Source organism: Zonotrichia leucophrys, chromosome 1A (assembly GCF_028769735.1).
Source record: "Zonotrichia leucophrys gambelii isolate GWCS_2022_RI chromosome 1A, RI_Zleu_2.0, whole genome shotgun sequence".
NCBI lineage: Eukaryota > Metazoa > Chordata > Aves > Passeriformes > Passerellidae > Zonotrichia > Zonotrichia leucophrys.
In genome coordinates, this window is record NC_088170.1 from 23,320,064 (window position 1) to 23,449,921 (window position 129,858).

Here is a 129,858-nt window from a genome sequence, read left to right on the forward strand (position 1 = left end):
AATTTAATTCACAGTGGGAAAGTCTCATGGTTTCCTTCTGCAATAGGCATGGGCAAGGCATAAGCGGTAAAGACAGGATATCTGAAGAGGTCACAGATGAGCACAAGAGGTGATGTGTCTGCACAGGAGGCCGGGAGTGTCTCAGGCTGCGGGCGGCAGCAGTGTGTGCTCCCACTCCAGGCTGTGCAGGTCAGACCCTCTCCTCCCCCTGCAAACAGAGGGCTCCTCTACACAGCCAACACAGCTAGGCCTTACACAGACCCTGAGTGTTTGGACAAGAGATTCTGTGATAAAAACTAAAGGACCTTCTCAACTAGGCTTGCACGTCAGCTTTTTTCTATAGGACCTTTGGTTTTGTCCATACTACCCTCCAACTTGTGCATGATAAAGGAGAGAGAGACATATTTATTTACTTACTTATTTGTTTGACTTCACCCCTTTGGCAAAGCTGCACTATTCAAAAAAACTCAACTTGCAATATCTGAAGCAATTCCTCTTCATTAATACCATGGGAGTAACATCTTGGGAAATTAAATGTTTCCCACCTGGGCTTTTGTATGCGGCTGCTGCCAGATCCCCTTTGAGCTCTGGGGTCAAGACATTGAAGACAAATCATTTCCAGTTCATTTAAAAGCTTTGTGGGGTGGGATGGCCCATGGTTAAGCATACAGCTCTTTTTATAAAGTTAGGTTTGCAAGTGCTCAGTTAGTTGGCTTCAAAAGAAATTAATTTCTAAGGGTTTTTTTTTAATAGCCCCAGTCTGTCTTTTTAGAAAAGACTGCTGGATTATATGGTTGTAAAGCTATGGCATTGCTGAGCACAGCTTGCACTAGAGATGAGATAGAACTGTAGAATTCCTTTATAAGGTTTGTGACTGCCTTGGAAAAGTTGTATCCCTGTCAATAAGGCCCTAACATAAGAGGTCCCTGCAGCTCTCTGCCTTGCCCTCTGCCAGAGGCGGCGAGGACGCCACGCCTGATTGCAGCTGACAGCAGCAGCCCTGAACCCAGGTGCTGGGAGGAGTGGGAGAAGCCCCAAGGGAGCTGAGCCAGGGGCAGGACCCCATTGCAGGGCCGGGCTGGCTGCTCAGCCAGCACTGTCACCAACAGCTGCCAGCATCAGTCCTGCACTGGAGGGAGCTGCTCTCACAGTGAGAGGGTCTGCCTGCCCCTCAGCTGCCCCAGTGTGCTGGCTGCTGTGCAACACAAACTGCAGATGAAGATAAATTAGCAGAAGTGCCCACAGCACCAGCCCACCTTTCTCTCCTTCCCAGGATGCATCCTGCATGGTTCCCCAGGCTCACCCATGAGCAAAACTAAAATGAAGCACCCTACGGACATTCTGAGGCAGCCCCTGCAATTTTCTGTTTAGGAAAACCCTGCATTTCATCATGAACTCAGTGATGCTGCCCAAGCTCAGCATGTCCCTGAGTGAAGCCCTTTGCTGAGCTCAGGTGGGTTTGCTATCCTTGCAGCTAAAGGCACCTTAGCAGAGATGCTGCAGGGACCTGAGGTCACTGCGTGTTGGTGGCACTTCCTTGTGCAGCTCTAGAGTTACTGCCTGGCCTTGAGCTGGGCTGCACATTCACATGCGGGGATTTGCACCTCGTGAGTGGGATCAAGGGCTGGACAGAGAGTGTGTCTCTCATCTGTATTTGACCCTCACATCTCTTTCACTCCCTTTCTAACTGAAGGGGATGTTTTGCACTTGCACAGAAGATGATAAAACCGATGAAGTATAAAGCCATTACTCTGGATGTATCTTGTCTCAGTTTTTGGGTACCTACACAGAGGTGCTGGGCTGTGACTGACACTCATGGCCAGGAGCTGGCACCATTCCAACAAACATCAGTGGAAAAGTGGTGCCTCACAAACCCTATCTGGGAAAACAGGCAAGCAACCCCAAATTTAGACACAAAAAGTAGGGGCACACAAAGCTAGTGGTGATGGTAAAACTGAAGGAGGCTGTGTCTGCTAAGGGCTGCACTGGTGCAGAGAGGAAAATTGTCATTATCTGCTTCACTAGTCCTAGTTTGGGGGTCCTTGGTTAAAATCAAGTGGAAAGCCTAAACATAAACAGGTGTAGAAGTGCTTCACTTATGTGCCTCAGACATTTTTTTTTCAGACCCATCCTGAGAAACTGGGTTTGGGCAAGCAGGGGTAGGAAGAGGAAGAAGGGTGTCCTGTCCCTGCTGATGCAGTATGTTCTCTAAGTTCTGCTCTTCTGTCTGCTTCATCAGTGTACTCAGAAGTGCAGAAACTTCAGTAATTTTGGTGTCCCGACCTGGTATCACTGCCAGTTTTATCTCCAGCCCCTTGCTCCAAAGGCTTTGGCATTTGCTGTTGCCAAAGGATGACTGTCCTGCCCTCTTCCCCAGGTCTGTCCAGCTGGACAGAAGGCTGCAGGATTTGTTCCTTCATGAAGAAAACAATAAGGAACTGAAAATGCAGTGCCTGTTTGCTCTGTCAGTGCCAGCAGGGCCCCAGGGTGATGCCATTTCTCACAGGAGGGCTGTGTGAAAGCATGGCCCTGCTTCAGGCTGGAGCTGCAGCCCTGGCCCTTATCAGGTACTGACTACCTACGAGCACAATAGCACAAGGAATTTTGTTTGCTGAGCTAATGACAGACTTTATTATAGAGCAACTGTACCATACCAAACATATTTAATAATTAAGCAATGAGATATGACAAGAGGCAAATTCCAGCACAATTTTTACGTGCCTTGGGTTGTATGATAAGACTGAAGGCCAAGGAATTTTAAACAGATGCTCAAACTATTTTGCATTTGAATCACCTATTCCGTCTACTTTTCCCCACTCTTTAGCACAATGGTGTTATTCCATCATAAATATTGTAAGCATTAAATTTCTTATGGTCAGAGACCTTGGAATCTATTCTCCAAGTGATATATGTGTATCACTGGCATGCAGAACATGGAATGCACCCCTTTGTCCATGATTAAGTCTGGAATTGATTTTCAGACCAGAGTTAACAGGTCTGAAAAATAGGTTTGCTGATGGAATTGCTGACAGATTAACTACATCGATGCAAGGGAACATCAGCTCAGTGTCATGCTTGCTAACTCTCAAATATTTTTCCTTATGCCTTAAAAAAGAAAAGAACTTGAGATTTTGAGACAATGCTTGTTCTTATGTGCTGCAAATTTATAAGAGTTCTGTTTACTTCATACTTGTCTCTCTCCTTTAGAACTTGAACACATAATTATGAAATGTAATCATTTCCACAGAAACACCACACTAATGCAGCATCAGTTCTGAGAATTTAATCCTTTAAAATCAGGCAAAGACAGACTGAAGAGTTTCACAGTAGATTCAAAACAAGATCTTTGTGCTGTGTTTTGCAAGGACTTTCTTTATGCACGGGACATAATACTGGGTAGTGTGACGTACTATAGAGCAAATATTTGTTTTTGAGATAAGCATGGAGGCTTGAAATGTCTTATGAGGTAATTGAAATAAATAAGGCTGAGCTGGAATTCAGGGCCAGATGTGTGTGGTGTGTGGCAGTGAAAGGGAAGCTGCCCAGCTGCTTTGTGACTTCTTCTCCAAAGACCAAACCTCTAGTTGGCAAGATACTGTAGCTTCGGGCTGCTGACCCCTCCCCACCTCTGCTTTGGGTAATCCATACCTGCTGAAATAATAGAAGCCATTCCTGGTATTTATAGATTTATTAATATTTAAGAGAGTGTGTACTTCATCAGGACAATTAAAAGTAGAATCATGCTCTTTGGAATGGCTGGAATATGTTGTTCAGAGGAAAAAGTGCAAACTTCAAAACTAAATGTTGACCATTCTGTAATGCAGTCACTCACATATGTCTGTAATGTTCATTAGAGACACGAAAATGTAATTGTGATTCCTGCCCTCAAAAGCTTCCACTGCAGCAGAAACCTGAAGTTTGGGGTGCACTGGACGCTCATGGGAGACAGCCTCATCTCAAGGCAGAGCCACCATGCAAAGACCAGCTGTGGCCATGTGGGAGGGTGGGTGGACACAGACCAAGCTGATGGTCACCAAGTGCCACCTCAGCGCTGCGTTTGAACTCAGCAGAGGTGAAGATCTGATTACCATACAGAGGGGCAAGGGTGAGGAAAGAAGGCACCAATTAAGATGTGATCATCTGACTGTGTGGTTAGGTATTTGCACATCTTCCTGTGTGCTCAGCCAGCTGTGTGTGTAGAACATCTGGAGTTGGGAGGCAGAGTGCAGCTGGGACATGGTCCTTTCCTGATTCCTGCAGATAATCAGCTTTTGCCCTGAAGCACTACACTTTGTGAAAATCTTCCTCAAATCCAATTTTAAACAGACTGTAAGATCATACTGCAACACTGGCTGGCCAGGACAGCCTATAACTCAAGGTATGATGTGTGCCTTGCAATGCATTTCACTGTCATAGTGAAGAAAGAAGGCAATTATATTAAAAACAACTACAGCCATGTCTTTCTATGTGGCTATTCTTTATATTTAGATATCTAGACTTTTATCATTTTCTTGAATAAGTAAGGGCTGTTTCACAGAAGCTTCAGGAAAATGGCTGCATTTTAATACAGTCTAATTGACTTTTATGGTTATCTCTGAGGATTCCTCGTCATAAAAGCTAATTAAATTATACTGATCTACATATTCAAGAACCATTCTATTTCTTACCCTTGAAAGAAAAAAAAGAAAGCCAACCAAACTGGAGGGTTATACTCATGATTAGAACACATCAGTTTGATTTGCTCACTATTACAGGATGTATTTAACTTTCTTGAACAAGTAACTGTCCTTATGAGTTTCAAGAATGTTGGTTAAGTGATTTCAGATCTCTCATTCTGCAAATGTAGAAAGATCTGTACACTCAATTTACAATTCTATGTTCGTCTCATAATTCCCAAGTGAAAAGGTTAAAAAAAAGGCAAGAGTAAATCATCTGAATCTGCATGATAGGGTCTTTTTATAAAGTAGACTTTTTGAATTTTCTCCATTATCTTCATTATCTTTTTTTAGGTGTCCATTTTTTTTTTTTTACCTTTTAGTTCCATGCACCTCATAAGAGATACTGACTTATTTGTATTAACAGTTAAACATAGGAGGCAACCTCATCTAATCTTAAAAATAATACTGTTAAAAAATTGCTATTTTTTTATCTGAACTCCCGTTATTTTTCTGCATTTATTACCCGCACATTGCCAGATTTCCAAGATATTTAAGTAACAAACAAACCAGATGAGTGCTGAGTAAGATTTTATGAAGCAGGCAATATTTCTCAAAGCCTTAGTAGAAGTTTAAATCTATCTTTCAGCACCTAAATACCTTTCAAAACACAGCCTAAGGCAATAAGAAAAAATTCTCTCTTAGAATCATGGCCATTTGCCCTGACAGAAATTGCAGAAACCAGTTCCTCTAGAGTTGGTATTCACATATTTCAACCCTTTTATTTAGAGGCCTTCTGACAAAATGCACCATACTGATCTCTGTCTAAATGCCTTAATCCAGCTAAAAGCAGCACAGTGCACACTAAAGAGTTTTCAAGAATTGCCTAGCAGTAGCTGAGACTCCAGCAGGTTCTACCCACCATGTCAGGGGACGTGAAATGCTCTAGACACCAGAGTGAAGTGTCAACATCCTCATTCTGCTGCTCTGTTATGAATTGGCTGAACAGCTCTGACCATCTCTTTCACCTTCTACTGTCTCTCCCCCTTCTCTCAACTTCTGTGACTCCAAGTATTCGGGGCACTGCTGTTACCATCTTGTTTGTATCTGAGAATTGCCTGGCAATGCAAGGCACAAGCATTGTCATTCCTACCACTTCCCCTTACTGCTGACCCACTCTTTTTTCCCAGCTCCAAGCAGCTTTTAAAAACACTCCTAACATGATTTTTAAAATGTTCATTTACTAAACGTAGAGCAATAACAAGAAGACAGCAACAAACCAATGCAGTTTGCACCAGTAAGTTATCAGCACCATCAAATCCCTCTGTGAAGACCCTCAGAGCTGTGGGAGTTTGTAATGAACATGAAAATCTAAAGATCTCTTCCAACTAGAAAAAAAGAAAAAGAGAAGCCAATTTGTCAGAAAAAGGAAAAACCCCCACCTTTTTCTACAATGTCATGCAAAAACTTAGCAGTGGTTTGCAAAGCACCGTGAACTTTGAAAGAATAGTATGTGATCAAAAGGAGGTAAGGCTTCTGCTGGTTTGCTAATTTAACCAAACTGTGAAAGGAAATGGTGAGGGGCCAGCCTAAAGGTTAGTCTCTGCCTGTGTTTCATACTGTTTAAGACCTCACTGAGCAACAGGTGCCACTTCTTTAACAGGAGTTGTTAACCAGTTATTGTCCATGTTAGGCTGAAGAACTGGGGTCTACGTTTCTTCAGCAAGGACAGACCAAAGCAAGAACATTGTGAGACAAAGAATAAGGACTCCCACTGAAACATGCACCTCTCACATTCTTGTCAGCATGCACGTACAGCACTACAGTGGCACCCACAGCCACCTGCTCTGCAGGGTCTCGCCTGGGAGACAGGCAGGGCAGGATTTCACACAGGCAGGGAGCAGCTGGGCTCCACCAAGAACCCAGGTCACTGGCGCCTCTGCGGAGGTGGAGAGGCAGGTCCAAGGGCCAGCCAGTCTGAAGGGTCTTGAGGGTCAAGAGGGTCCATGACTGGGCATAGCTGTAGGCCAGCATCACAGCTCAGATGGAAGTGTAAAATCACAGGCTAAAATGGGGCCCATGGGAGAGGTCTGGTCTCTGGAGAGGCAGGGCAGGGACAGTGAGGCTGTTAGTGCACCCACAGTGCTTATCAGTCAGGAAACCTCGCTTACTCTGCTCTCCTTGAGGATCTGGGGCTTTTCCTGTGGTCTTCATGCCTTTCCTGTCTTCCCAGGATTTCTGTCATCTTTCTTGCTGAAGTCATTGTAGGCACACAGATGCTCAACAGAGGTTATCTCCTGCACTGTCCTCTTGCATCAGCACAGCCTTGGGCATTCTCACTCCAACCCCATTGTGACTTCAGTAGGGGTGGAGGTCCCTTCCTTTCCGCATGAGCTGGTGGCTTTTTTTAGGTTTATCTTGGAGGAAAAGCAGCTGATTATGCTCACAATGTTTAACCCAATTCAGAAAAATATTAGCAGGGGTCAAGCAATCTCAGGTACATATGTCTTAGCTGTATTTACCTAAGAGCAAGCCCTTCAGGTTCTAACAAATAGTAACATTTCAAGGGTCAGGTTTCAGTAGTGAATTTGTGCACATAAAAAGAAAGTGTATCAGCTCTGCAAGAGGTCTGGTAATCCAGAATATCTTTGTTTTCACCTGGGAAATCTGAGCCCCAGGTTTGTCCTCAGCAGGGCTGAGCTGCAGGTGCTGCTGACAGTTGTAGCAGTGTGTGCTGTGCCTCTCCAGAGAATCTGAGTTCTCATCAGGCAGGTCAATAAATATGGCTGATAGATTTTAATTGACTCATTTCACAGACCCATTATGCCCATGCTCACAGATGGATCACTAGGGAAGAGATTCACAACTTTTCTTATTAAAAATGTTTGAAGCTCTTCACCACCACTTGGCCATAATTCAGAAGCAAACTGCTCCAGACAGAGCTATTTCTTTTTAGCAAAGCTGCTCACCTGTGTCTGTTTGATCTAAGGACAGTTATCTGGCATTAGCACAGAGGATCTGATAAACAAGGGTGCACAATAAGATCAGAGCCCGTGGTGTTGACAGCCACATGGTCCATCCACAAAAACCTGCACAGTGCTTGGTGAGCACACAGAGGCCATGCCCCACTGATCATATTCTGCTTCTAATCTGCCACCCACCCTCACCCACAATACTGCTTCACTGTTGTGTCCTTCCCACAAGGCACCACAGTTTCTGTAACAATTGATTTTTGTGGCTCAAATGCATTTCTGAATGCAAAACAGGATTGCAAAAGAACTGCTGAGGCAATGGCAGTCGCTGCTTTGGATTCCTGCACAGATATCTTCTGATGCACCCCTGAGAACAAGGGGAAGTGTGCCCTTCTAGCACAAGGGCTGTAATGTAACTAGAAAATTTTGTGATCTTCTAGGAAAATGAAAGTTTCACAAGTCATCAGTTTACTGTCTGATTTACAATGTCTGAGTGACAAGAGAGTACCAGTTTTTATACAACAACTCATATTTGGAACCCTCCCTTCCTATTGGAATTGGGGTTATACTGGTCACTTAAACAGGCTTTAGGAATCTAAATGCCCTTTAGGGTCTAGTGCTTGGATGCTTCTTGTCAGATAATGGCCTGCCCACAGGGATGAATGACAAGGGTTTGACACTAGATTCATTAATCCTGAAACTAGGTATGAAAGTGATGGGGAGGATTCTGTGCAGGACAGACAAACCTCCTGCATCATCCAGGTGTTACAAGTACATCAAACCGTGGTTCATCTCTCAGGAGCTCAGTAGCCCTTATTAAAATTCTGGTACTGATCATAAGGATGTGTCCATGGAGACATCTAAATCCAGAAAAAAAATTTAATTTATTGACCACTACCACAGCTGATCGGTAGTGTGCCAGAGAGACAAGAGGTGCTCATACCAGGAATGATGGTATTTGTACCAGACCTTCTGTCTCTCAAAACCCTACAGTTTAAAGGTAGGAAAAGATGCAGCAGATAGGCAGAAGAGAAGACAGGAGAATAAGTTTAAGGAAATGAGAAGCCAAATATTTTTCAGTCTAGTAGGTCTCATGCAAACTTATGGAGATAATATGGAAAAAGGAGAGTTTTAAAGGAGAACTGAAGAGACATTGTGAGGCAGCTATGCAGATGTTTCAGGGAGAGCTTCTCTTGAGTGTTTGGGACAGCAGAGACAGAGCCTGCAGGCATGAGTTAAAGAGCCAGCAGGGGGCTATGGGTGTTGGTACAGCCAAAGGCACAAAGGGGCTCCTCAGCCCTGAAGGAGGTGGTAGGTGGGGTGAGGATAAGCTGTGCTTGTCCCTGACCCCCAGCCAGGCACGGAGGGAAGGTACCAACAGAGACACTCCCTTAGAGCGTTGCAAACACTGTTTGTGCACAACCAAAAAACCCCCCTTCGTTTTGACCTGCTGTGAGTCAAAAATAGCTGTAAAACTGAAATGGAAACAGATGGACAAATAACTGCTGAGGAAGAGGACTCCATAAAAGCAGTATAAACACAGTGTCTTCCAATGTTTCTAAACCAGCTTTTTCTCTGCCTGCAGTTCAATAAGAAGGTACTGTGTGTACTCTCAGATGTTTGTAAAGATTTAACTACAACTTGACAATTTTATTCCCCCCATTTAAACTTTTGTTTTTGTTGGTACTTATTTTCACAGATCTTCTTTACCATACTGGATTTTCTAACATTCAACAACCACCTCTTGCTTCAGCTGCACTTCTTTTATATCAGTGTAGCCACCTTTGCATGGTGCCCTGGTGTTTGTTGTCTTTGTTTGGATTAAAAAGAAGGACTTGCTCCTGCAATCCTACCAATTGGTACTTGAATATTTACCAGTACCTACTTGTAAATTCCTGAAAGTTTTAGTGAGTTTTGCATAATTGTTCTGATTATTATCTCTATTGTCCTTTATAAGGGAAAACTTGTGTCAGAGTCATGGTATTCCACATTCTTCTAGCTCCAGAAACAACCCTGAAGTCAGGCCAGAGAGATGCCTGTGTTTGACCCTGTTAGTCTGATTATCCATGTGTCTGCCAGATGTCCAGGTTAAAGCACAGCCCAGATCATTGAAAGTGCAAGTAGGAGGGAACTAGAGTAGCAAGGAAGAGACATGCTCACCGTGTCACCCTAGGGACACCACATTCAGCACGTGTTTTCAACCCTCTGGCAGAAACAGAGGCAATCTTCTCCCTGACACCAAAAAGGTCAGTGTTTGCTCCGAGGAGCTGCTGTGCAGGGCTGATGTGTTGGCAGGATGCTGTCCTGAAAAATGTTCTCCTAAAGTTCAGACACAGATTAAAAAAAATTGACAGCTGTCCTGACTACACCGCTATCATCCACACAAAGATTGTCAGCACTTCTTTCTCTTAATTCTCTTTGTTATAGTCACCTTACAAGACTATTGGAACATACAAGCAAAAAAATAATCCCATATTATCCTTAAAACTTGTTTCTTCATGGCTCTTTTGGACTAAATGATCTCCACCATCTGTGCAGTGCAGAGATATTTTTAGCAATTGTAAACTGTAGTGATGGGCCAGAAACATGCAGTGTAGTACACTTCAGTCAGAATCTGAATGTGTGCTATTTGGGTCAACCACATGCAATGTGAGAATTTGTAATGTCACCTACATCAACAATGTGTTTGTCCTCTGCTAAAAATCACATTATGTACATTAAAGTACCACAGCTCCTGTTTTAAAAAACTTCCTGACCCATAATTGTGGTGACATGGCCGTCAGGAGGCAAGGGCAGTGTGGTAGGTCAGGAGGCTGGCTGCCACAAGCTCTGTCCCTTTAGGTCACCAGTCGTGGGTTGTATGAACTCTCTGGGAAGTGCACATACAAAGGCTCAAAAAGGAAGCCCACTCTCATCATTCTGTGTCTAAGTACTGATATTTAACTAACATTGCTTCAACTACAGGAGACATTTCAAAGGATAGTATTTAAAAATGGCTTAGCCACTTCACGGTTTTCTGACCTATTGACAATGCTTTAATGTATAACCTACAAATATGCAAGAGGAGAAAACACATGAGGCAAAAGTAGGTGGTGGCAAGATCCTTCACCATGTTTCAGTCCCTTTATGAAGTGTTGACAACGCAGAAAAAATAATCCACAGAGCTGGCAGCAGCAAATACTCCTTTGGGTAAAGCACTGCTGAAGGCAGTAGTAAAACCTGAACATTTGTGTCAATGCTGTCCTAGAAGAATGCAAGGGAGGGCTCTGGTGGGGAGATGAAAAGCAAGCGTGGCTCTCAGTTGTGTTTAAACTGCAGTACCTTTGCAAATCCAGCACATGCCACTGAAGGTTTACAAAAAGGTGAGTGCCCCCCGGCCTATGGCTTTTATATCACATTTCCTGGACATCCAGCACAATATTTTATCCACAAATTTTGGAAACAACTGCCATACAATATTGACAAACAGCTGAATTATTTATTTCAAAGAATAAAGAAGTAAATTATCCAGATGATATTGAAAGAAGACTGAGAGTCAGGAAGGCTGGGCTATGTCCTGGTTTTGTCTTTAAATGGCTGTTTAATTGTATAATTCTCTTAGCATACATGCACATTGCTATGCCCATCTTTTAAATTATAGTGCTCTGCTGATGAAGCTTATATAATTTCTAAGAAAGTAATTTTGATACCTGGATGACAGGAGCTCTGAGCATGCATTTCATTATTGCTGGTTTATGTGGTCTGAGGAGATCTTCACTGAAATATTAAGAAATAATCTGATTGATTCTGCTTATGAACTTCTTGAACTGAGCCATTACCCAAAGTAAGATGTCTGCTGAGTTGATGAGAAGCCTTGGACAAGGTCCTAGACCTTTCTTTACTTCCAAACATCTTTAAAAGACAGATGTTCATACTTAGGGATTTACCAAACAAGTCACCATGCTGCTGCCTGTGAGTCAGAGAACAGATCTTTTTCCAGGCTCTTCTCAGAGCTTGTTCAAGCTTTGTCCTTTCAGTTGTGTTCTCACCATCTCTGTCCCTCCGTTGGCAGGCCGGGAGAGAATCATCATTACTTCCATCTCTAAAACATATTTCACTTCCAGAAGTGTTATCCATCAGGCTTTTAGAGACTTTATCTGGGCCTTTCTTACAGATGATGATCTCCTGAATTTTTTATAGAAGCTCTTATTTTTAAAGTTCTCTTTCATACCCTCCAGTGGGGTGCAGCCTTACACACAACATTTGTTTAATAGAGTGAAAGGTCATTTTTGCCACCTGCAGTATTCCTTCTGACTTCAGCAGTAATTTTGTTGCAAACTAAAATCAAAATTTGCCCTGCATTTAGAAAGGCCTTGACTTAGCTGCTAGTAGAGGCACCATTTTTCAAACAAATATTTACATTTGTGTTTTATTTGTGGTTGATCCCATGGGAAAAAATTAAATGTGTTCTTTTCCCAATTAAATCTGAATGATTCATATTTGAGGTTAAGAGTTCATTCTGTGATTTTTACTTGCTTTGCTATATTTTTATTGCTGAATTCGCTATGTTGAAGAAACGTGCGTGTCAGAAATAGTAGGTAAGCAACTTAATTAGGCAGGATATACATTTCTGAATGTCACATGGATGGTCCAGAAGTGTGCACAGACAGCTTCAGAAGAAAGCCAGCAGCATCAGAAAACGTTCCTCTAAACAACTGGGAACTTTAGGGACAGATAAAAGGGGGTTATGTTTAAAAATAGCCCCTAGCTAATCATTCTACCCATATGTTGAAGAGCTGCTGCTTTGTCATTTCCTTATGTTTGTTTAGTTTAGTTGGTAGTATATGCAAGGGGTAGATAGACTGTGGGTTGTTTTTCTAACTTCAAAACTCTGAAGTTTCACCTAGAATTTAAAAAGGGAATATTAAAGTTACTGTAAATGGGCTATTCTTGTGGTTGTGAACAGTAGAGTCTTTCACACTTTTGATCCCAAGTAAGATGATTAGACCAGATACTCTTGAAGTTGTGAGTTTATTGATGCTCACAGGGATCCCATGAAGGCAGAAAACCAAAGTGCATAGTCCATTTATATAAAGTTGCCAACAAGAAAGTGCAGTTAGGAAACACAGACAATCTAGGCTCCTCAAGCACAGAGCTCATGACAAAATCCTGCTGGGGCAGCAGGAAAGTCCTGTGCAAAGGAGTCTAGCAGGTGTGAGCCTTACCTTTGTGCCTTCTGCTCATCACCTCTGTTTTCCCAGCTGCAGATGCTTTTGCCTCCTTGATGCTTTTACATGGAGCTATTAATATTTGTTGATACATGCTCCTTTTGAAAGTGTAACACTTTGTAGTTTCATTTATTTATAGAATTCCTTACTCTTGCTACAAGAAATGCATTTGTAAATGGATATTCCATTAACTGCCTAAGCAATCAGAGCTTTAATTTTGCTTTCAGTGAAGTTTCAGTTTTCCACAGATACAAGAACAGATCTGTATTCATGACTGCTTTTTATAATTAAACCAAAACAAGAATAGCTGCCATTAATGTAATGCAGTTTTCCAAATCAATATTGTGGCCTCTTCCTCCCTGATCTGCTGAAATACAATTTCAGAAATGCAGAACACATGGCTGCTCGTGGGGAGGGAAGCACAGAGTTCCTAATGTTCCCTCACTCTTTGGAAAAAGTAACATCTAAGTTGGTGGGCCTTAAAAGAGAGGCTGAGGGTTGCTGGTAGAGTTAAGCTGTTTTATAAAGCAAAATATATCTATCAGTTTAAGCCACAGTAGTGCCTGTACTACATCTGACTGGGGGAAGGTTTATTATCAACCTCCTCCTTGCTTCCTCATTAGTTATTTTTGGCTCCAAACAAGTTCTTCATTCCTCTTTACCCAGAATGCTGGATTGCCATCACCATCACAAGAAGAACAATGGCAGCAAAGCAATGTGCATGTCTGGGAGTGCTCTGAAGAATGAACCTCAAAGATAGAAATTGTTACACTGTTTTAACAGAATTCAAAAGTTTCCAATTGAGCAAGTGAGTTTATGTCATAAAATGTTATACTGGCAAAAACATTCTTTGCAAATACATTTCCCAAGCTTGCCCAAAGTCAGCTCATGCTATGTATATTTCATCTTGTCATTAGGATATCTTGCAAAGTTCAAGAAGTAATATGAATGTTTCTGAAACAGTGAGGCCTCACATTGCAAAGCACAGTGTTAGAGAAGCACATAGGGGCCTATATTGCATCAGAGCACCAAATTCTACCAAAGACTGCATAGACTTCACCTATTTCTTGGTTGTTGGGGTTTTTTTTTAAAGAGAAAGAATTATGATAAAACAAAAATTTAATAAAATATTGCAATCAGAATTTTCAGGAAATATTTTCAATTAGCAGGGCATGTTTTTTCCCACAAGAATGAATCTTCCAAATTCTGTGTAAATCATACCATGCATCTGGACTTCTGGACATTTTCAGCATCCTCTAATCCAACAATCTCATGCATAGGTGGGATTCTTCTGAACACTTGTGTCAACTTTGGGGATGTTTTCATCTGAATTAGTGTCCTAAGATCTCTGCATAGCCAATCCCAATGGAAGAAGAAAAAAACAATTCTAAAAAATTTTCTTCAAAAAAAAATTGTAATTTTATCCCTACCCAGATGTCTAAAACAGTCATACATCAAGCCCTTTTAAAGAACCTATCTGTTGATATTACAGATAGCCCAAGGTCCATTGTGCAGTCATAGATCTTTGTATTGTAGATGACTGAAGCTGGGTGAGATATATTCTGCCCCATATGTCTTTTTGATTCCACAGGCTCTCTTGGAAGCAGACTAGGCGGTAGACAGTAAAAATACTGAGACATTTTTGTTCCGTAAAGCAGAAAGTTTGGTATTCCCCCAGCAGGTCTACTCACCATATGTCTTTACATTTGTTCTGTATCACAAAATTGACTTCTTGTTGCTTGGTTAAATACTACATTTTTGAGAAACTGACATATGGTAGTACCACAGCACTCTTCAGAACTGGGATTCTATGGAGAGCAATGGGGAATTCTGTTTAAAAGCTGGTGTTAAAAGCTGTCCTCAAAACATCTCTGCTAAATGGGGAAAAGAGGAAGGGTTTTTTATCAAAAGCACCTCTCTTAAAATATTGGCAAATGACTTAACTACTATGAGTTATTTGTATCAGAAAATGCTTATAGCAGCTGTTGAGTATGGCACTGAAGTGGATTTGATTCTGTGCATCCAAATGCTTGAAAATTCTTTACACATAGACAGATGTTTAAGATGCAAATGTGTTAGAGCTGAACCTGTCAGATCTAAAAAAAAAAAAATCTTGTTTGCTTGCTGTCTTCTCCCCCTTTCAAGTAACATTCATTTCATTATTATTTTTATGTTCCAGGATAAGGAGTAAATAATGTAATGGCAACCAGCTGTCTCACTGGCAGCACTCTCCCTGCCCCCTGAGGCTTCCATACAGTCAGTGGGTGTCCCACACTGTGAGAGCCAGCAGAAGAGAGCTGGGGAGGGCAAATTTGCACAGCTCCAAAAGGCTGAGGTTATCTTACAAAAGCTTTCTGGGTGTCACTGTTTCTCCCTGGACTAAGTAACACAGGTCAAACCATACCACGTCCAGGGGCATTGTGGTGAGAAATATCAACACATTTTCTCCATCCTCTGGCATAATGTTCCCTACATCCTAATACTTCAGATAATTAGTGTCATCTTCAGAGCCCTCCACCCACTGCCTCAGCCACCCTGTGTCTGGGCTGAGGTCATCTCAGCTGCAGGATTCTCCATCTGCACCGATCACACCAGACCTTGGGTTCAGAGCATCCGATCTCATTTCACACAAGCTCCCAGAGCCCTGCTGGCATGCCAGCATCGCTGCTGAATCACCAATGTGTCTTAGTCAGCCTGCTTAAAATGGCACAGCTCTGAATTGTCTGGCTGCCTCCTCCAAGCTGCATCTGACTTGGTGCTGGCACCCCTCGCTTGTTTCTAGCTACTGGCTGGTCCTCTTTGCTCGCTTCTAGCTGCTGGCCTCACCTGTGACTGGGCACCCCCACAGCCCTTCAGACACTGGGGTTCCAGAGGCCGTGCCCTTCCTCTGGTGAGGCACCAAGGCTCTCCTGCTCTTGCGCTATCAGCCTACAAACCCTTCAGGGCAAGGGCTTATACGTGTTAGGCAGTGACCTCTCCCTGTACCACATCATGTACATTTACAACACTATCAATTATTTAAAACAGCGCTGCCTTCAGTTCAGCCACATGCTGAGTTAAGCTCCATAGCCTTTGGGTAGTTTGAGGCAATTTGATTTTTCCTCCTCGACGTTCACAAATCTCTTGCTGCTCTGCAGCACTTGTTACTATTTGCTAAGGGAGATTATATGGTGTATTATCACTTGAGAGGAGTGTTTTGGGGGAGATAATGTAAGCTTTCTTCATAAAAATCCAGCTACACCTTCACAGCAACGGAAGCCCCGACCTTACCCCCAGAGGGGCCTTGACTTCATTAGCACTTTCATTTAGTTCAGACAAGTAATTATTAATATCAACATCCAATTCTAGCAAGTCTAGCTGGATGTGCCACAAGGTGACAAGATGTAATAAATATAAAACAAGACAGACTTAGAAGAAGGGGAAATTTTCCTTTCACTTAACAACGGAGACAAGGCAGCAACAGCAAAAAATGGCAATGCATGAGTAGTTGCTTTTTTTTTTTTATGTAATCTTATTCCTATACACTAAATTTTTTTTAATGCTTTTTCTCTTGAAGTGTTTGGGACAATTTTAATTATTTACTCAGGTTAATTAAGAAATTAAGTTCTGCCTCCTGAAATATAAATACCAGGATGTTATATGACACAAATCTATTTTTATTTAGCTCAGAAATAGCCAGAAATAAATGCAATGCCTTTCCCCCTAGGGTCTGCCAGGAGCCAGGGCAGTCTGTTGGTGAACTATCAATTAGCCCTTTCTGCACATGGTAAACAATGAACTTGGCTAATCATGCCATATATCACATTCAAGGTCACCAAGAGCTTCACCATCAGCCTGGGGAGGTGACTTCAAGTAAAGACTCACTGGCAGCCTCCAGAGTCACTGCTTCTTCACAAATGCCTCACACTTTCTACACATCCTCCCATCCATCACATCCCTCTTGGAGGCATCACAACAACAGGAGGACAGTTATTGCCCGTGCTGCTCTGAGGAGCACCTACCAGCACACACAGAGGATACTACAGCACTGGGTGTAGGGAGATGGGGAAAACTCTCACTCCTACATTTTTTTCTAGGAACAAATCTTAAAGTCCTGGAGAAGAAATTACAGCTGGAGGAGAAATTACAAACTTTTACACCTTCATCCCAGGAATCTGGGATGCTATGGTAAGAGGCCCAAAAGAAGAACTTAACCAAAATAAAGAGCCGAGACTGCAAATGCTGAATGAGATGGAAATAATTCTGAAATCTTTTGCTTGTCCACAAATCATATTAAAAAGCCACAGAAGCATAGACAAAATAAGGCCTCTAAAGGCAACACTAGAAAACTACCCTTTTTCTGACCCACGGCTCAGATAGGAAGCCTGAGGCTAGAAGTGCATTCTGTTCTTCTCTAAGTTTTAACAAATCATCATGGTGTATTTGCCATTTTTCTATGGCTGCTCAAAAGGATCCAGTAAAAACTGCCCATATATTTTAATTTTTTAATATGTTATTCACTGAAGCCAGTGTTTACTCGTGGTCCAGCAGCTCAAGAAAGGGAAGCAATAGAGGAAGAGAAGTATAAACTTATGATTTACGTAGATTGCTGGTCTTCCACGCATTCTCCAAATCTCTTTTACTTGCCTATTATGCACAGTCTGGCTTCTTAGTGGCCTTCTAAAAGATGTACATTTCAGCAAGGAATTTGAGCAAAGGGAACAGTGACCTTAGTGACACCTTAAGGCAACAGCTGCAATAATCTTCTCAGATGAGCAAAATATACCTGCATATAACTTGATTTATATTCTTTATATTATTCAGGATAACACACTGCTTTAAGAATGACCTCTTACGTAGCAGCTGAGCATCCTCTAACATTCAAAGTCGTTTTGTGTTAAAAGCAGCATTCAAGGCAAATAACATGCCCTTGCAGAGGTGACAGGGCTACTGCTGTGGAACGCAGGCAATACCAATAGTCACCTGAGCCAACCAGCCCCATGTGGGTAAGGCTGCATGCCTAAGGCATTTGCTGGGTAGAGCCCCATGGCTGCAGCCAGCATGGAAGTTGGTTTATGACCTGTCTTTCCAACTGAGTTAATAAGCTTTTCCATTAGTAAGATAGTATGAACACTTTTGCCTTTGCTATAAAATGTGAGCTAAGAAAATAATGTTTCTCAGAGGCACAATGTGAGGTTAGCTGTGCACTGGGAGTGCTTTCCTCAAGCACAAACTCATTCTTTGTCCTGATTGCGGGTCCATTAGGAAACAACTGGATTTCAGTGACTCTGAGAAGGATGCAATTGCACCCCTCCTACCAAAACATTGTCTTCAGGAGGGTTTCTATGTGCACCTTTCTTCTTCAGACAAAGTGATTTTACAGCATCCAGACTAGTGCTAACATAGTTAGCATGTGAAGCAAAAAGTGGTGGCGTGGACAAAAGACTACTATGTGTGCCCAGGATACTTGTACTCCAGGTGCCAGCCTGTGCTGTCATATCTTTACCACTGCATGAAGCATACTAAAATTAATACAGGTAGCTCATAAATATGCCATATCTGCCTTGAGCAAATATTTATAGTCTGTGTAGACATATCCAGTTCAAAAGTCAAAAAAAAAATGTGGAACAAATGTCTATAAAGGCACTCTTTTGCTAGTCTTTTTTCTCTTTTACATATTAGCAAACTAAGCTTCCTTTGTGGAAATTCTTATTATAGTCTTGCTTAGAATAGACTGGCAAGTGATGGGCTGAGTCATATTGGGTCCGATCTCCCTTATATGGCAGCAAAATAGGAATCACTCTGTTGAAGTTGCCTGGCATAAAACTAGGCTAAGTGGGATCAGAATTAGGTTCACAAACTTGTGCAAGGGTGTTACAGGTGCTGCTGGTGATCCATGCATTTTGGAGTCAATCCCCATCTACTTCTTCACCATCAGGGTGGCAATAATAGTTCTCAGAATTGAAGAGGAGCCCAAATCCACCGGGAAGAGTGCACAACAAAATTATCTATGGCCTGGGAAACTGGTTTTGCTTTAATATAGGATGTATGAGAGCCTCTCAAACACACAATTGATATGTGCAACCCATAATGACAATGAGACTAAAAGCTCAAGAAAGGGTTACAAGATAATCCCTGAAATAGTTTTACTAATGCCCTACACTCTTTTTATTCTGACCCTCTAGGCTGCCATACAACTATTTAAAAATACTGGGGGATTCCTTGTGATTTCTCTCTGAAGCTGGTTCATGAATCTCGTAATCTGACTGGCTTAAAAGGCCAGTTGTTCCCTGACATGTAAGCAACATTATAACAATATTGAATAGCAAATCATCTCATTTTCAGACAATTCCTGAACATTTATAATTGCTTCATTGCTATGAGTTTTGTTGGCAAAGACTGTACAAACTACTTTCCAGGGTGTATTCATTTCTAACCGTTTTTATTGCAATCCTTGCTGTTCTTCTTCATTATTTTTATCCTCTTTGGGCCATACACCACTTTGCTGAATCCAATGTCTTTTCTTAAAAGCCAGTTTTCCTTGCTAAGTTGTTAATTTTTTTTTCCTGATGGCTTTGATGTCTTTCTTCAGTTTCTCAGTGCATCCTCAGATCTCCAATTCATTTCAGGCTTTTATTTCTGTTGATGACTGCTCTTTAATTTACTACTACACATGCCAGCAATTTACAACTGTCTGATTTACTTAATTTGAATTTTTCACGCAATAATAAGTAAGACACGAAGTCGATGTAGTGCTATCAACCTAAGGTGAAAAAAAAAAGGGGGGGAAAAAGGGAGGATGCAAACCAACATCTTCAGTTGTTTTATAATTGTAAGTCTTTGTGCCATTTTTGGTCTTCTAATCTAAAGGTAAGGACAAAGATATGCAAATTAGAAACAACAACAACAATAACACTGAAGGAAAGTCCAGTGTATTTGAAAACATTGGTTGGTTTGGCAGTAAAGCTAATATACTCATATTTTTCAAAATAGATTTTAAATTTCAAGCCAAAATGCTCAAGGCCATTTGAAACTCCCTTTTCGAGAATTGTTTGAAGGTGAACCCCAGTCCAAAAATACAGCACTTGCACAACTGTGGGAGATCACAAAATGGGGAGAAAGCATAGCAGGGAAGGAGGAGAAATGAGTAGAATGTGAGGAAGGGAGGAAAGATGACTTCTAGAATTATCCCATGTAGTGTACATCCAGCCTTTCCCCTTTAGCTCACTACATTTCACTAAAGCACTCTGTGTTTTGTGGTTTTCCTTTAAGAGCTTGTTCCCCTGATGTTAAACTCCTTGTAAGGCTCTGACATACAGAATTGTTCTGCTCAGAGCACAAGGATCAGGCTTATACTTAATGTTGATGTAAACTATAAAGGCAGTGTTTTTAGTATGTGGTTAAAACAAAGAATGGAGAGTTTAGCATGCCTAAATTCACAAAGAGAAAACCGGAACATACTTCTAAGGGGAAAAACATGTCGGACACTGTTCTCCTTGTCATGTTCATAAACCCTTCATTTCTATGTGATTCCTGTTAAGTTCAAAGCACTGAGTTTTTTTAGTAAATGAGACAAGGGGGAAATGGTGAAAACAGTTTCCCTGAGGAGAACTATTCCCCAGTTCTTAAAAAGTTTGAACATTTCGAAACCTTAGGGAGATGAAAGCATTTTCTATTACATTTGTGCTTTTCTTCCTGGTATTTTTTATTATTTTTACTGAATGTAATAACAGCAAGAAGGAAACTAAGAGCTAATTCAGATCCATAACTGAGCTCCTGAGCTGGCTGACACCAGTCTCCTCTCAAAATGTTTTGAAAGGTTACCCACCATTTTCAGTGGTGTGGCATTATACTTCTTGCTGTCCTCACACTGGGCCCCCATTCAGGTGTTTTAGGGCTTTGTAGGTGTTTTGTACCTGTTGTGTGGATAATGGAAGAAAATTCAACACAAAAAAGAGCTAAGAAGAGTAGCTTCAGTTATGTCCCAGATTTTTTTAAAATATGTTTCCATCTGAAATATCCTGGAAATGTTTATATATAGGAATAGTCTCACAAACAGCAGGCAGGAAGGGAGCTTGGGAGGTCCTCTAATCCATCCTGTTAGCCACAGCAGGATAGACCATGCCTATGCCACTTTCCACAGATGCTCCTCTGCTTCCTAGGACATATACTCCAACACTTCATTATCCATACCATTAAAATCCTGCGCTAATGTCCAGACTGTGCAATGCATGGGCATTATCCCCCTTAGCACACTTTTTCTGTTCTTATCCAACATGTACATGGAGGTCAGACAATTTCCTGCCCTCTCCCTGGCAGGCCTCAATGTGTCTGAAAAAAACCCACATTTGAAGGCTGACATCACGTCACTCCTCCCTCTTCATTTCTCCACAGAAAATAACCTGCCTTTCCTCAGAGTCTGTTCCCTCATTATTTCTTGAGAATTCTTGTTGCCCATCTCATGAAAATCTGCCGTCAAATCTGCCTTTTCTGAAGTGGGATACCCCAAAATGGATTCTGTGAGGATGAGAAAAAGATCCCACCCTTGTCAAACGCTTCCTCTCCAACTCAATATGGAATATCAATACGGAAAATCTTCATCAGTCATGGCAGAAACAAATAGTATTTAAAGATCTATTAAGCTCAGCTTTCAGGAAATTGCAGTTTGGCCTCATTGTGCCATTTGCAAGCATTAGTAGGCATTAAGGCTAGTGCCAGATACACTACTACAAGTGAATACCCACCCAGAGGGAAGAAAAGTTATAGGTGCTGTTGGATCTAGATGTGTTCTCCCCCTTACATGCCATGTAGGGACCTCCACCGTAGTGTGCCACCACTGAGGGTTGTTTGCATTGCAGAAAATCTGAGATGAGAGGGACAAAGTGCTGACCTGCTGAAACTCAGCTGGTGTTGGTACAAAATGATGATTGGATAGCAGGATTCCATTTCATTCTTTCCATCTTTTACAAATACCAATTCAGATCACAGCCAATTAGCATAAAATTTTCTGGAGACTAACTTTCAGATTTAACCTCCAGAGAGACTGGTCAGTAGCTTTATAACAGGGATCTTGTGCTGTGGGCTTCTCTTGTCTAGCATTTAGGATTCCATTCAAGAGCAGTTCCCCTTTGTCTGCTGCCTTCATAAATAATGGATGCATCTTGCATTAGAGATTAGCAAAGATTGTTAAGCTTCCTTTTTTGCATGTGCAAGATTTGGTAGCTTTTGAAATATTGATATATTTGTGCAATTTGATGTACCTATTATGTTTTTAAGAAAGAATTAAAAAAAAAGACAAAAGAGGAAAATTATGATAGATCTAAAAAGCAGATACCTGACTCTCATAAACATCAGAAAATGTGATCCTTCCATCTTTAAATCTATGAAAAAATAGTTGCATTACAACTTTTGTAATATTCTTTTAAGAAGAGTCTACAGAGATTGCTGTAGGTTTCAAAGCAATTATGGTAGGAGGTCATGAAAAGCCTTCAGGAAATGCTGCCAAGGTACTGTACCATCTAAAAGGAAGAACACAGTGCTGGAAACTTTTCAAATCTGATTGAGGATAGATAAAGGAAGACAAATTTTTCAAGTCCTCTTTACTCATTTCACTGATTTTATTTTTGATGTAATGCTTTACAATTACATCTTTCATCTGAAAACACCTCAATATTCCTTTTTGGAAAAAATCCCCACAGATAACTCACTGCATGTTTTGGTGGGAACCATCTTTATCAAAACTGGTGACTTCTGTTTTTCATTTTGTGTGCATGCTACAGAGCTTAAATGCCTAGGCAGCAACATTGTGCTCATTGTTGTGGCTCTCTGTATGCAGTGAAGTCCTATTTCCAGCTCTCCAGCCCATCCCTTCCACATATTCCACAGACAGGACTTGTAAGTACAGCTTATTACAGGGATGAGTTAACCAGTAATTTCATTGTGCTCCATGGCTAGGATCCCAAAATGCAGTCTGCCTAGCCAAAAAGGGTGGACAAAAATTGAAAGAGTGCATTAAATGGCCATAAAAGTCACAGGGTCTGATAATCCATACAGTTATGGCAAAATCATTGCTTTCATGCTGTGGCCAACTAGCCAGTATCCAGAGCTGCGGGAGAGAAGAACAGGAACAAAGGCCTGAAATAACCTAGCTAATGAAAATTGCAGGCAATATGGTACAGAGCAACTTGGTGCCAAGGCATTTGAATGGTTTGCTGTGAAGTCAGCCAGGATGGCTGGTGCCACATTAGTGCTAATATGCCCTTCTGGAGCATGTTGATTCCTTCAGGACCACACAGTTGGGGCCTTTTGTCCATGTTCCACATTGCAGGGATGTTCAGAGCTGGCTGAGAAGCACAGTGCAGTTGTAGGCAGGGCTCTGTAGGAGTTAGCTCAGCTCCAGCTGGACTTAGTACCTCAAACTTAGTGCCAGACTTGCTAAAACTGAAGCTGGCTTTGTGCAAAGCCACGTTGGGCCATGGGCTGCTGGGACACCCAAGTTGCCTCTGTTCAGAGCAAGCTTCATTCTGATGGGATTAAGTAGTTCAGCGTGCAGAACACACAAAATTGGCTGAACTTCTTCAGTGGCAAACTTACTTTAGGTATAGTATAGCTGTCTAACTGACCAAACTACTACTAACACTAACCAAACTATGAGCCTGGTCAGATCCAAACTGCCTCTGTAATCAGAATATGATTTATCCTGCATGTCAGTAAGCAGTCAACGGCTGCCAACTCACTCAACTTTTTCCCAAACTTCAGTTCTTAGTCCACGTTACTCTGTGAAAACAAGGCCAGAGTTTCTGTCCTTGCTTTCACCAGTTGAGGGAACAACAGGGTGAGGAACTCATAACTCATGAAAGAGAACCGAAAAATGATGGTTTAGCAGACAAAGGGCAGAAACAACAGGTCTGAGTTAACAAGGACTGAGCTTTCATGACCACACAGGGGTACCACAAAAATGATCAAGAAAAAGGAGTTATTTGAAAGTTGGAAGGCAAGGGACAGGTACCCTATTCCTAAATGGATTAACTAAAGCATGGCTGCCTAGAATAACATGAGCCTTTTTAAATAACCCATTTAGCAGCCCTAGGGAATGTGAAGAGAGCAAGTGAGACTGACCACATTGTTTTCTTTTGACTCTAAGGCAGACTGTTTGGACTGAAAGAGGATCAGAATTTGCAACAAGCTCTTCACTTTTTTAAGATTCATCAGGTTACACACAGTGTATCCAAAAGTGGCTTATAGCCTCTCCCCACATCATAACTATGTTACAGAAGGAGAGTGGAAAAGTATGACAATATTTACAACTTTCTTCTCTTAAAATTTTGTGACCTCTATTCGCCTTTCTTTCTGAGTTATGGTTTGATTCCTCTCTTCTTCCCACCTTTCCTGTGAAGAAATGTGCAATAATCCACAGAAATATTTCAAAACACAGAAACAGGGACACCAATTCAAGCAACACCAGCACAGCCCAGGCTCTAGCAGTGAGCAGCAGTAAATGCCTAGAAAAGGATTAGGAATGGAGCAAGTGCATCATGTTGTTCTCAGAACATCTACCAAGTACACAGCAATTTGTTGTTCAGAGGACTCTTGAACCAGATATGGTGATTTTGCATTTAATAACCACCAATGGATTCACCTTTCATTAAGTTGTCTAGTCACTCTGGAACCCACACTAATTTTACTCATCTACAGCATTTTGTGGTGGGGGGGTCACATCAACATTCTCTCCTCCATGTTTTTACTTAAGGTTCTTGGCTTTAATATATGAAGAAGATATTTCAGGAAATATTTCAAGAATTGACAAATAAATCTTTTACCTTGATGTGGAGACAGATATGATTCTCCTTCAGATCAGACAAATATACCTCTGCCTTTACAGAAACAAAATAAAGCTACCATAACTGAACCCAACAGTAGCATGTTTTTTAACAGTGAAAGTATTTGAATCTGGTTTCAGGTGCAAGGTTTTTGTCATGCAGAGTTGAATCCATTAGAAAAGTTATCAAGAAGTAATCTAAACTTGGCTGCATAGTGGGACTGTGCAGATATATTGCTTTTTGATAAGTATTGAACTGAATTTATACTCCAGTATGGCTAGACAGACTCAAATGGATTTTCATAATCAGCATTTCCTGTTTTCCACCATCTCTTCATTCCAAAGGACACAGTTCCCTGTGCCATTCCTCATAATGTTCAAAGGAATTCGCAACAGAAGCGTGAATTCTATTGTATACTGAGAAACACAAATGCTTTGTGCCATTAGGTAATGGAGCATATCTAAAATAATACAGCACAAGCTTTAAGCTCAGCAAGTAAAATTCTTTTACAACTAGCTTACTGACAGAAAATGAAGCTGAAAATTTTGGCCAAGCATACTTCTGTATTTTCTTTAGGCCTGATTGTTGTGTTCAAACAAAGGCCTTCTCTTTCCTACTAAATATAAGTGCTCCTTGTTTAAATCCAGAGTTCACAACTTTAAAATTTTTCCTTGGGAAATTGTTCTATTGGTGTTACTAATGCTGCTGAGAAGACTAAAGGAAAAAAAAGTTTTCTAAAGCATTTAGGATTCTGTATTTCTATTATTACAGACTGAACCAGGGAAACCACTGAAACACTGAGCTGGCTTTGCACAGCCTAGCTGGCAATAGCCACTGCACTCTGCTGGCACATGCAGTTTTACCTGACATCGTCTGGGAATTGCTGCAGAATGAGGTGCTGAGATTTGGACAGAAAGCTCTGGCAAAGAGATGGGAGTCCAAGATGCCCACAGGGTTGTCACCTGATTTTGTGTAGGTAGATGAGATTATGTTGGGTCAAAGGTAGACAGGAAGGAGGGGAGACCAGGGAGAATTTTACCATGGACTCTTCACAGTAACCTCTAAGGGGAAAAGGAGCAGGAAGGAGGCAGAAACAGAAATTAGTAAGATGGCAGACATTCAATATGATATGACCCTGCATGGGACTAACTAGGAACAGAAAGTGGCTGGAAGCAATCCAAAATCCTTTACAAATTCCAAAATGGTTTCTCTGAATATCTGGGTCAGGAAATATAATAATAAAGGAAAGGGTCAAAGACTCATACTTTTGACTTTGCACCAGCACATCCAAGTATCTCCTCCTTTACAAAAGTCCACCTCCCCAGTGTATTGCAGTTTGCCACAGTGGTTAATAGATTCTGCTTTCGCAGTTCAAGGAGGGCAAGACCTGCTTTCTCTTTCTTTCCAAGGACACAAGGGCTTGGGCAGCAGTGGGACACTGAACAGCACGGGTACAAGCCGGAGAGGGGACAGAATGGCTCCATACATTGGCAGCCCAGCAAGCAGGATTTCACAGGGGAAGAGTGGGTGACGAGACCATAGGGCTGTTGTTCCCATGGCTGACTGCTTCTCGGCAAGAGAGGTGGGAGCTGCAAGCAGGCACAGGGCCACAGCTGTCCAGAGAGAACCAGAACATCCCATGTGTCTGTGAAGAAGAGACAATGCCTTCAGTTGTTGCACCCCCAAGTATCCCACATGGGTTCTGCACCCTCGGGTTGCGTGGTTAAAGATTTTGCACTGTGGAACAGACACAGGTTGTTCTTCAGCCACTACATCATGCTGTGCTGTTTGCTCTGAACTTACATTCAAAACAGAGATGGACTTTTGAACTGCAGGCCCCTGGGGACACAGAGCTATGCACCATTACTAAATTTAGACGCTTCTGAAGTGGAAAATGGTAAAATGTTTTGCAAATAGCAAACTTTTCAGGATGTAACACATAACAGTTGTTCCACACAGCCTGGCTTTACAAACAAATTATTGGAAAACAGGCAATCATTAATCTCTTTCTGGAAACACATAGATTCCTGAACTGTTCACAGATTACTTCAGATATATCCAGAAAGAAAAGGCTGATTTTTCATCATGGCTCCAGTTGCTCTGAGCATTTCACACTGGCACTTCTGCCTGGGAATTGCTGTTCCCTGAGGAGGTATTTCAACCCTCTGCAGAAACAGATGAGTCTATCTAAACACTGCTGCATTTCTTTACAATATTCTTGAAGGGGTTTCTTACACTATATTGTGATCTTTTTTCCTTTTGAAAGCTATATAGGTATCATCAAAATTGATAATCTACTAGGTCAGATAATTATGTTATTTTTGGCCTTTATTGCCTTCAGTTCAGTTCAGTTCAGTTCAGTTCAGAGCATTTAATTATATTTTGAATATGACTTTTCTGTACAACCTTCAAAGTCATCATTACAACAGCCAAATAGTTATTATTTCTTAATATTGGGATATATAGGTTTAATTAGGATACCTTTCGACTTCATGTGTCTTGCTGTAGCTTGTTTATAAAGATCTGTATGAAATCTGGCTTTGAATTTCTTGAGTTTTCTGTGAGAGCTCATCCCCTGCATTGCATCACAACATCTGCTTCATGTAAACTTCTTGAAGGTCACCAGGACTCAGCATAGCAAGGCGTAACTGAGGGTTAGCTTGGCCAGTGGAAGCAAGCAAAGGTTCCTCTGCAGGACCTTCCTGACAAGGACTGCAGTCACTGCATGTGATCTGTGTATTACCATGGATATTCAAAACAGTAAATCCAAATTACTCTTGGGACCTACAAACTGGAATACATAAAGAGAAACAGAAAAAGCCCAGATCTATGCTTCCTCCCTTAGTTTTCATTCATTAACAATTGAGAAGGCAAACACAATGAAATAAAATGTGTGTACTTAGACCAGATTGCTTTATTATTTAGATAACAGAGTTATTTAATAAAAAGAGGTAAAATCCTATAAAAATTAGTATTTTGCCTCTCTGATACAGACTGATGGTTCTGAGTAAAACTCGGATAATACAGCTGCATAAATTATGAGACAATTTAATTTAAGATAAAATGTAATTACATTGCAAGACCCTCTCTTGGTTTAAGTTGCACAGCAGGACAAGGGTTTCCTAAGACAAATTTGATAACCACCTGAGAGGGTTTTTTCTTTTTTTGGTTGCCTAGTTACAGAGTTTGTAAGTATCTATTACAAGGTTAGCCCATTTGTGAGGCATCCTAAATATGTTACATCTGAAACTATAGCTTTTGCAATGAACCAGATATCCAAAAGTTTCTCACAGTAGTCTCTGATATGCATCAGGTTCCAAAAACCCCTACAGATTAAGATAATTTTTGGCATACAAAAAGGTCCAGTCTAGGCCCAGACAGACAAAGACCCAGTGTTTCTCCATGAGTTAGTCATTAAGCTTCTTTGTGATTCAATCCCCTTAATATGCAAAACAAAAGTACATGTCCCTCATTTCTATAAAGAATTTTAAAATCTACAAATAAAAGAGTGGCACAGCAGAGTTAAGTACTATTATCCTAAGTAACTCAATTGCTATATCTCAAATCTATCTATCTAGCTAGCTAGCTATGATTCATAGATTTCCTCTCTTTTTACTATTTTATATGGGTTTGTACTTTTTGAAAACATTTTCAGTATTTTCTGCTGACATGCTCCCAAATTTGCAAATATTCCCTTTTTGGGACTCTGGTTTAGAGTCTGAGTTGCCCTGATACCTGCTCCTCTCCTGAAGGTCACAAAGGTAACCTTGAAGCTGACAGCATCATCAGCTGGTGCAGTGCTGCCTTCTGTGGCTGCAAACAGTCTCAGTTGAGCACAAAGGCCTCCCTGGTTGTACCTGACCGGGCCAGAAAGCCACGAGTGCAGGAGGCAGAGCCAGGCAGGCCAAGGCCCATCTGGGAAGCTGGGGCCAGACCAGTCCCAGCATGCAGCTGTTGAAGCTGCCTAAATGTCCTCTCTTTCCTTCCAAAAATTGAAGGGAAAGAAGGTGCGGAATAAACCAAACCAAGTCCTGAGGAGCAGATCCTAACCAATAAACTCTTCCTCTAATAAAACCTTTGTTGAGAAAAATCACCAGTTACTTTCACTGTAAACTTCAGCAAGAGTCAGATGTCAACTGGCCATCACTAATTATCATTATTCATCCTGCTATTAGGGATTCCTGAGACAGCTCTGCACAAGCCCAGGTCAGGTCTAGAGGGAGTATGTACCCTTCAGAGGGAACTGTGATCACCTGTAGGCATAATGCTAGCTCAGTTTTCTCTTATTGTGTGTCTTTAAAACATAATTTAGATACCATATTGCTCTTCTCTTTTTTCCTCAAGCCAAGCATTGACCTCTGTCTTCCCTGCCTGCATTTTGCTAGATAATTAGCAGCTGCATGAACCATGCTGATGGGATGAAGGTGGACATGGAGAACTGGGAGCAAAGATTAAGGCCTCATTCTTTCACCTTGGAAACTGCAATTTGTTTCAGAAGAGCCCATAAGAGTTGCCATGGCTCTCAGGGATTGTTTCTGTGTGTTGGGTTCCACTGTGTGGTGACTTACATAGAGCTTCTTTTAATTTCCTGACATTTTCACTGATGGGGCTAAATTATGAATTCTTAGATCCCTGAACTTTGCTCCTATTTTGTGGTTTGAGCTCATTTTATTGACTGATAATGATTTTATAATAAGAGAATTGTTTCTCATTAGCGGTCCAGTGACTGCTGAAGGTCTGTGCCTAGCGTAGATTACTTACTCCAGCATGGCCAGGTATTAAATCAACTGGGCATTTTAGCTGTTTCAAATGAAGGTTGTTTTACTGAAGTAGTTTTCATTAATTTTCACTGCTCTCTGACAGCTGCTGCATCAGAGTTTCCTTTCTGTAATTAGTTACTGCAAATTTGTATATATGAGCAGTGTTTAAATATGAAAGGTAGCTGACACTGGCGGTCATGTACTAGCACTGCCAAAATGTAGTGCTAGTACACTATTCCCCCTGCTCATTTCCCTGCCCAGTAGGAAAATGAGCAGGGAGGAATGTGGAAGACTCACAGAAGTGAACCCCTGCAATGTGAAATGCCTTGAGAGGATTTTGATCAGAGCCACACAGCAATCACGTGGTGTGCAACACCTCCCAGGTGAATTACACTGTGGTTCACCACAAGCAACCAACACTCCTCAGGAGCAGCTCCCTCACTCTCTCCTGGCCCCCTCTGTCACAAGGCTAACTTTGCTGCCATACACACAGCAGTCCAGATACATCGTTTTTGTAATGAGTAATTGACCTAAAGTGCCAGTTGCAGAGTAAGGCCGCAGAGAAGTGAGGCTGCCAGGTCAGACTAGCCAGTAGAGCTCTCTCCCTATTGACACATTTCCAGTGGACAAATCACCATTGTCAGCAAGCAGCCAGCTTTTCCACTGGCAGTGACACCTTAACCAGATCTCACCATTTCTTTTAGGCACTCATTTGTGGCTCCACAAGACTCTCCCAGCTGTTCAGTGAAACTCTGTGCGGCTGCTCTGTGACCACCGGATTGAACAACAACATGGACCAATAGGAGTTCCCCTTGATTTCCCAACATAATTCACTGTGTCCCTCAACAACAGCTTCACCAGCACCAGTCATGCAGCAGTGCAGAGGAGGGAGAAGGCAGGAAGACAAAAGAGCTGCAATTTAATTAAAGCCATAGCTGACAGCAAAGAAAACATCTGTGGAGCCACCACATCCACACTGACTGCAGAACTGAACCTCCCCTGGTACTTGTTTCTCTCTGCAAACTATTTGACAGAGCCTAGTAAACCTCCTCAGGCGGAACATCTAACTTTTGAGATGGTTAAAGTCAGATTAAAAAACCCAATCCAAAACATCTCTGAGACTTTGCTGTTAAGATACCACATCCTGGCATCTTGTTTGTTAACCAGGTTATCAGACGCTTCATTTCTGATCATGCATCTCTTTTGGTGACCCCTCACTACCTACTTTTTTTTCCCTCATCCTTTCAAAATGTATTTTGACCTTTTAATTTGCTCTTGCTTCTACTGCACTTGTTTTCTCCTTTCTTTCATGCTTCTTGTCTTCTCTTTTTTCCCCTCCTCTAGTTTCAGCTTTACATTTCCGTACTTTGTTTTCAGCCTGCTGCTGCTGCCTCGTGGGTTGTCACAGTAACACCTTGCAATTAGCTGGTGTAGTCCTCATCTTCCTGTGGGGTAGAGATCTAATTGGCCTCTCAATTTCCCTGCTACTGCTCCATGGCCAGACCAAAGACAACGCCTTGGCTTTCGTGCTAGCAGTCACCATTGTCCTCCTAAATCTTTCTTCTCCCTTACATCCACATGTCTTCAGTGAGGAAGGCTGGAAAGCAGCTGATTTAGCCTCAGAGCCAGCCAGCTTCCTGCTTTGGTAACTCGTCAGAAATTTGCATTCCTCAAAACCTAATTTGGAGCTGGCAGGTCTGAAGGGGAGCTTCTGCAGGTGTGTGTGTGTGTTTGAGCTCAGGCTGGTGCTGCTGGCTTCAGGGAGCTGCCCGCACCAGAACCACCCTTGGGCCCACAGCACCAAAACCTCTGGAAGATGGAAATAGAAGTAATTCTGAGAAGTGAAATAAGGGGTGGCTGGAAAGGAGGCAGGAGGAGAAACAGACATGCTTCTCAGTGTTTGCCAAGAGACAGCTTGCTATTCAATCTGGTTTGTACCCATTAGCCTACAAAGAGGTACTTCCCAGCTCAGCTGTGCCATAGCACGGAGGATTCCATGCTCTCCAAGTTGCAAAGGGTCTGTGCACAGCCTGTTGTAATCAAACAGTGTGTTTGGTTGATGATATGTTTCCTCCAGGTACTACCACACATAAAAAATATCCCAGATTATTTAGCCCCATTAAAGAAAGCAATTAGCGTCTTCATTCAGCTGCACTGGCAGGCCAGAACCACTGTAAAGGAAATTCATCTCCAGGATGTCTAAATGACAGAGATGAATCCTGTACCATGCAGCTTACTACAGCAGCATTACCTGCAGTACCTTTCATTGCATTCTGCTTACACCGTACAATATTGGGTAACTTGATATTCCTCCCAGTGACATTTAGATTTAAGCCCAGAAGAAATCTTTGATTGCCATCTTTTATGAAAACATTACGTGAGAATTTTTGGCCCCTATGTCACTTGATGTAAACCAGCTCTGTCCATAAAAAGCTTCTAAACTACCCTTAGACCTTGTAAAGGCCATGATTTTCTCTTTTTTTTGGTGTGATTATTGTTCAGCGATTTATGTGCGACTGTGATAAACACACTTCTTTGGAATTAGTCCACTTAAAAACACATTGCCACGATCATCTTGCCCTTTTTAGCCCTTCTCGACCCTCACTTGGTAATTTCTCCTAAGTTATTTGAATAATGTTTATCATTACAAGCGTTCTTAATAAGATGGTCTAGCTTTCCCCTCTCACTGCATGAAACACTGCTGCTGGAGTTTGATTTGCATGACCTAAATGATTTCTGCAATCACTGCTCTCCAGTTGTTTGTCCTGGAGGGACAGTGAAGGATTATACTCTTTTAAAAGCATTTCTATTTAGCAAATGCCTCATTTGCAATAAGACATCAGCATTTACCACATTCACAAAGCAGCTAATAAAATTCATTTCTCTTTCAATTTCCTTGCTTCACAGAAGACCAGAGAAAAAGATTGCATAATTGAGGTCCAGGAGCAGGTAATAATTTCTTACCATTAGCCCTCCAACTGCAGGCATATAAGCCTGCTCAAAACAGTCTGTCAGCAGCTTGCACTATCCATCCTATCACAAGGACCCCACATGAAGACCTCCATATCCCACTGCATAAAAATGCAGGGAAGACGACTCTACTGAAGCCTTGAACTTCTGTCCCTCATGCTACTGTTCCTTTCTGCCTCAGTTTCCCTTCATTTAGGGAAATAAAATAAAATAAAATAAAATAAAATAAAATAAAATAAAATAAAATAAAACAAAACCCAGGAATATTTTAAATTTGAAGATGATATTTCTTCTATTTGAGAGACTGATTCAATCAATAGGAATCGCATTATAGAATTACACTGCTCCTAGTTCAGGCCCATATTTTAGGAATGGGGAACAGAAGCAGTGTGGGTTGAGGTGAAGGGGTGTTGTTCAAGCCTTTTCCAGTTGATCTCCCAGATGGGCAATTCTCAGCACCACCAACTAAAGGAGGTAATACTCTCTTGGCCAGGAACTATTAAGTCACTGCACAGAGGCACTGAGGAAGAGCTTGCTGAGAGGAGGAAGGGCCTGAAGTTCCCCATCAAGCTGCAGCTGTTGTAATACAAGAGGCATAATTCTCCTCATAACAGTAAGCTAAATGAGACTTTGAGTTGATTAATGATCATGGCAGAAAAAGAACCAGGAGTGAAAGCATTTTTAAGTCACTGTATACCTTCCAGTCCAGCAAAGGATTCTAAAATAAACTTCATTGCAGTGGTTGCTTTTAAAGGGAGGCACTCACATTGCATTATTGACTGCTTATTCATACAGGTCTTCACAATAACCACTAATGTCGTGTCAAAAGCAGCAATAATGGATTTCCACATCTTCTTGAAACTGCCTGTGTCTTTCTTAAAATAGGGTATGTCTCTGCCATGTTTCTGTAATGCCTAGGACATTGATATTGGACCTATTAGACCTCATCATAGTAGAAGGCATTATTATTTTATAATCCTTATAAGTACAATTCAGCTGTATAAAAATTATTTTCTTATCTCAGCTTCCATATCTGGTGATGGAACAGCATTCAGCTCCCCAGTTCTTTAATTAAATAGATCTGTTTCTGGCAAAGAGAAGGAACTTCTTTGGAGAACTTTTGGGTTTTTTATCTGTCATTGAATCCAAAAGCATCTCTCCCTCACCACCACCAGCAGCCTGGACTATTGCTCCTTGGAGCTCAGCACACTTTCCTCCGCACTGCCAGCCTGCTTTTGCCATGGATAAAAGGGCAGCTGAGCCAGCAGACACTTGTTGCATTCTGAGCATTCTCCATCACCCACCACCAGCAGTGAGGGCAGCTTGGCTGCTGGCTGCATCAGGAGCAACACAGAAGGCCATCACAGAACAGACTTCGAGGTGCCCTATCAGTTACACACACACCCAGGTGCACACACTGACACTCATACACAATTGCACACACGCACATAGGAAAAGGAACAGTGGCCCAAGAGAGATAAAAGTAATTTATAATGCTTCCACCTTGCAGTGTCACAGCAAATTCAAGGACAGACAGCTTCCTAAAATGTGGCAAATGGCCATAATTTGAAGTCTCACTACTAGCAGACTGTTTCTCTGCTAAATTTGTATTAAAGAGGAAATCACAAAATCTGTCGAGAAAGAAGAATCCCCTACAGAGCCAACCCTCTCAGAGCAGGTGAGGTACACAGTAAATTGATATAGCTCATGCAACATCAGGCAATATGAGGTGTCATTTACCAAAAAAAATATCTATTTGGCAGATAACTTCGGGTCTGTTGGCTGAGGCAGGAAAAGCTATCAATACATGTTGGCAATATTTACCCACTTTGAGTGCTGCCAAATGTGAATTTGCAAGAATGTATCAGCTGCTTTGAACTGATCTTTGACTTTGTCTCTTCATAGAAAAATGTGAATTGAAACTGGAGTGATCCACATTACAGAAAAAGAGATATGGCAGTAATGCACAGGGTCACCCCTATTATTTGTTCTTGCCGTAAGAGTCACTGCAGAAAAAATTAGGTCAGATACAGTTTCCAAAGGGATTAAGTGAGGTAAATCAAATTGATAACAGAATATTAGTCTGAAAAAACTCAGTGTGTCAGACTAGATCACCCTCCACCTCGAATAAAACATAGGGTTTTTTTAAAAATTGGAATAGAAATTTTGGATTTTACAAGAAAGAGTCCACATCTGGTACATTATATTCCTCCTGCTCTCTCACTCTCCCTTCTTCTCCATCAAGCCATGGCATTTAGATGCACTGCTCCCCTGTCCCTGAAATACAGACAGAGGCTTCCATAGTTGTTTTATTATGTGCTGTAAATGAAGAGTAAAAAACACAAGACACTAACACATCCTGTGGCAATAAAAACTAGGACAAATGTGACTTTTGGTTATTTGATTAGATTCCTTATGGATATTACAATCAAAGTGCTATGAAAATTTCACTGAAAAACAAAAATTATTTCAAATATATGGTCCTAATTAAAAGCACCAGAAATGTCCCACCAAGTCAAACCAATGATGCATCCTATTCAGTATTTTGTCTCCAGTGGAAGATGTCTTCATTGGAAGATGTTGCTCATGGCAAGCATGTGAGTGTAGACACTTTCTGCATTCCATTCTTTTACATCTCCCAGCAAGAGAATTACTGTTGTAGCATGTCTGATGGTGCATTGCCTGGTGCTGTTAGCATGTTTACTGACATTTTATCTGCAAATCTGCCTCATCTCTTTTTGTCCTGCTGATATATCCCACCTTCCCAACCTCTCATATTCCTTGTGTAACACAACAAAGCCTTCCCACTCTCCATCATCTTTGCAAGGAAGGCTCAGCTGACTCAGAGACTGACCTTGGGCCATGAATGACAGCATGTGGGTCCCTTCCCAGAACAATGTCTTCCTTCTTGTTCTGCAACATTTCTTCTTCCAAGAAATAGTTTGAAACTGAAGAACTGGTTTCAGTGGAAGAGTAAAGGCAGGAGAGGAAAATTAGCCATTTGCAAGTTGCCAAGAGAAACACGGCTCTCCTATGGTCATACAGAATTATTTAAAATTTAAGCAACAAGCTTGAGACATGGAATAAATCAAAGGAAAAATGAAGTTGTTCTAGGGCTTTTGCTAGCATTTCTAATCGTGGAAAGAAATGAGAAAACTGTCAAATGGAATCTCTTTGATACGACTGCATTAAACGATAATTTCCATTCCCCAGATGCATGATCTAACTCCTAATTAAAGGTGTGTCCTGAAGAACAGAATTTGGCCTTATGTGAATCTAATGAACCCAACATCTTTAGCAGGCCTCTCAAATACTCCTTTGTTCTGACTAAGTGTTCTACTGCACTGTTTACATGAAAGAAACTGTACAAAAAAATGAGTCAGATTAAATGCTGTAGGGCCAGATTTCATCTGACCTTCCTGTGATACCCTAGTAAAAAATTAAAGGAAGGTCTTGCACAGGGAGTGTTTCTTTTTACTGCATGAAGCAGCAGGTATGCTCCCTCACTGGGGAGGAAACAAAGACTCAGGTCTAACTTCCCTCTGCAATGGAGGAGATACTGAAAAGTTGAGACCATTGACATTTTCCCCCACACAGCAAAACTAGGAAGAATACTGCCCAAGGTATAGGCTTATCTTTCAATAACATACAGCTTATAAAAGGATTGTGGCTTTCCCTGAAACTGTGCCTGCAGGGCAGAGCTGCATGCAGAGTGTGGGGCTGAAAGGCCTACAGGGGTGGTTGATATAATTGTTGAAGTTGGAAACAAAATTCAAAATAAAATTAACCTTTTAATAAATCACAAAGCTCTACTGTCCCACGCAGGTGATGAATTCTAAATAATTAACAGCTTCTCTAAATAATTAACAATTTCTCTTACAATGCAGGTTTATTTTTAATTTTTCCTGCAGTTGTACTGATATCATCTTCTACTGCATTTACTCTAAATGCCAAATCTGTTTATGTCCTTGGAGCATTAAGTTCAAGACAACCAAAACAACAGGAGAACCTATGGGTGTCATGTAGCATTCTGTAAGAAATGCTCCTAGGTACAAGCTCTGTTCAACAGAAGTGCAAAACAGATTGGGAGAATGACAGTAAAACAGACTTTGGAGGTGCTCTATGATCCCTGGGGAATAGAAAGTGTTTTAGATGGGATTTTTTATTTCTTGACAGAACCCTTTAACTGTGCATGGTAGAGAAGGAGATAAGTTTTCAGCAGCTCAGTTAATAAATTAAGGTTCCAATTTATATGAACATTCATTATGAAGGACTGTTAACCTGTAGATATGGCCAAACTCTAGTCAGTGGCAAACCTGACAGAGACTGAAGTCCATGGCTCCCCTCCTGCTGATCACTACCAGCCAGCTTTAAAGCAGTTTTTACTCTACTGACTCTACCCCAGCTGCAGAGCAGCACAACCACAGGGCGAGGCAGAAGGGAGTGACACTGCAGCTGTTAGATCTGATCTGCCCAAGCTAGCCTTGGGAGCTGCCTCACACCCTGGTGCCTGGCTTTGGGGTCCCACCCTGGGAAATCTGCTGTGCTTTTATTTCCGTGGGCACGAAGCAAGGCAGCCAGATGGACTGCACAGCAATGCCTCTGGACACACACCTCACACATTTCCCTGACCCTCCCTGGTGAGCTCCTGCTCTGATCTCCATCAGGACAGCAGGTGCAAGGCTCCCAACAGCCTGATCCCACAGTGAGCATGACTTTTCTACAAGTGAGGGATGAACACATGGCACTAATGCCAAAAATGTACTGAGGACATTCAGGAAAGCTTCTGTCACACTTAGGAAAATGATTGTCAGGATGACCATAATAGGCCATAGTGTCAAGATATCTTCTGGTCCAGAGGCATCTTCTCAGCAGATCAACATTCTCAGCATCTCTGATTGCAAGACAAAACCTTCTGAGCACAATATAGAACACCTAGACTGAATAAACACAGAAAAACTACTGTATTACTCTAACACGGCAGGAAAGGGATAAAGTTCTCAGTACTTAAAATCCAACAGTCAGTTTCTTGCACTCATTTTTACTAGCAATATAAATATGAACATTCCTGCTGTGCTCCAAAGAGTTGCTGGTTAATGTCCATGCATTCTTCATATGGGGCTTTTTCCCTAGCATTGCTGAGTATCTGTGATTCTCATACTTCACCAGCCAGTAGGATGGAGCCAGTGCCATTTTACACTTGGCCCACAGGTTCCTGTGAGCAAAGAGTACTCATCATCTTCTACCATTGCACCCAGTAATTATGTTCAGGATAATTAGCATCTGTATCTTAGAGACCTCCATCAAGACTCTTATTTCTATTGTGGGCTATAACTATTAGGTTGGATCTCAGTCTGGTATGAACTGGCATAGCTCCCTTAATTAATATCTTTTTCTCTCCATCTGAGCTGGGAGGAAGCCTTAGGAATATATGTTGTTAAGGGATACTCAAGGCAGCTGTGAGCTGTACAGCTGAGTCTCCCAAAATGTGATTATAAATTCTTTGTGTGAAAGTTATAGTTTGGTCGTAAATATGTGATCAGACCCTTGACTTGTTTAAATAGAGGACTATGTGTTGCGCAGAATGAAGGTATCATTAAACTGCTAAACTTTGCACTGATAGAAACTTTTTTTAAGATAGAACAAGTGATTTTCAAACCTTAAAACTTCACAGACAATATTTATGATGCAAGACTGCATGGTCTGTATCCTTCCCATTTTAATCAGTATAATTATAGGGGATTACTTTGTATCATTTTAACAAGTTCATGTATCATCATCTTGCAACCAAAATACCAGTGGCACTTCATGGATCAATGTCAGCTTGAGAACAGATGAGGTGGTTATGGTGGTTATTATTATTATTATTATTATTATTATTATTATTATTATTATTATTATTATTTCTCTGTTTGCTGTAGCTATGGCCTGTTTCATGTTTGCTGCTGAAACATGACTACAGCCTACTGTAGCAGCAGATCTGTGTGCAGCCAGGGAGGGAGCTGGCAGTGGGAACAGGGAAATCAAGTCCCCACTTCCTTTCAGCGATAAAAGCCTCAGGATAAAATGTCTGTAAAGCCAAGTGCTACTGAATGAGGAGTAGAAGCAGGCTAGGATTGAAGTCTAGTATTTATCTCGTCTTACAGCAGATTTGTGAGTGCCTGCCCTGGAAAAAGGAGAGGCATCAGAAGCCATCAGTGTTCACAAACCACAGTGTTAGAGCTGAAGTGTTAACGCCTTTCTGTGGTTCTGCGTTGTCTTTGTAAAAAGTAACTTCTGCCTGTAGATAAATGTTCACTACATACATCTCACAGTTTGTGGGAAAGCTATTAGCAATAACAAGGAGGTTTCTGTACCTCATAACATTTCTCTGGATTAAAGCAAGGTATGCCAATTCCAGGACAACTACTTTTTCAGGCACACATAATCCACTTCAGCTATTTTAGTTAATTTTCTCCTGGTAAATAAGTACCACTAGCAATGGCTAGGATGTTGATACAATCCTTTTATGACCTTCCTCATCACATACAATTTATACACAATTGTAATTATTATTATTACATAGCCCCATATAATAATTGCATATGGTATAGATATGTGTTAGTATATGTATGATGTCATTACAATAATGTATTGTGTAATAATATATTCATTTATATAAACAGTTGTATAAATAAAGGGTAAATATTAGTGTATAGATATTATTTGATACATATATACACAAGTCAGTGATGGGTACTTTGACACAGAGTATCACAGTTCGAGGCACATATTAATAAAAATTTGAGGAATAAGAAAAAGGACTTGTGGTAGAGATAGTCTATCAATATCAAAGTTGCTAATGATAAAGTATTTTTGATGACAAGTTAGGATAAAACTACCCCAAAAAAGAAAATAGTAATCAACAATCAAGGTATGTTTTCTTTTTTTTCCCCTCTAGAATGACTTTGATTTTTTACTGTATTCAGATAGATTCCAACATATTCAGGAACTGTCACCAGACCACTTGTCATTCATGGGGAAATATAACAGAACTTGTATATTAGTAAATGAAACAGGACCATCAGATATTGCTAGTATAATATCAGCACCTTCTATTTAATTTAGATGCAATTAATCTGGAAGGACAGAAAGGTCCCAAGAAACCAAATTTCCCTAGTTTCACACAGCAGAAATAGATACAATTTACTGGAATAGTGACCTCGTTTATGTGGGACAGACCTTCCAGTTGGAGTTTCCAAGCACCTCAACACTTCCATTTCACCAAGCTTCCTACAAGGTATATACATATCTATTTTCTGTGCTGGACTTACATGAGCTGTGAACTGCAGCTGTAGTGACACAGCGTGCACAGCCTCTGCACTTGAGGAAGGAGAGTATCAGGACATTTATGAGAAGATTGGGGTGACATATGCAGGAGGACAACATGGTGGATGTGTAAAAAGGAACAAACACACTGAAGATATGAGAGACAAAGAAGGTGATCTTCAAAACACTCCTCGTCAACAACATGCAGAGAGGGCAACCACAAGGTTCCAGCTCCAGTGGAGTTATCGACCAGTTTCGAATCCATGAATGGCTCACAAGTTCCTGACTCCCTGGATTTGTTGGCTGTGATGACTGCAGGCACAGGGATGGTGGCTTTGAAGAGCTGCTCAGCTGGGGAGGGCTGATACCTGCCGGGATGCCTCTGCTGAGTGTTGCAACATCCCAGTGCCACCCTCAGCTGCTGGCAGCTGTTGCTGCACTAGCCAATACTCAGGCATAAATAAATGTCTTTTACTGTCTCTGCATGAGGTATTCAAACACAAAAAAGGGCAGGTAACTCCCTAGCCTGTAAAGCTGCTGTGAATATATTGACATTTAACTACTGTGACTTAATCAAGATTTGTAAATACATTAAAATGAGCAAGTGATACACTCACTGTCAATTAAAACAAGAGGATGACACAGCACTGAACTGATAGTAGCCAAAGATATTTCTTGATGATTTCAAAACCACACCTATCTACTGCTGATGCTTGGGGCACATTATTTCCATAGGCTCAAACAATTAGAGATATCCTTCTGAATGATGTTTATCTAACACTGCTTTCTTCACAGCAAAGACTGTTAATGCAGCAGTTGAGCAACTCCAGGAAGGCACAGTTATCCTGAGATAATCAGGAGCCTGAGGGCTCAGAGGCAGTCATCTGTGTTCTCTGCCCCAATTTCATCGGTATATTAAATTTAAAAAACCCCTCTGTGTTAATACATCATGAAGGTCAAACATTGCATTGCAAAGAAGGGTGGAAATTCAAAAATAGGATTCCCAGACCAATTCTAACTAAATGTTTACATGTATATAGATACAGTGCATTATCCCAAATATTATTATGTTGTCACTGAAAACCCATTAGACTGCAGACAAATCGTTAGGAAAATGCTGTCTCAAAATTGTGCATTTGTTTTTTTGCCTACATGTATATGTTCATGAAGTGTGTGGGTAAGCAAATAACCAAATCAATTTCCTTTTGGAGATGTATTTAAAAATTTTGTAATTCAATTACATATTATGCTAGTGCTTATATGGGAGGGCAGAACTGAGGTTCATCTGTCCATCTTGCAAATTCCATGTAACTGCATGGAACCTGTTTTATGTGATACTGGCACCAAACTACATGACATTGAGTATATAATATGTTTTTAATTGTCTTTTAGGGAAATTGTAGTTTCTATATAGGTTCAGCTGGCAAGCTTTTTGCCACTGATACACTCTGAAAGAAAATGGGGCTGAGATTTATTAGTTGTGCTGAGGATTCCTAATTATGAACCAAGCTGCCTTGGACATATACTAGCAAACCTGGAACAAGCTGTAACAAGCTGACAGGAATCTATATGACAGAATGGTTCATGACTCTGTTGTGCACAGGTAGCTTATTATAGAGCATTAAAAAATATATCCCCAGAGTGTAACTTGGACAGGCTCAGCTTTTCATCACGGGTATCCTGTATGTGGCATCTGACTGACTGCCCTCCCTACACTGGCATCTGAGAAAGCCATCTAATCACACTTGGGCTGGATGGCAAAAATCCTGTGTAGGCAAAATTCTGAGAATTACTGGCCCTGTGAGTTGTTGACACTCAGTGTTCTCTGTACATTAAATACTGTGGGCAGTTGTGTTCACTTTCTGGGGTCCATGTGCCATCGTGAACAGCCTCAGCCATGCACAGAACATTTCTGAGAACTAAAATACAGTGTCATGCCTAGAACAGGGCAGATATAGGGAGAGTAGGAAATGGGCTAACTTGGGAAAGCCTGAAGCACCTCAGAATTTCTTTTTTAAAAAGGAAGGATTACCCCCTGAGGACTTTTCCTCCATTACTGGATGCCAGAGACAGAAAAAAATCACTTAATTGATAAGAAGCTATTCACAAGAACTGGTTATCTACAAGGCACTGCTCTTTCCCTGAATCTACTGTTTTGAACCAAATTGTTAATAACAAGGTACTAATCTAACAGTGATTTCAGGCAAAATAAGCTACAGTCCTCTCTTTATAACACTGAAGGAGCATTAAAACATGCAGTAAGAGTAAATGCTGATCTCTGAGCATAAATTTCAGTATTGTAGTGGATGAAAGGAAATTTAAATATCATTTTGAAGTTGATTATATCAACTAGAACTAACTTGAAGTCTTTAAAATACCATCTTAAGGCAAAAAGGGAGACAAGATAAAAGATAAAGAGAAGAAGGGGGAAAGGAAAACTTGCCATTTTATAAAATAATGGGATTATGTAGAATAAAGGATAGACACAATTACAGGAATTAGAGAAAGGCAGCAAGAAACCCATTACTTGAATTCATTGTGGCCTCATTGGTGTCTGAAACTCATTTAATTTGATGATTTGTTAAGGGAAGAATAGAAAAGGAAAAATGTTCAAAACAACAAAAACTAGAAAAAGCAGGGAGGAAAACTAACAATTCAGGTGTCAACACCATTAAAACAAATTAGAATTTTTATTTAATGTCAAATCATGGCCCTGTGTCTTCTTTAATTTGAATTGAATTTGGAAATGCCACAAACGGGCTGCACAACTAGCATAGCCCGTGGAGTATCACCTTAGCATGTGAAACACAGCACCAGGGCAACAGGAGTATCCTTTGCACAGAAGGAAATGCAACACCAGAGGAACAGCTCCCGTTCTGTCCCTGTCTTTGGTAGTGATTCACAGGCCTCCTCTACCCCAGCCTTCTCTGAATGTTAAAATCCTGTCTGGAGTTCAAATTTTATGCTGCTTGAGGTTGTAACAGAAGATTCTGTGTAGTGCAGAGGCAATTAAAAGTCTGGGGACTTCTGGATTTCTAGCAAAGGGAGAGGACGGCATTTTAATTTCAAATACATGTTTTTATTGATAAAAAGTGAATAAAACAACAAAGATAACTCATGTGAATAGGATATTGTGAAATCTTCAATTTGAAGTTCAACAGAACTGCATAGTACAGCAGAAGTAAAATGAAAGTATTCATAAAATAAATCTATAGCACAGATCTTCTATTCAGACTTCCAGGACAGTAAAGGAACAAGAAGCAATTTGACCCCTGAGTCCTCCTAAAGGTGACAGCAGAAAGGGGCAAATAGGTTATAGGCCTCCTAGCTGATAAACCACCCTGAAAGTCAGGCTAAAGGGAAGCAAACAAGCTGCTGAGTGTGATGAGAGTGAGCAAGAGGAGGCAGAGTGGGGCATCACTGCACAGATCTGATGCCATCGATTATCACTGCACCCATACCACCCAAAAAAACAGCTGAACTTCTCCAGATCAGACTGTGAACAGATACAGCAGCCTGTGCCAGATGTATCGTCTTATCTGGACATGGTTTGAATATATGCACTTACTCAAAATCGATATTTTCCTGGTTTTACACTGGTTATTTAGAGGATTTCACTAAAATATTTTCTTCTAACTATAATATATACCATTGGATTAGTAGTAAACACTTAAATGAAATTACTATTTCCGAGGTTTGCAATTTATGAACTTTTTAAAAAAGAAGTAAACTAGAAATTTTAAAAGATGTAGTAAAACATCTTTATAAAAAACCCGCAATGCATTCATTCTGGAAAAAACAAAAATAATAACAGGAAAAATATAATCTGCTTTTTGGCTAGTTTTAAGAGGCAAGGAATATGTTTATCCCTTGGTGTAGACTTTAACTACACTCATTAAGACCTCTGTCATGATTGTAACATGTTTCAGTAACAGTTTTCATGGCCAGAGGAAAGATATGGAAGAACAAGGCCACATGTACAAAGAAAGCTAAGAAGAAAATGATCTAGCAAAGTTATAAACTAAATTCTCCTTTCTGTGCTGTACATTTGATTTTTCTAATCAAACTGAGTACCAAAAGTAATGAACTACTAATGTAAATAATTATTTTCCCATGAATGCTTTTGGCCCATTGTGTTAATTAAGGCTTGATTCTGAAGTGGACAGAAACAAAAACAAAGCAATAAAAAGTCACTTCCATATCTATGTCAGTGTAAATTCCTGTACTCATTGGGATATTATTCAGCTGCTAGGGAAAGCAGGACAAAAACACTGAGTATTTTTAGGCCTGTCATTGTTAAATATATTTGTTCCTGTCTTAATATTGACATGAACCAGAAGTGAATATATATTTTAAATGTTGCACATCCCTCAAGGGCTGAATTTAGGTCCTGGTTTAAAGCTCATTAAAATCAACAGGAACCTTTCTTCTGTCTCCAGCAGTCAGAATCTGGGTATAAATGAGTATGCTAGAAACAAGTACCAATGAAAAAAAAATCAAAGAACAAAAGAAGGATACAATAGTTAAAATGTTCTTACTGACATTCAGTTATAATTATAAACGTGTTTTTACCAAGTAAAAATTCTGTACTTTCATGTTCCCATAAAGCAGAATGAAAAGTTCCCACTTTCCCCATACTTGATAGCACTACCACCATGGACCCAGTGCTATCTTTTATCAGGCTGTTCTATTTTGCTCAATGCATTATTCTAAAATACCTGGTAATGGTGTGAAGAAGGACATTGCTGGGAATAGTGCTGAATTATGAATGAGGAAACTGTTGGTTTACAACTTTATACTGACACATTGTGATCAGTCATCACAATGCCATTGCACCCAGACCTTTTATGGAAGGCTTTGAAGAACTATCCAGGTATCACAGCAGCTGGTGATTCAGAAAGTAGCAACCTCCTTTGTGCATCATGCACTGCTAGAAGTGTTCTCCTGGAAAAGCAGGGAAGTGAAACTTCTGAAGCTTTGAAACTGTGAAAATTTGTGTGTGACTTTCAGCTTTTCTTGAGAAAAACAGTCACCCATATGCTGGTCAGATTCTCCTCCAGGTAATTACATTCATTCTGTAGTTTCAAGTAGATACATTATTCTTAATTTACACTTTTAAAGCACTTATGTTGCTTTGACAATCTTGTTCCTTATCTGATGAGCTGGTTGTCCAAAGGAATTTTAAAATGGATTTTCCACAGAGGATAAAATAAAGTAGGCTTTTCCTTTTACCAAATGAATCCTAATTTTTAAGAGTTTAAATTCCAGAGCTCAGGACATTTTCTTGAATTCCTCTGCAATTCAGAGTACCGTGCTTTCACAACAGCTATGTTGTGAAACAGCTATTCCTTGCTTTATCTGAAGTAACTGTAGTGATATAAAAGTAGTCTCCCAAAGACAGAAGAAAATAGATTAAAAATTTAGATCCCTGTAAATAAATGCTGACATTTACAGTTTAAATTGCAGTAGTGCCCATTGCCTGTTCTTCCCCAGATTAAAAAAACAATGGTAAATTTTGCACCTCAAAGCAGTTATCACTGGGTAGGGAAGGAGACAAATCACAAGATAAAGGGAGGACTATATTGTATGAACAAATAATAGGATTTTGGCCAAGGAAAAGGAAAAGGGCCAGTTCAGTAAGAGATTTTGGCAGATAAATTGAAGAGTCATGGAGCATCACTTAGAGATAAGAAAAAGCATTAACTCAAGATGGTTTGGAGGAGAAAGAGGAGCAAAATGACAGAATTTTCCTCAGCAATGAGGTAAACACATGGAAAGTGAAAAAAAAGTTGAGAAAAAAAGTCTCCATATTAAGTTTCAGTCAAGCTTGTGATTAAACCAATGTTTAAACACCTTTGAATTAGCAAACAGCAATACATGAAGAAGATGCAATGAAGAGACATTAAGAAGCAGAACTGCATAATGGAAGCTATGTCTGAAGGGAAGATGATGAACGAGTAGAACCCATAATTACCAGGTGAAAAACCTCAGGCTGAAGCTGTATCAACAGATAAAAAGACACAGAGAAATTGCATTGAGTCTGGAGGGGAAGACACATCCCTGAAACATCTCAAGGTTCTATCCAGACAGACAGGTATTCCCACTCTGTGTGACTAAATCTTCTGAGTAAGGAGAAATAACAAATGAAAATCATGTTGAAGGATACAGAATGAAAAAACATCTCATATATCTATGTCAAAAAAATATGTTATTTTCCTTTACTGTTTCTCTTTATTGCTCCCATGATCCAAAGCACATTCTAATCTAGTAACCCTTCTTTGCTGGAATAGCTGAGGTATAGAGCTAAGAATTGATCCCTTTCAGTCCATTCCCCTTAAAAGATGAGAAATTTACTTTCCCTCTGAAAGCAAAGCATCCTATTAGGATTTACCAAATGGTGTTTCTTTTTCCTTCATGACAAATTTCTAGAAAAGCTCACAGCTAGCTGGCATGCAGCCAGCACTGTATTCCCTGGCACCACATACCCTTTTAACTTTAGAGTTTGCTGGCACAAGGCAGCTCTGCATTCTGTCCCAGAGATGGCTGTGTTTCAGCAGTAATGAAACTGCAATACACACAGTGCCACATTCTTCACTCCAACACCCATGCAGTCCCACTGAAAACAATGCAGGCAAAGTTAGGAAAACTGCATGGAGGTGACCAAAGGCTGCCCTGCCAAGCTTTTATTAAAGAATCATTTAAAATATATTACTTTGTTTTCCCCAAATAATCTATCGATCCCCACCTTACTCCCCCACTAGTTCCACTGAACTTTCTAACAAGATTTGTCAGTATTTTCCTCCTCATCTTGCATGAGGAAGATCTTCATGAGGGAATCTTCTACATTCTCTTGTTCCTCACACAAGCCATGACATTATCAGATGGCTCACTGTGTTAGTGATGAGCAGAGTGAACTACCTCCAGCTAAGCACTGGTCATTGAAATAAAAGCGTTTTGAAGTACATGCAGGCAACTGGCAAATTGGGAGACAGAGGCTACAGCACAAAGGACAAGTGTTACAGTGCTTTAGAAAGGTCTATTTTATGTTAAGAATCATGTGCATAAGCAGGTCTCTACTGCATTTTGTTCAGTAAACAGGCAGCTGAGTATGTGACCTTCTTCTTTTAAAATTCCAGATCAGTGCTGGGCACGGGCAGGCCCACTGAAGCAAGCTGATGTGTCTGTGCTGTTCCTATTAAACACAACATCACTGCAACCACATCCTCCTCATTTCACCCAAACTCTTGGATCTCTGGGGAGTTGCTCTATCACAGGGAAACCTCAGCACTTGTTCAGCTGCCTGAGGTAGAAACTCTGAGCAAGCTGAGCAGAACAAGCCCTGGGAAGTACTGGGTGAGTATGCCTTGTTAGCACACCAATTGCTCTTTGCCAGTCACACTGATATGAGTAAAGCTGGTTTAAGAATTGAGCTGAGGATTAGCTAGATGATTCATAGGAAAATCCAAAATTAAGGGTCCAATTTACATTCAAACTATGTGGCTGAGAGAGCTGGGGAGAGGGAACACTTGGTCTCTTGCTTAGAATGAATCCTAATTGCCTATTTCTTCTGGCTACAGTGATCAATCTCCAAACACGTCTATATTAAGCAAACCATATGTTTATATATATGTGTATATACACTTCTTGTAAAATACCAAGTTCCAGTTACCCCTATGTGAAACTCAGAACACCAGGATCTGTTCACAGAGATTTACTCAAGATCCCCAAAGGCCACCTTCCTCTTTTCTCATTGTATTGCAAAGAGGAGGATTTGCCCCAGATATAAAACATATATTTTTATAGAACATATTGTTCTATACATATTGTTCTATTACATTAATGACACATATCTGTTCCTGGAACACTGCAAGTTATTTGTGATTAACCTAGTTCACTGAAGAAAATTGTGAGGGCTGAGGATATTTATCTTTGTTCTTTTCCTCTGAATATTTCTGTCGCTGATAACAGTATCTAGTGACAGAAAAAATAAGAACACAAGTATTTTTCTGTCTGGTGAGCTAATATGCTACACAGTAGCAATAATTTCATGAAATGCTCTTCTTATTTTCACTTGAAAGGCTGTATTTCACCTATTCATCTCATTAATGATTTTTGTCCTGCATAAGATGTTTGTTTTGCTGAGAAAGGACTGGTTTCTATGGACTTGATTTCCCACAACCAGAGCTCTCTTGCATTATCCATCATTTACAGGGATTCATTATCAAAGGACTGCACACGAGTTTAAGCTATAAAGCACCAAGAGATTTGTCTGGACTTTGGAAGAGATTTTATGACATTCAGGATTTGGCAGCAACACTGTAAAAGAAAAACATTTTTTGAAGTGTGTTGCTTTCTGGTTGCCCTGTGTCTAGATCAAGTCTTCCCTACCGAGGGCAGTTCATTTCCCTGCTCATCCTTTGACCCTGCTCTGAGCTTTAGCATCTCCCACAGATTCGCTTGAACTCAGAAGGGCTCCCTTTTCTATCTCTGTCCTACAAACAGAAAGCCGCTGCTTCCTCCACACCCACTCTCCTTGCCAGAAGCCTCAGTGCAACTTCCTGTCAGTTTTATACACCCTTGTGCAAGTGTGGAAGTGCCGTGGACTTCCTCAGCGCCCAAGTTTTGTGTGAAAGCACCACGTTAACTCTTTGCTTACTCAGTGTTTCCTAGAAACATAAATGATCATTTAATCTTTATCAGCTAAACCCTTTGTAACTGGAAAATATAGGTGACATCGGGGGGACGGGGGAGAAATGTGATTTGCATATCTTAGGACTAAATTAACAGAAAAGCTAATACGGTAATTATTTGCAGGCACTGGGAATCCTGCTTTGTACCGGCAAGAATAATGATAAGACTTTTCACATCCAGAGGCATAATGGTCCACATAAAACCAGCAGTATGCCGCATCTCTGAAACACCCTTCACTAGTGGATGTCAACACCTTTTTAGAAACGCAGGAAATAGTGGGCTGGCATTTACTTTTCCATCTCTTTACGTTCTTAATTAACTTTAAGCAACCATGATGTGCTTTCGGCGCACCTTTGAGCTGTGACTAAGCCACGGCTCCCAGCTGGAGCGCACAAGACTCGGGCGAGGGGCGGCGTTCCCCCAAGCCGACCCCGGCCACCCCAGCCCCTCAGCCCCGGCCCCATCGCCCCCGGCCCGGCCCGGGGCGGGGCGGCTACGCGCGTGCGCGTGCGCGGGGGGCGGCGCGCGAGGTCAGCCCTCCCCGCGCCCGCCCCTCCCTCCGCCCCCGCCGCACCAGAGCGAGGCTGGGCGTGCGGCGTCACGGCGACGGCCCCGAGCCGCGCCCCGGCACAGGCGGCGAGCGGAGCGCAGCGGAGCCGAGCGGAGCGCAGCGGGCGCGGCGCAGCGGGATCGGCCGGCGAGGCGGCGGCGGCGGCGCGCGGTCGGCGGGGAGCGGAGGCGCTGTCCGGTGGGTTGCGGAGGGCAGCGCGGGCCGGGCCGCGCCGCTGTGGCGGGGAGCGGCGCGGCGTCTCTGGTACAGGTGGCGGGGCGGGGTGGGGTGGGGGCGGCGGCGAGAGGGGGGTGGCGGCGGTCGACGGCGGGGAGCGGCGCGCTCTGAGGAAAGGGGCACCAGCCCGGAACATGGCGGAAGTGGAACCGGGAGCCGCCGCCTCGTCCGGCCTCAGGCGTGGTGGGACCCCGAGGGGGTGGGGAGAGCGGGGCGCCGGGGGGCAGCCGTCGCGGTCGGGCCCAGGGCCCGGCCCTGCCGTTCGCCGCCTCCCCCCGGCCCCCGGTCCCCGGAGCAGAAGTTGGAGCGGAAGCGGAAAGTTGTAACCCCGCGGGTCGGGGCCGCGACGTGGGGCCCGCACGGCCGCGGGGAGGGGCGGGTGACGCCCGGCGCGGGCGGGGAAGGGGACGGTGCCCGGCGGCCGCCGGCGTTGTCAGCGGGAAGTCCGAGGCGAGCCCCACCTAGTCCGGCCGCGGGAGAGAAGCCGCTCGCTCTTTCCGGCCGGTGCGTGGGGGCGAGGCGGGGGGGTCAGGCCGGGCGCGGCCGGCCCGGGCAGCCCGCCGGGCTGTGCCTGCTGGGGGGGCCACGGAGCGGGACAGGCGGCCGGCGCGGGGCCTGCGAGTTCCCTTCCTTCTTATCGCGAAATGAAGAGGAAATGACAGGGATGTTCGCCTGGTCTAAACGCCCCACCATCACCCGTGTCAAAGCAAATGGAAGAATTTGACTGACACTTCCTGCGCCAAGCCCGCTTACTGAGCCTGAGGTCCTGGTACCCTTCTGCGTGCGTTAGTGAAGAGGTGGTGGAAGGAAAACAAAGTTTGCAGAGGGGAGAATAAAACCAAATCTGCCTGTTCTCGCATTGGCCCTAGATTACAGAAGAGGATGAGAAACCAAGGTTTTTGCAAAAAAGAATAGCATGGTTTTACTCCTGTTTCCATCTTGAAGGCATGGATTATGCTGCTCAGGGTAAATGAAACAAAAAAAGGAAAGTCTTTCTCTGTACTGCTTTGGGATATGATAGTAAGGTAGTAGAGTTCCAAGACGGAGGGTATGTCAAAGATGCCCAGGTTGAAAATCATACGGGTTGTCTGTGTTCTTGCATTTAGATGTTTTGGTTAATGTAATTTTTCACATATAACAGCTACATCTTACCCCAGCATGAGATGTGTAGTGTATGACAAAGACTTTTCAGTAGTCTTTCACTTTGAAGTATATGTTGAAATTACTCTAAGAAAAGGAGTCAAGAAACACTCTTCCTTTCCGTGAATTATAATTAAAGGGCAATGAAGCAATCACATTACATTTAAGAATAACCATTCAAAAACAAGAGTATTTCCCTTTGGAAATAATAGTCTCTTATCTCTGTGAAAAACTTGTAACATTATTTAAGTTATTACCTTTTCGATGGCTTGCCTTTATATTAAAATCACAAGCTTTTGGGAGGGGAAAAAACAACCAAACTTGGTAGAGTTGAGTATTTAAATTTTTATTATTCATTGCATCTTTTTTTTACTCTTCCTCAAAATCTATCCTGTAGACTTCGTTCTAGATAAAAACGAACTGAGTGAATAGTGGGGTATACTTGTACTATTCATATTAAAGGCTTTGCAAAAATAAACTGACTAATTAGATGTGATGTTTTATTCCTTTGGTACATTTTTGTTTCAGGGATGCTTCTTGTAATGTTATGAGCTACTTCAGGTTTCACTTAGAGCTGTAGTGTAAAACCGTATTATTTTCTGTACCCAAGTAACTGAGTTTGGAGTTCACTGTGCAGTGTAAGTGCCATGTATTTTTTTTGCAATGAAGATGATCATACTTGGAGCACCTGTCTGCCTAGGGGTGTGAAATCATCTGCAAAACAGGGTTCAAAGACCAAAAAAAAAGTAAAATCAGAACTTTTAAATGGGGGGGGGGGGAACCCAATAGACTTTTTACTGTCTGTACTTGTGTTTCTATTACTGTATATGTGCACCAGATAAGTTTTCTGAGTGGAATTAAAATTGTGCTATTTTGTTCCAAAGCTCTCCTGTAGGACAGTTCATCAAAAATAAATCTGAAGTGAGCCATGACAGTTCTTTTTGTGCTGTGCCAGTTTTTGCAGAGTAAAACTGACTGTCTTTTTAATTGAGAGCCTTTCTGGAGCAGAGGCAAACAGATGGGAATCTAGGTGAGGGCCTGCAAAAGGAGAAAGAAATTGCTTCCATGGCTGAGGAAGGAAGTGTGCTGAAGGCTATACTGTAGCTTGTGATCTCACAGTAAATGTGACAGGGAACTAAAATAAACAGTTGTCCACCTATCATCTGGGGTGTGGGAAGTGCAAGAGTCACAGAAGTACTTGAGTACTTGATGCTTACTGCTACCGTGCCAGTGCTGTCATGCACAGAGCTCTGAGCTGCTCGGGGTTAGGTGCAGAGAGGTGCTCTTGAGGATAAGAATGTCTTACTGATAAAAACTGTCACTCTTGTCCTTGGGTGTATGCTGAGAGGGTGGGTGGGCAGCTCCTGTATGAATTGGCCTTTCCAAGGAATGCTTAGATGGCTGTCAGATACCTTGCTGACATTTGAGAATGCTCGTCAGGTTGGGCTCCAGTTGGGAGTTTGAATCAGAATTGCTCCCTTAGCAGAACAGATCACTCAGCACGAGCTGTGCCACACCAGTCCGTGTTCAGCTTGTGGTTGTGAGCGCGGCCGCTGCTTTAGCTCAGAACTGATCCAGGAGCAGACCGAGTGCGCTGTGTGGTGTCAGTGTGCTGGAGCCCTGCTGAGCTGGGGCAGGCCTCTGCTGTGTTCTGTTGCATCTAGGTCAGCTACAGGGATATTTTAGACAGCCTCCTTGTTCAGGGAGATGAAAGGAGTATCTACAGTAACTACACCTTCATATTTCAAGGCAAACTTTGTTTTCCTGCTCAGATGTGGTTAAGATGCTGTGTTTCTATTTTTCTTGCATAAAGCAGGGGGAAGAAGCGCTTTTGTACTTTAATGCAATTAATACACCTGTTTTCGAGCTGAGTTTTCAAAGTTGTTTAACAGTTGAGTGTAGTAGATCTGTAGTATCTTAGGGATTCTAATATATGGCTTTTTCCTTAAGGCCTGTCATGCATGAGGCAACTGGGTGAGAGGTAATATTTTAGTGAAGTTATGGCAGTTTGCTTGTAGTAGGCAAATGCTATTTTGAGAAAGTCAAAGACCTTGTCTGCTGGTACAGACTGTTTCTTCATGAAGGAGTTGAATGAGGTTACCTTCAAAAGCAGCAGTAGGTTATGCCTGCTGGAAACTCAGTTCTCAAGCTATAGAATGTGTAAAGAAACATTGTAACAACCAAAGTGAAAAAGTTTTTTATTTTTATGTGTGCCTGCTCATGCATGCTGTTGTGAGCTCCTGACGTACTCATACTGCATGTTCTCTCTTCCAACAGCAAGGAAAGGGAGGAAGGCTGTAAACACCAAGTTGGAAATCTGCCTATTAGGCAATTTTTGAAATATAAAATTAATTATTTTGGGGCCCTCTAGCTATTCAGGCTTCTTTCTCAAGAGCAGTGTTTTAATTGTGATTTTTACTACTGAAGCAGTAGAGTGAAAGTCACTGTCAGACCCTAGAGAAATGTGTGTTATAGAATTACAGAAACTTTTTAGAGGTGAACTAGGAAGAAGAGGAGGCATTTGACATTATTTTGTATGCTGTCCCAGTCAGCACTCTATAGTTATTAATCTAAGGACTTGATGTTATTTGAAGTAAGTCCTGGCTATGCAACTACAAGAAGAGAGTGCTGAGTAAGTCCACATGGTCAGTTCATTCCTGACCACGGGAGAAAGGCGAGACCATAGTGCAGGGGTACGACAGCCTAGCCCTTCTCATGGATTGGTGTTTGCATCCTGTGCCAGACAAGCAACATCTCATGTTTCTCCCCAGCTTGAAATTCTCTTCAGGAAATCTGTACTTTCTTAGATCACTTGGTATCATTCCTGCAGCTGTTGCAACACAGGAAGCTGGCCTAAATTGAATGACTTGACCAGGTCTTCAGCAAAATGGATATTGTGTGCCACTGTTACTCATTCATGAAATAATTTCCAATGTATCTCTAACTGGAAGATACATTGTAGAGCTGTGAGAAACCTTACATGATTAAATTTTTGGGCAGTATTGAGGACCTGGAACCGGAGAACAGTTCATTTTTATAACTGAAAACAAAGCAAGACTCTGTCATTAATTTTTTTTTTTCATAGAAACTCAGGAGGATGTGTTCTTTGCATCAAGATTTGTTGACATTGAAGTGACTCTTACAAGCTTTAATTATAGCAATATTACCTAATTTCAGTAGGTAATCTGGATTAAAAGAAAATATGTACTTCAGCATTTCTATTACTATAGTTTACTCAACTTTCTGTGACATTGTCTTCAGTTAAACTGAAATAATTTGTCAACACAGATAGTCTCTGCAACTTTCTTTTTGTTTTTCAGCATTAGTTGTCTTAGCTTTTGAAGTCTTGTCCTATTTTTTCCCACTCACAGTCTCTGTTTCTGAAAGCTAACCAATTGTGCCTTCACTTTTTTTTATGTCTGCAGTGAAGAAAAGTTTCTTAAAAGCATGCTTCGTATATCAGGAGGAAGCAAAAAAATCAGTGCCACCACGTCTCTGTCAAGGATGAGCTGCAGACACTTGTGAGTTATCTGTGTGGAGTTCAGAGGGGACGTACAGGAGATAGAAGGAGAACCTGTCACTAGGGGTGGCACTTCAGCACTACAGAAGTGAAAGTGGTTTTGGTAACTGCAGAGTCAGACCAGCTACTTTGATTTTTTTTAATTTTTAGCAGTTTCATGTATGGTCAGTATTTTTTATTTGAGATGAACATGGGACTACATCACAACCCAGATAACAGTGATTGTTAAGTTGTGAAACTGTACAATCCCTGTTTGCAAGTTAATCAAATTTCTATAACACTTGGTCTAATACCTCCCCTAGAAGTGATTTGTTAGAAGACTAGTGGAAAGTTGCGAACTGTTGCAGAAGGGTAAATTGAAATGTGGAGCAGAAGTAATCTCCATTGATGTGGAAGTTACCTAAAAATCTTACTTTCTGCAATAGTGTGTTTAGGACCAGATTGATTTATTTATCAGGTGACAATTGCTGTTGCTACTGAGTTGTGGAAATGTTCAAAGCCAGGCTGGGTGGGGCCCTGAGGTGCCTGATCTAGGGGGTGGAATCCCTGTGTGTGCCTGGCAGAACTACACAATCTCTTAGGTCCCTTTCTACTCAGGCCATTCTGTGTGCCTGGCTGTGTCCGGGTGCGTGCGGGGACAGCCCAACAGCGTACAGGAATCTGTCACTCATCTTCTACACATGAAGCAGTTAGGGGGGTTGTTAGAATTTGTAAGATGCTGTCAGTAACTCTCCTGTGATCTTTCACTGTGAAGCTACCTACAAGGTAACATTCTGATGTACTAATTGACCCATAAATGTAGCCTACTTGGCTTCATATGATTGTGTTTTGGATAAAATATTGCTGAAGAATTTTCTTTTAGTTGGGAGAGTGTATAAATTAATACAGCTTGGCAAAATCTTGACTCTTGCACTTCTGGAGCTATATTTATGTAGTTAGTATGAATAAGGATGTGTCATACTGTCTTTTTGTGACTCTTCTGACTTGTTTAAAATGGAGATTTGATGGGCAGTAGACATTCTGTGAGTCTGGTGATTTTATTCCTATTCGGGAATATTTGTTATTTAGTGTCTGTTGTTTATATTGGTAGAAGCATACAGAAAATGCAATGTTGTCTTCATGGGTTTTATGATGAGGAGTGTCAAAAATGAGTTTGTGGCAAATGTGAACTCTCCTTCAGAATTCTTACAAATATGCTACCAATCTATGGATGAATTTCCAAGACAGTTTTATAGCAACAAGTTCAAGATGCCTTGGACTTGTGTTTTCTGTGAGCTGTTATATTCAAAAATCTAACCCTCTACCAAGATAAGTTATTTCAGAATGTGCCATGCTTCTAGAAAGTGATGCCAAATTGTCATCAAATTGTCACTTGGTAGAATCAAAGAGACTGTAGTAGTCCTGTGGCATCAAGGAGCACTGAAGAGGCAAGAATAGCTAGCTGACTGTCATGCTGGAGAATATCACTCTTCCATTTTTCTGATATATCTTTTTTGACTTAGTAGCAGATTAGATGGGATTTCACCATAGAAGAGACCCCCTGGCACTTAATCTCTGTGGACATTGGGTAGGTTTGGAGACAAATAGAGAGAAGCTGTAATACTATAATAAGCAAGCACTTGTAGCTAGTTTTTTCTGGATGCTTGATCTTCAAATCTTCTTACTTTTGGTGTACAATTTTCTACTTGCTTTTAAATCTGAATACTAGAGAGGGAAGCAAGCATTTCTGAATTACAGCTATGTATACCTGTACTTACTCCTTATTTTATTGTTAATTTTTCACCTTTCTTTATATTTGAGCTGCAATTTTTGTTTGCTTATATTTTTAATGATCCTCTGGTTTTTGTCTTGATCACCTTAAACCTTTTATTTCAGGAATTGCCCAAAGCTAAATTGAGGTTCAGCCAGAGATCTTGCATAGAAAACTCAAGTGTGGTAGCTGAAATTCTGCAAAGACTGAGGAGTTGAAAATGAGGTTTTACAATTAAGGGCTTTAGGCTGCTGTGTATACTTGTGTTTGGCATCCTTTTGATCTGTGTGTTGCTTTTCATCAACTCTTAAGAGTAATCTCAGAAGAAGAGTGCTGTATTAATGTAAGTACAAATTAGAGTGACAAAGTAAGAATATTTCATGTGGAGCCTGGAACAGAAAGATCTAGTAGGTTGTCCAGTTTTATGCTTGAAGAGCAAAAAAGTCCTGAAGTCCTCCTTTTCTGCTGGAAATCTGGGTCCTGATTTGCCAGGGAACAGGTGGACAAGCACCATTAAGAGCACGTTAGTTTGGACATAATTAAGCTGCAGTAACCAATATTTTGAACAATGTGCAATCTTGCTAACTAGTTCTGCTTCTAGCCAGAGGCAGGATCTTAAGACCCAGTTTGCAAAAACGTTTTTCAAAGACAAATATGTTAATTTCAAAATATTTGTACTTACAGGTAATGCAATTCTTCTGTTACTTAATCTTATTGTGAGACTACTTTTAAAATAAGCTATAAGTTTCACAGAGGAAACCTGAAGCCTCTTTTCTGAGCTGAATGCTGAATCTGCTGTGGTGGAAGTAAAAATAAGGAATCATTCACAGGTTTGCCTATAGAAGGTTGAAGTCACAGATCACAAGAACCCAAAGAGAGCAAGCATTTGGTAAACTGCAGGCGCCTTAAGTAACGTGGGGATGAAAGACTGGTTCCCTGAAGGATGAACTTGCTTCACTGGGACAGTCAGGGCAGACTGAAAAGTCATTCTTCTGCTTGGGCTTTGCCCCAAATACAGATTGTTTTGAGATGCTTGTATTTAACTTGCTAAAAATAAAACTCCTCAGTGAAGGGTTAAGGATGTAGTGATGATGCTCATTCAAGTGCTGTGGTGATTGTGATTGTCATAGCGTAAGTAATAGATGACTCTTAGAAGACAGACGTGCAGATTTTGTTTAGAAAGGTCTGCCCATCCAAAACTCTAAAGTCAATTTTACATTTCAGTGACCTTTGGACATCTTCTGTTACCTTATCAATGTGTTTGATTTGTTGTGGGTTGACCTTGGGTGGACATCAGGTGCCCACCAAAACTGCTGTATCACTCCCCTTCTCAACTATATGGGGTTTGCATGGCCACAGTTTGGTAGCATGTAGGTTATAGGACTATCTTCTGTGAGAAGCTGCTAGAAGCTTCTTCTGTGCCTGGCAGATCCAGTCCCTGGTGGTTCCAAAGATGAACGTGCCCCTAGTCAAAGCTTGACCAATTAGAAACGGTGGTAATGCCTCTGTGATAGCAGATTTAGGAAGAAGAAAGAAAAACGAAGTTACTGCACATTTGTCATTGCAGCCAGAGAAAAGCAGGGTGAGCACATGTGAGAGGAGCAACTCCGCAAACACCAAAGTAAAGAAAGAGAGGCAGGAAGTGCTCCAGGCACCAAAGCTGGGATTCCCCTGCAGTCTGTGGTGCAGCCCATGGTGATGCAGCTGTGCCCCTGCAGCCCATGGAGGACCATGAGGATGCAGAGATCCACCTGCAGCCTGTGGAGGATGCCCACACCAGAGCAGGTGGATTCCTGAGAGGAGACTGCGAACCCATGGGAGGCTGTGCTGGAGCAGGCTCCTGGCAGGGACTTGCGGACTGATGGAGGGAAGTGCCCTGGTAGAACTTGTGATCCTATGGGGGACCAATGCTGGAGCAGCGTGTCCTTGAAGGACTGCACCCCATGGAAGAGTGATCCATGCTGCAGCAGTTTGAGGGGTTCTGTTGCCCATGGAATGGACTCATTGCAGCCATTTGCAGAGAACTGTTGTTAGTGAGATGGACTCACACTGGAGTAATTCGTGGTGAACTGTTTCCTGTGGGAGGGACCCTGTGTTGGAGCTGGGGAAGGACTCCTCTCCCTGAGCAATGGGAGAAAGAACCTGTGATGAACTGACCATAACCCCCATTCTCTTCTCCGTGTGCTTCTGGGGAAGAAGGTAAAATTTAGGAAGGAGGGAGCGGTGAGGGGAAGGTGTTTTAAGGTCTTCTTAAAACCACATTATCCTGCTCTGATTTTGTTAGTAATGAATTCAGTTAATATCTCTAATTCCAGCCTTTTTTGCCTCTGATTGGATTTGTTGAGTGAGCTCTTCTGGTCCTTACCTCAACTCATGAACCTTTCATTATATTTTCTCTCCCTTGTCCAGGGCAGAGGCTTGTGGTAAAGAGTTCTTGGTGGGTGCCTGACATCCAGCCAGGGTCAACTCACTGCAGATAGAAAAAATACAGCACAAGGCTTGTGGGTCAAGATAAGGACAGGGAAGTCCACTTGCCAGTTGTTGTCATGGGGATAAAATAGACTCACCTTGGGGGAATCGGTTTAATTTATTGCAAATCATATAGGATCAGATAATGAGAAATAAACCCAAATCTTAATAATACCTTCTTCCCAGGCTGAACTTAGCTCCTTAATTTTCTACCACCTCTCCCTTGGAGGCACAGTGGGGTAGGGAGTGGGGGCTGCAGTCAGTACCATGCACGTGTTGTCTCTGCTGCTCCTTCTTCAGTGGGACTCCACACACCCTTCCCCTGCTCCAGTGTGGGGTCTCCCATGGGAAATAGTCCTTCACAAACTTCTCCAGTGGCAGTCCCTTCTGGGGGTGCAGTCCTTCAGGAGCAAACTATGCCAGCATATCATTCCCATAGTGCTACAGTCCCCTTGAGGCATTCACCTACTCTGGCCTGGGATGTTCTGTGGGCTGCCAGTGGATCTCTGCTCCACTGTGCACTTCCATGGGCTGCAGTGGGACAGCCTGTCTCCCCATGGCTGCAGGGGAATCTCTGCACAGGCACCTGCAGCACCTCCTCCCCTTCCTTCTTCACTTCTGTTTGGTGTCTGCAGAGTTGTTGCTCTTGCATATTCTCACTCCTTTCTCTGCTGCTGTTATTCTCCTAGCAGTTGACCCCTCCAACCCTCTTCTTAAATATGTTGTTCCATAGGTGCTGCTGCTACTAATGGACTCAGCTTTGGCCTGCAGTGGGTGTGTCCTGGAGCCCATCTGGCACTGGAAATAGGGGAAGCTTCTGGCAGCTTCTCACAGAAGCCACCTAGCTAACAAAACATTGCCATGCAAACCAAATAAAATCTGACTTCTAGCAAAGTGAGTTTTGAGGTATGACAGGTTTCTCCAGAAAATGGCAAGCTTTTAAGATGCAGAGGAACCAAGAATTATGGTCTAAATATGAACGAGAGTGATCTTAAGATTCAAATACAATCTTGTGGAGACTTGATTAAACAAGTTTAATCCTCATTAATTTGGTAACTTGGTACTAAATATCTAGTTCATGTAATTGAAAGTGGTGTGGGGATGAGTGTAATTGAAATTCATTTGGTTAAAATTATTCAGTTTTTTGTGTAGGTGTCCTCATGGGAGAGGACATGAGCTCAGGCTTGCAAGTGTGAATTGCTTACCTTTGGTGTTATGCTCCTAACTCAGATCTTTCACCTCTTGAAAATTTGTGGCCCATTAAATGCGAGTTCCGGGGGTGCTAAGGTGCATCAGCTGCTCACCGAGCAGGTGTAGAGCTATAGCAGTTCACAGCTTTGCATGCAGACATTAGCTAGAGTTGTTTTTATGTAGGCTGTTGGTTTGTTTTTTGGGTTGGATTTGTTTTGTTGGTTGGGATTTTTTTCTTAGGGGACAAGGGGATGGGGAATTGTTTTAGTGGGTGGGATTTTTTCTGTGGGCTTTAGTTTTAATTGGTTGAGCGTTTTTTGTGTTTGGGGTTTTTCTTAAATACCCTCTTCCGGAGCTTGTAGCAACTTAATAGTTGCCTAAAGAACAACCAAGTTGTCTGTGCATCTCCATATGGGCAGAGGTGAGAAGATCAATGTCTGCAGTTGTCACCTTCTGGTTAAGGTTTGCTTGTGGGTTGGACATTATCTGTGGAGCAACCATCCCTAGGTTCAAAGTGGTTCTGCCTTGCTGCCAGAAAGAGAACAGGTTTTTTTTTTTTTTTACTCAGGTTTCACCCTCTTCCATTAAGCATGTCAGACCTTTTAGAAACTCATGTTCATCAGTGGATTCAGCTAATGGAGCTAATTGTGAAAAGGAGGAGTTAAGATTGAACCTCTGTCATTGCATAAGTAGCAAAACCATGTGGCAGAAAATAGTGGTTGTTGCTGGATGTCAGTGTATGCCTTTTTCGGGTTACCCTCAGGAAGATGTCTGAAGCTGTAGCAAAAGAACCATTGGTGAAAATATGTGTCATTTGGGTTACTTGGTTACTTTCAGTGAGGCTTGTTGCTCATGTTCAAATACCATGTTTCTCTTAGGGAAGTATTAGGAAGCATTGAGAGTTAAAACAGACATGAGTTACAATTACTTGGAACTTGAACTGGTATGGTTCGGTTATCATGAAAGAGATAATTTTATTCCTGTTAATGAATGCTAGTATTGAGTAGTCTCAATTTGCATAGAATCAGTGTCTTTTCAACAGATAAAGCTTCTAATCTTAATTAAAATGACATGTGGGAATTCGTAAAACTTCTCTCTGGCTACCAACCTGATTAGTAATGGAATTTTTGTAAATTGTACTGCAGAAGGATACTTTGTACATAAAGGGCCTACACTAGCTGGATTTAAATGGCCAGTAACAAAACTTCATATAATGATGAAGGAAATCTTTATATCTGTGCCTTGATGATGTGTTCGTAATCTAAACAAACCTGAATAAAACCCACACTTGTTATAGTGAAGATAGTACAAGTAATGATATGTTGGCATGCAAGCTTTGGTGTTGCCAGGGGTATATATGTAATTGTATGTTATGGAGAAAAATAGAGGAGAGGCAAAAGGTGATCCTGGAATTGCAGTTAAACCCAGCATTGGCTTACAGCTGTAGAAGGAAACCCGATACCAGGCTTTACTAGTTCAGCAGCCAGTGTCACAATCAAAGCAGAGCTAGGATTGCCAGATATTAAGCAGATACCAGATGGAATTTGAGACTAGGTCTTGCTTCTGAAAGAGAAATTAAGATGCCTTTTTCCAAAGAAGAGTACCTTAAGCCAGCTGGCAAGCTTAAAGTAACTTTCAAACTGCACTTACAAAAGAAATACCTTAACTCTGAAAACTTCCATGCCTTACTTGTAGTCTTGCTGGGTATTACCTTGTTTTGAAGTTTGAAAGATAAAATTTAGTGTAACAATTATGGAGACAAACAAATAGTTACATCTGCTTTTAATCAGGAGCATGCATATCAGGTAATGTTGTGTGTACTATGATGTGGCAATCCATTAACTTGGAAAAACTGTAGCGCTAAATACTGATCCTTCTCTGTAATGACAGCAGAGCCAAATTCACAGCATCAAATTGCTGGCTCAGTTCTCAGGACTGGCTTTATGGTTGAATATCTAGCTTATGCATAGCTAGATATTGTAACATAGTAATCATGCATTCTCTGAATTTAATATACTTGTAGTATTTTTTAAAATCTCTGTGTTTCTGTTTATTGCCTGCCTGGATTTTCTTTGCAAGCATAAAAATTACTTGCAATTCAGTTTGTTCAGGAATTACAAGGTTATAATTTTAACTGTAAGTCTGACTGGTAGGACTTTCACAAACAGTTTTCCTGGGGGATGGTGACTATTTGACAGGAATAGGTAGAAAATGCAAGATCATGGCAAACAGCCACAAAAACTGAGAATATACCTGATAAATGCTACAAATTGCATTTGAAACTTGAATAGATTCTACAGCATAAAGCATATATAAAGTGCTCCACATTTGAATTGACAGGTTAGAATTTTTGTGCAAAGTTGAAACTTTAACTCAGTAAGTGTTGAAGCATAGCATATCCTTAGTAGCATAAGAATGTTCATTACATCACTTACTTTGAAAATGCTTTTTATATTTTGTGTGAATCTACTGCAAGTTGCACATGATTGCTAGTCTCTCACATCAGGAAACTTTCATCTTGAGAGATCAGGGACTTTAAGCAGGCTGCTTTTACCTTTACAATATCCAGTAAATTTATGTTCAAATTTAAGATCTAGCTGGGAGTTACCTTTGACTTAAGAAAAAAAAAATCTGGTTTTATTCAGCTATACTAATTATAGACAGTGGAGCTAGTCTCACAAGGTCAGATGCTGTTAGCTGCTTTTGCAGAAATGGTCCCTGTGTGCAGTATTAATCAAGGTAGCTCCCTTCAGTGGAAGGAAAACTTGGTTAAGCTTTCTCTGTGTCAGTGTCCCTGTGGGCTGCTCAAGGAGCAGGTTAAACCTTAGCGCCTTGTATGTGCTGCAGTAGCTTGTTCTCAGGTCTCTGGCTCTTTCTCAGGTGGTCAGTATGATTTCGTGTCACTGAATAAGCTTAACCACCCAGCCAGCTTTTAGAAAATCCTCTGAAGGTTGTCTGACATCAGTTAAAATATTTGAACATAATTGAAGAGCTATTTTTGTCCAAGAAAAATTACAGTATTAGTGCCCAAAAGATATTAGCTCTTCATTACCTTTCATCAACTGATGAAATACATTGTCAAGACCAGAAACTATCAAAAACAAGTAAGAACTAGAAATAAAAATTGCTTCTAGCTTTGTTTACTGAACAGTTGATAGCTGTACTTACAGGAATCTTGAGTATGAAAGTCTTTATTAGATCCCAATCAGCTTTTCAGAACTGATTTCTGAATAATGTTTTTATGAATTTTTATAAATGTGTCAAAGTCAGCTCTGGAGAAGTTTAATTTCTTTTATTAGAGGTACACTTACCCTGTTGAGTAAGGGCTATCTGAATTGCTTTAATTTCTAAAGCCTTTAAAAGTTGGTGAAAATGAACAGGCTTCCATTTGGGGCTATGTTGTCAAAGTTCTGCTTATGCCCTGAAATTATTCCAGAGTGGGGGAACCCTCTGGAACAAGGGATAAGAGATAAGAATTTAGGACATCTCAGATGTAAGTGTTTGGGGAATACTAAGAACAGCACACATCATCTCTTAATTAGTTGTTTACCTGAAAAGAAGGTTCTAAAACAGGAGATTAAAAACATAGTGGAATCTGGGATGGTTTGGACATCTGAGGCTATTCCAGTATCAGAAATGAGAAACACCTCTGAAAAGACATAAACCTCTGAGTTTGGCTGGTCCTGTGACTGAACTAGTGCTATTTTTCCAAATATCTGACCATTGTTATCTTGTTTTGTCACAGGGCTAGTACCCCCTTTCTGAGAAAAATACTGGATTTTTTTCCCTTGGCTTTTTTTCCCACCAAAAAACCACTCAGTTAATTTGTTTCATCCGTCAATCTAGTGTATGACTCTTTTTTTTTTTTTTTTTCTCATGCAAATATTTGGGATTAATTAAGGAGTGCTGTTCTCAAGGTGGTTCTAACAAAGTCTGTTTTCCACAGAGGTAAATACTCTGAGGCAAAAGAATTAGGAAAATTTTAGTGAATACAGTGCAACCAAAATGTCAGAGTCTGAACAAGAATCATGGTGTCCATGAAGCACTGAATTATCATGATCCCTTCTGAAAATTATAAGGCTTCTGGGAGGGCCAGTTTATTTAATTCCACACCTGAATAACTAGTTCATATAAGCAAGTCTTGGGGATATCTTCAAGTAAGTGACTGTACTTAGTTCGTGTCTTCAGCCTGGGGCTGAGGTCTGCTTACAGCTTCATGTGGCTTACTGTCACTTGAAAAAATAGGATTATTACCTTTCCCATCCCTTAAATAACAAAGTTCAGTCAGAACCCAAGATTTGAAACTGAAGGAATTGAAAGATAGCTAAATAAAAAATAAAAAACCCACCCCACTTTCACAATTATCACATCAAGCCCAATTACCAATGGTGTAAGAATTTCCTTGAATTCTTCATTGAGTGGTTGCTTTTTAGAAAAGCTTTACAAGCAGTAAGTGTGCAGGTTTTTTTCCATTCACCTCTATAGTAAGGTTATTTATTCCTCAACTTCCTTAGCATCATCTTTGGTTTGCATTTTTCTGGAGACATGCTTCAAGAAACTATTGAAGAAAATGTCCAGGAGGCACTTTTTTCGTGGTTTATCTGAGAAGGACAGAAGCAGAAAGCAAGTTCCATGTTTACAGTCCTTGTCAGATGTGAAACTTTTGAAAGGCTGCATTTTCAGTGTCTTGTCCTGGTTAACCTTTCTTTCTTCTGTTCTAATAGGTTTATTCAAAGATGTGCTGCTCATCCTTCAGAGAGAATCTTTATTGGGAAAAGTGTCCATGTGCATATCAAGTGTGTGCATGTGCTCTCGTAGTTTATCAAGTACTTTAAGTATGCCATGAAGAAGTAGAATTAATCAGTTACCTTAATACTTTCATTAGTACATTCTGCACTAATGCACTAAGTACAAAAGGTAATATGAACAGACTAGTGAGAGAGGCACAGATACAGTGATTTTATGGAGTTACATCTCAGGAAGTACAGAAGGCAGTTCCTGGGGTGTCACTGGCAGTTAATGGAGGCAGTCTAGAATTGAGATCGGTACTTTTGAGAGATTGTATGCTTAAGACAGCATTAGAATCAATTTTGTGATAGTGCTGTTTTTTAAAGAGTAGCTTCCCTCATTTTTTGTAGCTAAATCTTACTTTAAGCATCTCCACAGTTCAGTTATGTCAGATATATCTGTGCATATAAATACTCAACTCAGCTGTTAAAAGGCAGTACCTGCTCAAACTAAATGAAAAAAGAGGTTTTAATATTTGCATGCTTCCTATCTTCTTGCACTTTAGCATCTGCATGGGGGCTATAGTTGACAGTATTTTCCTGTCTAAAGATAGGGGAATGGAAAAATGAAAAAGCAGAGGAAAGTTGGCATTGCTCTCCCTTCTTGCAGATCAGTCACCTTATAGGTAGACAGCCTTTAAAGCAAAATTTCTCCCTTAAAATAAACTCCATTAAGTGAAGAGGGGGATTCAGACAAGTTACTCATTATATTTGCTAGGAATAAGTTTAAACTTACTTCAATTTAACTGTTGAGTGGTTGGGTAGATACATCTCAAGTGTTCAATAAATCTGGGGACATCCTGCCTGTCTGTTGTTCACTTATTCTAGTATCTTTATTTCTGTTATGCCTGTTCAAGTATAATCATTTTGTATCCCCAAAGTGGTCTGGGGACTACAGAGAGATACTGTTGTTGTACTTGACCCTAACTTACTCTACAAATGCCAGCCAGACACGGTGTTTTATGGCTTAAACCTCCTCTTTTAGACTTTGTCTTCTGCTTTTTCCCTCACTCATTTGTCATTAACGAGTCAGAAGGAAATCTTGCTGGCATCCAGATGAATCTGGATACATTATTAGTTCCAGAGTCAAGCATTGTATCAACTGAAAAATAAAGTAAGAGCATGATTGAGATTTAGGATGCCAGCAGTTTCTACAAGATCTGATATGGAAAAATAGGTTTGATCAAGAGCAGAGCCGGGTCAGGTTAGCTGGGAATCGCTGGAAAGTCAAGTTTGGGAAGGATCAGGGCCAAAGCTGAGTCTGGGGCATGCTTGTGGCCATCAGGCATACTGGTCCATGAAAGGGTATGTGCTAGGCTTTAACAAGTAGTGTGGCAGACTGCTGTGTCCTGCATGATCCACTGATTTCTTGGATGAGGAGGCAAAGACCTGCAAGCAGGAAAATTTTCTTAGGAAAGCTCTTTCAGATAGGAGTTGAAGTTTTCTTTTCTGTTAGAAAGCAGTAAGAAAGGTGCAGTGACATCAGTACTGTTGCTCAAAGGCAGTGGGTGATAGATGTAAGTGGCAGCAGGCTGTAAGCAGGGAGCAGGTGCTCTGCTGCCTGCAGTGTTAGGGATGTACAGGTTAGCTTTCTTAAACTGTTTTAGAGAATACATTCATTTGTGTCCATTCCAAGGTGTAATGGCAGATGATAACATCAGTGCAGGGATGCCAAGCTGCCTCTATGCTGTGTGGGTGTGTGCATATATTAAACATTACTGTGTGCTCTTGGTGAGTTAAAGAGTAACTGTACAAATGACAAAAAGTTATCATGGGGAAAGAAGTTAGTCTTTGTATTGTCCATTGCCTGAGTTTGGAGGGAAGGTCAGAGAAATGTTGAGCTTCTACTGCAGTGTGGCTTTGTCCTCAAAGATCTTAAAAAGCTTTTTACTTAGGCGTTCATTGATTAAGAAGATTGCCTAAACACACTGTAATACTGTCTATATATGCTTTGTGTGCCACCACTTAAAGCAGGAAAATCAGCTCCAGAGTGTTGTACAATGATTGGATATTTAGGGTTGAACTTTCAAATCTGGATGCTGAAAGAAGCTTCAGCTTGCATTAAATTCCTGAATTGCTGTTTCAGAGCCAAAAATGAAATTGGCAGTCTCTCACTAAAACCAAGTTAGTTTATTTCAGGATTTGGAATTGCAGATAATTGAGTAAGAAAAAGTCAGAAATAACTTAAAACAGATATGTGGTACCTGCTGCTGAAGTTCTGTTACTTTTACACTACTGTCAGCCTTCATTATTGATATCGCCATATTTAGTTGCTAACTTCAGTCTGAGGACTGAAAAATTCAGCTTAAACTTTTCTTTTAAAGACAATGAAATTTCTGCAGTTCACCCAGGTTACTGGGATTTCCACTATGTTTTTGTCATTCTAGTGATACCCTTATAAAAATAAAAGGATAACTGAATGTTTGTTTTAAATAAATGACAATAATGTAGTTATAGGCTTAACTTGTAATGAGTTTGAAAGGTGCCTTTCAGGACAGCTGGAAACAATCCTGTTTATGGAAACACTGGACAATTTACGGATTTTTGGATCTAACAGCATTTACAGTGGTACAAAATAAATGAAACTTGTGGTGTGAGTGGTTCTCATGAACTGTGTTTGCAAAAAATTCTGTAGGGAGGGAAAGAGGTTTTTTAAGTCAGGAGTGAAAAGATGTCCTATTAGGTGTGAGAATCACCAAAGAGTCTCAAAATGTATTGGTAATGGAAGCCTGTGGAGACAACTCTTTTGCTGGACATCAGGTCAATAATTTCCTTTAGGCTTTCTTCTCCTGTTCCTTTTGTGAGGGACAGTTTAGATAATTGAAAGATTATGCATTTGCATGAAGATATAGGACCTCGACTCTTAATTTCTCTGTGTTCTGACAATCAGTAGATTTAATCTGTGATGGTAAACGCAGAACTCTACCATGGTGGTTTAATTTCTGTGTAAATCATCTTAGCATTTTGTGCTCAACACCTAACAGACGGTGTTTCAGAAATTTCAGAGATGCTGTCAAATTACTGCTGATGAGATGGGTGTTTCTTACCTTACTTTCGCATTGCTTACCTTTTACAAGCACCTGAGTTGGATCCTTGCACTTTCCCTTTTCCCTGGCCTGTAGATTATTCATTAGTTGGGGAGGGTTTCATCTTTCTTTGGGACTGGAGAGGGTAGAAAACGGGTAACTCAATCTCATAAGGGCTAGAGTCCCTGCAGGAAAGGAGCAGAGATCTTGCCCAGGAAAGCAGTAACAGTCCTGCTGGCTCATTGCCAGCCCGACTGCAAGAGGTGGTGAGGGATTTTGAGCGGTATGGCCCAAAGGCATGTCCCAAAATCTGTGGCCTTGTTTTGGTTTGATGGCTCAGTTTCCAATAAAGATGAGCAAACAGATCCCATAGTTTGCTGTTGGTAGCCACACCAGCTAATGAAGCAGATCTAGCTTGTAGAAGAGATGTAGTCTCAAAATACTATTTTAATTGCTTCCACTTACTCATTAAATAAGTCATAATAGATCTAGTGGAACATTTAACAGTTTTCAGACTAGGGATGGGATTTTTTTGGAAAGTGATTTCTGGGATCCTGCTGGTCTTTTTAAGAAGTGTTTGTTTGCTGGGAAGGAGAGGTTTCAATTTTCTTGTAAAAGTCTCTGTGCTTCTTTGTTTAGTGCTTAAGTGTTTCAGAATGATAAAATTCATGCTTAAAATTCATGCTATCTCCTCTTGGATAATTATTTCTTATGAATAGTAACTGTTAGCTTTAGGATAGTAGGGTTTATTTGATATTTATGAGAGAACCAGTAATGAGGTAGAGAAAATACTTTATCTGATGGTTTGCAGCATTTTACTGTGGCTGCATTAAGAGTTGACAGTTAGAAAACAACCTGCTGTATTAAAGAAGTTAACTAAGGAACTTTTATCAAACCCTGCTTAGTGAACTGGATTGTGGTGTCATTATTGTACTTCCTGCATATAGGACATGTTTTAATCAGACTGGTGTTTTGTGTGTTTTAGGTATTGAGGGTGATTTATCTCTTGCATCATGCGTGAATACAAGCTAGTGGTTCTTGGTTCTGGAGGTGTTGGAAAGTCTGCTCTGGTAAGTATGAGGCAGTTCAAGTATGGTTTTTTTTAGGCTTACTGTATTTTTTTTCTCTAATTCACTCTCTACTAATGTGTATTTCTTTATGTAAGTGTGCACAAATAAATATAAGTGTTAGTAATGCCCAGTGAGGCATCATGGCCAGTAGGTGGATCCTTTACTGGATGCATCTGCATCCATTGGTGCATTCTCCCAGGCTGCTGTTGTTGTATGGCTTTGGTTGATGGTGCTTGATCATCTCGTGCACTGAGGTGCAGAGCTGCAGCATTCTGGGGGTGTCTGGTTTCAACAGATAAACAAGCTGTCAGTCTGTGGGAAATCAAGCTCCTTTGGGAATCTCTCAAAGGATATGAACTAGCTTGCCCCTCTAAGTCCTGTCTCTAGAAAGGTCTTCAGGGTGCTGTTTGCATAGTGTCTTTAGCACTAATGTTTTTATGCAGATAGAAATACAGATTTGTGTGTTGGTGGGAAGCTTAATGTGTTTGCTGTATCCTTTCTGTGAGAGAAGGTATATACCTGTGGCAGGTAGATTATTAAAATGCATGAGCTGTTCTATTTACAGTTTAATGATTACAGAAAGTTTTAGTCTGACCTAGCCTAGAATTGAAAAAGTTCACAAAATACGATACTCTCAGCCCACCTGAGAACGTTGCATCTTTCTGTTTAATTGTGCATCTTACCATACATAAAGTAAGCTCCAGGGCTTACCCACTCCCTTGAGTAAGAAGTATTCTCTTGTGCAGCAGTTCATAAAGAAAAGCTTAAATCATGTTAGACTGTGAAATAACATTTTCATTCACCTTTGAATTCTTTATCTCACTGCAGCATTTCTGGATTTGAAAGTGCCTGCTCTGACTTGGCCATTGAGTCTTAAGTTCCCTTTGACTTGTGCTAAAAACCTCCTTCGTGCTAGGTACACAGGAACAGCCTACTGAGTGTAGTTAAGACTAGTAAAAGCTGGCAATTGTTTTTTGACTAATTCCTGTGCTGGCAAATAAGTAGCAGAAGATGAAGTAGTTCTAAATAAAAATGTAAAAGCTGTGCAGCTGTATTGTATCCTGGTCAACTAGAAACTAATACTAATTTCAAGAGTTAGGCAAACCTTAAATTGATGCATGCTTTAATTCTTACCCTCCATGTGGTGGTGGATAAAGGCAAGTGTAGCATTGCTTCATCTAACAGTTAAATAGGCATACAGATCTAGCTTTCTGTTGTTTCTTACAATTGTAGTTATGACAATTGTTTGATTTGCTTTAAAAATGTTATGGATAACAGACTATATACCTAGAACAGTGATTTGTGTACAATGTTTACAAAACGTTGCTATGTAAGAGAATCTTACAAGAACTTTTGTGTTGCAGACTGTACAGTTTGTTCAAGGAATATTTGTTGAAAAATACGATCCTACGATAGAAGACTCCTACAGAAAGGTATATACAAAAGATGTCTCTAGTGTTAGAGCTGTAATACATATTGTCAAATATTTGACTCAGTGCTTGAAAACGGGTATGCCATATTAAACCAGATAACAAGTTTGAAATATAAATGTTCTCCTAAAGTTTGCTTAAAAGAAATAATTCAAGGCTGACATTTTAAGGTTTAAGCATAGTATCTTTCTGGCTAGTCAGTAAAAAATGGTTAGTTCATTGTGAGAGTTGGGAACAGGGATTGCAAAAAAAAAAAAATTAAAAATTACCACTTTTCAATTTTATAATATTTATTATTAGTTTTTTTGTGTGTTAGTATTTCCAGGTAGATTTGGTCTTGGAGGTACTACGCTGCTTTGCTACTAGAAAAATAGCTAAAAACAACTTCACACCCTTAGAACACTGGCATCTATCATACTGTACACATAACAATTTAAATGATAGCTAGATATGCTTCTATTAGATGGGTTGTTGTTTTATTAATTAGTTAACCCAAGCCTGTCATAAATGAACAAGCATTTACAGCAAGTGGCCTGTTAGTTTCTCTCTTCCTGTCTTCAGCATGACAGGCTGAAAGGTCTGATTCTGCTTGCATCATCTTGAATCTCCATATTGCTCACTCTTCAGTTTCACCTGAGACCACGATTAAGATTCCAGACTAAGATAATTTATATCCAGACTGCTACCATTAACCATTTAGTGCAAGAGATAAATTTTTGGCTGTGTCAGTTGCTTAATCTATCTGTCTTTTTTAGCTGAATTACTTTTCATATACATTAGTACTCTGATGTTGCTCATCGTGTGGCCACAAAAATATTGGTGTCTATACAAGGGAGGCATGATGGACAAGCCCTAGCTGAGAATGGGCAAACTGCAAGACCTCCTCCTTCAGCACTGAGCAACATTTGTATTGGAACAAAGGTGGTGCATTAACAGCTGTTGCAGCCTACAGTCACCAGAATCTTTTCTGAACAGAACAGGAATTAGTGAGAACAAAATAATCATTTCAAACCTCTTTTCTTTGACCTTATATAAACTGTATGTTGGAAAAACCCAAGTCCATCTGAAGTATGGGGGCTTCCAGCCAAAGCTAGAACTGTTGTTAAAGACATAGTAATAATAATAATAATGCTCTGACTAGTTCCAAATTCTATGTTGACACTTCTTCTGTATTAGAGAAGCAGGAATTTTTGACCATATCTCAGTGTTTAGTACAGGACTTTGATGGGTCAGGTCTAGGGTCTAGTAAATTACTCCAAAAAACATTCACAGGCTGATCTAAAGTAAAGTGTTTCCTTTGTTATATATTTACGTTCTTTAGGTCATAGTAGAATCATGATGTTTTCTGGGTGAATTTTTCCAAAGACTGTTTCCATGGAGCCTAAAAAAGTAATGCCATCTTAAGAAATTTTGCCATTTGCTAACTGCATTTTTTTTTTTGTTTTGGTGTTAATAAAGATTTATACTACTCCTTTCAGGTTTGTTCCTGAAATAACTAGTAATAACTCTGGGTATTCTTCTTTTCAAATCAGCCAGATTGTTGAAGTCTTGCTAAAGTCTGGACAACATTTTATGTAGTAATTTTCACTTTCTCACAGTTGGTTACAATTTTAACTTGCTTCTTGCCTTCAAAATGTATTGGTTTGGCAGTTGAAATTCTCTGTCACTTATGTTAAATGTCATTTTATAATATTTAAAGTTGAGAGGATGTGACTTGTTCATCTAAATAATTGAGCTTGAAGTCTTGAAACTTTATGCCTTGGTTTACTCCCCAAATATTTCTTCGTGAAGTTAATAAATGTTGCTTAATTAGCTGAATAACTTTAGCAACAATACCTGCTAAAATAGTGATTTTTTTTTTTTTTTAAGGAATCACAATCCATAGGGGACAGGGAGGAGGTGTGACAGGAGGGGAAATACTCCTCTTCCCTGTCCCCAGCTCAAATCTCGTTATAAAAGAACAGCTGCAAATTAAACTAGTGACAGTGCATAAAAGGAGAAGAAGTAATCTGTTGATTAGGAATTTTACATGCAAATGGAAGCAAGAGAAGTTTACCAATAACTTGAAAGAAAAAAAAATTAAAATGTGGTTAGTCTGCTTGAAACAGCTTGAGGGCACTTCCATGTCCTTTGCTGCCCTCAGGGCCATTTCTCTGAGATTATGTCCAGTAGATAGAGGAACTCTGGAATGAATTCAGAAATTCTTCTGTCTTCTTAAACCTTCCATTCTTTGCAAACTTTTCCAAGCTGGGTCACTTTTCTAACTAGTGTTCCTAAAGGCTTGTTTAGGGGACACCACTTGTAGTGGTGGCTGTTTAATTGTTTGCTGTGTACTACTTACTCTCTTGTAGATGTAAATTACTATTAAATGAGCCTTAGTATGCCAGTCTAGTTTTCTGGCTTTCACTTCTACTTTTTTTTCAATCTGTGATGATCCCTGAAACAAGTGGAAATTAGATGTGCTAGTTGCTGATAACCATCATTACAAATTTAGCAGCCTCCTTTTAAATAATCAAAAATCCCTAATCACTTTGCAAAGTGGTAGTTGGCTGCTGACACTGCATTTGAAAATGTCACTAGGGCTCTTTGAAAGGCTTCTTCCTGCTGTTTTCAAAGTGTATATCCAAACAATCTTCTTAAGCCATTATGTTGCTTTATACATTATGAATTTACTTATAAAAAAATCACACAATTTCTGATGTCTTTGGAGGGGAGAGTTGCAAGGGGAAAAATTATAACCATATCTTTCTCTCTTGACAGCAAGTTGAAGTAGATGCACAACAGTGTATGCTTGAAATCTTAGATACTGCAGGAACGGTATGTAAAGAACGACTTTCCTAAATACTGATAATACAGTGTGTTCTAAAGTAAACCTGAGTCTCGCAGCAGAAAATTATTTGCAAGCTTCCCATGAGCTCATATTCTGTTACAGAGGAAAGAAATAGAGCATTTTAAAAGAGATTGTGCTCTTGTTTTAAGTTTGTTGCCCAGAAAAAAATTAGGACCCACTGGCCGCTTTGATTTGATTTCTGTTGCTGTAGAGAATACGTGCTTTCTTCTGATGTCCTTTTTCTTTTGTGTGTGAGATGTACTGTGACATTGGGATAAAAATAGTATTGCTTCTGTCAGCTTATAGGAGCTCAAAGCACAGGGGTTATGCTGACCCTTTGCATACTGGTCAGGTTTTGCTCTGACTAGTTCCAATATTACTGAAACCAGTAATTTCCTTTATTGATTCCAGTGAGTTTAAGCTCAAGATTCTTGGAGTTTAACGTGTGTTCTCGGAAGTGTGGCAGTAATCTGGTACAATAATAACTTATTTAAATTCCCTATTAGATTAATACTCTGTAAATATACAGTAAGATGGAGTGGGTGTTTTCTAGCAATAAATGGCACTTTTCATGTGACATACAGCAAGGGACAGGGAGTGATTGATCAGGCACCACATAGCCAAGTCACCAATGCGAAAGAGGCACGTGCCATTCTACAGTTGTACTGGTAAGAGTGCACCAGCAAGTCTTTATATGCAATATCATAGGTGGCCCTGAAGTCATGGAAATGTGACAAGTCTATTGAGTGTCTCCATCCTCAAGTCCATCTCCTTGAAAATTAATGTAGAATTTAATGGGAAATTTCCTAGACTACAAAATTGGGTGTGAAAAGGGATGCATTCACTTTATGATCCATTTTAAGGAACTATCAGGATATGGAGAAAATGTTGGTTTGTTAGGAGAGGTTCAGGAGCAGTTTAGCTTCTGTAATCTACAGATTACAGTGTACCTTCTACTGTTCTTCTCTCCAGTGAAATTACTGTAGTTTTTCTAAACTAGATCTAAAGTTTATAGCAGTTTGTGCAAGTAAAATGCAAATTGAATGCAACATCTGTCTTTTTTGTAATTACAGGAACAGTTTACAGCGATGAGAGATCTATACATGAAAAACGGACAAGGTTTTGCGTTAGTATATTCCATCACAGCTCAATCTACATTTAATGATTTACAGGATCTAAGAGAACAGATTCTTCGAGTCAAAGACACTGATGATGTAAGATCTCTAAAAATTTTTAATATTTAAAGTTTTCCTTAGTGTGTTGCAGTGTACACACTGTGGTCAGGTGGTCTTCAAGTTTTAAGATGTATGAACCAGTAGATGCATAGTACAGGAATGCAACTCTTAAGGTCAACTGGAGAAATGTAACTTGTCGTGTGTTATATGGACAATTGTTTAGTCTTTATTTAAAATAACTTAATTGAAGCTGGGTATAACTTTATTCAATAGACTGCAGCAAGCATTTCTAAAACAACTATTGTTGCCTTAATTACTATGAGTGAAGTTTTCTGCTCAATATCCCTCCTTTATGATATTTTAAAAGCGTAAAATTTTAAATTGTAACCTTAAAACTTGCATGTTATGTAGCTTTTATATTTTGTCTGCTCGCAATTAAGGTCGGTCAAGCTATTCCCACACAATTTTTATTACGCATCTCTTAGCATTATTAAAGATACAAAGTGAGGTTAAAACATTATATTTTATCAATTTTTAAAAGAACCTTGCAGCAGTTGGAGGAAGTTAATGCTTTGTCCCCTAATAAAGAAAAAGAAGTATTTCAAATGTGAAAACAGCAGTAAGAGTGTGTTTTTAACAGAAACACCTTTTAGCTTTTAGCCTTCAGGCAGAAAAACTACCTTCTTGAAGAAAAAAATAAGCAATAAACAGTTTATAAGCATGATCATATAATTTAAACTGTTTATGCAAACTTTGATAACTTTGATACATTCCTTACTGCATAGGCTTCTGCTGTCAGCAGACACAGAATATATTAACCATTTCAGTTTCAGGGAAGTGCATTAAGACTTTTTTAATACAAACCACTTTGCACTTCCTTGACCATAAACACTTATAGGTCTTGCCTATGTTCAGCAGATTTCTTCTTGAAGCAATTTATTACCCATTACCACAAATGTATCTCAGAAGGTTAATATTTAAGTTTCCCATCCACAACCTACCAAGTTACAGCCTTCTTTACCATGAAATTAGTTTTGTACAATAAAATCAAAGTAAATATAATGATATTTAAGATCTTACTTTGTGTGTTATATTTACACTGGTTAGTAGCATTTTTGGAGGTATTTCCTTAGAATTGTATTTTTTTAGACTGTACTGCTCAGTCCTGAAAGGCATTCCATAGTATCAGGAGAAAGATAGTAAGCTTCAAGTTGCAACTTCATTTTCCATCAGAATTCACAGAAAAAGTTTTTCTTATGCCCAAGCTTAGGCATGACTTGCTTTCTCAGTGGGAGGAAATTAAATGGTCAAAATATTGTAAACTTTTTTTCAACACTTGAATCTGTGAGGACTTTAGCTATGTCCTTAAATTAGTAAAAGAAACTAAGGGGGGAAAAATAGATGATGATGTTTTCTTGCTACAAAGGTCAATTCAGCATTTTCTGTAATTGGGAATCCTGGTAATGTACCATGTTCCTTTTCTCTGTGTGCTGTAGCTTGCTAATAAGAACTGTGTGATATGCTGAGAGTAGGGGAATGGTGAAAGGAGCTTTAGCATCCTTCATCATGCTACCCAGGACAGGACACTGTTTCCAGAATTTTGGCATTGGTAAGAGTCATTATACCAGAGCTTGATTATTCTGAAAATCAGGATCCTCTAAGGAATCAGATGGCTTTTAGGTGTGCATTTACACTGTGCTGCTATAAAATTGTAGTTGTTTCTTTACTGGCTTTGAACTGCTTTTTAGGTGCCTATGATTCTGGTTGGCAATAAGTGTGACTTGGAAGATGAAAGAGTTGTGGGAAAGGAGCAAGGTCAGAACCTAGCAAGGCAATGGAATAACTGTGCATTCTTAGAGTCTTCTGCAAAATCAAAGATAAATGTTAACGAGGTAAGGCATTTTACCTGGGGTGGGGAGAGGTGTCGGGGTAGAAGAATGGGACACTGTCCTGATAACTGTTTACTGTTTGTCAAGGAAAAACTAACGAAATCATGAAATAATATTCACTACAAATTGACAAAACTGTACCCTACTGTTACAAGATGTTTATGGGATATATTTAGCTTTGACATGGAATTTTTTCAAATTATATTGATTTTGGTGTAATTAGTGTAATTTTCAAATTATTTTTGTAATAATTTAGGATAAATTATTACAAAATGTTCCATTCCTTAATTGCTACAGTCTCTTATCAATTGAGATTGTACTGCTAGATTTCTTTTTTTAAAGACGTTTAAGAGAGTTAAGTCACTAAAACTACGTGATTTAAGTTACTTGGTGTTAATAGTATTTGAGATGGTAAATAGAAAAACCATTGAATGTTTTGTTAAAATTAGCTTCTCTCTAAAGTAAAAGGGATGCAAAAGCCTTTCTACTATGTATCTACTTGTTTATTTAACAGGAACTAGACAATTAATCAAATGCATGAATTTTGGGGATTTGCCATAATGCATGCCTTTTTATCCAGTGGGGGGTGCCAGCATGAGGAAAGGGATACAAAAAATTTAGAAAACTAATCTGTGTTAGTATTTACATTTCTGGAACAGCTTGAATTTTATGATAAATCCTACAGTTCGTTAGGTCATCTGGAAAACATTGTTGGCAGCATCAGTGAAGTTGAAAGGGCCTCTGTAACAGACTTGCAAGTAATCAAAACAGTATGGTGGTTTTAACACAGCTGATTTTTAAAATAAGTAATGTGTGTTTAATTAGGTGGGAATTTCTGGAAGCCACTGACTTTTTTAAAAATTTGAATTAATTACCATAGATGTCTAAAATTCATACACTCAATAAGCTAGAACTTCCAGCAAATCCTTGTTAGAACATTTGCTGCTTTGCAGCCATTGCTTAAGAAAGTGCCAGGATGGATTTAGCATGAGGGCTTCCTTAGTTTGTGAGATGTAGAAGTAATTGGAACAATGTCAATTATGAATGAAACAGATGCTGTTGAAACGTTGTATGTTGATTTGTTTTAAATTAGCCTTTCAAAAAAATTGTGTTCTTATTAGAATTCTAGGAGACTCCAAGTGTGAGAGTCCCATAAATGAGTTACTTTTCTAGGAAATTTTATGCTTCCGTTATGCTGTAGGTCTAGACAGGTGGAATTAGTTCTTTAGACTTCAGTATTTTTTAAGTTTCTGAAAAAGCATGATCTCCTTCAAATACAAGAGACTATTACTGAATATGTAGTGTATGTGAGTTACCATGAAAAATGTGTAGTTAAAACTTAGTACAATTTTCTTTAAAAGAATATCCTAAGAGTGATTTGAGTTAGAAGAAAGCTGTGACCTGTTTCTTGACCTTACTGCTAAACTGCAAAGTCATACTATACAGTAGTTGATCACCGTGGCATTTTTCATGTGAGTTCAGATGAGTTTGACCCAGAGATTAAATAGCTGTGGGTTATAGATGCCTTTTCAGTTTGCTTCATTGAAACTGTAGAACCCTTGGCAGACAATTATCTTAAGAAAAAAACCCCAACCAGTTAGTAACTAAGTATACAATTTATAGCTTTGTGGTAACTAAATGTTTTCAGGGGTCCTTGAGTATGTGAGTGCATTATGTGTGAAAATTCAAGGTTTAAAGTTTTAAGAGAAGCTTCCTAATATCCATAATCAACTGATTTCTGTCTTTTCAGATCTTTTATGACCTTGTGCGACAAATTAACAGAAAAACTCCAGTGCCTGGAAAAGCACGCAAAAAGTCATCATGTCAGCTACTTTAATGCATAGCTGTACTGTAGCTCTGAGCCAGGTAAACATTTTAAATTTTTTGTGCATTATGGCTATTCAAAACAAGCAAAGCAACAACTAAAAAACCTTAAACAGCCCTGGTAGCTGATGCAGAACAGGATTGAAAATTATTGATTTACATTATCATAGGAATGTTTAATGGTCTTCCTTTTGCCATTTCAAAGTCAGAACTACAAATATGTGCAAGACACACTGTTCACACTAGTCTGAGGGGGCTTTTTCTCAAGCTTTAAGGTTTTGGTAGAGCTCAAATTAACAGTGTTTCCTCTGACATTTCAAAGCTTTTGGAAACATGGTTTTCTCTTTTAAGCCTGATGAAATCTACTGCAAGAGCTCAGTTATCTGGAATGCACACACTACAATATTGTAGTTTGCATGCTGGTGTCTCTTTCTGCTTTGAACTCCTGCATATGCTTGTGTGATGTCATAGGAATTTAGCTTCCTTTCTTGAGACTGTGGATATTTTGGAGGCCAAATGGTAATTAGTATATTTGGATCAGAAAGGTTAAGTGATCATTGTAACACTCCAAATATTTTACCTGAAGCTATTGGTTACTAGACCAATTTCTTACTTGTTTCCAGTTGGCTAAATTTCTACATGACTTAATATGTGCACAAAGAATGGGGCTGAAGGATAAAGCAAGCTCCAGGCTGCTCTTTAAGCAAGCTTTTCCAGAAGTTAGTCAGGAGGCATGCATTTTTTTTTTCTGCAAAATTTTTGGGGGATTTCTGGGCAGATTATTTTCCTCTTTCTGTCTCCAAGACTTAGTATGAGCAGAGGTCTGTCTTGATTTACCTGACATCATCAAAGTTGGCTATTACCTCCCTTTCTTTCAGTGTCACTGAGCATAGAGTGGTGCAGTTACTTCAGTGCTGTGATCCATTATTTTGTCATCCAGGTGACCTATTGGATGTACTGAAGGATCCTAGTAGGACAGCTCACTGTCAGAAATCGTAGGCTTTTTATTCATAATCAGGTAGTGCCATATGTAACTCTTTTTTGGTATATTAAAACCTCCTCAGTTTGAACAACTTAGATCAGTTAAAAGTAAAACTAAGATGGTTCCAAAAGCATTAGCTGAGAGTGGCAGAAATGGTCGCTCCATTTCCTTAACAGGACTTATGATTCAAGAGCTTTGATCTTTCAATAGTGTTCGTTTTCAAAGCCATGGGAACTGTCATGCTGTAAGCAAAACTTGTCCCATCAAGCAAATATTACTTCCACAGTGCAGCCTGGATTCCTCTATGTATCCTAATCCAGTTAGGATAGTAATTGAGATAGTGTGTTATTTGTATGCGTACAGTAGGAAGTGTATGATTAGAGAAGTGTTAAAGTTGGTTTCTGTTTGTCAAGAACAGTGCTAGTTCCTGCTGTAGCTGTTTTAACTAAAGAACAAGGACAAATAGTTGTTACTAATGTTAATGCCTTGTTTTGTTGTTACAGGTCTGAAGAACTGTTGCCCAATTCAACAGTGCCAGCATTCCAACTTTATTAAACCTACCAACATCTTAAATGGACTTTCCTGTGGTGGTACCCTTTAAGAAATGGATGAAAGCTACATCAGTTTGCACATTCTATCACTTTCCAGTGTCATGAGAGATTTTTACTTCTAAATATTCTGTGTATGCAACTGGTAAAACCAGAGCCTACATCCAGTATTACTGATAAGAGACATTGTTCATCCACCAATGTTGTACATGTATGAAAACTGTGTACTGTATACTTCAACAATCCCCACTTTCTATTGGAGAGTACAATAATGTAAATCCTAAAAGCACCACTATTTTAGCATAATAAAAGAAAGTCCAAAGAGCTCCTATATAGACTACTCCAGATAACTTTGCTTCATCGGTATTTGTAGCTTATTGTAACTTTTTTAAAGAAATACAGGATCATCATCATCATCGTATTGTACAAAAGCGCTTTGATTAACACAACGGCTATATAGTTTTTTAATTTTAGGAAAAACCTGTGGAGACAGTGACCTAGTCTTTAAGAGTCCTTTCAGTATAACGTCTGACTAAAGACATGGCCTTTAATATCTGTTGGGAAGGAAATGTCCAGACTTTTCAACCTTTTATTGTATGTTTCCTTTTCCTTGTTTACATAGGGAACAATGTTTATAGTTGTGTGTACAGTGGGGGTCTACAACAAGAAGTGTATATTTTAAAACAATTTTTTAATGATTTAACAATTTTTTGTAAATCATTTTTGGGCTTCTGCAGCTGTAGATTCTCACTGTGAATTCCCTTGCTTGCTCATGCATAAGTGTATTTGCAATACCAAATATACAGGTTTAGTACTTTTGCCTGTTAGTGATTGTTTTACATGTGTAACGTTTTGGTTGAGATGTTAAATGGTGGAAGAGTACTGTGGATGTGAATGTGGGAAGTAATTTTAATCATGTGTAATTGGTCACAGGGCCTAAGTTGCAGTAATTAACTTTTGCTGATTTATTTAACAATGCCTTGTTGCTTTGTATGCATTAACGTTTGGGTGTAAAGATTGTGTGTATATCCAACAGGGAGCCACAGTATTTAAATTGACCAACCTAATGTTACAACTGCTTGGAGGTGGCCAAATGTAAACTAAAAGCCTTAATTAAAGTGGTGCAATTTTGTATGACTTAGCATCAGTAGTTCAATAAATTTGGATTGCCATGCAAGGGCTTGCATTACAGTTATACTACTTGAATGTTTTGTGTTTTAGTAGTGCTAGTAAATATTGATTTTTAAATCTCTTGCACAGTGCAGATTCATACGTCTTAGGATGAAGAGGAGCCCCTATGTCTTTGTTTTCTGACAAATACATGCCATAGATATTTCTTCTAATAGTATCCCATGTGTTACTGTAAATTAATTTCTGACTGAATGAAATTCCATTTATTTCTGGACTTGGAATATGCCAAGCTCTAACAAAAGGAAATGTCTAACACAAAAATACCTGTCTTCAAAGGTTACACCATCAGTGGCTGTTTTGGATACTTGAAAATATGTTGCCTGTTATTTTCCTCCTTTCCAGGGAGAATTAATTGTTTAAATTTTCTTAGTCCAGCAAAAAAAAAAATCATCTTGGGAGACAGAATGATTTTTCTGCATGATACCTGCATGAACAAAACCTTATTTGTTTGGTTTTAAGGAAATCTGCAGAAGAGTGTTCTTGCAGTACGGACTGTAGAATTTTGCCAACTTGAAATCCCTGATAATAGTGTTGGACTGAGGAGTGAAATGCATGGACTGTAGATGATTTCCTGATCTTGGCCGTGCAGCTGGAAATTAATGTATTAATGTCACACCCAAATCCTTGGTACCTCCTGTTTCTCTGGCACAGAATTATCAGAGAGCTTGTTCTAATTCATTCCTGCAAATTCAATCAGATTAGGTTAGCTAATACTGGTAAGCTTTGAGATAGTTTATGTTGCCCAAAGTGAATTAAGAAGCACAGCTGATCCTTCCTGCTGGTCGTTTCATCAGTCATCACTGTTTAATGTAGGCAATATACTTCTACTGTGCAGGGACAGATTTAAGATTGAAATTCTTTTTCATTTATCATTAGAAATCTTAAGATGTGATAATCCCCATCCTGCTTGGTCCCCAGAGTAAGGAGACTGGAGCACTAGATGCCCTAGTTCTTTTTTCACTAGGTGCTTACCTTCTTTGGTGAGCTGATCAGAATTTTTCTTCCCTTCATTTCCAACCCCTGCTTATTCAGGGCTTGTAACACTTTTATGTCCTGGCTGTCCTTTTATTGGGCCTTTTAATGTGTTTCTTTTCCAGGCAGCTGTACAGATAGCATTGGGTGGGAGTAAGAGAAAATTCTTTTGAGAACATCATAGAAGGGCCTTGGTCTGGTCTTGGTGTCCAGCCAAAGAATACTGTTGACAGGGAAGATCAGGCTTTGTCCTGAAAAGCTCTGTACTGAAGCATTCTTGGTGGTTCTGTTCTTCAGTATTAGAGGTATTCAGTTGGGTCAAACCCTTAAGGAAGTCAAATTTTCAGAATCTCTAGGCTTTAATATCTAAATGTTGTGCTGAAGAAGGGAAATATGTTTCCCCATCCCCTGTATTTAGAACTAATTTCAGATGTGTAAAGCCAGCACATTGTAACCCAGGTAACACCTAAACCCCAGTATTCTTGAAAATTTAGGCTAGCTTCAAGGGAGCAGTGTCCCAGTTGTTAAAGGCAAAATGCTTGACAAAATGTGCTAATGAAATTATGAAGTGTAAAGAAAAACACATTAGAATTCTCTTCATGTCTAAATAATTGTGGTATGAAATGCTGTTCCCACTGAGGAAGTGAGGACCCAGTTCCCCATGGGAATGGGAAGTATGTAAGCAGTTACCAATTGTAGAAAACAATCCTGTCTGCTGACATTTTTGCGCAAACTTTTACGTGTCTTCATGACAATTCCAGTACCAATGCTTAAGAAGTTCACACTTGAACTACTTGTACAGAAACTGAACACTTCTCCTAAAGCTTTGGATGAAAATATGCATAACACACATTTTGAGAACTAATGCAAGCATTTTTGCAAATTTGCTGTTAATACACGTGTAACTGCTTGTAAAGTTACCTTATGCTTACAGTGCACACTGCTTTATTTCCTCTCTAATCTGAAATTGATATATGCCAGTATTTAAAGTCTGAGCCTTCTATGGAAAAAGTAGTATTTATGTCCTGAAATACAAAAGTATTATTTAATGGAATTGCACTCTTCATATTAGGACTCTTTCCTTGCAATATAAATTTCTCTTATATCTTACCTTATCCTAGTGCCCTTTTCATTTTCAAATTATTCTGAAATGAAATGAATGTTAGTTGCCTAATTTAGAAGACGATTTGAGACATTGCAAGATGTTTTCAGATGTCCAAATGAATTGTGAGCTCAAGCTACTTCTGCTCTCCTGCATAAGAGACTTAAATTCTGGAAAAGTATTGTGGAATTAGATATTACAGTTCTTTCATAAGACGTACTGATTCTGTCATGCTAGAAATTAAAGGTGGCAGGAGTTTGAAATTGGGATTAAATGTTTTAAGTAAAATTGCCATTTTCTTACAGGTCAACAGTAAAGATGAGAAATTTTCTTCTTTTAAAATGGTGTCAACAAACTGGATGAATCAAAAATAATTGATTTTTTCCCCTAGTTTTCTCATTTTTGCCAGTTTTGAAAAGAGCTTAGTTGGAAAGTTTGTCCACAATACTGCACTAGTTCTAGACTTCAGTTTAGATATATCAGCAGTAGAAAGTTTTATACTAGATGTGAATGGTCAAAAATAGTCTATGTACACCTATGTAGCACTTTTTAAATTGTAATCTGATGATGTGGCCAAGTGTAGACAAAAAGCTTTTTGTTCAGTTTTATACTGCTGTCCCAACAGCATTAGGCTATATTTCAATTTATTGCTTTTATTTTGCCTACGTGTGGGGAGGAGAATAAAGACAAATAAAAAGTTGATTAGGTATATAACAAAATGCAGTTGTAAGTTGTTCTCTAAGGTAGCACTAGAGTACCAGAGTTATTAAATTAGGTTTATATTTCTGAATCTCAAGCATGTTATGCTTTTCTTTCAAAAGCTTATGCACAACTTGAAGATTTCTAAAACTTCATCTATATTTTCCATTTATATAGTAAACTCTGGAATGATGCTTATATTTGTGGAAAACTTTACTTTCTGAGTCTTGAACTAAAAGACAAGCAAAGTTGTTTTGTAGTCTTGATTTTGTTCACAATATTTCAATATCTGGGCTTCAAACAACGTATAAATGTGTATTTCGCTGTGGTTTCTGTCTTTGGGGGGTCGTTTGTTTGTTTGTTTTAAATAACCTCCAAAACCATTTATTTTCAGAAGTTTCAGTTATCAAGCAGAGAGTGACTTCCTGTTTTCAAAGAGTTGTTCTTTAGGGAGAGATTTGTGAATGGATAAAAGAATGTCTTTGCACTTCCACTGTACTCACTTCAGTCTTAAGAGATCCTAGTTCTGCCAAACAACGAGCGCTACAACTTCATTGTTTTAAGAAAGTTTACTACCACCAGGATTTTTTTTCTTTGAAGTTGTGACTGAGGTGAACTTCATTTGAGAATCATTGTCATTTCTAATTAATTCATGTAATGTCTCTTGTTTACTGTGAACTTGGAGGTGTGGGCCATTTCTGCAGTCCTGAATACTGAGTGAAATCCTAGTGGACATTACAGTTCCTTCTTTTGTCAGTATACTTTACCTTTTCATACCATGTGACATTTTAACCTTCCAAATCTAGTAGGGAGGGCTCCATAGCTTCACTCCCATACTAAGTACAAAAAAATCTATACATGTGAAATTCCAGCTCTTATCAACTGGGTTTACTGCTTGTAATGCACCCAAAAGCAACAAAGACCATTGGCAGTACTGTCATGATTTTCAGACACAAATAAAATGAGCTACAAATTTGTCTCTTTCTTTTTCCTGTTTAATTAAAAAATGGTTTTAGCTGAGTTGCCTCAATAGAGCATGAGAATCAATTTGTTTGGGTAAGAACCTGGGCAAACATTTTGAAGGTCAACATGTATTTAAATACTAAGCAATCACATGAACACATTACTTAAATTCTTGAGATTGGTTTTTTAAAAGTTTCTATGCACTTAAATAAAAAAATTAAAATTTACATACTTCCAGAAATGTGTTTCAGCGAAGAAAAGATGGGCTAAAACCTGACCTTTTTTGCTTCTGTAATGTAAAGGCAAGGTATAGTGAAGTTTCCAGTTTTCTTTGTACTGAGTGCAGTTGTGCTGCTGTCACACATTGCACTTGAACTTTGTTGAGCTCTTGCTTTTGGCAATTCTGAATTAACAATTTTGTAAATGCAGATGACATGTATGCAGCTTAGCAGGGCATTAAGAAAATTAATTTATGATCTGTCTTAAAACATGTTTCGTAAAGGGTAATTGGAGTTTTGAGTTAATTTACTTGTTTAAAGTTCAGGATATACTAGATCAAAATTAGCCTAGTGTACTACATCCTGTAGGCTCTGTTAACTTTGCAGAAGGTACAAGGAAGCAGAGGAACCTTAGGCATTGGCAATAAATATGCCAGGTTTTAGTGTTAGTTGTGCTGGCTGCTGGGTCATCTTTGGTTGTCCTGCCTCTAAGTAAGGAGCATTGCTACCTCCCTTGATATTATGATAACAACTGGAGTTAAGATTAGTGTATCTGATCCAGATATATGAAACTTTAGGACAGATTTAAGAATTTTAATTATAAATTTGAATTTACAGTCCTTTATATCACTGAATAAAAAAATGCATTCTCTTCTGCTTCTTGGAAGCATAAGGTGCTTTAATGAGATTTTCAGTTATTTTTTTCTTCATTTTTACCCCCTATTTCCATGTTGGTAGCTAAATATTAAATGGGATCCCAGTCAAAAAGTACTGAAACACACCTCTAGGTTTTTATCGAGTTCCCCCTGGAGCCTCTAAGGTGTTTCCCCAGTCTGCACTTAGGAGAGGCTAAGACAAGTTCTCTCGAAGGCCCCAGTCGTTCATATACTTTTACAGGTTTGTCGAGTTGGGGATTTTTTTCTTAAAGTATGCATCCTGCCCTCTTAATTTCAGACTTATTTCCTTTGCTTTGTTCTCATCTGTCAGTGCTTTGAATAAACTTGAGACGGCACACAAAGGAAGCATCTGCTCTGTCATCATTACATTTCTCACTTGTTTACCCTGTGCCCTGAGGCAGGGCTAGCCTGAGGGTGCGAGCTGTTAGCAAATGATTGAACCAGACAGATTTGCGCATTACTCTGAATTTCCCATTCCCATTGCCCTGGAGACGATAACGCTACACTGTTTCAGAAGGATATGTCGAGAGGTAAATTCTATGAAATATATAGTAGTAGTAGGATGTAATAATTCCTTAAACACTCTTTTAGTTTTCTGTCATCATGAAGGTTGTTGCCTTTGCTTGTGCTTTCTTGATAGTCTTCAAGATAGAAGGGCAACCTTTTTCTGTTTTTTGGTGGTTGGTTTTTTGGGGTGTTTTTAATCCAACAGTACATTTCCTGAGTGACAATCTACTCTCCATAGGTCTGTTTGCTTGTGTTTCTGCACACCCAGTCTTCATCAGCTTTCCTCTTGTGAAGCCGTCTGAAGTTAGGCTCTCTGGCAGCTTCAGTGAAACCCTATGCTTGGGCATCATGGTATTTTATCAGTATCTCAAGCAAGCTGGAGGACTTCCGAGCTGCACTTCTGCTGCCTTTTGCAGCTGTTGTCAGGTGTATCCTTCTGTCTAATTTGCTTGAAGTATCCCACTGTAGCTGTAGCCCTAAAAATACCCAAGTATTTGCAAGTGTTTTTCGGAACCTGCCTGTCTACGTTAAAAGATTAGGTTTGGACACTTTCCCTTGTCCTAGAGTGCAACTAAACGATCCACGGTCAGTTGCACAGTCGTTTGTGCTTATAAAGAAGTAACAATGTTTTTCTCTAGGTAAAAAGTATTAGGTAAGAAGTAAATTTAGGGAAGGAAAGGGAGAGGTTATTTCATAATTCTGTTAAGTTTGTCCAGCCTTGAAAAGTTGAGTGATGCTGTGTGGTGCTTGCTTTACCCTTTATGTTGGTGCCTGTAGACTGAGTTACACTGGCCGAAACGGAGAGAAACAGACGCGCTTTTCCAGCCTGGTGAAAAACCCGTCACTGCCAAGGCCGGGACGGCAGCTGCTCCAGCCCAGTGTGTGAAACCCTTGGCGCGCCTCGTGAGCCCTTTTCTGTGCGGCGAGATATCCCAACAGCACCTGACACTTTTACACTACAGGGCTTTTTTAAGCTCTGACCCTCCACGCGGGTTGCCAGCGGACAGCACCCTGCGCCGCCCGCGCCGCTCCCGCTCGCTCCACACGGGCCTGCCGGGCCCCAGCAGCGCCGCCGGGCCCGGGCGGGCGGGGCGCATGGGCGGCGCGGGCGGAAGGCGCCCGTGTCCTTCCGGGCCGCGGGCCGGCGCTGGCGGCGGCGGGAAGGCTGAGCCCGGGCCGAGCCGCGCCGGGGCCGCTGCCATGGACAGGTGAGGGGCGGCGGCGGCAGCCCCGGCCTGGGCCGCGCCGGCCGTGAGACGCGCCCCGGCGGCGGGAGCGGGTGCGCACAGTGCGGGCTGCGAAACGCAGCGGGCCTGCAGCGGCTTCTGAGCGTACCGGAGGGGTTTTGTCAGCCGGGAGCTTTAAGTCCGGGTGTTGCTTCTTGGGTTTGTCTTTGGATTCACCGGGAGCCGAGAGGTGCTAAGGGATCGCGGGGCCGGGCCTTTGCCAGGCCGCGCCGCCCCACAGCCCACCGGGAGCGGCTGCTCTGCTCCCAGTAACGGGGAGTGAGTGGGTGGGTGCTTTCCCTTCCGCAAACACGGGAGCTTTGCTGCTCTGTGCTGATTGCGTTATCCGGCGGAAAAAATCGTGTAGTGATATCATGCCAATCTTTCAGTTTAATTTTTCGGTTCAAAATTGGAATTTCCTATTGTTGCATCTCTTCCTAGCTTTCCCCCCCCCCCCCCCTCTTTTTAATAGTAAAATGTTAATTATGGTGTAGGAAGAACAAAGTCTGGGTTTTCTTGCAAGCTCGTTTTCCTGAGCTAATAAGCAGTGCTGGATTTCTGCAGAGGAGGCTGGACATAACAACTAAGATTGGAGATGACTTAACGCTTTAAGTTTCCTGCTTGTGGAGTTACTTTGGTATGAGAGTAAGGTCTTGGATGTCCTGCTTGAATTCACTTGCTTTTTTTCGGTCTGTGCTGCTGTTTTGTAGAAATGGTTTTGAAGACATGTCATCCCCCCATGATCCTGACATGGTCAGACCTGGACGGAAGCAAGGCTCTCAGAAAAGAGTTTCTAGTATCCTTTTTCTGTAAAGAATTTTTGTCTTTTACTGTTGTGTTCACCAGGTGTGTATATTTTTAATACTGCTTAGATTTTCATGAGTGTATGAACTCAAGTGGTTTTCCACCCAGAACTATCTGAGAACTCTGTGCCTCCATTTCTGAGCTTTTGGAAAAGAAAAATAAGTTTCCTTCATTATATCTTAATTTTATGGTTGTAAGCTTATTTGCAGGTATTGTAGTATCGGAGTATTATGATGATCTAGTGTATCTTAACTTTCCATCCACTGGCATAGCAAGAGTAGTGTGCACACATAGATTTAAATTCCATAGAAATTTCCCCCCCCCCGCTTTTTTACAATAAGGAACTCCCCCATCATGGAGTTTAACAGCTAAGATAGTGGTATTGTCGTGGTTGTGATAGCAAAGGAATCCAGTATATTTGCTTGTTCTTAGGGATTTTGCATCTGAAATAAAGCTAGTGAGATATTTGCCCTGATTGTATTGTGGCTAAGAATCAAGATGTTTCTGAATGCTAATAGCACAAGCTACTGAAACTTTTATACAACTGCTTCTTAGTAAATCATTCCTAGAGCACCTAACCTGGTTACTGATGGGAAGAAGAAAAGTAGAGCAATGGAGCACCTGGAACCAAGAGAGGGAACATTTTAAAAAATATATTCAGGCTCAGATTTTCTTGTTGTGGTTGATGTAGGGTGAAGCAGCCCCTCATGGGGCAGAAGGATTCTCTTTGACCTGAGCCACTGTCAGGAGTCCCAGACCTGTTGTGTTCATATTTCTGAACTTCACTTTGTGGTGTCCCCTTTAACCCTCCAGCTTTTAAGGTTGTGATGAAACATTTTATGAAACTGTTTTACTTTGAAAGACAAGATGTGTAATTTTCATAACAGTTGAGTTACAACAAAATGTTTTTGCTTTCCAAGTAATCACATTCATTTAGAATAAATCCAAAAGTGTGTTTAAGAGAGTGTTTCTTAACTAGTTTATTAATCAGTTCTTACATCCCTGGATGACACTATTGGGAACATGACACCCAAAAGCCAGTTTCTTTCCCGAACTCCTAATTCATTACTTCACCAGCCAGGTAAGACTGCTTGCTTGTTTGCTTACTATTTAGTTAAAGGTTTTATGTGGTTGTACTTAATAATTAACAACAATCCATAAGAATGACATGGATGTGCTGTAATCCAGTGAAGGCCCACAAAGTTGGTTAGTAGGTTAAGTATCTGACATATGAAGAGAGACTGAAAAGAACTGGGATTGTTTATCCTGAGAGAGCGGTTGGGGGATCTTGTAAATATATATAAATATTTGATGGGAGGGAGTAAAAAAAGAGCCAAGTTTTTCTTGGTGCCCTGAAAAGTCAAGAGGCAATAGGCACCAACAACATATACAAGGAATTCTGTTTGAACATTAAAAAACACCCCTTTTACTGTAATGATAGTTGAATGCTAGAACTGGTTGCCCAGACAGTCTATGGAGTCTCTATCCTTGGAGATAAATAAAGCTGGACAAGGTCCTGAGCAATCTTTTCTAGTTGACATATCTTTGGGCTGCCTTTTGCTTTAAGGGTTTGGAGACCAATTTCCGAGAAAGAATGAGTGGTGATGTGCTGCTCTCTATGCTCCTGTGTGTTTACAATGAACTCTAGTAGCTGAAGGGATGTTTCCTGTTTGGTGCATATATACAATCTGTTTTCAGGCTTCTATCTGCACTGCATAAGTACTTCAGTCCCTGTTAAAAATTTCTTTTGGAATTTCTGGGTGGAGCAGAGTAGCCTTAAATACTTTTCAGAAAAGCCTCTTTCCTTTTCAGGTACTGCATTGCATCGCAGCTCCATGAAGCCATCAGATATGTCTGCCATGCTGGGAACAGGAGGGAAATCTCCTCTTATTCTACCAAATTCTGGACTTTTTGGCAGTCTGTCAATGGTAAGATGGTTAGAGCATCTTTTTCTCTTCTGTCCCTGTGAAACATAACAAATTCCAAGTTCAGAGTTTCTGTGTTGTTTGCTCCAAAGACAAACTGTGAGTGGTACAATCTTGCTAGTACTGCTGTTGCTGTTTACTGCTGGTGTTAATTATTACTGTGTTGTTCTTTGAGATGATGCAGTGAGGAATAATAGAGGTTTTCAAGGACTTTCCAAATACACCATATGTGTTAAGCTGGTCCTCATAACATTGGTTTGTGACTACAATAATCCTGACTGTACTTGTTTGCAAATTCTTCAAAGATAATTCTTTTATGTTAGCAAATTAAAACTTTGGGATTTTTCTTATTGTAGCATTCTCCAGTATTAGGCTTCACTAGACTGTTGAAGTTTAGACTTCAAATAACAAGCCCTTCTGATGACTTTTTAGAGGACATTGACTATCCTCTACTTCAATGTCTTTGGAAAAATACTGATTGGAAAAGTTATCAGTAGGGACCTCTGAAGTATCTTATCTCCATTTGTTTTTAAATTAACTCTAAAGAAGTTAAGGTGTTTTTCTCTGTCTACATTTTAATTCATTCTCCTTTTTAGTTTCTGTGGTTTGATACAGACCATTTGTTTCTTCATAAGTTTTCAGCTTCTGGGTTGATCAGTGTGTATACAGAGCTCTCACTGTGTCCTGGGGTGGCTAAATTTGCCCTAAACCAGACACACTGGTAACTTTTATGGCACAGTTGTACCTTATCTAAAGGCAGTTATTTCAATATTAGTTTGTTATGATTCTCTGTTTATATACCATTCATATAGAAGGCAAAAATTTATTTTCATTATGTTCTTGTTGTGCTTTCAGTTAGATGAAAGTAACTGGACGATGGCACTCTCGCCCCAGCAGAGAGGGATGTTTGTAAATGCAGACATGTCCAATCTGACAGAAGATGTCACTATGAGTGCTGTCTTGTTACGTGAGGATGATCCTGGGGAAGCTGGTGAGACAATCTGGAGTTTTATCATTAATTGATCCCAGTTCTGATTTTGTGGGTATAAATATATGTGTCCTTTTTAAAAAAATTCGGTATTATTTTGCTGGTATTTCTTAGTCAAAAACAGTCTATTTTTAAAAGTTCAGAAAATTACTCTGTTCCAGTTTATTGGAGTTTTGTGAGTTTGTGCTTTCTATGGAGCCTGTTCTGATGGAATAAAGGTGATGCTCTAGTGATGTGGGAAGCAAACTGCATTAGTTTTGTGGAGATACACAAATGACTTTGCTGTTGAAGTTCTTGCAGGTGGCGTATTTACAAGTAAAGTTTTGTAACTAAGATAGCCCATAGCTTCTGTAGATCTTACTGTCTTAGCTGAAAAATACTTCTGACTTCATGAGATAGTTCATATCATCATTGTACTCATTTAAATTTGCAAAACTGAGATGTCATCAGAAATGTTTTTGTAGTTCAGTGGGGCTTTTTTACCAGGTTGTGACTCACTAATATGGCTGTTTCTTCTTATATCTGTCCTAGCTACTATGAGCATGTACTCTGACTTTCTGCATTCCTTTCTGAAGCATACATCAACTACCATTTTTGATCTTGTGGATGAGTATGAAAATATTTGTAACAGTCAGGTAAGGAGCTACTTAGTTTTTATTTACTTTATTTTACATTCCCTTCCCCAGGCAGTGTTGCTGGGAAGTCACAGTGCTTAACATACATATTTTAAATCCTCCAGCTTATGAGTTGCTGAACACTAGCATTGAGTAGCATCTCACTTTGCTCAAACACAAACATGGGAATACCCATGGTATGGCTTGCTGAATACTAAAATTGTCATCTGGTTGCTGTTCCACTGAAAGTGTCAAGTGGCAATAAACATCAGCAGATGTATAAATGTTTTTATTAATAAGATGGACTAAAATGTACTTATTTCTCTCATATGTAAATAAATTAAATAATCATATTATTTTATGAATAAAATCGTCATTTGAGTGGGTAATCAAATCCATTTGTTGGAAAACATTCAGGATAGTAAAAAGATTGCTGTAATGGCTTGGGAAAAAAATAGAAAAATTAAAAAAAATTAACTCTGTATAAATTTATTTCTCTCAGGTGAATATATTAGGGAAAATAGTTTATCGGGCAACTCCTGGACAGCAGAAGTTTTCCAAGACTGCCAGTGTCTTGTGGCTTCTCAAACAGGAGATGGTAACATGGAGACTGCTGTCCTCACTTTATAGGTAATTCCTTAGAAAAGCACACTACTGCGTTTTTGTACTGAGATAACTTTCTTGGACAAATTTTTTAGGAGTTTATAAATATGGAGTCAAGCAATTGAGCTTAATTAGCTGTTTATTAAGTTGTTATTAAGTTTAAAAGCTGTTTATTGAAGTAGGTTCTGATATATATGTCTATTCATTATCTGTTTACAGAAATTAAAGTTATAAATAGGAATGTTCTTATTACCTTTGCAACTTTTAGCATTTTTAAGAATATTTTTGTAAAGTTTTTTAAGCACTTATGCGTAGACATTTTGCTAAATTTTCTCAGCTTTTGTATTAATCTTTAGTGGTTTGCATTTTTATTTCTAGAGACAGAATACAGTCTGCACTGGAAGATGAAACTGCATTTGATATCACTGTAAGCATGGACTATTTTGGCATTTTTTTGAAGTGATATAAGAAGCTAAATAAGCAAAATATAGGCTCCATGCTTGTATTTTACTTTTAAAATCTCAAAGTGGCAGTCACTTAAAATTCAAAAGTGAAAAATGAGACTGATTTTTATCAGGACAATTGTTAAATTATTTCATGTATTGTGAAAAGTACATCTAAATATTCAGTTCTAAAGAGACATTGCTAGTGTAAAAATTATTGCAAACTATTCTTTGTTTTGTTTCCTTAAATATCCTGAGTTGGAAGGGATGCACAAGGATCATTGAATCCTGCTCCTGGCTCTGCACAAAGCAACCCTAAACTTACTAGAAATAACTATTTATTTATTTTTAAAAGCTGCATCAGTAGCTGTGACATTCCCATAGATCAGAGATAGTTTTGCTGTGCTTAAAACAAGAATGTGGTCTCTAGCTGTCTAGCCTTTGCAGTCCTGATTCCAATTTACCTGAAGAGAAATCCAAATTTTTTAGCATTCCTGTTAGAACTGTAGTCATCCTGTCTGTGTCAATACAGTGCTTCCAGCCTTTGCTGCCAGAATATGCTTAGGAAAACAAAGCAATAAGTAAAGTGACTCTGCATTTGTAAAATTTATGATTGCAGATCTTTCTTCTCAGTCATAAAATAGCTTCCTCTACAATTCCCACTGCTAAGTTGTCAGTGTTAATCACTGTTGAGCCAAAAATACCCAGTTTCCTCCTACCTCTGTTTTTTAGGAAAGCACATTTTCTGTTCTCTTTTTATTGAAAGTCTAATGAAAGCTAAATTAATGCAGGAGATCAAATAGAAGGATCAGGGCTCTGGGGTTGGTATTTTTTTGTTTTTCACACTTTTTGATGTTAAATGTGTGTATGACATTGAAAAGTTATTTTTTCTTTTAATTTGAGGTAGCAAATGGGATTTAAGATAATATGCTGGCAGTCAAGGAATCAGTGAATCTACTGTATGGAATCTTTCTACTTGTGGTCTTAGAATATAATTTGTGAATTATATTCTAAGTTGCATTTTTATGGTTTTAGTGTAACTGGATGTAAATGATCAAATAAAATAATGTATAAGGCGTTTATACATTGGGAAGGGAGGGGAAATACAGCATACTGAACTTGTAGCACATTTCTGAATTAGTATGTGTTCGAGTTGGTATTTCTGCTTCTGTGGAAATTTTATTTTCCATGAAGTAATAATCAGCTTTTTCTTACATAGGCTTTAACTGCTAGTGAAAAAACTACTGTAGACAACTTGTTTCAGAAAGATTCTCTTGTTCGACAAAGTCAGGTATGATGGAAAGTTTTTAATATGGGAATGAAAATTGATTAAATGTTCATAATACTAATGCTCTGTGCACTTTTGGGGGTTGTTTCTAATATTTTTTAACATTCACTCAAGTGTGTGTGAATTGTATGCATAAAAATGGTGCTCCTTAGTTGCTGAAATGAGAAGGATTTTTCTGGCTGTTCTGCAGAGGATGAAAGGCTGAGAGCTGTTCCCATTTGCAGCATCTGTTACTGTTGATGGTGATTGATAAGCTGTTAAGTAGCACTGTATTAAACTGCAGTATCCACTGAGAAACAGAAATAAAGTGCCAACCACATTCATTTTGGATACTTAAAATGCAAGTGGAATAGTCTTCTGGATCTGTCAGCCTTTTGGTTGCTGCTTAGATAACAAGTGGATCCAGAGATGAGAGGAAAGTAGTAAATGTATTATTTGTTACATGTTTGTTTTAAAAATGCAATTTAATTTTATTCCAGCTGGTGGTGGATTGGCTAGAGAGCATTGCTAAGGATGAAATTGGGGACTTCTCTGATAATATTGAGTTTTATGCAAAAACAGTATATTGGTGAGTTCAGACTTTCTTTGATTATATACATTTTCCCATCAAGCATAAAATTCACATTTTCAAGAATCACTCTTGAAAAGAAGTGGTTTTTTAGGTTGTTCATTTCATTCACTTCTTTTCTTCTAATTCTTACATGTAAAAATTGAGACTTCTTACCCATCCACTGAAGTAAATCTCACAAGTCAGTTACTGCCTTTTGGGAGGCAAAGATGAAAGGAAAAACCATCAAACCATTGTAATTTAATCTTTGTCTGGCTTTAGTTTTTGCCCAAGTTCTTAATCACTTGGTGTCATTTACCCTTCACCAGAAGCCATTATTGTCACCTGTATTATCACTGATGGGTTTTATGGCAGAATGGACCAAAGATTACCTTCCATGGTAGATGCCTAGAGTTAACCTGCTTTTAATGGCTGGTGAATACAGGCTTTTGGAATTATGTGTTTATCCTCAGTTAAATTTCTGCCCTAGACTGACTTTATAGTAATGATAATGGGAAAATGTGCTTCTGCAGAAGTCAGTTAATAGTGCAATACATGAATGATTGAAATAATGGATGCTTTTGAAAGAAATCAAATATATGTGCATTAGTTCTAATATTGTACTTGTTAAATGTTATGTTTTCACAACACTGGCAGAGTCCATGGATATATCAGCTAAACCAAGTGTCTGTTCTGTAAACATACTCTATGTAACAAAATATGTCTTTCAATATTTGTGTTACTCAAAGATGCTTGCTAAAAAAGTAATTTTCCTGTAAAACATTTCACTGCTTTCAGGGATAACACACTACACGCCCTGAAGCAGCGACAGTCAAGTACATACATGGGAAGTTCTCGTCCTCTGGTGACAGAGTTGGTAAGTATTATATGAAAATAAGGCTTGGCTTTAAAGTGGGCTAGAGAAATATGTTATCTTCACAGATTGCCACCAATTCTTAGATAGTTGTGCTTTCTAAAAGTAGTTGTAGTATCTAAAAATGGCTGCAGAAATTGTGAGGCAGGGCACCTCAAAAATTCTTTTATGGATCACTGTGGACTTGTGTTTTCTTTCAGGAGTCACTTCCTTACCCCCATCCCCCACACAAGTACTTGTGATCTATTTGGCAAAATAATGGCTTTATTATGACTACAACAAACCCGTGTTCCTAAGCAGAAAACTTATAAAACTCCTTGAGGAGCCCTTGCAGATAAGGGAATGCTGTCTTTATGCAGTGACCAGTACAATAAAACCAAGTCCTAGTGCAGTACTTGGAGAGCTCTGTAATAAAAGCTAATAGAAGTCAAGGAAAGAAAGGGCTGTCCATTAGAGCAAGGTGATGAGCTGCTTCAGTGACAGCAAAGCAGCCATAGAAGGTTAATTCAACTGGGGAGTGATCTGAGGTATTGATTGGCTTTGGAAAATCTCTTTGGATTACATAGAAGCAAGTGCAGCTGTTGTGAAAAACCTTCTCAGATAGAAGGTGAAGGAGGAGAAACAGTCTGGTAGGCAGATGGAAGAGCAAAGGATGTTTGAAGGTGAGAAGAGCTGGAAGAGAAGAAATTTGGGGCAAATAACAAGGCAGTGGAGTATATTATTTGCATTGACTCTTTCTGATAGGAACAGGCAGAATAAGAAATTGGAGGAAAAATGGAAGTATCATGGGTTGTACAGATTGTTGTGCCAACATGAAAAAATGACTCCAAATTGTAAAACAGGGCAGGATGTTAATGGAAGAGACATATAGGTATTGTGTAGATGTGATGACATCTGTTGTGTAGGTTGAGTGATGACTTTTTTCCTTGCAGGATCCAGATGCTCCTATTCGACAGAAACTGCCACTTGATGATTTGGACCAAGAAGATGATGCAAGGTTGTTGAAGTATCTCTTCACTCTCATCAGAGCAGGAATGACAGATGAGGTAGTGTAAGTTTTAATGAAGTAAAAGCAAATAAGCTGTATACTAAAATGTCTGTTTAAATTTGGCTTGTAGTGATTCAGTTTTCAATTTGTTGTCAATACTGACTGCCAAATTAGCATTGTAATCAAACTTGCTTCTAGTTAAATAATTTTGGGTGTAGAATAAGTGTTATGGAAAAAATGTAGTTTTGGGTGTTTGGGTTGTGTGATGATATTTTTTCACTGTGGTGTTTTGATACTAAATACTGCCAAGACAAACAGACAGAGTGCTTTAAAGGGCTTCCTAATTGTGTCTCTAATCATCAATGGATTATCAGGTGTGTATACATAATGACATTTGAGTAGTGGGGAGGAAAGGGGATTTGAGATTCTCATGCCAAAGACCTTAAGTGAGAACTATGGGTACTTGCTCATATTCTGTTCCAATATAGTGCACATATATTCATTTTCTGGTGGTATGGAACATGAGCCTACTGCTGCAGGGCATTGTGAGAAGAGATTTGCAGCTTCATTTGGGATTGGGAAGGCTGAGTGAACTGGGGAAGTAGATGACTGCATGAAGACAACAATTAAACATATAAGCAAAAGGGCTGTGCTTTACACTAGACTTACCAGAATTATGCATAACAGCTGTTCAGCTAACAAAGACAAGGCTGTAGCACATTTCTTACATTGCTGTAAATACTGACTGAAGGTGAAAACAGGATGGCATTTACTTTGAAATCTTTCAGTTGTTTTGAGTTTAAGATCCTCTGTGCTTATTTTTCACATAGTAGAATCTCTACACGAATTTACTGGTTTAATAATACTCACATTTTTAAAGAAGAAGCTGGAGGTTTTCCTACCTTGAAGTGTGTTGCTGAGAAAATGTGTTATTTTTCAGGCACAGCGCTTATGCAAACGATGTGGTCAGGCCTGGAGAGCTGCAACTTTGGAAGGCTGGAAATTGTATCATGATCCTAACATAAATGGAGGTATCTGCTCCAAAGTGCATTTGAGACAGATATAAAAATACTAAGATCTCATAGTATCTATTTGTGGCAAAGAGAAATTACTCTTTATTTTCACCAGATGAGCCTTTTTTGATGTCTGGAATGTTTTGCCATATCTGTTGAACATGTAAAAACTAACATGAAATTATTTTAGTTGAAAGTGAATTCATTGTATCCATCTACACATGTTAAAGCCACTTCCTTTCTTAATGTCAGATGTAACTGTTAGGAAGTAGATGTCTCAGAGTTCTGTACAAATCTTCTCCACCTCCATACAATAATTTGGATTTTGTATTTTCTTAACATCTGGCTTATGCCACCTAGCACACATTTTGTTGCTTACAGACTCAAATTGGACTATATCCCCAGCTTCAGAAAGGTGAAGTAGGACTAGAGTTCAGCAAATGTAAATGCAGGAGAAAGAGATGCTTTTAAAATATTTGTAAATTGTAAAGTACCTTTCTCCTTGGTTCCTTGCACGTAGTTCCCCATTCATAACACAGTACCTTGCTTCTCTTGTGTTTAGTACATTGCAGGATTTAGCAAGGAATTCAAGAATGAGTCTAAATGTTGTTTATAGCTGGGTGTGGAAGGCTTAATGATTTCTTTCTTTTCAAATCCTGATAGCCTGTAGCTTTTATCTGCATGCCACACCACTGTCCTAGCTTTTTTTTGAGTCTGCCTACCTAAGCTGTTGTTACACGGGTATAAATGCCCATGCTGATGCATGCAAAATAGCAGCACTGAAGCAGTGACATTTTTAAGAAGCTTGGATTAAGATATGATTTTTTTCCCCTTAACTTTGCTGTTTTTCATATGTAGACACTGTAGCTATGTTACAGCCAAAAACATTTTTTTTAAAAAAGCTAGATAGCAGCCAAGTTTTTAAATTACTGTAACTTATAGATGCAATTCACCCAACTAGCCAGAAAAGCCATCTTGCAGTCCAGTCAAAAGCATCAAAATGCTTTAGGAAGAGTTCTAAAGGGATTGAAGTTGAGCTATGAAACAAAAATAGACTTTATCATTTTTTAGACGTTTCTGGATTTTCCTTTTTTAATAACATTTTCTCTCTTTTTCCTTTCCCTGTCTTTTTTTCTTTTTGTTTTAATTACTCTTTGCATGTAGGAAAAGAGCTGGAGCCTGTTGAAGGCAATCCATACAGGTGCATTTGGAAAATTAGTTGTTGGCGCATGGCTGAAGAGGTAAGACAATGCTGCTATTTTTTCTATTAATACATAAATTTGAACTTTTCTGAAATGGGATTTTAAGTAAACACAGCCACTCTGTGTTTGCTGCTTAGAAGATTCACAATTAATGCTTCTAAGAGGATTTCTGAAATATCATATTTGTGCATTGTGAGAAATCTGCATAATCAGCACCACTTTTTCAGGAAACGTCTGCCTTTTTTTCTGGTTGAAAGTAAAACCACTGACACTGACTTTCATCTTGACTTAATTGAATGGGAAAGAAAATGTTGCTTTCTTTCCAGGTCAATGTAAATTTTTCAGTTAAGTTACAGGAGGATGCTAGTGAAGGGAGTGTCACTTGCTATTCTTATTTTGGATTTTCCAACTTTACTTGGAATCTGTTAGATGGAACGTTTTGCAATGGATTAATCTCTAATCCAATGTAAAGTGACTAGAAAACCTAATTGCTTTGTAATTTAAAGTTTGGGTGTTTTTACTGTTTCTCTTAGGAGCAGTTTAATAGATATGAAAGAGCAATCTATGCAGCCCTGAGTGGAAACCTCAAACAGGTATGTCAAGCATCCTAAATAAACAGTGTTTGGTAGTTGTGCATTTCCATTCTCATATGTGACAGTGATATCATCAGAAATATTGCAGTTACTGGTTTCTGTACTTTTAAAGATCTAGTGAACAGAATAACAAACATTGCTTTAGTAGACATGCTCTTTGTAGTACTGACATGTCTTAATTAAATATATTACAGACTTCTCAGTCAAGGAAAGGCTGCCGTTTAAGGTGGTTACTACACTGCTATGGTGCCTGAAAATCTGATCCTAAATTATAGTTGCACTGTTTGGGTTCTGGTGTTTCTCCATCTCTTGATAATTTTTACTCTGTTTTTTGATATGTAGCTTCTTCCAGTTTGTGATACCTGGGAAGATACTGTTTGGGCCTACTTCAGGGTCATGGTGGACACTCTAGTCGAGCAGGAAATACGAACCTCAGTAGTAACTGCAGAGGAGATGGAAGAGCTCCCTAGAGATTACTTAGAAACAAAGTAAGTTTCAAGTAAAATTATGCTGCTGCAACACTCAACAAAGTATCCTGTATGGAATCTGTGTGGAATTATTCAAGGTAACATTTTTTGTCTTTTCTCCCTTGCTTTGAAGCTGGACTTCAGAAAAAGTTTTTGAAGAACTTCAGGCAACAGACAAAAGGGTATGTAATAATTGCAGTGTTTCTCCTCACTGCTAACCATTTTTAATTATTCACTGGGTTCTACTTTTTACTTCACTCTTTAGTGAAATGCTCAAATATGCACAATGACTAATTTGTTTCATGTTTTCTATCCCCAAAATAGTGTGATTTCCAAATTCAAATAGATTTTTCTTCATGCTACACCCTCTTAAGAGTGAAAGTGATACAGGTTTTATGTTGCCCTGCCCTGTATCTGCCAAACTAGCTGGGTGTGCTAAAGAAATAGATGGCTGTCAAATGTTGTCAGACATACAAAGCAGACAGACAAATCAACTATTCAACACTTCAGTAAAATGTTCCAAATCGATTTCACTCTATTTTCTTCATAGGAGATTTGTGTGCATATTTCAGAACAGGCCTTTCAAAATTTAAAAGCATATTTGCTTAGACTGTGATTCTTTGTTACTTTTAGCACCCAAAATACTCAGTTTGTGTAAGATGGGGATACAAAACTGAAAGGTTATTTTGCAGTGATTAAATTGAGGACTACAGGTACTTTTATTTGATGGAATGGACATATAGCATTTGTCATATTGCTAAGACAAAGACATGCAGTCAGCTACAGATACACCCAGCTGTATTTGCCTATGCAACATAGTGCAATCCTCACCATAAAGCAAATTTAGATTTGGATTGCATTTCATGCATTAATGTGTTGATTCCTCTGGGGAGAGGGTGGAATTTCTTCCTGAAGTAACTTTCACAGGCCTTTTCTTTAAGAATTTATACACATTGTTGCTTCTTCTGTGATTTTTGTAAATCTTATCTGTAACATCATTGTTTGTTCTCCTCTTCAGAGCAAAAAGCCCTTGGAGTTGGCTGTCTTCCATGAAAGTATTAACTGCACAGATCTATATTCCAGATCTTTCTTTTAGTTTGTCAATGTTCTTGTAATTTGATGCAGAGACAGCAAGTGCCTTTTCTCTTGCTCTTTATGAAGGATACCCTTTGAAATAAGATAGCTTTTTTCCCCTGAGGAACCTTTGCTTTATTTATAAGTTTGTTTTCTTCATACATTATGCTAGAAGATTTATTCAAAGTTTGAACTTTCTTTTTTTGTCTCCAGAGGGTTATAGAGGAGAATCAAGAACACTATCACGTGATTCAGAAATTCATTATACTTGGAGATGTGGATGGTAAGCATTTCTCTTAAGTGATTTTTTTTTTATTGTCAGCTGACTACATTATTTGGAGGAACCTTTCCAGAAACTTCTGTATGAATGGATTTTTAGAAGCGCACAGTAGGCAAGCTCTGCCTTAAAGCTGTGCTCTAATCAAGAACTGTAGGAACAGTTTGACTTACAAGGTAGTTTTCAAAGTAATGAAATTGTGTAAATGTGTCAGGATACATGCCAGATATAACTTCTTCTGAGAAATGATGGGATACATACAGTACATTTTTAAGGCAAACAGTTACATCTTTCCACAGTTGTTGCTGTTCTGTTTTGTTGGACTTCTGAGACTAAATAACATTTGTTGAATAAATGCATAATTTGGAAATATTTCTTGGATGTTTTTTTCTTTTTCCCCATGGTATGGCTAATGCAGACGTTTCCTTGGTGGTTATAGGTTTGATGGAGGAAGTCAGCAGGTGGCTTTCCAAGGACAGAAGTGTGCTCCCAGGACACCTCCTTCGTTTCATGACACATCTTATTCTGTTTTTCCGCACTTTGGGTATGCAGACCAAGGTCAGTTCACTTGTACTTGATTTGCTGTCATAGCAGTAGCCAGTCTTGGAAGTAGAAATTCTTTTGTGCAAGTACATGAACAACATGGAATGATGAGAAATTACTGCCAGGCTGAGGAGGAGCTGCATGTTTCAATAGTGTATTTGTTGATCTTGGAGCCTAAAGGAGAAAAGAGCATCCTCCTCCCTTCCAGCTGAGCTTAAAAACTGGGGTTTGAGGATGGTGGATTTTACTCAGAAACCCTTTGTTGAGAAGGTCCTTGGTCAAACTTCATGTTAGGCTTATTCATAGCAGCCAAGATGTCTTAAATATAACCTGTTCTTATAGACAGTTGCTGGAATGGTACCTATTGCTGCTGTAAGTTCATAAATGCTTCTGCTTGAGGTAATTAGTACCAGCTGCAACTTTCTTATTATCTCCAAGTATAAAGAAAGCATAGCCTACTACCTATTTGGCCTATTTATGCTGAATACACAGAGCATAGGGGTCACATAGCTGTAGTTACTCATTTTGGACAATATCACAAGTAATTTGGGGCTCTCCTTTTCTGTTTTAAAATTTAGAAGCTGGTATGTGTCAAGTAAGTTTCTGAATGTAACCTCTTTTGGGAAAACACAAATGTGTGTTTTCATTAGATGATTTAAATACAGCTCTGAGTTACTGTTTATTCATACCTGCAATCATTGCTTGAATCCCTTGTGGAAATCTGTTTTGAAGTCAGTTAACATTTAGCTAAATAAGAGGAATGTGTGTGTGTGTGTGTGTGTGTGTATGTATACATATTAACTTTTTAGCCAGACTCAAAATTTTATGGAGTAGGTGTTTAAGCTAAAGTGCAGTAGAACTAGCCATTAGCATATATTTGACAGAGGGGACAAAAAACGTGTAATTTCCTACATGAATTCCATTGTGGGAATTTGTAACAATTGATTCTGCCTTTACAGTTTTAGAGTAGATGAATTTATTGTATGATTACTCAATCAACCCTCAGTAGACTTCATGGGAAGGAGGCAGAAATGGAAGCTTTTATGATATTTATTATATATTGATTGTATACAGCTCATATAGATAAATGCTTAGATGAAGGTCTTCAATTTACACAAATAAAATTAAAATTATAATTCCTGACAGCAACAAACACTTGAGTCTTGGCTAAAACAGTTCCAGGTGCTCAGCCTATAGTGGTTGTTGAGTATAGGCTATTCCATGTGAGTCAGGTGATATTTATACCCTGTTACATTATCACTTTCCATAATAAAACAGAGCATGTATTACACTGCAGTCGTAACCTGGGTACCTGACATTTTGTTTATTAATTTAAAAGATACAGTAAAATAGAAAGTTTTTTAAATCCTGTAAAAAGTGACATTCCAGTTAGACCAAAGGCTGTATTATCAGTTGCCAAAAAAGAAAATCCTTGGAACACTAAATCTTTGAATCAGAAGACGTGCTTTTTTAATCATGCTCCAAGAGAAACAGTTCTTCCAGTTGATCCTGTTTGTGTAGATTACTGAAGCAGGAATAGGCAAATAACCTTGTGGCTGTTCTAATAGTGATAGCCTGTCAGGTATCTTTTATTTTATTTTCCACATTAACTGATTTAAAATTGAATTTATATTTGTTTGCAATAAGGAGGAAGTTTCTGTTGAAGTCCTGAAGACGTACATTCAGGTAAGCTTTCAGAAATATTGTTTGTTTTCTCTGATGTGATTTAGATGTAAAGGAGGAAGAAAAGCAGACTTAAGGTTACAGGATGATAAGAGCTATGATGCAGCTAATGCTCTTTTCTCAGGAGATACATGGAAGCTTGCCTAATACACAAATTCTCTGTCAGCAGTTCTTAAATGAGACAATTGTATTGATCCTTGTTTAGAAGTTGAGTGGAATCTTCCTGTGTCAGAATAAATTAATCAGAAATTAGTTACACATTTTTGGGTGTACCCAGTATATGGTTTTGCTTAAGTGTAAGCCCTTTGGTGTTTACACCAAGGAATATAGTATGCATATCTGTAAATGTATTTATATATTAGTGGATATCTTCTGTATATTTGCTTCTTACATTTTTGCTTCTCGTTCTGTGTGTTTGGTTCATGCTGTGCAGAGGTTGGTGTCTGAGAAGCACACAGATTTAATAGCCTTTTATGTCAGCCACCTGCCCCCAGAGCTCGCTGTGGCTCAGTACGCTTTATTCCTTGAAGATGTTACTGAGAGCGATCAACGCCACCACTGCCTTGAGTTAGCAAAAGAAGCAGGTGAGAGACCCTGGTGGTCCAATTATCATTTTATATCCTGGGTTATTTTGTCTTTCAGTAGTTTTTGCTCTAAAACCTAGCTATGAATATGACACTCTTTCCTTCCCCTATTATTTTTTTTCAGATAAATGAAATTAATTTCTGATCACTTCTTCAAGCAGGTGTATAGGTGTGTTTTCATTAACCTGGAATTAAACTAAATATCACTGCTTCTGGGTTATGTCCAAATACACCAGGAAGTAAAAGTCAGCTGTCTATCTCAAATATATGCTCTGAAATTTGACATGTTCATATTATTTCAGAGAACTAATTATAAAAATACACCCTTTTTTTGTGGCTTTAGGAAGGTTATGAGTATCTTAAATTTTTTGTCCAATTTATAGTGCTTGTTCTTAGCCATGGTAACTTTCTTGCATTAATTGTAAATTTCCTTCAAGGCCTGTACATGAAACTAGCAGGGGATTAAAATGAAGCAACACACTGTCCATTGCTTGACAATGCCTCTGTGCTAACTCAGAATGCACAAAGAAGCAGATTTCCTGCAGATTTCATGTCTTAACTTCTCTTCAGTCATTTTTCAATCATTTTCTTTTAAACTCAGCTAAGGTTTCAAAAATAACACATCCTGCTTAAGCATCTGTAAAAGAACTATTCTGAGCCTTTCCTGGTACATTCTTGTCAAATCATAGTCTTGCTGTCAGAATTGTAGGAATCAGTGATCTTAGCAGATATATCTATATGCTGTCTTCAGCACAGTTTGAAGAACTTATTGATTGTCTTATATTTGGTATTCTGTGTTATATCAAATCTCATTCTTGTAAAATATCTGCAATAAATGAGATAGTGCAAAAGCTTGTAATTTATTCTGACAGTGTGTGTTTGAACAGACTGATAAGAATACCAGTAGTAAGGAATAAGATCAACAACTGGAGTCTGAAATTCAATTTGTTTGAAGTTTGAATTCATGATAGTTCTTACACAGTTCACTTTTAACTCAGGTCTGGACGTTGCAACCATAACAAAAACCGTTGTTGAAAACATCCGCAAGAAGGATGCCGGGGAGTTCAGCCACCACGACCACGTGCTGGACACAGGCACAACAGAGGTGAGTGCTTTACAGAGCACATAGTCCAGTTTGCAATCAGCTGTGGAGTCTCTGACCATCTATGAGCCATCTTTTTCTTTCAACAATGGTGAAAATTGCCTTGAAAAAGCCTATGAGGGAAATGCACTTTCCGTGTGACCAAGTGAGGACAGTGCACAAATCTGTAACTCTGTTTCTGCTTTTCCTTGCCCTTTGGGTGTGTGCTTACCTGTATACAAACATTAAGTGAAGATAAGGCCCTTGAAACGACTGCAGCACCCTGTGCTGTAGCTGGGAGTAGGGTGTTGTTGTAGCCTCTGCAGTTTATGAAGATTTGTACTTTGGATCTCAGATGTACCTTTTAAAATGCTGAAGTGGCATTTCTAGCTACAGCAAACACTGCTTTTGCTGACAGTTTCCTTGTCACTGCTGTTGAGCATTGGTTGGATCCAACTCGGTGCTTTAGGGACACCAAGGTAATGTTAATAGGCTCTATTCAAAGTACTGCTTAGAAAGCAACTGATCGTTTGCAGATCTGTGCTAATGGTTTTGCTGTTCAGTACAAAGTTTAAGCTCCCTAAGACAAAAAGGTAGTTTATCTAACAAGAGCTAGAAAACTGTGGTTGCAGGCTGATGACGCCCCTGAAGATTATAGCAAGAGCTCCATAAATGTACCATATTGGTACAGTGTATTTGTATTAGAATTTGAGGAAAACACATCATAAGCCATAAAAAATGTTGAGAGATGATGCTCTGAATATCTTGGGAACACTTAGAAATTAATTTTTTAAAATTATTCCAGATGGCAGAGGTTTTCTAAGCTTTTGAATAAAGTGATCCTTGTTACTGTGTTGCAATGCTTTCCAAACTTGTGTATTTCCCTGACCAGATCTAATGTGTGTTGCATCAGCTGTGTGCTTGAAATGGTGATGAATCTCTGTGTTGTTTTTTACAGGCGGATCAGCTGAAAATAGATGTAATTGACTGGCTCGTATTCGATCCTGCACAGAGGGCAGAAGCACTTAAACAAAGCAATGCAATCATGAGGAAGTTCTTGGGTACTAAGCTTCACAAATATTGTAGACTTATTTTTAAATGTTGGTTTTGTTCTCATTGGCTCTTGGCAGTACATTTGATATAACTGGATCTAGTCTATTAAAAAGCATGAGTTTGCCAGCTTAAGAAGATAAGGTATGGAAATTGCAAAGCTCTGATACCCAGTTCACATTCTCATAGCATCCAAGAAACATGAAGCTGCAAAAGATGTGTTTGTGAAGATTCCCCAAGACTCCATAGCAGAAATATATAACCAGTGGGAGGAACAGGGAATGGATACTCCGCTTCCAGCTGAAGATGACAATGCTATCCGGGAACACTTATGTATTCGTGCATATTTGGTGAGTTTCAAATATGCAATATTCCAAGTTATTGTTTAGAAATACTGGTGGCTTTGCCTTGGTGGTGAAACTTTAGCTTTGTCCATTTGATTTAACTTCTGATTCTTTGATTCATTAAACCTGTGCATGCAATGACATTCTGGTTATTAGATGAGTCAAAAATACCCAAACACTGTTTCCAATGCAATCCAGGAAGCCCATGAAACCTTTAATGAATGGTTTAAACACATGAACTCAGCTCCACAGAAGCCATCTTTGTTACCACAAGCAAGTTTCACTGAAAAAGTGGCCCATGAACATAAAGAAAAGAAGTATGAGGTAGGTGGAAGTCCACCTTATTTACTGTAAACTTTTATGTTCTTGCTTTAGAGGCAGTCTAGTTCAATGAAAGAAAGTAGAAGACTGCTATTTCATATTATTTAAGGACTCTATTATAAACTATTTTTATGTTGAGAGAGTATGAGACAACAGAATTATAAGGCAACTGCACAATAAATTCTGTTTTTTTAATAACTCAGCTTTACATAAAATATTGTAATAGTAAATATTATTGTGTGTTGATTGTCAGTGTTGTTAATGAATGTGAGTGCTTGATTTTGCTATTAACTCTATTAAGTATTTTCACCTTCTGTTTTCTAAAAGATGCTGCAGTTCTGTTTTGATTAAAGTTTTCTTTGCAGGTCTGGTCAGTAAAAATATACCCTATTCAGTTAACATAAACATTTGTTTTATAAGCATGGCAGAATCGGTTGTGTAAAATTATCTTCCTCTCGTGGCTTTGTTTCTGAACAACCTGTCTGACTGTGTGGACAGGGCATTAAGAAAGGATGGAAATAGTTGTGAGCAGCAGGCTTTTGAGTTTTAGCCACTGACTGAAGATTCTAATTTGAATTGGAACTGCACTGCCTGTTGCAGTCTGTTTTAAAATAGCCTTGGAAATTATCCTGTTCTGCAGTAGTTTATTTTTTGTTTCTTTGCCAGATGGATTATGGCATTTGGAAAGGCCTCTTGGATGCTCTTACAGCTGATGTTAAGGAGAAAATGTACAATGTGTTGCTGTTTGTTGATGGAGGTTGGATGGTTGACGTCAGAGAGGTAAAATGAATTTTTATGTCGTGACGCAGACCACAAAGCACAGATCACATGTAGTTGTACCTTTGTGACATTTAGTTTCATGTGCTCCCGTTCAATTGGCTCTGGCCTTGCTGTGAGCATTTAGAGCTTGCTCCCTGAGTAACCATGCAGATGACATCTCACAGTCCTCTCCAGGCTGCTGAGGCCATTGTCTGCCTCTGACAGTACCAGCTGCGTGGTTATGCTGAGTTGCCTGTGGAAGGTCCATTTTCCTACCACTGACGTGTCACTTTGCCCTGGTAAGGACGCCGAGGAGGACGCAGAGCGCGCGCACCAGATGAGGCTGCTGCGGAAGCTGTGCCTGCCCATGATGTGCTTCCTGCTGCACACGGTGCTGCACAGCACGGGGCAGCACCAGGAGTGCCTGCGCCTCGCCGACATGGTCGCCTCCGAGCGCCACAAGCTCTACACGGTGAGCTGGGCAGGGCTGCGGCAGCCTGGCCTGCACTGAAAGCTCTGTGGGCTGCCTGTGGAAAAAGCTTCTATATAGGGAGGAAGACACCATATGTTCCTTAGCATCATAAGTTTCTTGATCGCTTCCCATTCACTGCAGTAGTAAAAGGTTTCCTTGTGTTATGACTTAAGGAATCAGAGTTAACTTTGAAATATTGGGGATAATCACCAGTGTTCTTATAACCAGTTCTGAGTAGTGCAATTACTAGTTTTTGGATGGGGGCTGTTGAATTTTAACCTCATGATCTTAAAGGTCTTTACCAGCCTAAAGGATTCTGTGATTCTAAATTTAGCTGTAGTATTGTAATTGATTTCTTTATTTCCATTACATTTCAAACACTATATAAGCAGGTTTTGCTTTAGAGCATATGGTTTAGCCATGACTATCTTTGCCTTCAAACACCTAAAAACACCCCCAGAATGAGACAGAGCTATCTTGAGCCTATGTTCTGGTTTTGGATGCTGCTTCTAACCTCCCATGTCTTACTTTAACGTCCTTCTGAAATGCCTGATGATCACACTATCTTAAATAGAAATAAATAATCAAATAGAAAAATAGCAACTTAATTAACCACCACTTTTTTATCAGTGCTATTCATTGCAAATAAATATAACTTTATGATGTTTGGTTTTTTTATTATTTATTCTCAGGTGTTTTCAAAAGAAGAACTCCGAAAGCTTCTACAGAAGCTGAGGGAATCTTCTCTGATACTTCTGGACCAGGATCTTGATCCTTTGGGATATGAAATTCAGTCATAAGTTTTCATGCAGATACTTTCAAAAACTTCTGAGCACGGACATTCTGGTTATTAACAAAAACAAACAAAAGACCCCAACAGAATCATTACTTGGACAAAGTGTTCTCTTCTTGTGGGGTGAAAAACCCCAACCTTCAGATTTCAATTTAAACTTGAAAAAGTGTGACCAACTTCAGAATGTTATTTGTTACACAACCTTTTTCATATTTTTTTTTCCTAATAAAAGTGCTTGAAAAAGAGCAAATGTTTGTTCATTCTAATCTAAAATGGCATTATATAAATTTGGTGATTGTATGAACCTCCTTGATTTATTTGCTACATGCCACAAAGACTGCCCATAGACTGCATGGATACAGGGGGAAGGAAAGTGAGACTGCCAGAAGGTGTATGGAGAAAGTAGGGGAGAAGGAAAAGGGACACACTGGAGGAAAGGAAAACCAAAAAGCAAAAGTGAAGGGTTACTTCCAGCCCTTCAGAAGAGAAGGCAGCCTTGTCCTGTTCTGCTGTACATGAAGGAGTTGCTAAAATGCTGATGAAATCCTGAACCCGAGGAAAGATGATAATACATCGAAACCCCCCGTTTGAGATTTCGTAGTCTATTCTGAAAGCTTGTTCTGCCCCCGTTTATCTGTGCACACACACTTTTAGCTGCCTTTCCCTTAACAAGTGCAGAGGACACGTAGTGCAGTTAGGCAAGGACTTTGGCTCCTTCACGCGAGTCGGTGTCTCTTGACACCTTGCAAGGAACATACTTGGTGCTGTACATCCGTGCGTACAGTGCCGTGTTTGTGGAAATGCCCAGTCCCGTTGTGGAGCGGTACTCGTGGCTTGGGGCCGCGGTGCGTGTCTGTGCCTCGGGGCTGTTGGGCAGGCAAGGGGGGCGCACACACACCCACATTGACACACGCACACACACACGCAGGGCCGTCCCCCCGGCCGCCCCTTGCACCCGGGCCGGGCGGGCGGAGCCGTTCGCAGCGGGCGGGGCCACCGGAAGGCGCGAGCCCACGTGTCCCGGCGGGCGGGCGGAGCGGAGCGGGCGGGGAGGCGGTGGCGGGCCCGGCCGGTGCGCGGGCGGCCGCCGGGCTGCCTCAGCCATGGGCTGGCTGCCGGCGCAGGGCCGGCTGGCGGCGGGGCTGCTGGTCAATCTGGCCGCCTCCATCTGCATCGTCTTCCTGAACAAATGGCTGTACGTGCGGCTGGGCTTCCCCAACCTCAGCCTCACCCTGGTGCACTTCGCCATCACCTGGCTCGGCCTCTACCTGTGCCAGGCGCTCGGCGCCTTCTCCCCCAAGAGCCTCCAGCCCGCGCAGGTGCTGCCGCTGGCCCTCAGCTTCTGCGGCTTCGTCGTCTTCACCAACCTCTCCCTGCAGAGCAACACCATCGGTACCTACCAGCTGGCCAAGGCCATGACCACGCCGGTCATCGTGGTCATCCAGAGCGTGGCTTACGGCAAGACTTTCCCTCTGCGGATCAAGCTGACCCTGGTGAGGAGGCGGCGGGGCCCAGGGGGGCGGGGAGGGGCAGCGCTGAGGGCGACGACCCCGCCTAAAACCGCCGTGTCCCCTCCACAGGTCCCCATCACGCTGGGTGTTTTCCTCAACTCCTACTACGACGTGAAGTTCAATGTTCTGGGGATGGCGTTCGCCACCCTGGGCGTGCTGGTGACCTCGCTGTACCAAGTGGTGGGTAACGGCGGCCGCGGGAGCCTGCGGGGGCTGGGCTCCCTTGGGATGCTGCCCCTCGCTTCGGCCGCCTTTCAGTAGCACCCAGCCCCCAGGAAACCTTCCCTGCTCCGTTATTTCTTTTTTATAACCCCCACCAAATTATGATAGTCCACCATAACTCCTGTTAAATTAGGAGACAAACTCCTGATCGTCCTTGCTGCTAAAAATTGGGGTGTCATCTTTAACGTGAGCGTTATTTTCAAGGAACGAAGATTGCTTTAGCGGTAAAACTCCTTTTTTTCTAGAGGGAACAGATGTTCTCCTTGCTGAAGCAAGTGCCTTGCGTTTGAGCTTTTTCCCTAGGAAGGATGTTTTCCAGTCCTTCAATCCCATGGTTTATCCTTGAGCTATTTGCATTTTATCAGTATCCTTCTTCAGTTTCAACTATTTACATTCTAAGGTGTTTTTGTAGAGGATGGATTAATACATAAACGCACAATACAACCTTCCTGGATAGTCGTGATTTTAAAAATTTATATGTCCAAGGACTGCCTCAGCCCTTTCTGCTGTAACATTGTGCTAATAGCTCACCCGCTTTGTTATTAACCATGACTGTAAGAGCCTCCTAGATTAGAAACTCTTGTCACGTCAGTGTGATAGATTTAAACGTGAATTTCTTTTAGCAGGCATACTGTGCCTCAAAAAAAAAAGTGAGGCTCTTTGACCCGTAGTGTGTAAGATGATAAATAATGGTCTCTTGGCCTGTTTTGGGGCAGGAGGAGGAAAGAGGTGCTGCATAATGACATTAACTGATGATTTGTGTACTGGAGAAATAATGGTACTTGGGTAAAATTATCTAGATTAAAAACTGTGAGCAAGTTTATATGCCAGAATCCATGTCACCAGTTAATGTGATTTAAGTAAGTATTAAATGTCAGTTTTCAGCGCAAGGGAAGGATGTGTCCTTTTGGCTGTAACATCTGTCTTCATAGCCATAGATAAGTAATATTTCTGAAAGCATGCAACATTAAAAATTGAAGTTTGAGTCAATTATAATCAATATTGAAATGAAATCTGTTAAATCTGGAATAAACTGACAAAAGACAAATGTGTACTGGTTTTGTTAGCTTGTATGTACAGGAAAATGAGGAAGAAAGGAGCAAAATCCAGTGCCTTCTTAGGAAAGTATACTCAGGTCCAACACAGGCAGGATCTGGAATTTATAAAATAAAGGGGAGCTGCTATTTTCTTCCCAGCTCCTCAACCTACTTGTTTTTCGTCAAGTATGATAATTTACCCCCAGGCTATGTGAAAAGAAAGTTGAGGCACTCTTTTTACTGCCCCTGCATACAATTTTCTCATGTCTTTTTCACTTGAAAGAGACAAACACGTGGGGCCTCCACTGAGGCAAAGGTGAGGCTCAACAGCCTGTTTAAGTAGTATTGTCCACGTGAGACTCCCTCTGTGTTAGTGGCCAGTTTGCTTTTGCTCAGGTTTTTCAGTTTATGGGTTTTTTTCCTCATGTTTAACAGCTTTCTCTTTTGGTTTTAGTGGGTAGGTGCTAAGCAGCACGAGTTGCAGGTAAACTCTATGCAGCTGCTGTACTATCAGGCACCGATGTCCTCAGCCATGTTGTTGTTCATCATTCCCTTCTTCGAGCCAGTCTTTGGAGAGGGGGGAATATTTGGGCCCTGGACACTTTCTGCTGTGGTAAGGCTTTTGTTGACTTTATTTAAATGATTATCACTGGTGTAGTTAAATTGATAATAAAATCTGGTTTTTTGTGGAACAGAAAGATTTTTGTATAGCTGTTGTCTATGATGAGATGAGAGGGACATGTGCAGGACAAAAAGCCCCTTGCTGAGTCTGCCCTCACTCTGAGAGGAGCGAGTCTGTCAATTGATTTCTCTCCTTATTCTCATTTCTATTTAGAGGGCATCTGAACAACAGGAAAATCTATCAAAATCCAGAAGCTTCCCTTAGTGTATGAAGTGCTCTATTTCTAGCTCTGACTGTCCACTCAGAGAAGGACACTCTCAACTTCTCTTCTGTGGAAGGATGCCAACATTGATTGTTCTCTAGAATTAGTAGTTTATTTTCACCAAGGAGACTATAGTTTCTCTCAATATCCTTCTGTCCAAAAAAGAGCCAGTGACATATTCTTACTACTGCTGATTGTGCCCCTCAGTGATGGGTCATTTCTTGTAGCATTGTATTTTGTGAATGGAGTAGCAAGTATTCACAGTAATAAAATCAGATATTTTACTAAAATAGTTTTTGTTGTGACCATAAATTGGACTTTATCTCAAAGATAAAGTATACAACCTCTATGTGAATGAGTATCCAGATTTTCCAAATCACTCTTAAATGTTCACAAGAGTACAGGAGAAAAGGCCTGTGGCTCTGTCAGTGTATATTTATGGATGTCATAAATATTCATGTCACTGAGCTGCTTATACACCTCACCAGTGTCTGTACTGGTTTGAAATTGTTTCTGGTTTTGTTCTCCTTATGTTTTTCTCGCCTGATATTTTGCATTTGAAAGTAAATGAAACTAAATAAATAACCTGGAATGTATCTACAAACTGCCAAAAGCAACTCAGATTACTGACTGTGTCCATTAATCCACAGATAATGGTACTGCTGTCTGGAATAATAGCCTTTATGGTAAACTTGTCCATTTACTGGATCATTGGAAATACGTCACCTGTCACGTATCCTTTGTAACACTGGTGGTTTCTCCTGTTTCCAGATTAATTATGTTGGAATTCATTTGGGATGATTAATGTGGGAAAATTGCTTGATAACCTTCCTGGTTTGGGATTTGTATAGGTAATGGCTGTTCATTCACTGACCTTCATACCTGCAGGGAATATTAACTCATGCTTTGGCTGCCTTGGGGAAGTGTTGGCATGTCCATCAGAGTGCAGTGAAAAGGGTGAAAGGCTTTAGGTGGGGGTAAATACAGCCACAGAGATCTGTATGAGAAAACTGTATTGAGTCAACACAGAGTGTACCATTGCATGCTTTGGGTGGAACTAAGGAAAATTCCAAGTGTTTCTTTTTACAAAAAATTATACTGCTATTGGCTGTTATCCTTAACATATGTCTAGATATAACATGTTTGGACATTTCAAGTTCTGCATCACCCTCCTGGGAGGGTGCCTCTTATTTAAGGATCCATTGTCGGTTAACCAAGGCCTTGGGATTCTGTGCACACTGTTTGGCATTTTAGCCTACACCCACTTCAAGCTTAGTGAGCAGGAAAACAATAAGAGTAAATTGGCCCAGCGTCCATAGAGCAAGAGTTTCTGAAGACTGTTGTGAAGGAAAAAAAGTATTTAAATATGCATTGATTTTAGAATGCACAAAATTGCCTCATCTACTTAGATCTATGGTTTTAGTTTAAGTGCCAGGATTGTTATTCTGTAACTAAACCAAACAAACTGAAGGATGTAAAATTCTGGGGTTTTGCCATCTCAGTCTGTCCTATCATTTTCATTAAATTAAAACACTAACTTGAAAGAGAAAAAGGCACACTTCAAATTGCTGTGGAAATTGTATTGAAGTAATTATATTTTTTGCATACCAAATGAGATCATGATGGCTACAGTTATAGTACAGAGAAAAAGAAAAGGAATCCTTTCTCTGTGATCAAGCCAGTATTGCCATTGTGAAGAAATTTGGAGACACTTTTATGCATATGTTCTGGTGTGTAGTGATGCTTCCTCATTTGTGTCCAATGAACAATGAAGAGGGAGACATACTTTGTCCAATCATTTTTAAAAAAAGGCTGCCAGACTCATTCCTATTTGTTATATATGCTTTCTTATATATGGCTTCAACACAGGGGTAGATTTTTAGATGAAGAAAGTAGATAAAATTACAGGTGAAGAGAAAAACAGAAAACTTGAAGCCACAGGCCAAGCTGTGGGAAAGTAGGAAATTGGATCTAAACAGTTCATCTTAATTTTTTCTTCTAATTTGTCAGGACATTCATGAAGTAATTGACGTTTTGAAAATGTTGTTACTGCTTTATCATTTTCTCTGTGCCAAAACCAAGACTTTACACAAGATCTTGTAAATACTACCTGTGAGCCCAATAAAATCTCTGGTTTTGTGGTAGTAACCAAATGTTTTGCAGCCCTTGCACAGATACCCATGCTAAAAAATATTTTCGAGAAGGCTTTGGAAAGGTCTTTAACGGGTGTGAAGGTTGCCCAGTTCTCTCTCTTGCCTTCAGCACCACCTCCCTTGCTCCCACGCCTTTCCCCAAGAGTTACCTTGGGTGGGATCTGCAGCTTTGTCATCGTCTGGGGAGAGGTCCTGGGGCTGGCTGGACAATGCTGGGTGTGAGGCAGCATTTCCTCAGCAGACAGTCCTGGGAAATGTATCCGAATGACTGAAGAGTGCAAGGTGGGACCTGCTGCTCTAATTTAAAAATGCTTTGAAATTTTTTTCATTACAGTATCAGGCACTTATTTTGACAACGTGGATGGAAGAAGTTCAGTGCTGTTCTAGTTAAAAAAAGGAAAGAAAAAATAACTGCTTTCTGTAAATCCGGCGAGAACATATGTTCACTAGATTTGCAGGGTTAGAATTTAATTGCAGTATCTTAATCCTTACATGTTGGGGTTTGTTTAGTCTTCATCTACCTCTGTCAGATTTAAAGAGGGCAATTGTGTGGACAAAACCAAGTATTTGAGTTGTGCAGCCACTGACAGAAATAATATTTAGCTCCTCTAAGTTTTTTACAATAGAGGCAAGAAGTCTTTGTGTTGGAAACAATGCAACCTTTCTCAAGCTTGTTTATTTATTCTGTTAGAGAGTTCATGATTTAAGAAAAAGTTATTCCTCTGTGTAACCTAAGTTTATACGGTAATACTCTATATCATTTCAGAGCTACAAATACCTGAAAAATTTTACATCTTTACCAGCTGTTTCTTGGACATTGTACTGGTCCAAGAATAATTTTTAAAGTACAGTTTTGTAGATCTGTATAATTAGTTTAAAAGTACAGCCTGGACTACTGAAAGATGTGTTCAGATGGTCAAGCTCTGGATGCATATCCTTCAGTATGTACACTGAGAAAGCCATTTCCATTAATTTGTGCTGTGCACAAGTTCTTTTGAGATGTAGATAGACTGCAAAGAAACAGCTAGGAAACAACTGAATCACATGCCTGTATGACAAAAATATTTGAGATGAGATGGATGTAAATATATATATATGAAGTAGTAGAATGAACTAAACAACCATGCCTGGAAATCCAAAAGACTCCGTAAGGAAAGGAGCAGATCTGCAAGAGAAAGTTAAGAGCATCATTTAAAAAGTACATTATAAATATAATCTGGTGCTGAAAGGTGTGTGTGTGTGTGTATGAGTCACTTAAGTGATGTGATATTTTTTTCATGCATTCAAGAACTCTCTTTTGAGATTTACTTCTTGTATCTAATAAATAAAGTATCTTAAACTTTGTCATTTGTTTCAAAATATTAAATCCAGGATGCTTGTGTAATTGTGGGATAAATAGATCTTTCTATGTATTGTTTCTTTGGATACCATGTGTAGGGTGGGAATAAATTTTTAATCATTTGTCTGATTCCTGCTTATTGCAGAAGAGAGGAGTTCTTGTCTTTTTTCATCTTCTGTTTGAATTACATAACTTTGGGGGTCTAGGTGTGTCTAAGACAAAATGGTACTACATGGATTTCTGTCCACATGAATACAGCAGGGAGTTTGAACTTTTTGGACTCATGGCACAAATGAGGAAAATTAAGTCCTGAGGTAAAACTGGAGTCTTATAAAAATTACTGATACTCGTTTATTCTGATTTTCACTACATCACTTGAATGTGTTTTCCTGCTGACTGTGTGTGTTTCAATCAGTTTTGGCTTTTCTGAAAGAGAAATCAGAGACTTGCCATCTTCAGCAAGGTGTAGTCATCTCCCTGTGTGAGCTGTTGCAATTGAGGCTGTACCATACATGCCCTAGTGTTTGCTTTCTGCTTTTCATTTTACTTTGTAGTCATACTTTATATGACTAAACTGTGGTAACAGGGTAGGCTTTGGTCCTTTTCTGCCATGCCATGCTTTGCTGCTATACTAGCATTCTTTACTTTATAAAGCTACCATTGATGTAGTTCAAATGGAACTGAAGATACCAAGATGGCATTTAAAAATGAGAGCAATGATTCTGGTTAAAATGTGGGTGAGTGGTGGCAAGTTATCTAGACTTGTCCCCAAAAACACTTTAGACCGACATCCACAAGGTTTCCCCATTTTCCCCAAAGCAGTAGGAAGTATGTCTTCATTTAAGATACTCAGTGTAAAGCTTTGTGTTGCCTTTAGCTTTGGTAACTTGGCTCTTGTTTGACAGCTTTTGCATGGGGTTTTGTACAACTGGCTAAGTTCTCTCAGGCTCTGGGGCAGAGTGCCAGAGGAGTTTTCCTCTAGATGGGTGAATGGCTACTCTCTCAGGCTTGAGGTTGAAGGAGTGTGGTTTGCTGCTGTTACATGTATGAAAAGGAGGTTTGTCTTGCAGGAAGTCCACAGCGCTCAGGACAGAACTGCAATTCAGCAGGACTGTATCCTCTCTCTGTCTCATTTCATGAAATGAATGCCCAGCAATGGCCTGGGACTAAAGCAACATTAAAACTTTGTATAGGTTACCCTAAAAAAAGACAGTATTTTCTTAAACTTTAAAAAAATATTATGATAAATATTAAGGTAAAATCTCATTTTTATAATGTTTTCTTATATAATGAGTTTCAAAAGAGTGGTTTTTAACATTTTGGAGTTGAGCTAATGTCCAACCCATATCTAGCTTGTCAGATTTGCAAAATGTGTCCAAAATGCTGGATTTGATAGCTGGCTGTACATCTTGGTACAGTTGGGCTGCTGAGGAGAGGCCTGCCCTTGAGCAGTACTGGACACTGTCACACTGTTCAGGTGTTTGGCAGGGACTAAGAACATCTGGCCTGAAATTCACCAGTGTGCTTGGGAAAGGAAGAGGACTCACTGAGTGGTGAGAGCTTTTTAATGTCTGCTTTTTATGTTCCTGCTTTCAACAGTAGGCTTGCAGGTTAAGGTAATTTGGGGAGCAGGACTTATTTCCTCCTATCACTTTTCATACTAAGATTTTTACAAGATGTCAGTTTTGCTTCCAGTTAAATAGTTATGTCTTACCTAGATTATGAAAGAATCAGAGTTTGAATTAAAGACTTGCAGGTGTTTGTGTTGTGAGTTTTTTCCCTCTTCAAATTTTATTGTAGGCTTTTAAAACTCAAATTCCCTGTTTAACGAGAAAACAAAAAGGAAAATTATTTTAATAAATTAAAGGCTGTTGTGTATATATAATGGAAATATGTTTTGCAAAAGAATTTCACTCTTCTAATTTTGAAGATGCAGTTCTTTGTTTTTCTACTGTTACAATCAAGCAGCCAAAAAGAAGCATTGGCTTTTCTGCTTCATACAAATTCAGTTTCTTCCTGCAGGTGCTCTCCTTCTGATCACAGTGTCAGCCTTCTGTTTGACAGCTCAGTTGTTGCAAAGATGATTGGGATGTCAGCTGCAGAGGGTTAAGAATACAAAGGAAAAAACTATCAGCAGGAGCTGATATAATCTTGGGTGATGAGAAATTCTGCTGTAAGACATAGAGACATCTCACCAAACAGGCCTGTGCTAAGCAGCAGGGAGAGGTGCGGGTTCATCTCCAAGCAGGTATTGCAGAGAATGCAAGAGGTTAATTTCTTGCATTCTTACTCTGTTGTAGTAGTTGACAAATTTAGCATAAATTAGTTTTTAATAATGTAAAATTGAAAATATCAGTGTGATAAAAAAAAAAAAAGGTAGATTCAGACAGTATAAGATCTTTGCCAAGCTTGTTCCACAGCAGTGATTAACCTTCCTTGAGAGAAGGGACCTATTGTTGTTTCTTCCCTGCTCCAATGATGCTGGGCTTGCTGAAGGAGGGTTTGTGTTCCTGAAAGCTGCTCTGCTTTTTTTCATTCTATCAGCTGGTCCAATGAAAACATATCACCTCTCCCTGTAGGGCTTGTCTCACTGAAGCTGCTGTTTCTGCTTACATCCAGCTGACGTGGATCGTTCTCCTGTCTTCCTTCTGTGTGTAAAATGACCTGAAAGGTCTAATGGACCTAACGATTCTGCTCTGTGATTCTGTGGCCCTGGGGAGTGGAACATTCTCCATTGCCTTGTGTAGCTGCCGTGTGCAGTCAGCAGCAGGGAATCCAGCCCAAGGGCTTGTAGTTACAATCCACAGTGCAGGGACTAAAGAAGGGAGAAATGTGATCCCTTTTCATTGTTTTAATTGCCACGCAGTTTCTCATATTTTCCAGTTTTAATCTTTGTAATTTCTCTTTAGTAGGTGCATAAGTAAACTCCCTTTACTGCTCCAGTCTGTCCTTTTTACTGCTCCAGTCTGTCCTTTCTATATAGTTATGATACAGCTTAAAGAATTCTGGAATTGAGACAGAAATTGTATCATTGCTCACATAAATACATTGACCTCCCCCACTATTGCTGATTTTTTTACGTAGGGGCCCTTGTCTGCCTTCCAGTCCAGAAAAGCTTATTTGCCTAAAATACAGGAGCAGTCAGGTTAACAGGAATTAAGAGGTAATTAGTCAGCTCAGGAGTTGCTCGTGCCTTCCCAGCTGCACTTGCTCAGTATCAAACGGGCACAATGTGCTGCCTTTATAATGGATAGGCAGGAACAGACATGGACAGATTTAACATAATGTAATTAAAGTAAATTACATATTTAGAAGCAAGTAGGGGTAACAATCCAAAGGCTGCTTTGAGGATTGGCATTGCAAAGATGTTTTCTGATCTGTGGCCTCACTGGAACATGAATACAAGCCATTCATCTGAAGGTATGTGGTTATATTCAAGGAGTTCCAAGAAGTCCAGCACGGTTGTGTGGGTAACATGCACATGCAGGATGCACATGCAGGCTAAGCAGTGTGTCTGCAGAAAAGAGCAGGATTATTTTTAGAACCATAGATGGCTATGTCTCATCCAGGAAGTGCAGGGAGGAGATCTCTGGTTGAAGCAGAGCATAAGAATGTAATTTTTAATTACCTTGGCACAAAAAAATGTTGTGTTTTATTTTCTTACTAAGCAAAGACTGAGAAGCAAACTCATTTAAAGGAGCTGTGTTCTGAAGAACATGGAAAAATCATAGATACTGAGATCATAGAATAGAGGTGGTTGTGATTAAAGGAAAAAAAAGTGAGACAATGGATTAAGCAACAACTGAGTAAACAACAAATAGACATCTAGGCAGGTTTTTAAATATAAGGTCTAAGTTTAGATGCTTAACTACACAATTAGGCAGCTCAATAACAGGGCTAGAGTTGTCAGTGTGAACTTCTTCCCTTTCAAGAGAACTTGATAGAGAATGGCATTCGCTCAGCACTTCCAGAAAGGAAGCTGCATAGTTGTCAAGTTTGACATTTTTTTGTCTCCAACTAAATTTGGTATCCTACTCAAACAAGAAACTGAGTCCTTGTTCTGTTTCCTTACTCTGCCCACAATGTTTTTAATCCTCCTTACTCTCTGGGGAAAAGAAACCATTTGTGTGCTTTATTTTCTAACTAGAGTGACTGAATGGGTTTTGTTTTGCAATACACCGAAGTAGTGTATTAAAACTTGGATTAAGATCTTCTTAATCAAGCTTGTGTCTTTGAGCTGAATGGAAAAAGCCTCTCCAGCTCCTATTATGCAGCATCAACTGTTGTGAAATACATGCTTCTCTCCAGAGAGTCCAAAGCAATATTAAGGTCTGGCATCCAAAGTGGTGTACTTGTTAAGTGCATCTCTTGTGGTGGTTAGTCAGAAATTCATTTCCTATTTGTTAATCCAGTTGAGAGCAGAAACTGACAGTGGTGATCATACGCCCTCCAGGAAATTATGATACATTTCTGAAAACACAGTCTTGCTTTTCTGACTGTTAAGGTGGTCCTTCTGATCAGGATTAACAATGTACCAATGTTTTTCAGCTAGTATTATTCCCCAGAGATGCAGTAGATTTTTTTTCTCAAACAAAGCCTAAGCAAAACTTTTCCACAAAGCATTTTCCAGTTTCTCTATTGGGATAGACATGTAAACCTTCATTCTATACCCCTGAACCTACAGTCTCAAAGAGTTCCAGCTGACAGCAGTGTGAATGGACACGTGGGAGGTTGGCACTGAGCTGGGGTTGCTGAGCACCTGCACCAAGTTAGTTTTACAGAAACAGATGCAACTTTACAGAACCATACCATCCAGTATTTGGATGGCATTCAAACCTCATTTTGGATGCTGAAGACAGAAATGTAAATTCAGAAACTTAGAGAAATTAGCAGATGTATTTGAAGACACGCTCCTAGCGCACATTATATGAGATGGCAGCATCAGTGGAACATCATGTTCCTGCTTAAGGGCACGTGTCTCCCCTGGACCCAGCTTGGGCTTTTGCTTCTGCCCCTTGATCTGTCTGAATTGGGAGGACTATATGGCCCTCTGCTAGGCAGAATGGCCACGAGTGGCTGTAGAGCCTTCCTGCGCGGGCAGGCGAGTTTCCGTGCAGGGAGAAGGGGGAAGGGTGACCCCACACGGCTGGAAACAGGATCGAGGGAAGCGGGGCGGGAGGCGCCTCGTTCCACAGTCCGGATGGAACGTCCGGCCTCACAAGACAGGTTTTGAAGGAGGAAGTGTCACACACAAACGGAATGGTGAGAAAACACCCTTTTCATATACAGCTACCAGCTTCTCAGACTGAAGCCCTCAAAAAGGTTCTTAAGCACTCAATATATTTATGAGCCTTTAAGTGGCCTTGAAGTCTGGGAGACTGGCTCTGCTCCGAGCCTCAGTAGTTTGCTTCCAGGCTCTGCAGCCTCCTGTGGACTGGCAGTTCTCTATTCCCCTTGTCCCCCGTATAAAGGGAGGATCTTTGGAATGTAAATTGGATGTTGATCCTATTTTTCAGTGTGCTTTATTTAGCTGAACCAGTCTGTGCTACATCATCTATTTGTGCTTCTTGGATAGCTTATAGTAATTCACTGGGTGTTACACAAAGCACAAATCACTGGGAGATTACTTATAAAGGCTGGTTAATTTTCTGATCAGTTTACTTGTCTCTAAGCAAGCCAGGACTTAAATGCATTCAAGTTAAGTATTCTCAGCATTTTCATTGAGTGTAAAAGTACAATAAGCAAATCCCCTCATCTTCGGAGCTTCCTTTTAAAAATTAATGTAAATCAGGGTATGCAAAGATGTCTGAGGAAATTATTTTATGACATGATGTCCTAATTGTCTAATGAGATTTAAATTCGGGTTGGTAGGAATAACTGAGATGAAGAAAAACTTACTTTGCTGCAAAAGGGGTTTGGCAGGATTGGATTGTAGTAGAAGCCAGAGACACTGAGATCTAAAGAGGGTTGTTTGCATTGGAAACTGGAACTAGAATCTAGTAAAAATGGAGAGCTGATATGCATATATAAAACATAGATAAAACCGTACAGTTTTCTTAGTTTTAGCCCAGTCATCGTTTTAGTGTTGAATAAAATAATTTTATGGCTGCATGAACCGACAGGACTCAGTCTGTGTGCAAAGGTTGCCAGTGGTGTGTACTAGTACTGCTCCTCAGCCACTTCAGGCTTCTGTTTTTCCAGAGCCGATTGTCCTTTTCCTGTCTGTCAGCAAAGAGGAATGTGTGCCCATGCCGTGGTCTCCCTTGGATACAATCCTTGGGGTATCAGTTTAACATGCCAGAGTGAGAACTGAGATATGGGTAGTGATCCTGTCACTGAGACTGCAGGAAAAACAGAAACTCTCCAACATCTCTGCACTGTTAGAGAATCAAGGCAGTACTTTATTCTGGCCAAGATGTCATTTCGGCCAGGATGTGCAATAGAAATTATTTCATCCCACATACTTGGGTTGTGCAGTGAAAATCATTCCATCAGAAATGGTTTTTCACCACACATTTCACATATTTATACAGACTAATCCCAAAGAAATTCACGTTCATTGGTCTTAAATTACACAAGTCTTAGTATTCTGTTTCCTGTTACTTATTTATCCCTTTGCCTTCGATGCTAATTTGGTCCTCATTCTTCGGTTCTGCTAGCGATCTTTTCCCTGACCAGGTGTCTCCTATCTCCCGCACCGGGGCGGGTCATGTTCGTTAATGTTCGCTTCTCTCCCGTGCATTTTCTGGCCACTCCCAGTCTGTAGATGTTGAGTTCATTCAGACCCACCCGGCGAACGACGTCTTTTGAAGAGAAACTTCAACTCCCCTCCCCCTGGGCAAAGGCGAACTGACTGAAGTTACTTTAAAAATGTTGAAGTTGTATCATTTCCAACAGTCCCTCCAACATAAATTGCGTTGCTAAGGCAGTAACTTTTGTCACAATGTCCCAACAACAGCAGAAGGGGGTGACGTCTTGTATTTTTACATCAGCTTTCACAGAAAGAACAATTTCAGATTGAAGTACAGAGAAAATGAATTATAAAACACAACGGCCTGCAAATTACCATCAGAAATGCCTTCTTTGGTGTTATCAACACATCTCAACTTGCAAACGTTTCGGCTCCTTTGCAGCACAGGAAAAGCTGGCTTTGGGGAGCTAAAGTAATTCTCAGTGATACAACATTCACTCTTTGCTTCTCCTGAGTAACACCTGAGGGAAACTTCTGGGAATATGGTCACAGTACTAACGGGTTTATCAACCCAGGTGACTGATACAGGAGATAACATTCAAGATATGGTTAGATGATAAGGAAAAGACCACTGAGGCTCCCTGCCTTCAGAAGGAGTTATTTCCCATTTCCATCTCCATTTCTCTGCTTCCAGCTGTGTGTCCCTGCTGCTTTCTTTATGATGTCTTATGTGTTCTTGATAAAGCAAGCTGACACTAGCAGCAAATACAAGTAAATATCCTGCTGCTGAACCAGATAAATCTGTGGTCAAAGGAGCCAAAGCCAGTTCAAAGAAATACTTGGCTAGGAATGCACAGCTCCTGGCAAGGCCATTGTTTCAACAGGGCATTAGATGAGCTTGGGGCATTCTTTCGGTGAGGTATTTGATGGGCCCAGCTGCATCACCAAACACTACAAGGAGGCTGAGGCAATCCAACACCACACTTCTTCCATCAGTTCTCCCCATCAGTTTGCAGCCTTAAGTGAGGAGACAAGGAGGAGAACGGAACACCTCTGGCAGTAGTGTGCCCTGAAGTCAGCCAAGCTTAATGTAATCTTCCTTCTCCTAGTAATGCTGATAAAATAGCTGAAGCAGATCCCACCTTTTCCCTGCCTACCTGCCTGCTGCCATTCCAGTGATGTCCTGGGCCAGCTGCTGTGCAGTCTGTTGGAATACAGACTATCCTTTTTGGCAGGTAATTGCCAATCCTGATCTTTAACTCATTCAATGCAGAGGATATCACAATATCTAATTTCCTTTTTCTTATTGGATGGTGTATATGTAGAGCTGCAGGTAGTAGTTTTTTTTCTGTAGATAAGTTCCCTGAGGCAGTCCCAAGCAGCAGTGTAGCTGTTTGGGACTGCCTCAGGGAACTTATCTACAGAAAAAAAAATTGCATTATTTCTCAGGTGTGCTAGGTCACTTTATCCACTTTATACCATAGGTGCACAAATAACAAGGGGCAGCAAGAGGATGGAAGAAATGGATGGGAACAGATGTCTCTGAAGTATCATGCCACCAATTCCTTTACAGAGGAATGCATGCTCTCTTCATCATCTTGCCATTAAACACAACCATTTCAGTGTGGCTGTGCAGCTGAGTAAGCCCCACAACTGCTCTATTTCTTGAGCAGGGCAGATTATGTGGCTGATTAAGGATCAGAGAGATGGTAAGGCAGGCCCAAGTCAAAGACTCCCTGCAGCTGTACATATACACCATCCAATAAGAAAGAGGAAATTAGATATTGTGATATCCTCTGCATTGAATGAGTCAAAGATCAGGATTGGCAATTACCTGCCAAAAAGGATAGTCTGTATTCCAACAGAATCTCTTCAAAAGATGTGGGGGAAAGCAAGTGTTTTTGAAATATTTTGAAAATTGAGAAAAAATATTTTGAAAAGTTGAGAGTCTTTTTGAAACTGTATTTTGGCATGAAAACCCGATCTGCGCTCTCAGATGTGTCACTGCAGTGCATTTCAGGGTGTGTTTGTGTGAGGCTTGTTTTACTTATGTGAGCAAAATGTAGCCTGTCCTCTGACAGCAAAGGCATGAGGCAGTAATACCTTTCAGTCCCACAACAGTGGATTTGGGATTTTCCCTTGTGAGTAGCACTACATGGTATGTTTCTCTCTAGGTGTCCTACCCTTTGGCCTTGGCTCAGAGGTGAACAACATGTGGTTAAGATAAATAAGGTAGGTCAGAAGTCAAAGCCCAGTGCCTGCATATCTCTGCCAGGACACAAACAAATGCAGAAGAAATTTCCAAATTATTTTTAAAGTACAAAGGTGATTTAAACTAAGATGTTAGGATGGATATTGCAAAACCAGCTGAATGAAGGCATTCCAAAAAGTCCTTGCACTTGCTTTTTGCGGAGACAAGAGATAACCAAGGTATGCTTCAATGGAGCCAAACAAAGCACAGAATAGTATTTTGCATGGCTTCATCACGTGCAGTCGGAGCTTAGTTTGTGTCCTGCTTTTCAGTGGCATCAATGGGTTTGTGCAACTTCTATGCAACAATTCCAAGAGCCTTTTTTGGGTGCTGTAGATGGAAATATAACTTTTCTGCACCAGGTGGCGCAGCCACCAGCGAAACTGCCCTAACAAAGCTGCCGAGGCCAGCGGGGCGGGGGCTCTGAGTTCCAAGGCTCCGAACTGCGGTGGTGGCTGTCAGACCGGCTAATGGGAATCAGGGCAGGTAGCAGGAAAAAGACTTTAGTGGCACACACAGCCTGCAAAAATTCATGTACTATTTGGCTCAATACTTCCTTTCTTCGAATATTGCCTTCCTGATAAAGACTCTAGATGTTATCCTGGTCTATACTGCCCCCTGATACTTAAATTACAATTGGAAAGGCAGCTGGGGTGGGGGCTTTCCCTTAACTTTGCTATTTCATATTTATTTTTAAAAAATTCTGGTAAAAAACCCAAGTCATGGATTTGGACAAGAACAACCTGCTACTTATTAAAATGTCTTTAGTGCAGATGGCCCCATCACAGTCCTTCTCAGGCTAATGTATGCCACAGACTGGAAAGTGCCACCAGCTGGCTTTCAGGTGGAAGTTATGAAAAATTAAAATTCTACACTGAAAAAAGAAAAATAGAGTGTGAAATATATGGGTATGGATATACTTTAAAAAAGGAGCAAAACCTCTTGCTATATGCTTCTTTATTGATCCAATTCTACAAACATTTTCAGATATAACTACCAAAAATCAGGACACATAAGAGTAATTGCAGAATAGTTTGTGAGCTCTTTCTATGAAACTACTTTTTATATCTCTAGAGTGTGTATGTGTATATTATATATATAAAATATACTGTGGAAATATTAACAAAATCTGAGAAGCAGAAATGGCATGGAGGAGAAAAGGATACAGGAATACACAAGTACTGGGAAGAAAACCCTGCTGGAAGTAAAGCAGAGAAAATCAGAGGTGAACATGAAAAAAAAGCTCGAGAGTGCTGGTCATCCCAACCAGTGTCTGGCACCTGAACTGCAAGATGCCAAAGTTCCCCTTCCTTAGTGTTTCTTACTGCAGATGTGAGAATGTAAAGCATGTGTTAGAGCTTTTTCTTTGACCCAGGGGGAAAATAGGACATTTTCCCTTGATTTCTGTGACTGTCATGTTCCAGGGCCTTGGAATCCAGCTCAGAACAAGCAGGTAAACCATTATTACTGTTGCAGTGGAACTGTGTTGCATCTCTGTGGATCACAAAACTCCTCCCGGGGACGCCCAGTTCTACACCAGTTCTGAGTGCTGTGCTGATGTTACTATTTATTCTCTTGCTCTAGAGAGACAACTGTTTCTGTTTCGGTGTCACGATTTGCTCCTTGCTTACATGCTGTTGTTTCACGTTTGTGTTTAAACAGGTACTAACTCACGGGCAGGCAACTGGGCACTGTAAACCACTTCTCTCACTTGGCAACAAGTTATTGCATGCCAGCTCCTGGGTGCTGAGGTGACTTGTGATCAGAATCCACCTGAACCAAGAGAGGGCATATGGGCAAAAAAAAAAAGACTGGGTAAACAATGTGGTTTCTCAGAAGGATGACTCAGCAAGAATGAGGGGGATATTTAATCTCAAGGAAACTCTTCACAGCAAATCTACTTTCAAAGCAGGCTTCAGAATATACATCCAAGGTTGATAACTTAGCCCTGTTTGTGATGGCAATGAACTAGTGGAGGGAAACTACTCAAATCAGCATTGAGGGTTTCAGGCCAGGCTATGATACTAATGCCTCTAGTAAATGTTCCAAACTACTTCTCTAGCTACTTGCACTGTTTTTTACCTGCATGTGCTACAACTGTATGCTAAAAATGCTACTGAAGAAGTTGTGCTCTCAAACATAGAGAGCCAGCAGAAAGGTGACTTTGTAATTCATCAGTAAATCAACTGTATTAGGAAAGGAAAAGGACTGAGGTTTTGTCAGGAATGGATGGTTCATCCTGTGTCAAGTAAAATCATACACCTGTCAGTAAGACTGCATCAACCAAATATTGAATTGTCAAGCAGAACAGAAGGTTGCAAGGAAGGTTGTTATAGATGCTGTAACCCAAAGTAAAGCATATATTATTTGTATAACAGGCAGCTAGAAAGCAAGAATGGAGCATGCAGAGGAGATGTGGGCAGCTGGGTCAGCAAGACTGGGACAATTCTGGGAGATAAATGATCAGATACATAGAATGGGTATCAGTTAGAAGCTGGTTGTGTAAGAAAATCCCTTCTGGGTTTTGTTGTTAGAAACAAACAGTTCAACTAACGGCCAGACATTTGATTTTTTGTCTTTTCTTCCTCTAACCTGCAGCCTGACCTGAATAGTACTTCAGGCCTGACCTCATCATCAGCTGTAGTTCTCTCCAGGAATAGCATTCCAAACAGACTGGATTTAGATTGCATGCTGTGTTTGCTCTCAGCTTCTCCGGTAACTAGATTGTCCCTGAATACATTTCAGTTTCGGAGTGAAAGAAACCTCAGTGTTTCACATGAGTCCTATTGGCCTGTGCACACCTCACACACCCTTCTGTGCCACTCCCTTGAACAGAAATGTTTCTTTGTGCTGGACTGAACAGCACATTTGAATGACAAATGAGCACTGAATTAAAAGAAAAATTCTAAACTGAATTGGCATCATCCTAGTTTGATTACATAAGGCAGATGAGCATGATTATACTGTGGGTTTTCTGATCTAATTACATACAATCAAGTATTTGTAGGAAAGGAGAGATCACTGGATTGTTTAATTTTCACAGTTTAGTAAAGCAGGATTGGGTCACAACCTAGTCACATACTTCACCCCTGCTTAAGAAGAAAAGCCTGTTTCTTCACTCAGTGATGTACTTAACAAAAACTGTTTGACTGTAAGAGGAGTCTTTTCCTGAGATTTCTCTCTTTTAGTTCTTTAGAATTGTTCCATGAGCTTCTTTCAAAAGTGAGGACTAAAGAGAAAACTTGAGTGGGAAAAAACACCCAACCCCTTCATATTGAGCAGAAGTTCAAAATAATTGGTTTGTATTTTTGCCAGTTGGCCTCCCTTCAGACACTATTGTTTTGTTTAATTGTGCTTGTGGCTGACTGTGCTGCTACTAAATAGGAATCAGATTTGGGCAGACAGATTACCAAGGTCTCCCAGATGGACGAAGGAATAAATACACCAATTAAACAAAAGTAGAAGAGCTGCTGTTTTCTGATGTGGGATTATTCCACGTCCAGGTGGTTTTCAAGCAGCTGGAGTTAACGTGCTGGAGAGCAGACACACCTGAACTGAGGGTGTGTGGGAGGGAGGTAAGAGCTCATGAACAGCTGCCAGAAAAAAAATAATTTTTGTGACCCTCTTTTCCAGTACACCTAAAGTAATTTTACATTTTTCAAAATAAACATCTGAAGTTATGGAAATGTAGGAAACTGATGATCATGTACCCAAAGCACCCACATGGCACATGGTGTGATTCTCAGAGGTGTCCTATGCAGGGCCAGGAGCTGGACTTTGATGATCCTTTTGAAATCAGAATATCCTGTGATTCTGTGATAAGACACCACAGCCCAGGGTGTGCACCCAGGTGAAGGTGTAGAATGCCTGCCATGCCACCCAGCTTGCAGAGTAACTGGGGTTGTTGGGAAGGCCAGTGCGGCCCAGGGAAACTCAAACATGGCTCCTGCACACCAGGAAAACACAAGCTGGACAGCAAGGAGAGTTTAGTGTTCCTTGTTAAACCACTGCAACAGCACTGCATCTGGTTTTTGGGTTCCCACTGCTGCTGAGCCATGCTCTTGATTCCTGCCTGTCTGTCCAAACCTGCTCCCAGGAAGGCTGCATCTGCTTTTCACTTAGTAGAACCTGAGTGTCTTTTCTAGTGTGAATTTCTGGTGGAGGTGCTGACAGACCTCTCCACTGGGATAGGTGTTAGATTGTGAAATATAATTTCCCTGAATCAAATATGCTATTACTGGCATGAGGATCTCTTATCACTGTGCTTTTTCTTATTCAACATCCATTTCAAGAAAGAAACAAAGTTCTTTCTCTTGTATTTGTACAGAATTGTACTGACCCAATGTCTGGCACGAGGGGTCACAGCTGCAGCAGGCAGCCCTGGCAGAAAGCTACATCAAGCAACACATGCTCCAGCTGCATTTCAGCATTTTTCTTCCTTTGTCCTTTCACCTTGAGGTGCCTGGCAATCTGCAGCACACAATGGATCCCAGCTTTATGTCACAGTAATAGAGATGCAGCCTAAGGCTTCAGAAAGGATACATCAGCACAGTGCAAAGCCCTGGAGGGTTGCTCTGAATTTATTTCTTTTTTGTCTGGGAGCAGTTCATAGACAGTATGAGATTATTCTATCTGATTAGGAGCAAATGGCTTGGAGATGAGTCCTGACAAACCCTGGCCACCAATCGGCATCTGGCAAGGACCATACTGTGTATGTGCTGGATGCTGAACAGGCAGCTACCAGGAAAGGGTAAGTAGGACATGTTGGGGAGAAAAAAATTACAGTGAGGAACAAAAATCAGAAATTGAAGTGTTTTAATAGTCTGTCCATTCACTTGAGTTGGACACTCCTGCAGCACTGAGGCCTGCCTTTCCTCTGGCACATGTGCCTATAAGTAGACCAGATCCATCTCAGGAAATAATTTAGCTTGTAAGCATTAAACAGTAAAATGTCTACAGTTAGAATCTGAGTTTATATTAAAAAGGGTTTCATACAGTGTTAGCTAACCACAGTGTAAAGTGAGTATCTCCAGTTAAGGCAGCTGGGCCTTAACTACTCCAGAAAATTTCTGTAGCACTATAAGTAAAGTACACAGGTGTAGTGATATCTCCTTTTCTTTTTACAACCCTCAAATAGTGGAGAAGTCAGCTCTTGTAACTATAGAAGCTTATTACTCACCCTTCAAGTAAAACTTTTAAATTATACTTGTCCTGAATAATCAAGCACAAGAAAATAATTATGTATGTTGATCACATAGCAGCACTAACTGTATTAGTGACAAACAAGTGTTGCAGCTCTGCATATCAGTAAATATCCCCCTCTTTCCCTATGCTAGCACAGACAGCATATTTTACCTACTTGCAATCTCCCTTAACTCAAGATTAGTCTGTTGGAGAAAAGAGATAAGATTGTCCTTGAAGGCTGATTAAAAATCTAGACAGCAACTGCTGGGGTTTTTTTTATCCTTAGCAGTTAATGAATCAGTAAGGGAAGTTGTTATTTAAATAATCTCAGATTCAAAGCCATTGGTCAGAAGATGCTTACTGGTAGAGAAGTGGAAAAAGAAAGTCAGTTATGAGTTTGGCAAGTCTTGGACTACAGAAAATTTATTGCTAATTTTAAAAAGCTCTTTTAATTGCCACACAGCCATAGCAAAATGATACTGTGCTTAAGATGAGGATCAATAATGTGATAGCTTGGGGAGAACTACATAAACAGTTTTGTTTGGTTCGGTTTCTGTTCAGTAAAATACATTTTGCATTGGAATTATAGTTTTTGTGAAGTCTGCATGAGGACAAGATTGAGCATCAGTAGTTGAGGTATTTAGTAGCCATTCACTTCCTTCCTCTTGCATTTTTGTGTAGATGGAGTTTTCTCCTAAGAATGAAATTAGCTAAGGATGTCAGGAACTGGGGTGCTGGGTGGAAAAGAGCAGATATCAGACTTTGCCTGCTGCAGGACATTCTTGACTCCACTAGAAACAGATTTCTGTTTGCCCTCAAATCCTAGCACTAAAGGAGATGAGCAGGCTTTGCAAAATTCTGGCAGCTTCTCAGCTGTCCCTCACTACACCTTGAGCTTTATGCTCCAGAGAGATAACAAGGT

General features: G+C 40.0%; 3 protein-coding genes and 1 long non-coding RNA gene across 7 annotated transcripts; all 4 read left to right on the forward strand.

Annotated features, from left to right (window-relative positions):
* The first annotated feature begins 48,958 nt into the window (after window positions 1–48,958).
* RAP1B (RAP1B, member of RAS oncogene family) lies at window positions 48,959–83,720 on the forward strand. 2 transcript variants are annotated; one of them, XM_064701899.1, is made up of 8 exons: window positions 48,959–49,109; window positions 68,017–68,101; window positions 69,466–69,534; window positions 72,292–72,348; window positions 73,435–73,575; window positions 75,285–75,428; window positions 77,176–77,291; window positions 78,735–83,720. In XM_064701899.1, exons 2-7 carry the CDS (start codon window positions 68,045–68,047, stop codon window positions 77,260–77,262), a joined length of 555 nt encoding a protein of 184 aa, XP_064557969.1. In that variant the 5' UTR covers window positions 48,959–49,109; window positions 68,017–68,044; the 3' UTR covers window positions 77,263–77,291; window positions 78,735–83,720. The 2 variants fall into 2 exon arrangements, with proteins under 2 accessions (XP_064557969.1, XP_064557970.1); XM_064701900.1 differs by lacking the exons at window positions 48,959–49,109; window positions 68,017–68,101 and adding an exon at window positions 68,997–69,017.
* A 2,468-nt stretch (window positions 83,721–86,188) lies between these two features.
* On the forward strand, window positions 86,189–107,914 carry NUP107 (nucleoporin 107). Of its 2 annotated transcripts, none has more exons than XM_064701903.1 (28): window positions 86,189–86,316; window positions 87,045–87,130; window positions 88,130–88,219; window positions 88,951–89,066; window positions 89,919–90,054; window positions 90,583–90,686; window positions 91,168–91,295; window positions 91,647–91,695; window positions 92,931–93,002; window positions 93,479–93,567; window positions 94,345–94,423; window positions 95,353–95,466; window positions 96,349–96,439; window positions 97,586–97,662; window positions 98,157–98,216; window positions 98,559–98,704; window positions 98,817–98,865; window positions 99,971–100,040; window positions 100,474–100,592; window positions 102,225–102,263; window positions 102,694–102,844; window positions 103,843–103,949; window positions 104,884–104,986; window positions 105,165–105,325; window positions 105,518–105,643; window positions 106,307–106,420; window positions 106,704–106,871; window positions 107,564–107,914. In XM_064701903.1, exons 1-28 carry the CDS (start codon window positions 86,204–86,206, stop codon window positions 107,669–107,671), a joined length of 2,865 nt encoding a protein of 954 aa, XP_064557973.1. In that variant the 5' UTR covers window positions 86,189–86,203; the 3' UTR covers window positions 107,672–107,914. The 2 variants fall into 2 exon arrangements, with proteins under 2 accessions (XP_064557973.1, XP_064557974.1); XM_064701904.1 differs by having other exon boundaries at window positions 86,297–86,387.
* Window positions 107,915–108,712: 798 nt separating this feature from the next.
* On the forward strand, window positions 108,713–113,468 carry SLC35E3 (solute carrier family 35 member E3). 2 transcript variants are annotated; one of them, XM_064701901.1, is made up of 5 exons: window positions 108,713–109,157; window positions 109,245–109,355; window positions 110,889–111,047; window positions 111,969–112,051; window positions 112,451–113,468. In XM_064701901.1, exons 1-5 carry the CDS (start codon window positions 108,768–108,770, stop codon window positions 112,635–112,637), a joined length of 930 nt encoding a protein of 309 aa, XP_064557971.1. In that variant the 5' UTR covers window positions 108,713–108,767; the 3' UTR covers window positions 112,638–113,468. The 2 variants fall into 2 exon arrangements, with proteins under 2 accessions (XP_064557971.1, XP_064557972.1); XM_064701902.1 differs by lacking the exon at window positions 109,245–109,355 and having other exon boundaries at window positions 112,451–112,769.
* A 6,475-nt stretch (window positions 113,469–119,943) lies between these two features.
* LOC135456970 (uncharacterized) lies at window positions 119,944–125,208 on the forward strand. Its single transcript, XR_010442640.1, has 3 exons — window positions 119,944–120,072; window positions 123,676–123,733; window positions 125,177–125,208. It is a non-coding gene; the product is annotated as an uncharacterized LOC135456970 (long non-coding RNA).
* The last annotated feature ends 4,650 nt before the right edge of the window (window positions 125,209–129,858 follow it).

What these genes read in the sequence shown, in the direction of transcription:
- SLC35E3 (XM_064701901.1), top strand. Translation starts at nt 108,768, where the DNA reads ATGGGCTGGCTGCCGGCGCAGGGCCGGCTGGCGGCGGGGCTGCTGGTC. An exon ending in CCTGGACACTTTCTGCTGTG is followed by an intron (nt 111,048 to 111,968) that starts GTAAGGCTTTTG and finishes ATTAATCCACAG; the next exon opens with ATAATGGTACTGCTGTCTGG. An exon ending in GGAAATACGTCACCTGTCAC is followed by an intron (nt 112,052 to 112,450) that starts GTATCCTTTGTA and finishes ACATATGTCTAG; the next exon opens with ATATAACATGTTTGGACATT.
- RAP1B (XM_064701899.1), top strand. Translation starts at nt 68,045, where the DNA reads ATGCGTGAATACAAGCTAGTGGTTCTTGGTTCTGGAGGTGTTGGAAAG. An exon ending in GTGTTGGAAAGTCTGCTCTG is followed by an intron (nt 68,102 to 69,465) that starts GTAAGTATGAGG and finishes TTTGTGTTGCAG; the next exon opens with ACTGTACAGTTTGTTCAAGG. An exon ending in GAGTCAAAGACACTGATGAT is followed by an intron (nt 73,576 to 75,284) that starts GTAAGATCTCTA and finishes ACTGCTTTTTAG; the next exon opens with GTGCCTATGATTCTGGTTGG.
- NUP107 (XM_064701903.1), top strand. Translation starts at nt 86,204, where the DNA reads ATGGGCGGCGCGGGCGGAAGGCGCCCGTGTCCTTCCGGGCCGCGGGCC. An exon ending in GGGGCCGCTGCCATGGACAG is followed by an intron (nt 86,317 to 87,044) that starts GTGAGGGGCGGC and finishes GCTGTTTTGTAG; the next exon opens with AAATGGTTTTGAAGACATGT. An exon ending in TTTTTGGCAGTCTGTCAATG is followed by an intron (nt 89,067 to 89,918) that starts GTAAGATGGTTA and finishes TTGTGCTTTCAG; the next exon opens with TTAGATGAAAGTAACTGGAC.